General features: G+C 39.8%; 2 protein-coding genes and 1 pseudogene across 4 annotated transcripts; 1 reads left to right on the top strand and 2 right to left on the bottom strand.

Moving 5' to 3' along the window:
* Positions 1-4,592: 4,592 nt before the first annotated feature.
* On the bottom strand, positions 4,593-4,934 carry LOC311170351 (large ribosomal subunit protein eL33-like; the record flags this gene model as incomplete). The annotated part of the gene is made up of 1 exon (XM_084232719.1): positions 4,593-4,934. The coding sequence occupies one exon, from the start codon at positions 4,932-4,934 to the stop codon at positions 4,593-4,595; it is 342 nt and encodes a 113-aa protein (XP_084088845.1).
* Positions 4,935-16,210: 11,276 nt separating this feature from the next.
* LOC311170350 (heterogeneous nuclear ribonucleoprotein A1-like 2) lies at positions 16,211-32,544 on the top strand (annotated as a pseudogene). The gene is made up of 3 exons: positions 16,211-16,302; positions 27,701-27,842; positions 32,009-32,544. The product of its transcript is annotated as a heterogeneous nuclear ribonucleoprotein A1-like 2 (transcript).
* Positions 32,545-61,034: 28,490 nt separating this feature from the next.
* Positions 61,035-120,894, bottom strand: NCEH1 (neutral cholesterol ester hydrolase 1; the record flags this gene model as incomplete). 2 transcript variants are annotated; one of them, XM_084231934.1, is made up of 5 exons in its annotated part: positions 61,035-61,731; positions 63,733-63,904; positions 75,789-75,858; positions 77,970-78,198; positions 120,742-120,894. In XM_084231934.1, the coding sequence occupies 5 exons, from the start codon at positions 120,877-120,879 to the stop codon at positions 61,114-61,116; spliced, it is 1,227 nt and encodes a 408-aa protein (XP_084088060.1). In that variant the 3' UTR covers positions 61,035-61,113. The 2 variants fall into 2 exon arrangements, with proteins under 2 accessions (XP_084088060.1, XP_084088061.1); XM_084231935.1 differs by having other exon boundaries at positions 77,949-78,198; positions 120,742-120,879.
* Between the last annotated feature and the right edge of the window lie 1,072 nt (positions 120,895-121,966).

Below are 121,966 nucleotides of genomic sequence, written 5' to 3'. Positions count from 1 at the left end.
ATTCTTGTGGAAGTAGTTTAGGGGGAACCATATACCATGATAGTGCTGGGGAAGACAGCCAGACAGATTACCAGTGAGCTACTCTTGTAAGCTAATTCTTTCTGTGCCTGCTGGTCATTGGCATGAGCAACCTAAAGTGACCAATGAGCAGCTACAGCTTGAAGTTTAGTGATACTCCTTCTTCATACCACACACAAAAATTAATTCAAAAAGTATCACAGACTTGGGTGTGGTGGTGCTAACTGAGTTATTAACAGGTAAGAAAGGCAAATCTTAACCCAAACAGGAAGAAACATTCTAGGATGGGAAGGATCTGATATGATCAACTTGGCACCAAGTGACTGGTGATTTTTGAAGAATGACACCATCTCAGGGGCTCTGCATTAATCTCTGTGCTGACAGATCCAGCAGTGGTCAGCTTTGGTGAGAACCCAGTCCATGAAGTCCTTGCATACCTTCTCTCTGCTATCTTGGTTACCCCATTCATGAGCCCACTTCACAGGCATGGGGGTGGCTGAGACAGTCTCTGACTAGTCTTCTTGCCCACTTGTTTGCTTAGTCCTTTTTTGCAATGGATGCTTTCTGGTGGGCATTAACACACAATCTAACCACGTCATCTTCCTACATCCTTACTTTTCTTCTTTGGACTTCTTTAATCTTGACTTTATAATCTTGCATCTTCCAGGTTCTTAACAGCAGACTGAGCCATTTGACTAGTCTGTGTGCATACTAAATTATGTTACCTAACTTCACACCAAGTCCATGTACAGAGTAATAATGGAGTTCTGCCCATCAGGAGACCGTTCCCTCTGCACTGCCTTCTAATACTCTGATGATCCAGACACCACACTCCTGTGTATCCTTTTAATATCATGGTAAATCAGAAAATATTAATTTACAAGAGCAAAAGCTATGACCCACTTCATTGTTATGAATCTTAATGACATTTTGGTTGCCTAATTTTCAGCCACTTTTCTTATTTGAGGAGATTTAGCCATAAGAGTTGGGCTGTAACTCTTGCTGTAGAAGACAGGGCAGATGGAGTGTGATTTTCCTGGTCCTGCAAACTGGATGACTGAAGAGTTGCCTCTACCAGTCCTTGACCTTAAGATAGGATTAGATAGCAACTGCAGCTACAGCAGTTGCAGTCAAGAGTCCAGTGCCCAGGAGTGGAGGTAACATACTAACAGCCAGTTTCTCTGAAAATGCATTGGCTGGGTTTTCCTTCCTTGTTTATTGCTGAGATCTGGATTTCTAACCTTCTTCTGGTTTTTTTGACTATCCAAGGCTTTTCCAAGGACTTCTTTTTCTTAGTAAGATATCCAGAATCAGTTTCTATTTTTGCATCCAGGAACCTGGAATCAAATATACACTCCTTTGTTAACACCAGCTAAGCAACTGGCATTATCGATAGTGCTAGGTAGCAGACACAGGAAGATTTAAACAATAGCCCTCAAAAAAGAGAAAGATCAGGCCAAGATTGTGTAAGCAGAACGTTGAATAAATCCATGTAACCCAAACTCACATAACCTGGCCAGTTGGGAAGGCAATCATTAAAGAGGAGAGGCTTGAACTTTGTCCCAGGTGGTTGATACTTAGTTAAATACTGTATATTATTTACCCCATTGTCCCCTTAATGAACTATTAGCTTTTGTTTTCTTCTCAGTGCACAAGCCTTTCTAGTGTCATGCAATTTTTCGAAAAGAATAATCATATCTGTACTACCACATCCTCTGGTTCAAACACAATTTTCTTGTTTTCTTCTTTTTCAGAGCAATATTTTCCTTAGAAGAGAATTTACTTCTAAACTACTCTGAAATCAGTTTTTTCCCCTCCTTCCCTGTTTTCCTTTCTTCCCTGACCCTTCCTTCTTCCTTACATTCTTCCTTTATCCTTCCACAACAACTTTCATTTTATGAAAGTGACTCTATATTCAGGTAAAGGGAATTAGAACAGGCAGAAAAATGTAAAGTGAAAGCAGTAGGCATTAATCATCATATCTTTCATAGGCCTATTATTTTTATTTTGTGTATTTCCTTCAAGATTTTTTCCTATTTAAGTCTATATCAACAAAATTGAGATAAAAATCAGTAATGTAGGAAAAGATTTTTGTCTGTTTCATATATGCATCTATAAATATGCATTATATATCCTGCTTTACCCACTTAATATTTTTATTTTCCTTTTTATACACTATTTTAAGACATTTTATGACAACATAGTATTCCATCAAATTATTTACCTTTTATTAATGCCTCTAAAAACATTTGGGTTGCTTCCAAATACTACAATCTGAATTTTAAGTTTATTAAAGCATATTTTCAAGTAATTTTCAGAAAGTTATATTAATTCTCACTCACCACCACCTGCCTATGAGTACCAATCTCAACATTATAGTTCTAAAAACCTTTACTGACTTGAAAATTATTATTTCAGTGGTTTTTAAAAAATTCTCACTCATCTGTTATTTCAGATTTATGAAAGTACAACCAGTTAGGGGGAGTAATGCAGATGATTTTTGAAAATATTCTTTGTCAGAGAAATGTTTGGTGTGAGTCTACTCTAGAAGAAGATTGTAATTATTTAATAAACCTCCATAAACCTATGTGCATATTACCTATTTTCTGTATAAGGAAATTATAATGATATATTTTCTATCAGGTTTTAACTGTCCATTGCAGATTTCTCTTTCAAACTCAGGTGGCTTAATTTGAGTCTAAACATCATAACAGTCTTTTCTTGTCTCTAAAAGCAATTTTTTCAAAGCAATTGCAGGCTAAAATCTAACAACTCCTAAATAAGGTACACTGGCAAAATAGCAAAATAAGATATTTGGGGCTGATGAATTATATGATTTGTGTAGAAAAGGATTTCAGAAAGCTGAGCAAATGGCAACGAAAATATCACTAACCCAAAAAACATGTGGAAAAGAAATTGCTCTGCTTTCCTTTCATTTATTCATTTATTCATTCATTCATTCATTTATTTTTATTTTTTTATTTATACAAGCACTGGGTACAGTCAGAAGCATGGAGGGTGAGAGAATTCACCAGAGCCAGAGAGGGGAACAGAACAGGCAGACCAACGAAATATACTGCTGAGGGGATCAGCGGGCACGGCAGGAGAGGTCTGTGTGCCATGTGGGACCCTCGCCAGAGGCTGGGAATCAAACCAGCGCTGCAGAGGCTGCAGGCAGCTTCACAGCCCAGCACTCAACCGTTGTGCCACTGGGGAGGCCCTGCTTTCCTTTTTTAGAAAGATGTTGATTCTAATTTGTCTGGATGTCCACACAGAATCATTCCCGGGTAACATTTTTCCAATCAAATATCCCTTAATTTTTACTATCATTCCAAAAGTGTGATAAAATTTTATTTTTTAATTTATTTTCTTGAGGTAACACTGTATGTGATTTAGAGGTATAGGGTCACACCTCTTCCAATGTATGTTACCCCATGCAATGGGATTTTAAAACAAGAACCCTCAGGTGCAAGTCTTGAATCCCAAACTTTTGACCACTGTGGCTGGTTCACTTTTCTTTACTTTAGAGAGAATAACATCTTTCCTGAAAATACACGCAGCATGTCCGCTATCAAAAACAACCACGAAAACACCAAAACAGTGACTTTTGCATCTTCTGGTGCAGGTTAACTTGATAAGCATGAAATGAGCTGAGAATCACACCTGCTAATTCGGTCTAGGCTCTCATGAACTAAAGAGCTGAGTGGCTGGATCTGGTTAAGTTTTGTCCTTATACCACTGTTAACTAAAGATTTTTGGAGATTCTGGGAACTAATTTTTTTTTTGAGGTAATGTTGGTTTACACCTTTGCTTGTATTGGGGAGTATATGACCCCCACACCTGCACTCATGTTATTGCCATAGCACACCCATCACCTTCGTCCATGTGCTCTTCCCCAACCTTGCTCCTACCATTCTTCCCCTCCCACTTTGGGTTTCTCAGGTCTATAATCAGTTTTTAAGAGTTAATTTTTAAATTTGGCTTTATCTATTTGTTTGCTTAGTTTTACTATATTACACTCATAAGTAACACCATCTAGTGTTTGTCTTTCTCCATCTTACTTATTTCATTTATAATAATCGCCCCCAGCTTCATCCACACTGCTGTGAATGGCATGAGTTTGGCTTTTTTGATAGCTGAGTAATATTGTTATGGCAGGATTCCCTCAGGTAACCAGGCAGCACTCAGAGAGGAGGAGGGAAGTTCTTTATTTACACCAGTGGGCCCAAAGGATATCTTCCTCCAAAGTCTGAGCCCCCAGCAGTTAGTCAAGGACTGTATTTATTGTCTCAGCAGGGGTACACTTGCACTCTAAAAGCAAACAGGGAGTACAGAAGCAGGAGATTTCTAAGTGGTTATCTGGGGTGTATAAGTCAGGTGTGTAGCCTTGAGAACACTTATCAGTTTCCCTGAAACTTTCAGTCTTTGAAGCTTTGTCTTAACATAACTTAAGCTAACTAACAGGTCAGCCTGACTTTTTTCCACCTCAATATTCCATCACTTGTATATATATATACCATATCTTCTTTTTTTATTTAACAAAATACAAGAACAAATCCACTTTTATTGGCCTTTCAGTATATTGAAATCCTTGAGGGGTACAGCATCACACGGATTCTGTGTCCTATGGTGTTAGCTGGAAGGTTGCTTCGGAATTTTGCACGAACCATGCCACTGTTTCCACGGGCATGTGTTACTTTTCCCCAGATTACTCTAGTTATATTTGGTTTGCCACCAGGAGTCACTCTGTTGTTCTTTGCTTTGTACACATAAGCACATCTCTTGCCTAGATACAATTCTGTTTCATCTTGAGCATAAACACCTTCAAATTTAAGAAGAGCTGTATGCTCCCTCTGGTTCCGGACACCCTGCTTGTAGCCAGCAAAAATAGCCTTGGACCATAGCCTTCTAGCCATTTTTTAGAAGTCCGATTCCCAGCAGGCCTCCACAGCAACCAAGATGGTGGAGAGAGTATACCATATCTTCTTGATCCACTCATCCGCTTGGGGGCAATTAGGTTCTTTCCATATTTTGGCTATTGTAAGTAGTGGGCACTAAAAGTATTGTTTGATGATATTTAAGGAAAAGACTAAGCTGAGAAGGTGAACTGACAGTCACATGACTTAATGGTATTAATGAAAGGATAAGCTGACAGAATCATGGAGTTTAAAAAAAAAGTAATGAAGAGATTTATGATCTCTGTGCCAAAGAGATCATAAATCAGCATTATCATAAGAGAAAGTTGGCAACATGTATCAAAGGCTATAAAAATGCCCATTCCGCTTGGCTCAGCAATTTTACTAGGAATTTATCCTAAGAAAACAAATGTAGTTTTGCAAAGAAATTTATGTGCAAAATGTTCATTGCATCATTATTTATAAATTTAAAAACTGGAAACAACCTAAGAACCCTATAGTAGGTGAACATTAAGTGGAAACACAGAAAACTGATAACATTCAACTTTTTAAATTGAGATGTAATTGGATATTCAACTATTCTGACCTGCAAAAATGATAATTTTATGTAGATCAATTTAAATACGTATTGAATGTTATGTTAATCCAATTTATACCAGATACTTCCATAAGAAATTGTGTGCCAGAGGAATATTTAATGATATGAAAAAAATGACAAGTTGATTAGAGGAAAAGACAATCATAACAAAACAGTGAATAGGATATGCCCCTCTTTTAGTGACTGGGCAGGTACTTACCTACAAATTAACATGATTAACATGCATTATTTCTGAATATGGCACTATGGATTATTTTTTTTTTTTATAAATTTTATTGTTATATTCCCCATACAATTGCAGCCCCCCCATTCTGACCCCAATCCCTCCCCTCCCGCCCCCGCCCCCCTAAAAGTGTCTCTGGTTCATAGTTTTTTGTTGATTTTGATTTTCACTTTCTTATAGTTATTCATTTTCCTGGTCCCTTATTTAAGTTTTCTAGATTCCTGCTATGAGTGAGACCATCCGGTATTTTTCTTTTTCTTTTTGGCTTATTTCGCTGAGCATGATCCCTTTGGCACTATGGATTATTTTGTAATCACATTTGTGCTTTTGTTTTCCAAATAGCTGTGCTAATTATGTATTGTTTAATCATAAAAATATACTAAGTTCTACACACACACACATATCAGTAAAAAGAAATGGCAATGTGGGGGCCGCCCTGGTGGTGCAAGGGGTTAAGTCGCAGCACTGTAAAGCTATCCATAGCCACTGAAGCACAAGTTCGATCCCCTGCCAGGTTGCTGACCCACATGGCACAGCAGACCTCAACTTTCTCGCCAGCTGCTCCCCTCTGCAGTGTATTTCAGTCAATTTGCCTGTTCTTCTCCCCACTTTGTCTCTGGTGAATCTTCTCACCCCCTGCACCTCTGGCCAGCACCTCAACTCTTGTATGCATAAATAAATAAATCTTTATAAAAAATGGGGGCCTCCCTGATGACACAGGGTGTTGAAGCACAGAACCATGGGGCTGTCTGCAGCCACTGCAGTGCAGGTTCGATCCCTGGCTGGGGATGTGACCCACATGGTGCAACAGACTCTCCTGTCTTGCCCGCTGCTCCCCTCAGTTGTGTATTTCAGTCAATTTGCCTGTTCTGTTCCCCACTCTGTCTCTGGTGAATCCTCTCACTCCCCATACCTCTGGCCTGTACCGCAGTTCTTGTGTGCATGAATAAATAAATCTTTTAAAAAAATAATAAAAATTTTAAAATGGCAGCATGTTTCCACAATATTCTAGCTATTCCTCCCCTAACAGCTTTCCACAATTCCTTTCCTAGGTCTATTTTCTTTTGCAACTGGTTAGATCATTGCGGATGTAAATACTTAGTAACCAACCTTAAATAAGGATTGACTTTATGTTCAGATGATTGATTCAGAAGTGGAAAAATATGCCTTCTGGGGGAAAAAAAGCATTCCTTCTGCTTCCCGGAAGACTGAAATACCTTTTTTTTTTTTAATTAATTAATCTAATTTTTACTTTCTTACATCATTGTTTATTTTTGTACAGTAATTGGTTTCTTCCCTCAGATGTAGTCCCCATAGTGCTCCTGTCCCCATATCACCCATGAACCATCACCATATTCACTTGTGTTTTGGCTCCCCCCCATTCCTCTGCTGTATACCTCAGACTCACGGTCAGCTTGCTAGTTTTGTCTTTTTCTTGACCTTTTGTTTGGCTTCTCCATATTCTTATATAAGTGAGACCATCCAATATTTATCTTTTTCCTTCTGATTTATTTCAGCTGTCATTATCCTTCCAGCTCCATCCATGATGCTGAAAATAGCGTGAATTTGTCTTTTTGGAGCATTGAGTAATATAGTACACCGTGTAAATATAACACAATTCTTTCATCCATTTGTCTGTTTTGGGGCATTTGTGTTGTTTCCATTTCTTGGCTATTGTAAATAGTGCTGCAATAAACATGGGAGTGCAGGTTTCCTTTTGTTTTTTTTTTTATAATAATAAATTTTATTTTTATATTCCCCATACAATTGCAACCCCCCCCATTCTGACCCCAATCCCTCCCCTCCCACCGCCCACCCCCCAAAAAGTGTCTCTGGTTCATAGTTTTTTGTTGATTTTGATTTTTACTTTCTTATAGTTATTCATTTTCCTGGTCCCTTATTTAAGTTTTCTAGATTCCTACTATGAGTGAGACCATCCGGTATTTTTCTTTTTCTTTCTGGCTTATTTCGCTGAGCATGATCCCTTCCAGCGCCATCCATGTTGCTGCAAATTGCATGTGTTTATCTTTTTTGAATGCTGAGTAATATTCCATGGTGTCTATGGACCACATCTTCTTGATCCAGTCATCTATTTTTGGGCATTTGGGCTGTTTCCAAAGCTTAGCTATTGTAAACAGTGCTGCTATAAACATAGGGGTGCAGGTGTTCTTTGGAATTGATGTTTCTGTGTCCTGAGGAAATGCAAATGGCCAACAGGCATATGAAAAAATGTTCAACATCACTTTTAATCAGGGAAATGCAAATCAAAACTACCATGCGATACCATCTTACACCAGTGAGAATGGCACATATTAAAAAAACTAGCAACAACAAATGTTGGCGAGGGTGTGGAGAAAAAGGAACTCTCCTGCACTGTTGGTGGGAGTGCAAACTGGTCCAGCCACTATGGAGAGCTGTGTGGAGATTTCTGGACCTACTAAACATAGAGCTTCCATATGATCCAGGTTTCCTTTTGAATTAATTTTTCTTTATAGAGGCATGTTTATTTATTTGTTTGTTTGTTTTGTTTGTTTACACATGCACTGGGTACAGTCAGAAGCGCGGGAGGGTGAGAGAATTCACCAGAGACAGAGCGGGGAGCAGAGCAGGCAGAAGGACCGAAGTACACTGCTGAGGGGAGCAGTGGGCGGCAGGAGAGGTCTGCGCGCCATGTGGGACCCTCCTCTGGTGGCCGGGGAGCAGCCGGGGATCGAACCGGCGCCTCAGAGGCCGCGGGCAGCTTAGCAACCCAGCGCTCAACTGCTGTGCCACCAGGGAGGCCCCCTTTTGAATTAATTTTAATTGAATTAATTTTCTGTCCCTTGGGTAGATTCCTAGGAGTGGAATTACTGAATCATATGGTAGATCCATTTTTAACGTTTTGAGGAACCTAGTACAGGACCAGCTTGCATTGCCACTAGCATTGTAAGAGGGTTCCTTTATCTCCATATCCTACCCAGCATTTGTTTTTGATTTTTTTAAATGTGGGCCATTCTCACTGGAGTGAAGTGGTATTGTTACAGGCCACAGCGATATGAAATGGGTTGCCTGACTGTGGGTCCTCACCCGCGCTTAAAAGGGACTTATTAATACTTAGCTGCAGACACACACAAAAGGTTAACAAAGGGTTTATTTACAAAGGAAGGAGAAATGAAGAAATGAACAACGCAGGGAGAAAAAGAGGGAGATAAATTCATGAATGCGTCCTGCCAGTTCCACTGACCTAGAATCCCAATGGCATGCTGAGAGCTGGCGAAGAGCCAAGAGCTGTGAGACCAAGAGAGAAACCCAAGGCCCACCTGTCAGGTTTTATACCAAACCTGACTGTTTAACTCTGCCCTCAGGTCCCAGCAACCCTCCCTTCTGTGATGATGGGATTTGTAGTTCCCAGCATCTTGAGGCTTTGGTCTGGAGTGGGGGTGCAGGCCACAAAACCTGTATTGAGTTTGCTCAGGACATCGTTTCCCCCAACAGTATCTCATTGTGCTTTTGATTTGCATTTCCCTGGTAGCGATATTGAGCATTTTTTCATATTTCTGTTTATCATTTGCATTTCTTCTTTGGAGAAGTGTCTTTTAAGCTCTTCTGCCCATTTTTTGATTGGGTTGTTTGCTTTCTTTTTGTTGAGTTATGTAACTTTCATATCAGTCCCTTATCCATTGTGAAACACCCTTCAATAGAGAAAAGCTCTTCTTTGAGAGCTAAAATGTTTACTGGCTTTGGAGAAAGGCTTGGGTGAGCAGCCCCGAGGCCAGTGCAGAAGCAGGAACAATCCAGCAAGCAGGGCAGTATCTCTGCAGACCTACCCTGGTTCATATAGAGTAATAGAATAAGATGAAAAGAGTAAAAGTCATGGGTTTTTAATACTTTACCTGTCGGGACACGAATGATACGAATTAGAGACAGTTCTTGGCATTCCCCTGAGTTCCTCTATTCAAGTCCTGTTGTTGAGAAATCTACTTGAACCCAAGCCCATATTCCACTGGGGAAGCAAAAACATGTCAAAACATTAGGATAAATGATTGCAGATATAAACAAATTCAGACATGTCAATACTGACATCCTAAAGTATAAACTCAGTAACATTGTAATTTGGCAAATATTTCTTGAAACAACACAGTCCTTTGCTAGGGACCTCCAGGTGAACTGGAGGATTTCAGAAATCCTATTTACAAGGGTATTATTAAACAGGAGATTAAGACAAACACAAATAACATTATTCACAAAATACACAAATTGACCAAATAGGTTATTTGTCCAGGTACTATTACATATGTGACATTTTAGCTATTGAATCTTGTACTTAGTGACTAGTATGAGTCAGATTGTCTGGGCTTGAATCCTAGCACTGCCATTTTTTGGCTGTGTGATATTAATCAAGTTTCCTAATGGCTTTATTCCTCAGTTTCTCTATAAAATGGATGCGGTAAAAATAATGCCTTCTAGGGCTATTCTGAGGACTGAGACAAAATATGTATAAAGCACTATAGCTACTAGTCATAATAAATGAAAAGAAATGGCTGATTCTCAGTATCTTGGTATTTCTTTGTTTTCATATCAGTAGCTATCAGTCTTCTTGTGTTTTCTTTTTCACTCTTAATCCATCACAAGATGGAGAAAGATGTGAGAAATACAATATACTCAGATCACTAATAGCTTACTATGACAGCAATTTTTAAGAGGAGGGTATACAAACTTCTCTTGGTAAGGTGATAGAGGATATTAGATTGTCTAGGGGGCCACTCACTCTGGAAAATCTCTCCACCCCTTTTCTGTGAGAATGATAGAGTAGGATAATTCACTCAGACACATAGTTCTGCTTCATGGTCTTCTAATCTGTGCTAACTTATTTTCTTGATGACTATATAAATGTTCAATATTTTCCTTTGTCATTCTGACTCACTTTACTACACGTAATTCCTTTCAACTTTTCCATTTTGCTATATATAGCAATGCCTCATCTTTCCTTGTGACAGAATAGTATTCCATAGTGTGGCTATCCCACATCTTTGTGACCCAGTCCTCTGTCAGTGGGCACTTGTTTCTTTCTTTTTTTTTTTTTAAAGATGTATTTATTTATGCACACAAGAACTGAGGTACAGGCCAGAGGTGCAGGGGTGAAAGGATTCACCAGAGACAGAGTGAGGAACAGAACAAGCAGATTGAACGAAACACACTGCTGGGGAGCAGTGAGCGAGACAGGAGTGGTCTTCTGCACCATGTGGGTCAGTTCCCTGGTCAGGGATCAAATTGATGCTGCAGCAGCTGCCAGATAGCTTCACAGTGTTGCATCTTAACCCTTTGTGCCACCAGGGAGGCCCCAATATGGGCACTTGTTTCTATGTTGCAGCTGCTGTAAATGGTGCTGCAGTAAATACCTCAGATTATATAGGGTTTTTGTGTGTGTGTGTGTTGATGGTTTCATGATCTTTGGGTAGATAGCTAACAGTGGGATTGCTGAGTCCCATGGTATTACCATGTTTAGTTTTTGAAGGTAAATCCAGATCAATTTCCATATCAGCTGCACTGGTTTACCTTTCCACACAGTGCAGTAGGGGTCTTTTTCTGCATCCTCTCCAGCACTTCTTTTTAATATTGTTTGTAGGTTAAAGTCAGGTAACATGATGCCTTAAGTTCTCACCTTTTTCTCAGGGTTGCATTTGCTATCAAGGCAAATTGTTCCATATATATTCCATATATATTTTAATACTTTTGGTTCAATTACTTTGAAGGATACTGTTGGTGTTTTGATAGGGATTGCACTAAATTTGTATATCACTTTTGACAGAATAGTCATTTTTTTTTTCTCTACCATGTGATAAATCGTCATAGATTTTATTTGTTGTTGCTTTGTTTTGTCAAGTTATTCTTATACCATCCACCCCATTACATCCAGATCAGTCACCCAACTATTCAGAAGACTATAATCTACTTAAAAAACAAACAGAGAAATATATTTTTAGTCAGACCTTCTGATACTCATCTGCTATTCTCCAACTCCTGTTTGTTCATGGTCCAGTCTGCCTAGATGTGTTTACAGCTTTCATCCAGGCTCCTCTGTTGGCCCTGGAAAGTCTAAATTTTTAATTTCCAGGATTTAATTCTTTTTTTTTTTTTTAATAAATTTTATTGTTATATTCCCCATACAATTGCAGCCCCCCATTCTGACCCCAATCCCTCCCCTCCCGCCCCCGCCCCCCTAAAAGTGTCTCTGGTTCATAGTTTTTTGTTGATTTTGATTTTCACTTTCTTATAATTATTCATTTTCCTGGTCCATTATTTAAGTTTTCTAGATTCCTGCTATGAGTGAGACCATCCGGTATTTTTCTTTTTCTTTTTGGCTTATTTCGCTGAGCATGATCCCTTCCAGCGCCATCCATGTTGCAGCAAATTGCATGTGTTTATCTTTTTTGAATGCTGAGTAATATTCCATGGTATATAACAATTATTGATGAAATTTTGCAGAATAGTCATTTTGACTATATTGTTTCTCACTGTTCATGAACAAGGAATGTCTTTCTATGTCCTTACGTCATGGGGACTAGGCCTTCAACATATGAATTTGGGAGTGAAACAAGCATTCAATCTCATACAACACATAGAAACTCAATTCCATGTGTATTAAAGATCTATGTGTTAAAGGTAAAACTACCCAACATTTAGAAAAGAATATAGAAAAACATTTTTATGATCTGGGACTCAGGAAACATTTTTTAATTATGACAAAAGACAGAAACCATAAAGGAAAATATTGATAAGTTCAACAAAATTTAAATGAAAAACTTCTGTTTATCAAGAGGATGTGAAAGGAATCCATAAAATGGGAAATATTTCCAAAACATTAGGAATGAGAGTAGACAAGTACTCAGAAAAAAGCAACTCATCTAAATCATTCTACAAAAGACAAACAACTTAGGGCCTCCCTGGTGGTACAGGTGGTTGACCCCAATTTGACCCTGGCTAGCCCAGGAGATACCCACATGGCGTGGCAGACCTCTCCTGTCTCGCCAGCTGCTTCCGTCAGCAGTGTATTTCAGTCAGTCTGCCTGTTCTGTTCCCCACTCTGTCTCTGTAAATCCTTGCACCCTCCCGCATATCTGGCCTCTACCCCAGTTCTTATATGCATGAATAAATACATCTTTAAAAAAAAGACAACTTAATAAAAAAGGACAAAAGACAAGAACAGTTGCTTGGTAAAAAAGGAAACTTGAATAGTTAATGAACTGCTTTAGTAATCAGGAAAACGATGTGAAGCAACAGGAAATCTTATGAACTACTAATACACATACAATAACTAGGACATCTGTTTGGCAATATTAAACTTGAGCACGTACATACCCAAGTGTTCAATTTACAATTATTTTCAATGAGCATGTGGCCTTGAAACTCTTCTGTAGGTTTGTGAATCATAATAAATATTTTTAATATTGCCTAAAAATTAATGAATAGACTTTTTAAAACCTGGGGAGTAATTCTTCCTTCCTCCCCTATTAATAAAGATCCTGTGACTTCAGGGCAGTTAGAATGAAGTGGAGCCTTAGTCAGCATCTGCAGCAGGACTTCTGATGACAGGTACTTGGGACCCTTGCTGATGACACCAATCCCAGGAACTCTTTAGCACTAGAGGCAAAGAGAGCATATTAAGAACAGTGGATTTATTATCACAGAGGAAAAATGCCTCCACAGGATGTGAGAAAAAACCTAGTTCTCAGCATCATCATTTATACATATTAAAAGGTCACTGAGCCCAACTATATTTATCAAAGTTAATTGATTTTATGTTTTTCCCCTTATTTCCTTATTTTTTTAAAGCATTTTACTATACAGGAGAGAAAATATTTTAGAGGAACTTACTTTAGATACTTCTAAAAGTAGTTTTTCCAATTTCTTTATAGAAAGGAAGATGAGAGACAGAACTGTGGAATTTTTCATTGAAATTGAAATAATATTTTATGTTTTGGTATTTATGAGGTCATTTTCTATATCAAAAATAAAGAAAAATAATACTGGAATTCAAGTGTCCCTTTTCAACTTCTAGTATACATGTATTTCTCTGTCTTTAAAATTTTATCTATTGCAGTTTCTTAGGTATATAGAAAAGTGTGCATATCATAAGAGAATAGCTCAATGAAGATTAACACTGGCCACACCAAGTAACTAGAACTCAAATCAAGAGAAAGAATATTATCAGCACACCTAGAAGGTGTGAAGAATTGCTTCAAGCTGCTTGCTACCTCTTGAAAAGGTCTATGGATTAACTTTGACTGATGATGGACTGTGTATACTTGGACATAATGTTTGTGAGTTTCATCCATACTGTTGTGTGCCATTAAGAGATCTTCATTATCATTGTAGTATAGCATTCCATTATATAAATATACCTAAATTTATTTATCCATTCTATTTTGATAAGACACTAAGGGATTTCCAGTTTGGACTATTGTGACTAGAACTATTTTAAACCTTCTTGTACATATCTTTTGATTAAGTACGTGTATGTATTTTTGTTGAGTATACTTGTAGGAGTAGAATTGCTAAGTCATAGAAGCTTCATCCTTAGTAGATACTGCCAATTTTCCATGTTACACTGCTACCAGCAATGGATGGGGGTTCTGGTTGCTCCACATACTTGCCACCACTTGGTATCTTCCATTGTTTCTTTTTTCCTACTCTTTATTTTAGCCACTCCACTTGGTGTAAGGTGCCTTAAGCATTTTGGCAGATTAAGAGAATCAAGATTAAATTTACTTTTCCTTTATAGGACTTGCCTAACACCAGTTTGCAACATGTTCGTGTTTATGATTAGAACCTACTTCATGAAAGCTAAGAGCTACAAGCACGATACCATCTATGAAATGAATGTCCAATAGTTATTTCCTGCCTAATTGATTGACAAATAGTCAGATAACGCTTAATGAATAAAAAGCAAGATCCCTCCAATAATAACAATTGTATAAATAAACTAAAATTTCTTTTGTCTATAAGTTCATCACATGCACATGAAAAAAAAGATGAACTTTCTCCAAATTCGGAGAGTATTTTGAGGTATTTTGAGTTAAATTACAGTCTACATAATATGTATAAATTCACTTTGAGGCATTTTGGGTAGATTTCAAAAGAGATAAACATTCATACTTCTGAGAAGTTGAAGCTGATAAAATTAGAAGGTTAGGAGATAGCCATTCAAGAGAGAAGCACACCATGACTAGAAAAAACTTCCAGTGATCTTAATATAAATCCCAACCTAATTTCAAAGTGACAAACCCTTGAAATTGTGGTTCCTACTACTTCTCACAAAGGCAACATGAAGGAGATTGCATGAAACTTGGTTAAAATGAGCACTCTGATGCAAAAATGTTATAGAAATTGTTATTACTGGGACTGATTAACAGGGTATTCTCTTAGTGAGGCATACCAGCAGACATCAGGTTTGTGTTATTCAGGGAACCTGGCTTCTGCCACTCTCCCTAGTTTCCTGAGAAACCTCCTGGGGTGGGTGGTGAGTATATTCTGCCTGTTTAAAGTGAAATTCTCCCGATTTTAATAGTTCCAGGCAAAAGTTATACTAACAACTCTATCACCTTGAAGCTCTTATATGATGACCTTTCAAGCTGCAAAAACTGCCTTTAGCAAGCCTTGCATCCTGGATCAAAATCTGAGTCCTCATTGGTGAAACTATGTAGGACATTGGAATTGACTAAAATCTGATACTTGGTTGCATTATAACCTGATAGCATGCTCCTTTTTTTTTTTTTTCCCCAGTGACTACCGATAGCTACTAAAAAAAAAAAAAAAAAAAAAAAAATGAATCAGTCATTCACAAAATTTTTTTGCAGCAAAATATTATTTTTTAAAAATAGGCATTATTTTATAAAAATAGGGTTGGAGATAAAAAGATTTCTAAGTGAAGAGTCATATTTGATGTGAGAATTCCAAATAAAGTAAAGGGAAAAGCATGACTTCTTCAGGGTATACAGATGGTTACATATTGTTCCTTTGATTATATTACCTCAGGTGAGGGAAATGGCTAGAGAAAATAAACCTGAGAGCTTGTCCAGTTTTGATGAGAGCACAAACAGATCTCTCCTAAAATCTGCGCAACCAGGAAACCTGAGAAAAACAGAATCAGAGATAAAGCTGACAACTGTAAACAATTCCAGCAGACCTGCCCCCAGCAGTAAATAATTCCAGCAGACCCCCTCTGGCAGAAGAGACCCCCTCACATACACCAAAAATTCCATCAGTCGTCTAACCTTATTGTGGGTCTGCTACTCCTAGGCAGCCTATTTGGCTGCCATTTTGTCACCTAAACAAGGTCAAAGTGGTCTGGCCAGTTAGGAACAGCAGCCCAACCCTTAAGCCCTTCAAATCAAACAAGAACACAAAGCTGGATCACACTGGGAATGTTATGCATCACAAGGTGTGTCCAGAATGCCCGGGGAGGGCTGAGGACCGATGCATAAGACGTGCATCAGGAGGTATGTTCGGAAAGCCCAGCGGGCTGAAGAACGATGTATAACACATACTCCCGACTTATACGTCACGAGGTATGACCAGGAATGCCCCGGGGGGCCGAGGACTGATGTATGACAAGGGACCCCAGAAGCTGATCAGTGGAGCACCTTGTTGATAAGATTAGAACCATGGCTGGGGATTAGGGTGTATTATCAAGTAGATTAGAAGTGCCTGGAGGGCAGACTCACAATCCCTAATCTTCTACACCCTTCCCCTTTCTTTAATCTCCTTACAATCAATTACATGTGTCAATAAAAGGGCCAGGATCTTGCTCTTCAGCAGCATCCTGCATTATGTAGCCTGCTCCACGACTTCTGTTTGTCAGTGTGGTGTTGTCCAACGCAACACCTTATAAAGACCCACTCTCTCCATTTCAGGGGTGGGAGACTCAGCCTGCAGGGAGTCGTTTTCCACGGACTTTCAGTAAAGCCTGCTTCAGCCTGTTACTCCTTTTTTTTTTTTTAAGATTCATTTTATTTATTTATGTATGCAAGAACTGGGGTGTAGGCCAGAGGTGGGGGGGAATGGGGGCTAGCAGTGAGAAAATTTACCAGAGACAGAGTGGGGAGCAGAACAGGTGGATCAACTGAAATACACTGTTGAGGGGCGCAGCAGTGAGACAGGAGAGTGGCATGTGGCTTAGCTCCCTGGCTGGTGATAGCTTGATAGTGCTGAGATTAACTCCTGCACCATGAGGGAGGCCCCCCAGTCTGTTACTCTTGGCCACCTTTCTTTTCTAACAAATATACTTGCCTGGAAATTAGCCACAAATCTCTGTGCACTCCTACATATCCTTCAGCTCAAAACTATAAAGAACAAAATAATACCATTATCATTTTGATGCATCTATAATTCACAGGCCCAAGAGATTGAAGAAAAGGTGAAAACTTCCAACTCTTTGATGCTCCATTGTTTACAACAGATGTAAGCCTTTTTGGTTGCTGATAGAAATCAGATTCTTTTTGACAGCCTTCAATACTTAGAAGGAGTTAAGGGCTAGAACTCTCCTCTTCTCACAATATAACTTCTAGATTAAAAAAAAAAGTCAAGGGTCAACCAGCAGTATTCTGCTATATAAATACTTATCAACAATCATTATTGCCCATTCTTTTTACCTTGATGAATTCCAAATTCTGTTCAGTCATGTGCCCATCCCAAATATTTCATGGAAGTCTGATTCTGGTAAAAGTATAAGTTCTAGCAATAGACTTCAACTAACTTCCCAGTTAGAGTCACTTGACAATTCTCCTTGGCAAAATCTGCTGAACTAAGGAATATGTTGCATTCTTAAATCTAAGAGGCTATAAAAAGGGTGTGGGTCGCTGGTTCACTAGTTGCTTAGACTTTGTTCAGGGTATAGGTTATATAGACATGTAAATGACTGACACATCGAATTACAATAAAAAAGAAATCCCCAGAGATCCAGCTGCCACTTCTTCCACTAAAGAACAATTCCTTAATTGTTAATTAGGCTACTTAACCATGCTGCTTTTGTTGATTGAAAATAGAGATAACAGAAGCACTTGTAGTAGGTCTTATAAAAGTTACCATAAATCACAAAAGTGCATTCTTAATTAAGGTTGAGGGTAGATGAAAATCAATTAGCATAACTTCGTATCCAATGGTGATGGGGTAACAAGTACTGGACTAGTCTTCCTGCTTTAAACAATTGGACGTACACTTGCCAAGACCATTTTCAGATGTAGAACAAAAGGCAGTTATAATGATCCCTGAGAGAAAGGAAATAAACAAGTTAAGCCCTACAATTACCTGTCATTCTGCCCATAAGCAATTTTTCAGTCTGAGTAGAACAGAGAATATCAGCAGGTATAACATGTAGGATAAATGCAGTGTAACATATTAACACACCTATGATAGTCAGAGGCCTAATGTTAAGTGTATTTCTGAATGTAGGTGGTGATCAAAAATAATTTTTAAAATTTTTTTAAAAGATTCATTTATTTATGCATACAAGTACTAGGATAGAGGCCAGAGGTGTGGGGGGTGAGAGGATTCACCAGAGACAGAGTGAGGAACAGAACAGGCAGAATGACTGAAATGCACTGCTGAGGGGAGCAGCAGGCTAGACAGGAGAGGTCTGCTGTGTCATGTGGGTATGTCCCTGACTGGGGATTCAACTCGTGCTGCAGAGGCTGCAGAGAGTGTCACAGAGCTGTGCTTAATCCCTTGAGCCACCAGAGAGTTCCTGATTTTTTTTTTTAATTGGGAGAAGAAAATTGTGCTATGCAAACCCATCTTCATTTGTTTTCTAACATCTGCAGAAAACCTACAGTATGGTGCAAGTGAATGCCTTTTAGCAACTTCAAAGAGATGCATTAAGCTGAGCCTAGCTTGACTCTGCATGAAACAGAGATAGCGTGAACTAAACATGGGGTCAGGGGAAAGGAAATATATGAGAATCACACACCTCAGCAACCCTAAATGGTTGATGATGCTATATCTTCCAGCTCCTAAGACCACAGAACTCAATTGCTCCCTCACTGACATTTTATAGGATGCAGTGTCCACCCTGTCAAATATCTTTACAGGGCTCTTTGAAGTGGGAACCCTTGTGGAGAGGCAACATCTTGAATAGAACTTTCATTTTCCATTAAATTCTCCCTTTAAAGAGAGTAGAAAAACATCCTTATCCTGGTGTTTAGAATCTAACAAACCATACATTCTTTCTCTGGGTAACTAAAAAAAATTTATTTTTCCCATAGCAAACTCATTTCTGGCTTCAGAAAATGTGATTTCTAATTGTGCTCTGGTATTCTGTGCATCAAAGGAATATTTCTATAGGGATCCATTTTTCCAAAAGTAATCATCTTTTTTGTATGTTATTTAATTCCCACCTTTCAAAGTACCCACATCTTTTAGTAACAAATAAAAGTTGTACTTTCCTAGTGCAGTGAATTAATTCTTAAAGCAGGGTTTCCAAAAGCTTGAGAGCATGTGAATTTGTCTTTGTGCCCGGTGCTGGAGACAATTCTTCTGTGACTATGAAAGTGAAGAGACTGTTTTGACCTGCAGCACTCACCACCACCCAAACTTCTAAGGGCATGAAAACAGCCTGCTAGAAAGGAAATGGGGTGTGGTAAAATAAAGACTTTTTACAAATTATGGTGGTACCCCTTGGCCTATTGTTTTTCTTTTATTTCTGCTTATTGCTTTAGAAGTCACTTTATTTATTTATGCACAAAAGAACTGGGGTACAGGTCAAAGATGTGGTGGGATGGGGGTGAAAGGATTCAACAGAGACAGAGTGGGGAACAGAACAAGCAGACTGACTGAAATACACTGCTAAGGGGAGCAGCGGGTGAGACAAGAGAGGTCTGCTATACCATGTGGGTATCTCCCTGGCTGGGGATCGAACTTGTGCTGCAGAGGCTGCGGAGAGCTTCGTAGTGCTGTGTCTTAACCCCTTGTGCCATCAGCGAGGCCCCTAGAAGTCACTTTTAATCTACTCTTCAGGATCTGTGAGTTTTCTTGTTCACAACTCCTCTTAAAGAAGTGGAAAAGATTTAGGGTTTTGACCTGATGATCTGATGGGTTTGAAAATGGGCATGTCTGTTAGCTGGAGAAATGGGTGCAAATGGTGCTGGGAAAAAAAGCACCTGCTGCAGACCAGATTTTAGTCACTGAGTACCAGGCAGGAGAACCCAGGATGAATAAGTGGGAGATGAACTATGGCAGGAGACTGACCTGGAGGTGAGCAGTTAGGGATGAGCTTCTCACAGGTTGAATTTTGTCCCTTCAAATTCTTATGGTGGAGTCCTAAACCCCAAATGTGACATTATTTAAGATAGAGTTCTGTGGGAGGGCAACTGAGTTAAAATTACATCACGACCTAATCCAGCATTGGGGAAATTTGGTTCCAGATATATGTACAGATGAGTAAGCAATATGAATATGAAGGTAGAGCTCAAGATGATGTGTTTACACACAAAGAAATGTCAGAAAGTGACAGCAAACCACCAGAAGTCAGGGAAAAGGAGGAAGAGTTTCTGCCTCACAATGTTAAAAGGGACCAGCCTCTTAAAAACTTTTATCTTGTAGGGGCCTCCCTGGTGGCACAAGGGGTTGAGCACCGCACTGTGGGCACTACACAGCCTCTGCAGCATGAGTTCAATCCCTGGCAGGCCAAGGAGCAACCCACATGGCGAAGCAGATCTCTCCTGTCTCGCCTGCTGCTCCCCTCAGCAGTGTTTCGGTCAGTCTGCCTGTTCTGTTCCCCACTCTCTCTGGTGAATCCTCTCACCCCCCACATCTCTGGCCTGTACCCCAGCTCTTGTATGCATAAATAAATATATCTTAAAAAAAACACTTTTATCTTGTGCATCGATAGTTTCACTTACATGTGGAAAAGAGAGAAACCGAACAAAAAGGTCAGCACTATGAAGCTAGCCACAGCCACTGCATCACGAGTTTGATCCCCGGCCAGGGAGCTACCCACATGGTACAGTAGACCTCTCCTATCTCACCCGTTGCTCCCCTCAGCAGTGTACTTCAGTAGATCTGCCTGTTCTCCCCACTCTGTCTCTGGTGAATCTCTCTCACACACACCCTCAACCTCTAGCCTACACCCCAGTTCTTGTATGCATAAATAAATAAATCTTTAAAAAAGAGAGAGAGATAAGAGAGGGAAAGCCAAAACTAATGAATCACCAATTCATACAATTCATACAATCACCAATTCATACAATTCTGTGTATGAATTTCTTTTAACCAATCATTTGATCCATCATCCAACTAAAATGAACAGTATGTGTAAGGATCGAATGCATGAGTCCCAGCTGGACAAACAAATTTTCCTTTTGATACCATAATTTCAGGTTTTCAGGCCTAGTCTCCCAGTCAGGAGCACATACCAGGCTGCAGTGGCAGCGTTGAGTCCCAGCCACTAGACCATCACTAGCTGGTGTCTCACGAAGCTGCAGCAAGAACTTCGCTGACGCTCAGGCAAGCAAGAGAAAAGAGGCAGATCTGTTTAGAGAAAGAAAAAAGTTTATGGGTTTCCCTCATGGCTCAAGGGTTAAAGACAGCCTTGTCAAGCTATCTCCAGCCATTGCAGCAGTAGTTCAATTCCCAGCCAGGGAGCTGCCAACATGGAGCAGCAGACCTCTCCTGTCTCACCCACTGCTCCCCTCAGCAGTGTATTTCAGTCAATCTGCCTGTTCTGCTCCCCACTCTGTCTCTGGTGAATCCTCTCACCCCCCACACCTCTGGCTTATACCCCAGTTCTTATATGCATAAATAAATAAATCTTTCAAAAAAAAAGTTCATTGAGGAGAAAAAGGAACAGAAATAAAGTGGGACTCCAGGCTGGTGGAACCAGGCCAGGGAGGGGCAAGGAAGCCAAGTGGAGTCGTACCTCAGGGAATATGCACCTTCTTTCCCTAATTATTCTAAAGCTCCACCAGTCTCTTTGTGATTGGTTAGTTTTAGGTGGTCTTACTCACTGCCCTAATGTCTCTGTGCCCAGAACTGAGTCTCTGTGTCCCAGCCCTTATCTTAGCATGCTTTTCTTTATCATCTTTATTCCAATGTGTCCTGTTGCCCTAGTCCTGAAACTTCTACTCTATTCTGACACTAAGGGCTCTCTGCTTGCCCTATGTCTCTCTTGTTATTCCTACATTTCTGTTAGTGCAAATAAATGAAATTACATTATACTCTACTTATCTGAAGGACTTTTAAAGAATTTGGCCAAGTATAGAAATACTAACTAATTATAAAAGCCTTTCTCAGGGCCAACTTGGTGGCATAGGTGGTTGAGTGCAGCACTGTGAAGCTGTCTGCAGCCTCTGCAGCACCGGTTTGATCCCAGTTGGCTGGGGAGATACCCACATGGCATGGCAGACCTCTCCTGGTGCCCCGCTGCTCCCCTCAGCAGTGTATTTTAGTCAATCTGCCTGTTCTGTTCCCCGCTCTGTCTCTGGAGAATCCTCTCACCCCCCCCCCCAAACCTCTGGCCTGTACCCCGGTTCTTGTGTAAATAAATAAATCTTTTTTTAAAAAAAGTAAAAAAAAAAGTCTTTCTCTCCTTCTCTCCTTGGGTTACTTCTAATAGTGAATTGACAGAGAAACATAAGTGACACCTTAAAATAATGTAAAAAGAAACAGTTTCTATTTGTTCCTGGAATAGAATTTGAATTAAACTGAAAGAGGAAACCTGCTTCCTGTTGGATATCAAATGGCATAAAGACAAATTAGCAGGAACAAAAAGCATTTATATAATTTTGTTCACAAGGAGTGTAACTATGGATAGGTCAATCATGTAATTTTAATATGACATTATTCTCAGGTAAGGGAAAGGTTTTCAAAACTACACCTAAGGGTTTATATTTCTCATTAATTCAAACTTTCCTATGTGCTCAAGGCTGATACTGTAATTGGGTTTTACATTCCACTGGACTAAATCTTTATCAACCATAATATCGAATGTGAAACCATCAGATACCATTTGTGGCATACTGACTTCATTTCAAAAGCTGCCTTATGAGAAATCACGTGAAATGGATTTTTTCAGGATCCCAGAGGAGCACAAATTATTCCAAGCTTTCTCTTTTAGTATTATACAACAGTGATTGTTTTTTTCCTGCCTGGTTAACACTTGCCTACTTGGAAGAGGTGAAGTCTTTATTTATTAATAATAACAATAACAATAACAATAATATTGGATGGTTTCACTTATAACAGGAATATAGGGAAACCAAATAAGACATCAGGGTAAAAAAGTAACAACAGTACAAAACACAACAAAGCAAAAACAGACAATTATAAATCAGAGACATCCTGCAGGGAGGAGGAGGGAGAGGGATCAGAGGGAGGGAGGCGCACAGGGGACTGAGGTGATGGTGCACGGGTGCATTGGTAAAGGAAACTCTATGGGGACTACACCTGAGGGGGTTGGGGGAAGCAAATATTGTTTAAAAATGAACAATGATGTAAAAAATAAAACAATAATAATACAATAATAGAAGTAAAATAATAATAATAACAGTAATAATAATAATTGTATTTTTTTAATGGAGGTAACTTTGGGATACAATACCATATATGATACAGAGGGCTTACAACTGGTGCCTGTGTCAGTGGGTCAGTACCTATTATTAAATATTTTGGACACCACATCTAATTGGGAGAGAGACACTGATTAAAATAACTCTTTGAATACATTTTTCGTTCATGGGCAATTATCTTGTTTAATATAACATATTCCTAGATGGCTTCAAATGTAGTGATAAATATCAACTATAATCAAACAATGTAAAAGTATAGATTTTTACCTAGAGTATAAGACCAGAGTAAAATAATAATAGAGTATTTTGAGCAAGCCAGAAAGTCCAACTTTTCTGTATATATAAAATGAAAGCGTTAGAATATTTCTAGCTCTAAGTTTCTACAATCCCATTTGGAGTAAGTGAAAGCAGTAAGTAAAAGGAAATTTAACAATACCTATAAATGAGGGTGATTCTTAGAAATCAGGTATTGCCTTCAAAGTTTGGCAAGGAAACTTGAAGTTAATAAACATATCCAATTTATATTTACACAATGTCCTACACAGATTCAGACGATGAAAAAAGCATCTCATGAGAGCACCTGTTTTTTTAAATCCAGAAAAGGTGGGTTGCATGAAAAATTGTTACAACCATTGTTTTCCTTTTGGGATCTGAACCTTTAGTACACTGCTTCTTATCAGTCTAAGCTAGAACAAATTTAGGACAAATTTCCTTAAGTATTCCAGGCACACCTAGGTATTTGTCTTTCTATATGTGTTTATTGTAGTATAATTATTTTCTGGAAGTCTTCTGATTGTTGTCAGTAGATACCTAACTCTTTTTTCCCTTTTCTTTTCCTGAGACAGAAGGAAAATAAAGCTAGGAGATATGAGAAAAGGTGAGAGAGGAGGAAATAAAGAAAAGGAAAAGGATTTAGGTCTGAGCCTAAGAAAAATATCTCTTTAATGTGTTTGCTGTAAGATAAAAGGTAACAAAGTATAATAGTCATTTTCTAAAGAAAACAGAAAAGCATATCTGTATTTCTTCTTTACCAATTAAATATACATTTTTGTTTATTTTCCCCAATACACTTTTCTCTTTGAAATAATGATAATTCTTCAGAGAGACCCTTGGGGGTTAAATGAGTCAACTTTTATACAGAGCCAGATTCTTTTATTGTAACTCCTCTCCCTCCCCCTGCTGAAGTTAAATCTTGACAGGACAGTCAAAAATAATAAGATTAAAGAAAATTTGATTTTCTTTCCATGTGCTAGGGTATGATCAGGGAAAAGTTAGTCAATACTTTCCCTAGGTCCAGTTACCATTCTCTCACACACCTCTGGTGAAAGGTCAGGTGCATTTTAAGTTTTTGTTGTTTTTTTTTTTTAAGATTTATTTATTTATGCATACAAGAATGGGGGGATAGGGGATAAAAGGATTCATCAGAGAGAGTGAGAGACAGAACAGGCAGCTCTACTGAAATACACTGCTGAGGGGAGCAGCGGGCGAGAAAGGAAAGGTCTGCTGCACCATGTGGGTAGCTCGCTGGTGGGCCAGGGATAGAACTGGTGCTGCAGAGGCTGGCAATAACTTGATAGTGCTGTGTCTTTAACCCCTGTGCCACCGGTGAGGGCCCTCATTTTAAGGTTTTAAGTTGAGCAACAGCAATTACCTGGGGCTTTGTCTCCTGAAACTGAAACAAAAAGGGAAATGTCAAGTTTGTCTACTAAATATTCCAGTGGGTTTTCTAAAACACTGGGGTCTCCACTGCTGAATTCTCCTCAAAGTCTGCCTTTCTTAGTTTGGAGTGCTGAGTAGAAAGAGGTATAGGGCCTCCCTGGAGGTGCAAGGGGTTAAGACACAGCACTATGAAGCTATCTGCAGCCTCTGCAGCATGAGTTTGATCCCCGGCCAGGGAGCTACCCAAGTGGCGCAGCAGACCTCTCCTGACTTGCCCGCTGTTCCCCTCAGCAGTGTGTTTCAGTCAATCTGCCTGTTCTGCTCCCCACTCTGTCTCTGGTGAATCCTCTTACCTCCCACACCTCTGGCCTGGACCTCAGTTCTTGTATGCATAAATAAACAAATTTTTAAAAGAAGGAAAGAAAAAGGGATAGAAGCCAGAGATACCTTGTTCCCTTCCCTGCCCAGCTATACTTGGCCTATCTCGGGCAGTCCTGAGCCATAATGTGTGTGTGGTGACATATGCCATGGTAAGAGGATTATGGAGCTTGGAGAAAACTCTCTCTACATATCCATAAGGATATGATTATCATGTTAGCTTTGTTCTAAACTACAGCCAAGACCAAGGAAGAATTTGTTGTTTCTCCTTAAAATTCAGGCAGCTCCAAAGCTCAACCCAGGAAAATCTACTTTACATGACTTAAGGTAGTTGAGGTCTGTGTTTATAGACTTTGTAGCTTTGCCTACAAGTCTCAAAGTCTAACAGAGGCAAGTGTTCCTACCCAAGTCTGGACAAATTCATGGAGTGACCTCTGAGGGAAACTCAGCTTTGAGGGGCCTCCCTGATGGCCTATGGGTTATGGCTCAATGCTATCACCACTACAGCCTCAGTTGGTTCCTGAACCAGGGAGCTAACCCATATATGGCACAGCAGACCTCTCCTGTGTTGTCCACTGCTCCCCTCAGCAGTGTATTTCAGTAAATCCACCTGTTCTGCTCCCCACTCTATCTCTGGTGAATCCTTTCACCTCCTATACCTTTGGCCTACATCCCAGTTCTTCTATGCAAAAAAAAAAAAATTAAATTAAAAAAGGCAACTCAGTTTTGATTTCCCCTTCTCTTTATTCCTACCTCCCAAATGCAATGCATACAGGAAAGTAATAGTTGTAGTAGTACTTTGAGTTGTGCAGTGATAAGGAATCATGACTACTTTCACAACTTCTGCTAAGATAAATACAAACAAATGTATTATATATATATGTATATATATATATAATACATAAATATATATGACATCTATAATGCTTCTGAAGGATAGGTCTCTGCAAGGTATCTAGAACAGGCCTTGCCCCTTAGGGAGGTGGATTATTTCTAGCTGAGGCCCTGCAGACTCATAAGAAATGTTTACCACTCCCTTAACTAACTGGAAGGATGAAATTCCTACCTGGAATTAGTATTTTTAACAAAAATAATCTTTCTATCAGAGAAACCTTTTATAGAAATAACCTTTCTAACTCTACTGCAGGGCAAACGTAATTATAGAGCATCTGGTCTTTGTCATATGAGTCACCCTCTCCTCTTCTCTCCCGAAAGCCCTGGCCCCTATCTCAGTCTTCACGTCAAGATATGTATCAACCTTTTCCTCACTGACCTATTGAATACATGTCTATGTGGATTCCTGAATGTGTGTAATTAAATTTGTTTTTTTCCTCCTACTCGTTTGTCTGATGTTAGTTAATTATTTGACCAGCACAAGAAGAACCAAGAGGGGTAGGGTAAATTTCCTCTCCTCCCTGACACATATTGTGTATATTCACACACATATATATTATATATAATATAATATATTTATAATATTATATATAATATATATACTAGTATGCTATATATACTAGTTCATCTACCTGTATCCTTTAAGCTGTAGACATGTCTTTTCAAGGGCCTCCCTTGTGGCACAAGGGGTTAAGCACAGCACTATGAAGCTACCCACAACCACTGTAGCCTGAGTTCAATCCCTGCTGGCCAGGGAGCTACCCACATGGTGCAGCAGACCTCTCCTGTTTCGCCCGCTGCTCCCCTCAGTAGTGTATTTCAGTAGGTCGGCCTGTTCTGTTCCCTACCCTGTCTCTGGTGAATCCTCTCACCCCCTGCCCCATACCTCTGGCCTGTACCCCAGTTCTTGTATGCATAAATAAATAAATCTTTAAAAAAAAAAAAAAAAGAAATATTTTTTCTACCTTATTGTTCTCTTAGATGAGAACAGTATCCTTCCTTTACCTTTTATTTATTTATTTATTTATAATTTTCTCACATATTCAGTCATCTTTATATAGTCATTGTTTTCCATTGGTGGTATGGGAGGACCATACCACCCCCTAACCACCGCCCCACTCCCCCAAGTCTCCCTCCGCCTCTCCAATCACTCTGACTCCTCCCTCACTGCATGTCCTAGATTGATGGTTGACCTACGAGCTTTATCCTTTTCCTAGAATCTTGTTCTTTTCTTGGATGAGGGCCTGTGCTCTGGGACTGCAGTGGTCTGGCTGCTCAGATCCCTAGGAGCAACTGGGAGGTAGGTAGCCAGGCAGAGCACTTCAGGGACCTCTTAGAGGGCAGGTGTGTGGGGTGATTCTCTAGATTCTTGTTTTTGGAATGTCCTGTGGCAGAGGAGATGCTCCCATTTTCTTCAGACCAGTGTGGTCTTGGATTCCATGCTTTCTCATTTATACTTCTTGTCCCTTCCTTTCAGATGGCTGTCACATGATGCTGCTTCTGAGTCTTATAATTCTGGTGTTGAAAACCCAACTCCCAGCCAATGTCAGTGGGGAAATTCTCTGGTGGGGACAGATGCCAGCACGTGGTACATCCAGCTTCTTGCACCTCCTTTCATGGTTTCCAGTCCTGCGCTGGGTCCCCAGTCACATCTCTGATGTTTTCCTCCCTCAGCTGGGAAAGCAGGAAGCCTCCCTCATGTTGCCCACATTTCTGGACTGGGGGTTTGGTTCCCCAGCCCCAGGAGATCATGTAGATGGGGTTCATGTGAAAAGTCACCATACCAGCTCACCCCATAGTCTTATTGCTCGTGCTTCCAACCATGCTCTTTTTTTTTTTAAATTTTATTTTTATATTCCCCATACAATTGCAACACCCTTATTTTGACCCCAATCCCTCCCCTCCCCACTCCCCACCCCCTATAGAGTGTCTCTGGTTCATAGTTGTTTGTTGATTTTGATTTTCACTTTCTTATAGTTATTCTTTTTCCTGGTCCCTTATTTAAGTTTTCTAGAGTCCTGCTATGAGTGAGACCATCCGGTATTTTTCTTTTTCTTTCTGGCTTATTTCGCTGAGCATGATCCCTTCCAGCGCCATCCATGTTGCTGCAAATGGCATGTGCTTATCTTTTTTGAATGCTGAGTAATATTCCATGGTGTATATGTACCACATCTTCTTGATCCAGTCATCTATTTTTGGGCATTTGGGTTGTTTCTAATCTTAGCTATTGTAAACAGTGCTGCTATAAACATAGGCGTGCAGGTGCTCTTTGGAATTGATGTTTCTGTGTCCTTTGTGCGGGACCCCCTCCCGCGGAAGAACTTAGGTGAAACCAATCTGGTCCTTGTTCAGCACGGTCAAGGCGCGGAGCACGCGGGAGGGACACGCTGCACCTACTCCCCCAAGAAGATTGCTGCAGATGATGTATCAGATGCTAAGAAGATTGAATGCCACAAACACAAGTCCCTGCCGTTACTGCCATAGCAACAACTACCCCCTGTGTTTCTACATACCTTCTTGCTGACCTCTGTAATTTTAAATGTCTTTTCTTCCTTGTATTGCTTTTATTCTCCTAAGTTAAGGTATAGTGGTGTAATGAGTCTAAAGTTACTGCTTAATGTATAACCACAAAAAAATTCGGCTACCTGATATCAAGTTAACAAGTTGACAATTATATATGAATAATAATATAGCAACTTCCTCCAACAGTCAACACATCCCTTAAAATAATCATAAATAAAAAACACTTGTTGGCAATCTCCTTAAAATAACCCTAATTAATATATATAAGCTTGCAAGCTTTTAATTAATACCGATCAACCTAATATAAAATATTAAAACAGTTAAATAGGCGGCCAGTTCCCAAATAATAATAATAATAATAATAGTACTTATAATTATAGGGTATAATCAAATAACTAGTTTAACTGGTTTAGGCAGGAACTATATTCTAACCACAGAGAATGTAATCCATGATCAATCATTAGTTAAAATATAACTTGTTGTAATTCTAAGTCTATTATGTCTTGTGATTGTATTCTGTTGAGAAAGAATATCATGTCAATCATTTCTATGGCAAGAAATTATATGATGTAATGCTTTAAGAAATGTATAAAAATGTACGTTGATTTTGAGCACATTACAGTCAGATGTTCACTCTTGAAGTGTGTCTGTCATTCTTTTGCCGAATCCTTGACCACCCTGCTCAGTCTCTCATCCCTGGGTCGGCCTTGCTAGTCTACCACTGCACTGGTCCGCAGCACTTTGCGCAAATACCTAGGAGTGGAATTGCTGGATCATATGGAAGCTCTATGTTAAGTAGGTCGAGAAATCTCCACACAGCTCTCCATAGTCCAACCATGCTCTTTTTGATTGTTCCCCAGATGATGACTGTGCCCAGGGGGTTGATTTGCCCCTCTCTTCTTCTGAAGGTCTGCAGTGGGGGTGCCTGAATTATAGATGCCTAACACTGATCTGAAATGAGGATCAGCCTTGAGGACCCCCCCTTGCCTCCACCCCAAGCCCTCATGGAGGCAGGGTCTGGTGTCCCCGGCCCAAGACATCTAGACCATGAGACCCCAGGGGCACAGGGTCACCCCCATGCTCCCTTTACAGTTTATTCCTCAGGTAAAAAGAATGAGTATGGCAATTCAGGGGGACAAGAAGGCATTTGAATTCAGTTAAGCAGTTTCAGCTAGAAACAGTTTCCTTGAGTAGGCTAACCTGGGGCTTGTCTATTTGACTAGAACCAAAAGGAAATGATACTGGGAATTTCCCAATGAGTGGGTGGAGTGTTTTAGATAAGCTTGGCAATGAATGCAAGACATTTGAAAGTACACATTTATATTTAGCTAAGAAACTGAGCAAAAGCTTTATTAATCTAAAAAAATGTAGCAACTTTCCTGAATGGAGAGAAAACTCTAATAGATATTTAAAGATGGGGAAAGGAATAATAGTAATTTTTATTTTATTTTATTTTTTTAAAGATTTATTTATTTATACAAGCACTGGGTACAGTCAGAAGCACGGGTCGCTGAGAGAATTCACCAGAGCCAGAGCAGGGAACAGAACAGGAAGACTGACTGTAGGGTAAGGTAAAAGGTATCAGGCTTTTGTGCCCTCCCGCCATCAGGATAGATGAGGGAACCCTGTGATCCTGAATGCATGCCTGATGGCGGGCACCTGAAGTGGGTACATCTGCGCTAAGACTGTGCTTTTAAGGGCGGCGTCACAGGGACGCAAGAAGCGGAGAAAGCAGCAGCAGTAGAAGCCGAAGCAGAAGCCGAAAGAGAAGCCGAGAAGCAGCAGAAAGAACGCCAGAGAGCCCAGATAGAGTCAAGACTTGCTGGGGGTTGGGAGGCCTGCCAGCCTCCCAGCCCCCCAGCCAGCAACCCTGCCTGCCACATGCCTGGTGAACCCCAATAAAAGACCTGCAAAAAACCACTGAGGACTCTGACTTCTCCTTTACCCGGTCTGCATGGGATCAGAAAACCTGCACTGTGCCCGGTCCTGCCCTTACACTGACGAAACACATTGCTGAGGGGAGTAGCGGGTGACAGGAGAGATCTGTGAGCCATGTGGGACCCTCGTCTGGTGGCCGGGGATTGAACCGGCGCTGCAGAGGCTGCAGGCAGCTTCGCAGCACAGTGCTCAACCGCTGCACCACCAGGGGAGGCCCAATAGTAATTTTTAAATGCTAATTTTAAATATAGATGAACTCAGAGCGTTCCCCTCAAGGGTTGTGCTGAATCAAACGATTTTGTACTTTTTTCCTGCCCTGGATTTGTGTTATTATCACTTAAATCAGGAGGGAGAGGGAATATGCACTGATTGTGGGGCCAAGGAATGAGTCTAATCTATCAATGTCAGGGTTTATTAGAATAAATCTTACAGGCCTGAAGCGTTTAGAATTACAGAAGAAATTCTTGAAGTTATCAGAATCTCTTTATTTGTGTTTTCATTTCCCAAATTCCTTCAAGACATGGTGAGATAGGAAAGTGCAGGGGCAAAAGGAAACTCCTCCCTACTCCTTTAAGAGTTCTACATGAGCCTTTCCACCTGTGGATGCCATCATGTAAAAGTCTCCCCTTCCATTGACAGCATGTGTAGGTCCCACATGGCTCACAGATCTCTCCTGTCGCCCGCTCCCCTTAGCAGAGTCTCACAAGAAGCTGGAACACCGGCAGAAGCTCTTCATTTAACCTTGAGAAGCTCTTTTGAGCAAAGGGGAAAGCTCACAGACTGCATGTTAATAAGAGGTCCAAACACCAAGCCATCCAGAGGTTTAGGGTTTGTCACTGATGTCAAGGTGGGGGAGGTGGGTACAGCTGTGAATACAGGGCCATGCGAGGTGGGTGGAAGAGTTATGGGACTAAAGAGGGCTGTGTCACCAGAAGATTCTCGAAGATCCCAGGCCCACTTAACTGTGAAAAAGATTTTTGTAGATGGCATTAAAGAAGCATTGAAGAACATCATGTAAAGGATTATTCTTTGGGCCTCCCTGGTGGTGCAGGGGTTAAAGACAGTGCTATCAAGCTACCTGTCAGCCACTGCAGCAAGATTTCAATCCCTGGCCAGCAAGGGAGCAGCCCACATGGTGCAGCAGACCTCTCCTGCCATGCCTGCTGCTCCCCTCAACAGTGTATTTCATTCAGTAGATCTGCCTGTTCTGTTCCTCACTCTCTCTGGTCAACCCTCTCACCCCCCGCACCTCTGGCTTAAACCCTGGTCCTTGTATGCATAAATAGATCTTAAAAATAAATAAATAAAAAGATTTTTTAAAAAGGATTATTCTGAGCAGTGTGAGAAAATTGAAGTGACTGAAATCACGACTGATGGAGGCAGTGGCAAAAAGAGAGGCTTTCCTTTTGTAGCCTTTGATGACTGTGATTCTGTAGACAGGATTGTCATTCAGAAATACCAGATGTGAATGGCTACCACCGTGAAGTAAGGAAAACTCTATCTAAGCAAAAGATCGTCAGTGCTTTATTCAACCAAAGAGGTTGAGTGGTTCTGAGAACTTGCGGTGTTTGTGGTGGGAATGACAACTTTGGTCATGGCAGAAACCTCAGTGGTCGAGGTGGCTTTGGTGGCAGTGGGGATGACTATGATGGGCCTAGTAATGACAGAAGTGGTTTTGGAGGTGGTGGAAGCTACAGTGATTTTGGCAATTACAACAACCAATCTTCAAATTTTGGACCCATGAAAGGAGGAAACTTTGAAGGCAGATGTTCTGACCCTTACGATGGTAGAAGCCAATACTTCACCAAACTCCAAAACCAAGGTACTTATAGTGGCTCCAGCAGCAGTGGTGGCTATTGACAATGACAGGAATTTTTAATTAACTGCCGGGAAGAAAAACTTAGCAGAAGAGAGCCAGAAAAGTGACAGGGGAGCTACCAGTTACAATAGATTTGTAAACTCAGCCAAGTTCAGGGGTGGCAAGTCTACCTGCTACAAAGAAGACATGTTTTAGACAACATGGGCAAAAACTTGAGGATTGCATTCGTGACTAATTATGTAACAGGTTATTTTAGTTTCTATTCTGTGGAAAGTGGAAAGCATTCCAACAAAGGCTTTCATCATAGATTTTTTTTTTTTTTTGGGCTCATGCCATTGATTGCTTAATGTAATAATCTGATCATGTTGCTGAATAAATGTTCTTAAAAAAAAAGAATTCTCTAAAAGACTATAGCTTGAAGAGCCTCTAACTCTTTAAGTTCTGAGCACATTAAGTTCTATAAAGGATATAGGTTTGAAAAGCCTATATTCTATATAAATCAAACTTATAAATCTTGTCTGTGTTGCTGCTATGGTGTTGGCCTACCTTTGGCAGGAATGGACAATGAGTTATTAATTCAAGAAATAGAAAGTAAAATGACAAACATTTGGAAGAAAACAACTCGCGGTCTGTTAGTTTTTACAGATCCGTGTTGGGTAACTGCCCTCTGTCAGTTCCCTGGAGTAGTGCAGTTGGTGGGACAGAAACCCTGAGGTTTTTTGCTGGTCTTCTTACTAATATAGAAATAAATAACCAGAATATTCTTCATCCAAGATGAGGAGAATTGTGACCTGTCTTGCTGGTGTTGTGGGCAACACTGTCAGGAAAATTGAGATTTCACCAAAATTGTCCACTGGGAAAATGATAAGATTTGATATCACACCCTGTGGTACAATACGAGGGCCAGGTAGTTGATGGAGATGTTACTGACATGTTACTGTTGTCTTTGAATTTCTCTTCCACCTTCCCTGGATATGTTTTCATGTCAAGGGACAGAGTGGTAAAAGAAAAGAGCACTGCATTTTCCTACGTCTTTTGAGCCTGGGGTCCTTAGACAAGTAATTCAGCTTTCTGAGCCTAAGGTTCCTGCTTTCCTGGTTCTCTACCACCCCATTGGGTGCTTAGTAAGGACCAAATGGGATGTATGTGGAGATATTTTGCATAGGCAAAGATGAAGCATTGATAGTACTACTTGCCTAGCAAGAATGCAGACATCATTTTCTCATTCAAAGGACTAAGGATTGGAGAGTAAAAAATCACCCTGGATTTAATGCCACTGCTATTTCTGAGGTCCCACTGTAGAGGACATTCTGACCTAACGAAAACATTCTGGGGAGTCAGACAGACCTCGATGCAAACACTTTCATTGTGGTCTGTGCAGATCCCTCACTTCTGTGTGCTTCTACTATGTATTTGGCAAAATAAGGAAGAGTGTAAATGCAATAAATAAATTGTATTTCTAAAGTTTTTCATAGAGTTATAAGACACACTTCTTTTTTTTTTTTAGTTCTATCAGTTTTTTATTCATATTTGCTGCTCTGTTGTTTGATACATACACATTCAGAATTTGTTTTCTTGATTGACCCTTCTATCATTCAAAAACTTGTTCTTGTTATCAGTTGTTACATGTGTGTATAAATTTTAGGAGCACATTTTCACAACTCTATATGTGCATATGCTTCACTTACCCTCCACCATCTCTAGTGCCAATGGCCTATCCTTTCCTCCCTTCTCCTATTCCCTTGAGTAACTGGTATATTTTTCAGAATTTAAGAATTATTTTTGCTGTGCCTTGCCAGTGTGTTTTCTGGTTATTTATATTCCACAAATAACTGAAGCCATCTGATGACTGTTTTTCACTTTCTGACTTATTTCACTTGGCATAATCACCTGAAGGTCCATCCATGTTGTCCCAAGAGGCACTATTTCATCTTTTTTAACAGCTGAGTAGTATTCCATCACAAATGTATTCCACAATTTCTTCATCCAGGTACCCATTGACCCATCTTTCATTATGTCATGTTCTTTTCTGTCTGTCTCTGGTAATTTTCTATGCTGACGTCAATGTAGCCATCTTGTTAACTTTTGAATGATTATATGTTCTTTTCTGTACTTTTATTTTTTTTTAAGACACACTTCTTATACAAGTATAAATGGTACCATCAAAGGGCTAAACTGAATTAATCCTCATAATAGGAAGCAAGTTTCAATATAAGTAATAAAAGTACTTGTCTTACAGTTAACAAAATTTATATGGTTAATTACAATGGTGTAATAGTTTTTAAACTGAAGAATGTAAGAAGTTAATTTGACATGGAGAGGATATATTTTCTCAGGCAAAATTGTAGGATGGCATAATATGATTTTTTTTCAGGTTACCTTGTACAATACTATGAAAGGAGAATCATTTTTCTTTTTTTTTTTTTTGAGGCATGTTTTTATTTATCTGTTTGTTTGTTTGTTTGTTTGTTTTGTTTATACATGCACTGGGTACAGTCAGAAGTGCGGGAGGGTGAGAGAATTCACCAGATCCAGAGCGGGGATCAGAGCAGGCAGAAGGACCGAAGTACACTGCTGAGGGGAGCAGCGGGTGGCAGGAGAGGTCTGCGCGCCATGTGGGACCCTCCTCTGGTGGCTGGGGAGCAGCCGGGGATCGAACCGGCGTCACAGAAGCTGCGCGCAGCTTCGCAGCCCAGCGCTCAACCGCTGCGCCACCGGGGAGGCCCGTCTTTTTCTTTTTTTTAAAGATTTATTTATTTATGCATACAAGAGCTGGGGTACAGGCCAGAGATGTGGCGGCGGATGAGAGGATTCATCAGAGACAGAGTGGGGAGCAGAACAGCAGATCTACTGAAATACACTGCTGAGGGGAGCAGCAGGCAAGGCAGGCGAGGTCTGCTGTGCCGTGTGTGTAGCAAAATGGCCGGGGATCGAACTCGTGCTGCAGTGGCTGCGAATAGCTTTATAGGTTGCATACTAACCCCTTGTGCCACCAGGGAGGCCCAGGAGAATCATTTTTCTAAAAAAAGTTGAAAAATTTAAAAATTGGTTTTTTGTTTTTTGTTTTTGTTTTTTTTAAAGTCTTCCAAGAGGACTTTTCAAATTCTTAGATATTTAACTCAATACCTTTTGGTAGCGCATTTAATGTGTCATCACCCTTACCCATTTTCTCTTCTTCAGTGTCAATTTGTATCTTTATTCCTAGTGTCTTTTTTTCCTATTCATTCGATTTTTACCTAGTCTCTTGACACAAGACCACACATGAGATTAGAGAAATCATTTTCATTAATTTCATGAAATTCTGTATCATTTGCAAGAATTGCAACTTCATTTTGCCACCTAGTTGCTTTGCACTGTTACACTATCCTACAATTACTAAGACACAGACTGAAAAAGTTTTGATTGGCCTAGCAGGAATCTTCCTTCAAATGAAGATAAAAAGGTTGTTTGATGGGGGAACAACTTTAGAAGTATTCAGCTTATCAATAAATAGTTCCATGCAATGACAAACTTTCCTTTGAAGGATAATCTTCGTAACATGTTCAGATAAGCCTCCCCCAAATATCCAGAACAGTCCTTCCTACAGTTTGTTACTCAGTGCATGTAGATTATTTTGAGCTAAGATCAATCAAGGTCCTTGAGGCCTATAAGAAACATTTACTACTTCCCTAATTCCCTAGATGAGTGAAAATAGGGGTTATTACCCAGAATTGGGATTTTTACCAGAAATAACCTTACTATTGGAGAAATCTAAAAGACTGGAAAACATTTAATAAAATGTTAATAATGGGATTGTGGGTTTTGATCATCTTTTTATTTTTCAATTTTATATGATAAGCCTATGAATTTATAATAAGAAAAGATAAGTAAATAATTTTCAAGTGCCTGCTAAATGTTAACCAAAAATATATCTCATTTAATTTCAATTTTAATTTATAATATTAGCATTCACTATTCATATACTTTTTTAATGAAAGAAAATTAGAAATATATGCTATTTTGGAAAAGACACTGAAGGTTTATATTTTTCTTTTTCAATAAAACTATGTGCAAGGCTACATTCCTCTCTCCTTATTTAAATGTGGTGCAGTCTGACATTAAGCATATCAGGTCAATTTTGACTGCTTAACTTCTTAGACTCAGCTCTGCTATCTCCTTTTCCATGATGGAGAAACACACCACTCTAATTTTCAGTTTCCACCAAGTTAAGTGTGATAATAGCATTCACAAGTAATTTTTATTATTGTTATTGCTATGTTATATGATAAAATTGGTTTTACTCTACATCTCTGTGGGTCCATTTATATTGTTTAAAGAGAATTTTGAAAGATATTTTACATTACAAATTAGTTTTCTGTACTCTCAACAGTTGAAAGCACAGCTCTAGCAAATTGATCTACCAATCTATCTACCAATCTATGCTGGAAATAGATAGATAGATAGATCTACCAATCTATCTACCAATCTATGCTGGAAATCAGTTGTAATCTGTATTGTCTGTCCCTCCTGGCGACTCAGTGAAAATGAGCTGAGGAGCAGATACTTCCATTTTACACATTTGGACACTGAAACCCAAAGAAATAAAATGAGTCCTCAGCAGACAAGAAAGAGTCCAAAATAGAGCAAGAGCTCTGACTCACAGCCGGGTCAGCGACTGACTGGCCACATCACAATGGCCACAGGAAACACAGCGCAGTTTCTTTCTGGCTGCATTAAATCTTTAATTCTTATGTGCATCTCCGGTTTCTCCTTTGATCTGAGCTGAATCCATTGTCCATTCCAGTCTCCCACATTCTTCTCATCAACCAAACTGCAAGGATCTGTGCACTTCCCCACTCATTCCTGTGTGCGTGTGCTCAGAGTCATCTTTCTTCAAAGCTGAAATTGCATTCTTTATCCTTCATAAAGCATTTCCCAATTTCCTTCATGTGGTGTTTTTTATCTTCTTTTGAACCTGATAATTCCTTGCTCTTCCTCTTACTCAGCAGTTACAACACTCTTTGGCATTTCAGTCATTTGGCTCTTTGCCCTCTCTTACACTCTACTGTTTACCTTAAAACCTCTTATAGTACCCAGCACAACGGATCAAAAGTGGAAGATACCTAATGCACACGTATTGAACGGGTAGATGAGTTAATGATGGAGCAGGCAAGTAGACAAATATTTACAAAACAGTCTAGAGGGCACAAGTCATCAAATGTACAAATACTTTCCTTTGTAGGGATATTCAAATGTAGCAAGTGACTTGCAGATTCTACTTGCATTTAATTCATGGGGGAAAAAAAATCGTTTTTTAAAATAGGATTCTTGCTCACTTGTCCTTGGGGCTGATCTCATTATACTGAAAATGAATTTGCTCTCCTTTCCAGGTATATTAGCTCTCACAGCCGCAAATATGGGGCAATCATAGAAAATTTCCCAAATGTCAAAGAGATCAGAGAACTGGGGCCAGGGCCTGTTGGTGGCACATACATAGCTATCTTTCCTTGTGTGGGTCAGGATGCTCCTGCTCAGGGCAGCAGCACATTCAAATAGTTTGTTTCCCAGACTTCTCAGCACTATTGAGACTGTGGAAAAACACCCAGATACCAGCAGAGTTGATCATATTACCTAATGCAAAATGTGGTTCTAGACATTGAGTGAAATATGCATTTCAATTTCTGTGCATTTCAATTTTTAATGTCTCCTTTCCTGTGAGTTTCATATGGCTTGAGATGTATTTGAAGTAGATTGTGTGGTATATTAATATATATCTATGAAGATATATTGAACTGAATAAGCAAGCTAAAAATACTAAAATGTATGTTTTGAACTAAAGAAGCTATGTTTTTTTTTAAAGATTTATTTATTCATACTAGAACTGGGGTACAGGCCAGAGGTGTGGGGGGTGAGAGGATTCACCAGAGACGGAGTGGGGAGCAGAATAGGCAGATTGAGTGAAATACATTGCTGAGGGGAGCAGCGGTCAAGTCAGGAGAAGTCTGCTGCACCATGTGGGTAGCTCCCTGGCCGGGGATTGAACTTGTGCTCCAGTGGCTGTGGATAGCTTCATAGGTTGCATCTTAACCCCTTGCACCACCAGGAAGGCCCACGAAGCTATGTTTTTAAACAAATAGATATTCAGTTAAATTTAAGGAAAATGGAAACTTTAGCTATTTTTGGACTATGAGTCACTTTTTATCTTCTGAAATTCTCAGTAATACCAAGAGTACATGGGTGTGAATCTTGTCAACAGGGATGTGTAGCAGGAATTTCCAGAATATTACAAAAGATCAGTAAGTATATCAGAAGTTTGGATATGGAACAGATGAAAAATAAATAACAGCTGGCTGATTGGCAGAACTCAGAATTCTTGAGATGTGTAATAGTCTGAGATCTCCAGGGAAAAGAATCAATAGAAGAATATGTAGGGTGGTGTATATATATATATATATATATATATATATATATATATATATATATACACACACACACACTTTCTCGCTATATATATATATATATATATATATATATATATTTAGAGAGAGAGAGAGAGAGAGAGATTAAAAGTAATTATGGAAGCTGATGATTCCCAGGATCTGCAGTTGGTGGAAATTCAAAATAGCCAGTGTTATAGTTTAATCCAAATCCAAATACCTGAGAATTAGGACAATTGATAGAGCAAGTTCCAGTCCAAGTTCAACTTCAAAGGCAGGAGAAGGCTGATGTCCCAGTTCTAAGACAGGCAAAGAGGGATTCTTATTCACAGGAGAATCAAAGTTTTTGTTCTATTCAGTTCTTCAAATAATTGGATGAGGGTGATCTGCTTTACTCAGTCTATGAATTCAATTTAATCTCATCCAAAAACACCCTCACAGACATACCCATAATGTTAGATCAAATTACTGAACAGCCCACAGTTCAGTCAAGTTGACATGTAATTAACCATCACAAGTTGTTTTAACAGGATCTCCTCAGGTGTCCAAAACAAACAATGCAACTCTTATAGTTGGCTTAGAATCAGAAATCTTACCTCCTTTGGGATAGAGTGATGTGACTGAAGAGCATAAATTTTGGAGTTAAATTAATCCAGATTTAAATCCCCATCTCAGTTTATGTGATTTGAATAAGTTAATTATTTTTGTAATCCCCTCACCCACAAAACATGAAATATTGCAAACTGATAGGGAAAAATATTTGTGATGTGCTTGACATATATAACCACATACCCATTTAATACATCTTATCTATTACCATTAGTGTTCCCCCTGGGGATCTATGTAGCATTTTCAAAAACAAAAATTTTAGTCTACATTTAGTACTTAAATGAAAGATTAATCAGAGTAGCTTAAATGTAATATATTAAAGATATCCTTGGTGTTCTTTTAGAAATCACCGTAGTGTATGATCTTATGAAGGGAAATTTGTGACCACACACACACACACACACACACACACACACACACACACACACACACACACAGAGAGAGAGAGAGAGAGAGAGAGAGCAAGAGAGAGAGAGAGAGAGAAATCCCAAATCAGTAATGGGATTTTGTTTATATTGCAAATAAATACTATTTTTTTCTCTAAAAAAAGTCACTGAAGTGTATCCACATTTTAAATAACGTCTCAAAAATGAAACCAAAATAGGACAGCAGTATTTTATATGTGCTATGTTCCTCTGTTACGTGCTTTGATTTTGAGACATCCTTGATCTTCACTGGGTCTCTGGTATACCAAACCCGGCAAGCTAACCTGGGAGGAAATAGGACACATCTCCACTGATAGACAACAAAGTGTTCCCTCTTGTTTACAGCGCTATTGCCCTATGAGGTCACATCAATTTGTAGACTGAAAAAAAACACGGTGTGGGAACTACTTACAGGGCATTTTAATTTGGCTACATAGAACTTCATGTGCTGGTTGGGACACAAATTTATTATGCCCTCGGTGAAAAGGACAAACGGTGACTGCTAGGGAGATAGAACATTGTTGATCACATTACCCTAGTATTCCACTTCCTCTTACAAAGCTGGAACAAATAAATAATCCAGGATTTACTACAATTGCCCTGACTGCAGACTTAACCCTCATGTGAATATTGGGGATAACAGTGAGGAAACTGTGGGCAACAGAGTCAGTCCTAGGCAAAATTATGAAGCCGGGAATGTGGCCTCCTGGAGGCCTTCCTTTTCTATTTTTATACTATTTTCCACCTTTCCAGGTCAATTTTCATTTTGTACCGGGTTCCTTTTTCTGTGTCCTCTCAAGGCATTCTATCCATGTCACAATTAAAGCTGATTTATATTTTGGAATTGATGACTTTATATTTGACCCTTGTGGGTGTATCTGGGTTTTAAACAAAGAGCAAACCCAGCAGGCGTTCAATTCCTTTCTCCACAGATCACTACTCGGTACCTATTTTTAGAGTTTCGGTAAATCAGGGTAATAAAGATTACTCCCCTAATTAAGTGAGGATTAAATAACATGTGTGGAAATGTAAACCATGGATTATTGTGAACACATTAGTCATTTTTTCCTACTGTATTGATATTATTAACTTTTCCATTTCCTTCACAGATTCTAAGCTCATTGAGAGTCATGAGGGCTCTTTGAGCCCCAGGGACAGACACTGTGCCAGACATTTAGGAGAAATGCAGCCATATTTATTAAATAAGTGAATGAACTATGAATTTCAGACCATAAGAGAAGTGGGTATTTGAGACTCAGTATTTTACTAACAGTGTCATCCTTGTGCCCCTTCTCAGCCTGAAAGATTCTCATCAGTCACACAACAGCACAGTTCTCTTTCGTTATTGACCAAGAAGCTGATCATTGGCATAAAGTCTTCTTTCCTATAGATTTGGAATTATAGATCATGAAGTATTATTTTTTGCCCACCGTCCATCAAAATTAGTGCCCAGATGTAGGCAGGATTCATTTAATCCTAAAACTCAAAAGTAAAGACTGATCATGTATTTTTTAAAAAGATTTATTTATTTATGCATACAAGAACTGGGGTACAGGCCAGAAATGCGGGAGCTGGGGGGAGGTGAGAGAACTCACCAGAGACAGAGAGGGGAACAGAACAGGCAGATCAACTGAAACACAATGCTGAGGGGAGCAGCAGGCGAGTCAGGAGAGGTCTGCTGTGCCATGTGGGTTACTCCCTGTCCGGGGATGGAACTCATGATGTAGAGGCTGCGGATTGCTTCATAATGCAGTGCTTTAACCCCTTGCATCACCAGGGAGGCCCTAATCATGTATTTTTAATTAGCCATTGTGTTATGAATTTTGAACCAGGATAACTAATAGAACCATATGTTGTAACGTAGAAACTACTATTTCTGCTAAGCACCATCTTAAATATCACTTCCATTTTTTAAATTTAATTTATTTTTAAAACATCCTTGTTTATTTTTTCACAACATAAGTTTTCTCCCCTCAAGTGCCCTCACCATAGGTTTCCCACCACCAAAGTGCCCACAGTTTTCCACCACACTCCATCCAACTTGCTCTCACCCCTTCTCTCCTGAGTGTCTCAGATCAACAATCTGCTTTGACTTCTATTATTTTTTAAGTGTAATTACTTCAGTGAGCATGAAGAGCTAAAACGTGGCTGTGTCGAACGTATTGAAAAACATCTCCGTCCCCATCTTATCTGTGTTGCTGAATCTCGGGCTGTAAAAGCTGTAGGTGTGGGGTTCAGCCTACAGAGCCTGTGTGCTGGGTGTTTTCTGATTCTAGGTCCATCCTGCCTTCTTTATTCTGCTGTGGACCCACAGAATCTGACAAACATGGGTTGTCAGTTAGGCTCCCTCACTTTCAGTTCACAACACAGAGGCACAGAAAGGAGAAGGGAGGGCAGAGGAGAATGGCGTTTGGGGACTTAATTCCCCTGGTTTGTTATCTGGTGATTTATTAAAGGACCCAAGTGATGCCAGACATTTCCACAGAGCTGCCTTCTCTTAGAATGAAGAATTACCACCTTCCCAGTGTTACAGGTCTAGAGGACTGAACAACTCCCTGTTGCCACCAGCCCCAGGGTACTTACTGAGAGGTTTCTTACCTGTTTTCTTCAATCCTTCACACATCTTTGCATAGAGTCTCTTTATTAAATGCTTCTCAAGAGATCCAGTTTAAGCATGCCATCTCTTTCCAGCCAGGACTTTGGCTGTTACATCTTGTGTACAAAGATGCTATTATATATCTAAAGTTGGCCTTTCTGTCTTAGATCCTTAAAAATTAGCAAAGGCTAGAATGGCAAACATCTATCCATTTCTGTGAGTAAGTCACTATTAGGTGACATTCTTCTAATTATAGCTAGTTCATAAATATTTATATGCATTCTTTCCACCAACCCTATTTGTGAGGTGGGATGAACAGTAGTATATACTGGGACACAGAGGCTCTAGCATTGTGTTCAGCATCGGCAACAACAGCTTACCTGGTACCTCATAAAAATGTTTAAAATATTGGGCCCCATCCCAGATATACTGAATCAGAAATTTTGAGCAGCTTCCTGTGCTTTAATAAGCTCTCCAGAGGATTCTAATACATGCTCAAGTTGGAAAACCACCGGTGTAACATAAGGTCACACATGCATTTTATTCCACTCTCCAACCCCCATTTCATGGGAAAGGATACCTTTTTTTCTCAGTTAGTGGTTCTCAGACTAGATGGGTACATTGATGCATCAGAATGACCCATAGAATTTTTTCCAAATCCCAGTGCCTTACACCCCACACTGATTTCACTGAAGCAGAATCTGAAGTTTGAGAACCACTAATCACTCCATCAGCACAAAATGGTGAGACACTTTGCCTGGGATAGATTCCAACAAACTTGAAGGAAGAATGTACATCATCTGAAGTTGTGAGTTCTAAGGAAATCACTTACCTTTGGATTTGACTTTAGGTTGCTGCATTCTAGGGACAGAGAAGGAAAGTTTTCTATTGTGTGTAGCTGCTGGATCATGTTTGTGGCAGAATTGGACAAAGACAAGGTTAGAATATCTGATCTGTGTTTGAGGTGCCTGCTGATCCACACTTCTCTTTCTCAGAACTCTACTCCCATCCATGACACCTGCTAAAATGAGCATAAGTCACAGATGATTGCATCTAACCCAGTTCATTGGCTGGCTAGTCACCAACCATATTCCATCACTCAAAGTTGTACTCTCAGGCCTTGCTGTTCCATGTATGGTCAGCAGACCAGACAGAATCACCTGGGATTCTCCAGACCCACTTAGACCTACTGAATTAAAATCTGCATTCTAGCAGGATCCTCAGGGATTCACATGCAAAATTACCTTTGAGAAGAGCTGGTTTAAGATACATAGACATCGGACCTCCCCGGTGGCGCAGAGGTTGAGCGCTGGGCTGCGAAGCTGCCCACGGCCTCTGCGGTGCCGGTTCGATCCCCAGCTGCTCCCCGGCTACTGGGCAAGGGTCCCACATGGCGCGCAGACCTCTCCTGCCGCCCGCTGCTCCCCTCAGCAGTGTACTTCGGTCCTTCTGCCTGCTCTGCTCCCCGCTCTGGCTCTGGTGAATTCTCTCACCCTCCTGCGCTTCTGACTGTACCCAGTGCTTGTATAAATAAATAAAAATAAATCTTTAAAAAAAAAGATATATAGACATCTTAGAGAATCACGAGTATGTATTTCCACCTTGATGCTCATTTTTGATCATGCAAAGTTATGACGGAGTCTTAAAACAAGCCAAGAAAGTCTATCTGCTGAGAGAGGTTGGATATTTGGAAAGATAAGAGGAAAGAAGCAAAGTTTAGATATATAAAAAGACAGAGGAAGTAGCCTGGGTGTATGAGTTTTCTGTACCAGGCTACCTGAGAAGAGGTTTTCCTTCATTTTTTGATCTTCATGCCCAGAAAATTCTGGTTGTATCATTACAGAAAGCCTCATTCTTATTTAAGCTGCCTTGAATGTCTGCTTCTTGCAAGAGATGACTTGCAAAGAAAGGAGAATAACTGAATTATGACTAAAAGAAATTAAAGTGGATATTTGGAGTTATTTTGCAAACCCTGTGCATGATTTCATTTGTGAGAAACCTGGTGTAGGGTAAGTGAATTGGTCAGGCTTTTACAGTGCTAGCCTCTGTGGCTATCACCTGTGGCCTTGAATGCAGGAGGCGCTTGGGAGCATGGGCATGGGGCACGTGTACCTGACTGTGGACACATGGAGTGTGCACACCTGAGCCTGGACGGTGATTCTATAAGGGCAGAGTCACACAGATGCATCTGCAATAGCAGAATGGCTATGAGAGGGCGAGTGACTACAGAGAGGCAGGACAGAGAGACACCGCCAGAGGGAGCCGGGAGAGAAACTGTAAAGATCCTGGTGGGGCTGGGAGGCCTGCCAGCTTCCTTGTGCACACCCACTGCCCAGCTGTTTGCCCTGGGCCTGGTTGCTGTGCTACCAGTGGATTTTCTGTTTGTTTTTTAATTTATTTATATTCAAAAGGGCAGGTTTATTATAAAAAGTGAAGGGATGTATAGGACACTTGCATAGACACAAATGGGCAGAAAGAGCTGCCCCTGAAGAGGACAGGTTTGTTACAAGAGAGGCCTGCATAGTCATAGGTGGGCAGGCTTGGGAGGAGCTGCCTCTGCTGCTTTGCAAAGGGAGGTTTGTGAAGAAAAACACCGGCATAGTCATAGGGAGCAGGAAAGTTGCTGCTGGTTTTCTGTTTTTTAAATAATAATACATAGTCACTATTGAAAAATTCCTAGTTTTCAGAGGGAAGCGAAGTAGAAAAAAAAAAATCTTATTCTATGACCCTTACTGTCCATTCCCCAAAGGTAACCAGTTAACAGGGTCTTTAAAAAAAAAAAAAGATTTATTTATGGGGTACGTGCCAGAAGTGCGGGGGAATAGGGGTGAAAGTATTCACCAGAGACAGACTGGGGAGCAGAACTGGCCCATTGACTGAAATATACTGCTGAGGGGAGCAGTGGGGAAGACAGGAGAGGTCCGCTGTTCCAGAAGGGACAGGTTTGCTGAGAGAGGCCTGCATGGTTACAGGTGGGCGGCCTTGAGTATAGCTGCCTCCACTGAGGGAAGTCAATGAAGAGAAGTCCCGGCATGAAACAGGTCACGGACAGGCAGGAAGCTGCTGCCCTGCAAAGGGAGAGCTGGTGAAAAGAAGCACCTGCATAGTCACAGGTGGGCAATGAGATTGTGCAGTTTCTGCACTGATATAGTCTTCTGTTTGGGAGGGGCTCACTCCTATGAGCCTTGGGTTAGTTACTGATTTTGCATAACTATGCAGAATCTGAAAGGGACCAGGAAATTCCACTATGGGCTCAATCTCCATATATTTACCCTTGGGCCTTTGCTCTCCACACACCTTACAACAGTCTGATACCTGCTTGGGTCTAATGCTTTCTAGTCTAGGCATTGGGCCTGAGGATCTTGGTTTCTATAGCTGGGTCAATGGCTATGATAATCCGATTCTTTTACCCCTACCTCCAAGCTCTTGGCATTTTGTGAGCCAGGTTTCTGGTCTTGTGCCCACCTCCTTTCAGTTTTTCTATCCTTGTCCTCCATCAGGACTACATCAGACTAAAAAACTTCTGCACGAAGAAACTATCATTAAAATGAAAATTTCATTCTACATGTTCCACCCACCCGCCACACCTTCTCCACTGCTAACCAACATCCTGCTGTCAGAATCTAAGGATTTGTCTTTGTTTTGTGTGATCATTTGCTTTGCTGCATTGCATTCCACATATGTGTGAATTCATCCTTATTCGTCTTTCTCCTTCTGACTTAGTTTACTTAGAATAATCCCTTCAGGGGTGTCATCCATGTTGTTACACATGGGCAATTTTTCTTTTAATAACTGAGTAGTGTGTGTGTATTCCACTCATCTGCTTATCTTGATTATTGTGAATGGTGTTGTAATAAACATAGGAGTCCATTTGTCATTTCAAAGTTGGATTTCATATTTTTCAGATAAGTAACCAGAAATGGTATTGCTGCATCACATGTTAATATTTTGACTTTTAGAGGAACCATCATTCTGTCTTCTATAGAGGCTGCATTAATTTACATTCCCACCGACAGTATGGTGCCTTTTCTTCCACACACTTGCCAGTGTGGAACCAAGCTTAGCCGAGGTTTTGCCATTTTGTATATCCTCCATCTTGATATGTTGTACAGCCACATTCTGGAGATAGTTTCAATAGTCACAACCCTCACTCCACTTGGTTACGAAAAAGCAGACCACCCCAGCCACCAATGAGGGCAGTCTTATCCATAAATGGGACAGCATCCCCAGCCGTCCAATTGTTAGGGGGAAAGGATGTCCTGAGTTAATTTCATACAGGTTTTGTGGACCCCACCTCTACTCTAGACTAAAGCCAGTAGGACATTGGGAAAGACAAATCCCATCACCACCAAAGGGAGGGTGGCTGGGACCTGAAGGTGGAGTTGGGCAGCCAGGTTGGATATAAAAACCAAACATGTGGGCCTCGGGCTGGCTCGCTGTCGCTCGCCTCCTGGCTTCACGGCTCCTGGCTTGTGGCCAGCTCTCAGAGCGCCATTTTGGGATTCCTGATTAGCGGATCGGGTAGGACTCATTTAAAAACTTTGTCTCCCACTTTTCTCCCTGAGCTGTACATTTCCTCATTTCCCCTTCCCTTGTAAATAAACCTTTTATTAACCTTTCGCGAGTGCCTGCAGTAGAGCATTGATAAGTCCTTTTAAGCGCGCGGGTGAGGACCCATAGTCAGGCACCCCGTTTTGTATCGGGGTTGCTCTACAACACAATCAGTTTGAAACTATCACCGTGCATGCCAAAATGCCTTTGTAGTAGCCAATGAGTAATTGCCAGCTTGTTTCAAAATTTGAGCCTGTTTGTGACCCTATACGAGACCCCTGGTTTCTCTGTTCAGGGCTCTCGATCTCCGCCGCTGCCTTGGTGCGTGTTGTGAGCCTGGACTCGAGCCCGAATTAAACTTCTTCGTGTTCTTGCATTGGTTGTCTGTGTGGCCTTGGGGCTGCACCTGTCTACGCTGGGCACAACAGCCAGCACTTGTTGTTGGTTGCCTTTTTGATACAGGCCATTTTTTTTTTAAGATTTATTTATTTATTTATACAGACACTGGGTACAGTCAGAAGTGCAGAAGGGTGAGAGAATTCACCAGAGCCAGAGCGGGGAGCAGAGCAGGCAGAAGGACCGAAGCACACTGCTGAGGGGAGCAGCGGGCGGCAGGAGAAGTCTGCGCGCCATGTGGGACCCTCCTCTGGTGGCCGGAGAGCAGCCGGAGAATGAACCGGCACTGCAGAGGCTGCGGGCACCTTTGCAACCCAGTGCTCAACCGCTGCACCACCGGGGAGGCCCGATACAGGCCATTCTAACAGATGTGAGATGCTATCTCATTGTAGTTTGATTTGCATTTTCTTAATTAGAACAAATAATGATGAATAGACTTTCCAGTGTCTGTTGGCATTCTGCATGCCTTCATTGGTCTATTAGATCCTTGGCTCAATTTTTTTGTTTTTGTTTTTGTTTTTTTAAAGATTTATTTATTTATACAAGAATAGGGGTACAGGTCAAATGCATGGGAGGGTGAGAGGCTTCACCAGAGACAGAGCGGGGAACAGAACAGACAGACTGACGAAATACGCTGCTGAGGGGAGCAGCGGGCACCACAGGAAAGGTCTGCAGCACCATGTGGGACCCTCACCAGTCGGCCGCGATAAAACCGATGCTGCAGAGGCTGCGGACAGCTTCACAGTGTGGCACTCAACCGCCTGCGCCACCAGGGGAGGCCCCTTGGCTCAATTTTTGATCAGGTTATTTTAGCATTGAGAAATTGGGATACTTTTTAATACTGTCAAAATGGCTGCATCATTTTTTTTTCACCTTTTGCTGAACCAAAAGGTAACCACAGCAACTGATTTTTTCCAGTTGGAGGTAAAGGCCCTATATTTCTTACTACACTTAATTGTATTTCAAACATGCAGAGCACGATTTTCCCCAAACCTTTCCCCCAAACATATGGTAATATGTACCTTGAATAAAACATGTAAGGAAAAAAGGAACAAAACACTTTGGTGGTGAGTGTGTGGGGGAGTAGGTTGGGGGGATGAGTTATACCTTAATAAAGGATCAGTACTAGTCCTTTTTGTTTTGCTTTGAGGATTCAGTCACTTTTTCGCAGGTACTTAAGAGAATTTTAAAGTCTTTGAAAAAAACACCCAACTTCATGTTGTGGTTAAGTACAGCCTGGATTTTATTTTCCTTTTATAAAAAAGTAACAAAGCTTTTGGGGCATCTTTTTAAGTTCCAAGTGAAACACACAACAATGTGTAGACTGATGCCATTTACTTTCTCGAGTGCCCTCTACTGGCAATTTCCTGGAATTAAAAAAATCCCATTGTAGGCTTCAAAATTTCATTTGCTGACCAAATGAGAATCTTAATGCATTAGGAGATGGAAAACATCTGCAGAGGAAATACCCAGAGATTTTATCTTAAGAATATAAATAAGCAAATATGTCAGGCACAATTTTGCAAGTCATGAAAAGAACACTACGATTTAATTGTGGCAACATTAGAATGTTTGTTCAGAAGAGATTAACTGAATGCATATTCTGTGACAGTCACTGTGTCAGGCATGTCACTGGGTCACAAAAGTGCTGTTCCATCATCAAGGATCCCGCGGCCTTTGTGCAAAGTCAAATCCACTATCAGTCAATCGCCATTCCCTGCAGTAACTAGTTCTTCGTTACCTGGCTGTGGGTTGGCATAATCTTCAGGGCTTGTCAAGAGACGCTGCTGATTAACAGCAGTTCTCAAATGTTTTGATCTCAGGGTTTTTAGTCTTTTTTAAAAATTTATTTATTTATACAAGAGCTCGAGGTACAGGCCAGAGGCGTGGGAGCATGAGAGGATTCACCAGAGACAAAGCGGGGAGCAGAACAGGCAGACAGACCGAAATACACTGCTAAAGGGAGCAGCAGGTGAGGCAGGAGAGGTCCGCTGCACCATGTGGGTAGCCCCCTGGCCGGCTGGGGATCAAACCCATGCTGCAGAGTTTGTGGACAGCTTCACAGTGCAGCACTAAACCTGCTGTACCACCGGGGAGGCCTGGTTTTTATAGTCTTAAAAATTATTGAGAACCCCCAAAAAACTGAAGGAGAGGTCTCCCTCCAAAATTTCAGATAGACTTCTCCCCCAGATGTCCAGAGCAGGTTTTTCTCAGTATGTGTCACCTTGGCATGTGAAGAGGAAGGGAGGCCCTGCGGGTTCTCATTGCCTTAAAGAATGAGGATTACCCAGATTTAAGGTCATTTCCAGAAATAACATTTTTTTATCAGAGAAACCTATCTTGAGGCAGGGCATGTGTCACCCTCTCTCCTTGATGCCCCTGGCTCCTATCCCATTCCTTATCACAGAAAATACACCTGTCTTTCTCCTTTACTCTTGAATGAACAACCATGTAAATGTCCTTGCATATGTAATCAAATTTGGTCTTTTTCTCTTACTAATCTATCTAATGTTAACTTGTATTCACAATGAAAAAGAATTCAGAGGGAATTCAAAGAATTTCTCCTTTGTCCCTTCAGAGATTTTGTTCACATGGACTAAATTGACTTATTCATTAATTTATTTTTTAATTTATTTTTATTTATTTATGCATACAAGAACTGGGGTCCAGGCCAGAGGTGCAGGGGGTGAGAGGATTCACCAGAGATAGAGTGAGGAGCAGAACAGATAGATTGACAGAAATACATTGCTGGGGGGAACAGCGGGAGAGACAGGAGAGGTCTGCTGTACCATGTGGGTAGCTCCCTGGCCAGGGATTGAACTCATGCTTCAGTGGCTGGTGATAGCTTGATAGTGCTGAGACTTAACCCCTGCACCACCAGGGAGGCTATAATGATTTATTTATTGATTAAAACTGAGAAATTTCAAGTTACTCATTTATTTAATGCACATTGCCTGATATGATGTATTATGGAGAAAAGGGTAAATTTTCCAAACATAAATTAGTGAGAAATGTGGCATAATTATTTCACATTTTTTGCAAAACTCCATATCTGACTTAACAGGAGCCAGCTGGATGTTCATCTCTGCCTCTGCATTCCATCTGCTGCAACATCATATGTCAAGGAGCAGCTGGAAGCTACACTGTACACTCGTGTAAAAAAAAAAAGCAATAACAAAGGCAAATGACATCATAGTATTGTTACAAAAATAGTAACAATTGATTTTGTGAGTGTCCCCAAGGATATTTAGACTATACTGAGAGAACAGCAGTTGCCTGTGTAGACGGGGGACGAATTGAGAAGATCTATGATGTTAAGTGCTCTGAATCTTACTAATGAGCCGAAGGATTTTAAACTTGAAATTACATGGTCAGGTTTGAGTTTTAAATCATCCTTTATGCAGCTTTCGAGAGGGTGAGTTTGAGACTAAAGAGAAGACATTAAAATATTCTTGCATACCCCAACAGAAGAAAAAAAACAAAAAGTTGTTGCAATTGTTTGGGAAAGAAGTGATGAGGACAGAACTAGAGCAGTGTTTCCAGGGATGAGAAAAAGGGAACAGATGTTGAGAAATATTTAGCAAATAAAACTAACTGCACTAGGTGATTGAAAGTTGAAGGACTGGGGGCCTCCCTGGAGGCAAAGGGGGTAAGGTTCACCTCTATCAAGCTATCACCGCAGCCGCAGCAGCATGAGTTCAATTCCTGGCCAGGGAGCTAACCCACATGGTGCAGCAGACCTCTCCTGTCTCGCCAGTTGCTTCCCTTATCACCCTTAGTAGTGTATTTCAGTAGTGATCAGCTCCCCACTCTGTCTCTGATGAATCCTATCACCCCCCGACACACACACACCCCTCTGGCCTACACCCCAGTTCTTCTATGCATAAATAAATACTTTTAAAAAAAATAAAACTTGAAGGACAGGAGGAGATAATGAAAAGTGTGGGTAATTGGAGAGAAAGTGGTATAATCAAATGAAATAGGGATTAGATAAGGCCATGCCAGTACATGAGAGAAGGTAATGTATTTAGTTTGTTATTTGCTGCACTGGCATGGTGATAGGCTGGTTCAGAAGCATCTAAAAGGGTGAATGTATGAATCTAATTTTTGTGCAGCGATTACCATAAAATTTGAGTTTAGAATCACCTTACATGCATGCACCCATTTCAAAAATTAGAGGATGCCATTCGTGAGTGCACATGATTATTGCTTTTTAAAATACAAAAGACTTAAGAATTTTTCATCTGCATTTGACTATGATCACTGTCTTTTCACTCCAATTTCTCTCCATCACTATTCCTTGCGTGTTAGATGGCTTGAAGTAGCTGTAGATGCTTTTGGGATCCAGTCAAGGGAAAATTGTGTGAGGAATACATTTAGGCTGGTTTTAGTGAGAATATAGTTATGTGATTTGCAGATGCTTTAGTTATTGCTGACTCACCCAGTAGAGGAATAACTTCCAGGAAAACAACTTCCACATTTTGCTGAAGTATGGAGTCAGATGTACTGGAATATGAACTTATCTTATTGCACCTGGCACTAAAAGTTTCAAGGGATGTGAAAGTAAAGCAAAGTTAAAATCTTTGAAGCCAGAAGTAACCTGTGGAAATTCTATCAATCATCAGCTGTATTTTATTTTATTGTTTTTTAAAGATTTATTTATTTATGCATACAAGAACTGGGGTACAGGCCAGAGGTGTGGGAGTGAGAGGATTTACTAGAGACAGAGTGGGGAGCAGAACAGGTGGATCCACTGAAATACACTGTTGAGGGGAGCAGTGGGTGAGACAGGAGAGGTCTGCTGTGCCATGTGGGTCAGCTACCTGGCCGGGAATTGAACTCATGATGCAGTGGCTGCAGAAGGTTTCATAGTGCTAAGACTTAACCCCTTGCACCACCAGGGAGGCCCCATCGCTGTATTTTAAATGCAACCAGAGTATTTTGTCTCATCACTGACTAGTCAAAATGCAAGTTCTTTCCTGACAGGAATTGTAATACATTAAAAATTACTGTAAATCTCTCTATTTCTCTTCCCATTGAATCTGGGCTGGTCTCTTATTTTGCTTTGACCATTGGAATATGGGGGGATGATACTGGGTAGCTTCCAAGCCTGGATCTAAGCAGATAGTAAGCTTCCCACATTTGCACACTCAGAATGCTCCATCTCAGAATCCAGTTACAATATTTTGGGACTTTTAATTCAGGAGAAACGCCGTGTAGAGGAGACCCACTCACTCAGTCAACAGTCAGTAACTGCAGCTATTTAGTAAACCAACACAGATATTGCAGCTCAGGGGAGTTGGGTGATGGTGCCCTAGTGAACACTACATTTAGCAGATGATCACCAAGCTAAGTTCAGTCAACCCAGAACCACATAATAGCAAATACCTATTATTTTAGTTTTTGAGCTTCAGAATCATTCATTACTCAGCAATTAATATTCAAAACAATATTGCTCTGTTTGGGTAAAAAGAAAAATAAAATGGAGATAAAGTATCAAAGGGAGATTTTTCTGTTCAGGAAAGATTTGACCATATTTATAGAACTAAGAAGTAGGAGCCAGTAGAGTTAAAGGCACGAGATACTTTAGCAAGTCTTGAATGAACTGAGGTTCTGGCTTTATATAGAAGCAGGGAACGTCAATGTGTGAGTGGTAAAAATGGAGTCAGCAGGGGTGATATTACTTAGCTTACTGAATCATTTAAGGTAGAAACTTAAAATAACTTTGATCTGTGGCCAGTTAAGTTTATTTCTTTTTAAAGTGTATTTATTTCATGAATTTAATTGGAATAAAGAACATGGAATTTGATTCCCTATGAAAAAATAATGAAAACATAAAGAAGAAAAGACAACATCTTAAAAGTGATAGAACTTCTTTGACTGGTTAAAATTCATCAAAGTATGCAGTTGGAACATTTGTGGAATGTGTTATACAGATCACTCTTTTAGGGCAGGTTGCAACACTTTATGTAACCGAGTAAAAACTTTAATATATGTTAGAAAGAATTCAAGAAATGCCTGATTGTAAAAAGAAGGGGGAAAAAAATCTTCATTCACTCAAAAACATTGTTTGCTTTAAAATTTGTTAGCAAAAAACAGAAATAAAATTACTCTGAATAATTTAATCTTGCTTCAAGTGTTCAGTCATAAATACCTAAGGTTATATTTAACATAAACTTACTTTTAGAAGAAATACATGGAAAATAATATCCTAATTCTTACAAGCTCCATTTTCCTCAGTGAGGATTTATTTATACAAAAACACATTTTGAGGAGCCTCCCTGGTAGCGCAGGTGGTTGAGCACAGCGCTGTGAAGCTGTCCACAGCCTCTGCAGGGCTGGTTTGATCCCCGCCGGCCTTGGAGCAACCTACATGGTGAGCAGACCTCTCCTGTCTCTCCCTCTGCTTCCCTCAGCAGTGTATTTCAGTCAGTCTACCTGTTCTGTTCCCCTCTCTGTCTCTGGGTGAATCCTCTCACTCTTCCGTGCATCTGGCCAGTATCCCAGTTCTTATATAAATAAAATAAATCTTTAAAAAAAAAAAAGGACACATTTTGAACATCCACTGTGTGCTCTTTCCTAAATGCTGAGGGAACAGGAATGAACAAGAAAAATTTCCTGTTGCCTTGGAGCTCACATTTAAGTATGGGCAAAGCAAAAGTAAGCATATTTCAAATAATTATAAGGATTGCAGATAAAGAAGTGAGATGGAAGACAGCAGTGATATACGTAGCAATCAGATGGAGAGGGTGCAGCCTGAAGAGAAGGGTGGTGATTGGAAGGACTTTGTGCTAGTTGGGGGCAGACTGTCTGAGAGTTACAGGGCAAGATGAGGGATACCCCAAAACCCCCAAACCTGCCCACTCTAAACAGGTTCTGCCATCTGCTGCATCAAGACAAACCATACTCTAGTTTATAAGACCTTTAATGGAAAGGAACATTAATGCAACTAGCGTGCAATAAAGAATAGATAATAAAGTTTCCAAATCATGCACCGAAAGGTTCCCATCTCCTTGGAGGGTGAATGTCCAACCAAATTGGGTTGGCCCAAAGTGCTGCCACTGAGGATGGAAAGCCTGCCACAAGTCTAAGGCACCTCCTGGTAGAGACCTATAGGAAAGGCGCAGAAGGGGGCCAGCTCATCCAGGACAGGAGGAAAATCAAAATCAAGATAAAAGCTGCCATTGTTAACCTCACCCACATCTGTTTCAACCAGTACAGGACCATAAGGCAAGTGCATTTTCTTCACATGTCTCTCTGCTCATGTGTCTCCTCCAGGTTTCCTCATTGCTCTCCATCCTGCTTCCTTCCTTCTTGTCGCCTCTCCAGCTTCTCTGCCCCCTGCTCAGCTCCACCCTTCCTTCCGTAGGTAGGGCAGGGAACCTGGAACCTCCCCCTTCTCTGGGGGACCACCCTGTTCCATGAGAAGGTGGAACTTCCTGTCTGAAATGTCATTAGTGAGTCAAGTGTGAGAAAATTGGGGTGCCAGGTAGACAGAGTCTTCCAAATAAGACATAACTTTCCATCAGCTTCTTTGTCTCTCCAATGACACAAAATGCTGGTCCTGAGTGACAGGGTTGAGCAAGCCATGTATAATTACCACATATCATATTTGCATATATAGTCTCTGAAACCTGGGGAATCTGGTACTGATATCAATATCCCCTAGATGTTTAAATAGGGATTTACTGGAAAATATGAATTTTTTAAGTGGGGATAAGAAAAAGAATAAAAATAATAAAAATTTTAAAAACTATTGAAAATACAAAATGTGGGACCCCCCTGGTGGTGCAGGGATTAAGTCAGCACTATCAAACTATCACCAGGTACTGCAGCAAGAGTTCGATCCCTGGTCGGAGAGCTAAACCACATGGAACAGCAGACCTCTCCTGTCTTGCCTGCAGCTCCCCTTAGCAGTGTATTTCAGTCCATCTGCCTGCTCTGCTCCTCACTCTGTCTCTGGTGAATTCTCTCCCAACACCCTCCTCCCCCCCAACTCTGGCCTACACCCTAGTTCTTGTATGTACAGATAAATAAAAATAAATATTTCAAAGGGCCTCTCTGGTGGCACAAGGGATTAAGTCATAGCACAGCCACTGCAGAATGAGTTTGATCCCCAGCCAGGGAGGTAATCCACAGAGTGCAGCAGATCTCTCCCGTTCTGTTCCCCACTCTGTCTCTGGTGAATTCTCTCATTACCCTGCACTTCTGGCCTGTACCCCAGTTCTTTTATGCATAAATAAATAAATCTTTAATAAATAAATAATTTTTTAAAAAAGAAAACACAAAAAGTACATTTTGAATGCCCCAGAGGAGAATTGTGGAAACTGTAAATGGATTCCTTCAGCAAAATATAATAGACAAACCTCAGTTTCCTCCAGCAAAATGTAATAGACAAACACCAGAGGTTTTGTTGAATAAGATAAAATAGATGTAATTATATAGGGAAATCTAACTTACACATAAATATGTTACTATTTAGAAACCCAAAAGTTTCATTTGGAAAAAAAAATGTTTTGTAAATTTCTATATGATTATATACTAAAGTGTGAAATTATTATTAGATTTGCTTGTGATGATAGTGTGAATTTGAGAACTTATCTTCAGTAATATTGATACTTATTTGGCTAACCTCATTCAAACCCAAACTCATTTGTGTGATAATTTTCCCTTCCAAATATGTGTTTTGCAAGTCCCAAAATAATCTTAGGACCTGTGTGGCTTTTATATTCTATAAAATATACTAGCCAGTCACAGACAAATTTCCCCAATGTGAGCAGAATACATTCTATCCTCATGTGAAATGAATGTCTTTATGATATTGTGATATATAGGAAATAAATATTTTAGTCAAATGACCAAAATGTAAATTTCACGTATATATTTAGTCTTCCTTCACATCTCTGGCTCACAGCATCCAAAAAACTTATGTCATAAAACTTAAGAGTGATAAAAGCTTTTTGTTATGTGAATGAGGTGGCTATTGGAAGCACCTAAGGATAAAGGCTGCTGGTTGCCAGAAGGAAAAATCAAGTAATTAGAAGGTTGGAATTTCCTGTTGTACCTCAGATCTCAGGAGGGATGTGATGGGAGGAAGTTTATTCCAAACGCCAATGACCAAGGATCTAATCAATTGTGACTATGTAATGAAACCTACATAAAAGACTGAAAGGAGGTTCTTCAGGGACCTTTCAATTTCCTGATCACATTGAGATTTGGGGACAATAGCACTCCTGGAGAGGGCAAGAAAGCACTTTCTCCATGCCTTGCCTCAAGCATCGCTTCTATATGACTGTTCCTGACTTATATCCTTTATTATAAATTGGTGATCTAATGAATAAATGGTTTCTCTGAGTTCTGTGTATCATTATAACAAATTAATTGAACCAGAGGAGTTTCTGGGAACCTCTGATCTATAGTTGGTCAATCTGAAGCCAGGGAAAAATCTGGGCTTGCAATGGGCACCTAGAGTCTGAAGCGGGGTCTGTGGGAACCTTCAATCTTCAGTGAAGTGGTCAGGAGTACAGGTAACATCCTGGGCTTGCAGATGGCATATGGAGAGTGGTCTTGGGAAACAGCCCTTTTCCTGTGAAATCTGATTCTATCTTTGCATAGATAGCATTGAGCAGAATTGGTTTGAATTCCTAAATACTCTGCTGGAGTCTGGGAATTGATATTTGGTGTAGGAAGGGCTCATTGGAATTGGCAGGTGAGCAGGTGATTTGGACAGGATTGTGGCCAGGTGTAGAGCAAATGAAAAAATAGTTTTCTCCGAATTTCTCAGGCTGTTTTTCTTATCACTTTCCAGCATAGGTGCCCTAGTAGATAACATGTAGCTTTGAGGTGGAGTCCCTATGTGCAGAGAGCAGCAAATATGAAACCTGGATGTATAGTTTGCGTGCACAAAAACACACTAAATAACCTAAGCATAAATTGGGCCCCTGTCCGCTTCATCTATAAATCATATAAAAGCTAACAGGGCTGGCCTCCCCTGGTGGCGCGGCGGTTGAGCACTGGGCTGTGAAGCTGCCCACAGCCTCTGCAGCACCAGTTCGATCCCCGGCCCCCAGTGAGGGTCCCTTATGGTGCAACAGACCTCTCCTGCCACGCCCGCTGCTCCCCTCAGCAGTGTATTTCGTCAGTCTGCCTGTTCTGTTCCCTGCTCTGGCTCTGGTGAATTCTCTTGCCCTCCCGTGCTTCTGACTGTACCCAGTGCTTGTATAAATAAATAAATATATATTTTTAAACAAAAAAAAACTTTAAAAAATAAAAAACGCTAACAGGGCTCCTGGGGGGGGAGGGCTATAATTTGTGGCCGTAGCCCAGAGGGGTCGCCGCCACCCCCACTGACTACTGCCTCTGTTGCTGTTACTGCTGCTTCTGTTGCTGCCTGGAGCAGGGGGCCCCTGAGGCTGCCCAAGGCACCCCCTTTCCCCCCAGAGCTCCAGGTGACTGCTGCTAGCACCTGCTGCTGCAGTTGCTCCAAATGTTGCTGCTGTATCTTGTCTCCTGCTGCTTCAATAAAGACTTGTTGCTGGCCCTGCCGGGTGGGGGGGCAGCATCCTGACCATTCTCTCCTCTGCTGGTATCATGAACCAGGGCAGGCTTTGAGCTGGTGCCCAACACCAAGTATTTGGGATATACAAATAAAGAGAGATGAACCTGGTAACAACAACACAAGGGTAAGTGAAAAAGGCACATTCCCAGATGGAGCCATTTTATTTCCAAACATGAGTCAAAATAGATACTTTCTTGCCTCCACACTGAATTTTCATTTTATAAAATACATTGCTAAAATCCTTCATAAAATCTGCCTACCCCTTTGCAATGGGAAATCAGCAAAAAGTCAAAGGTTAAAGGGTCATGCACAAAATATTCTATCCACCAAGATAATTATACAATAGTCTTAAAAGCTTACCAAATCAATGATAAAACTCTAAAACTAATTTACACTTCACTATATTTTGCAGTACTTCAAGATTGTTTCTTCATATATTTATGTTCATATTTCACAAACAGTAACATGACAAAAAGACAATCAGCTTTTTCATAAAATAGGAAAAGAAAACAAAGCCATACTCTTCCCCATCTCAAATCAACCAGCAGAGCATAAACTTTTTTTCATATGAAGAAAAACTTAAAGAAAATGAACTTGTTCCATTAACATAACCATTAACATCAATTCAGTAGGCTTCCCAAAGGACTCAGATTTTTATTTGGCTTAGCCTCTCGTTTCTAGTGGGTTTTGTATATCATGATTCCCAATTGCTATCATTCCAAGAGGAATTTCTTTCTAGAGAGATCCGAGGTGGGATACAGTGCAAGTCATTAGATAATTTATTCATGTCTGTAAAAGCTTTAATGAAACTCAAGTATTTCACCAGAAACAGTGGTTGATCCCTTTTTTCTTTTATGTCCTTTTCATCTGAGAGAGCCCTTTAGAGCCCTGGGATCATTTGTTATTATCTGTAATTACTCCAGGATTTGGCTCACAATTCTAGGAGCAAATGTCATTGTAAGCAACCCTGCGTATATGATATTTGCTTTCTCAGAGACAGGTAACTTCAAATAAGGTCCAAAAACTGATTCCTTTAAGTGGTGTCAAAAAGAATGATATTAAATGAGGGAGGTAGTTATCAGAGCAAGAATTAAAATTCCAGTTTTTTAAGAAAAATACTTTGATGATGAATGTCTCTGTGTATGTGGGAAAAAAATTCACTGTAGGAAAGGTCAATATAATTGTCCTGTTTAACAAACTAGTGGGATTTAGAGTGGAAAGAGTCCTCAGCGATAAGTAATTCCATTCTCTGATTTTCGCAGAAAGGGAAAAGAAGACAAGAGGTGGTAAATGACTTGCCTGAACACATTAGCAATAAATTCACATGATTGTTTTAATATGCACTCAGGCACACACACTGTACATAAAATACTACTGGCTTACACAATAATAAATGAAAAATAAGTGTGCAAATTTTCATTCATTTCAATTCCAGAAGTGGGGAAATGTCATCTTCTGAATGAGTGAAAAAGTGCTACTTTCTCCCCACAGATGAGTCTGTTGTATCATCCCTTGGCCGTAGTGCTGCTCTCTATAATCCCCAAACGTAGCCTGGGTGGGGGCAGAAGAGTGGCAGAGGAGGGCAGAGATACTCAAACCAAACTGAAGTTCCTTGCTATGCCAAGCAGGTTCTCACTGGCAGTGAAGGCTTCACATGAAGTGAAAGTTGGGCTATTGTAACTTTGCCACCTGGCCAGAAGGAGACACGGGGGGAAGGCACCAGGTGACACTGTATGCCCTTTTCCCAGAAGGATATGATCTAGTGTTCTTCTGACCTTTAGAGAGCAGAAATGAGCAGTACGTGCCTTGCCTAAGCTTAGATGAATTTACTAGGACAGTCATGGTTTCTACTTATTTCAATTTGTGTATACATATAAACATCAAAATATGTAGCCTAGTATATATAGTAGCACTAACAGTTATTTTATCTCTGTCCATAAAATTACAGGAGGATATGATTCTAAGGTAGTTTTTTAGACCCTATGGTAGTTTTCTAAAAATATTATTTTTAATATTCATTACAGACATTATTCTGAAAAACCTTTCTAGCTACATATATTAACATTAAATAACTTTAAAAAATAAACCATACATTATATATACCAAAATAGCCCCATTTTAAAGTCATGTAAGTGAAAAAGTTTAGGTTTAAGAATAAACTAGACCCTCTGAAGGTATTTTTCTTAATTTTAAAATAATATTAAATGCATCTTCTTTTCTGACTATACCAAATATATACACACTGCTCTTGGTAATTTATATCAGAAGTAATCTTTATGAAACAATAACTTGGTTCATTTGTCTGTTTTTACCTGTTTAGTAATGGAAAATTTATTTTAAATCTAAACAAATTTGCTCCCAATGATCTCCCCACAAAGAGAGAACATAACTAAAAAACTTAATGTACAGATTTCCAGTGCATGCAATGACGTATTTTCTAATAATAGTGGTAGAAAGGAACTTTCAAGTATCATCATAATCCAACTGGAGTGACGGATAACTATCTCATAAAATTAACACTCTAAGGAAGAAAGTCTTTTGAGAAACTTGTCCTTGTCAGAGTGCTTTTGTTGAAATCCCCACAAAACCATCCACCCATAGAGGAAAGAGTATTGACCTTTAAAGTGCACACGTTTATCAATGCTCTGAACCCAAAATAAACTCTAGAGAGTTGAAGGGGAGCTCAACTTTTCTTAGCTCATTAAAGTCACTATCTCATCAGCTGCTGAATTTCTTCTGAAAAGAACCTCTTGTTGAAGGCAGGACCCAAAGCTATTCCCAGTTCCTAGTCTTGCTGTCTGCAGTTGTGGGGATTAGAAGTAGTTCGGTTACAATGAGTAGAACAGAGAGACAGGCCCTGGTCCATTCTGAGAACCAGATTCAGTTGTTTTTGCACTTGTTAGTCAAATCACTTTTTAAAAAATTAAATTAACACAAAGTTTACAGGAATAGAGATTCACGAGTAACAAGGGGAAATTAGTTGAATAAAAAGTGCATGTTTTTCCAAAGCATGTGCAGAAGGTCAGGAGGAGCTCAAGCGTTCTAGAAATTTTATTTCTTTACAGGTTTTGATCCAGCCACTTGATGTAACTATTCCTAGTCCGGATTCCCACTGAGAAGTTGGTGGGCCAGCTGGTGAAAATAATACAGCCATGGAAACCGTCCTCAAAATGATCAAGGGTCACCTCCACGCCTGCACTCTCCAAACGCTTTGCATACATGATTCCATCATCTCTTAGGACGTCATGCTCACACGTCAGAATGTAGGTCTTTGGGAGGTGCTGCAGGACTTCCTGGTCAGCGATGAGCGGGGCAGAACGGGCATCCAGCAGTTGAGGAATCTCCTTAATGATCCTGGCATTGCCGGTGGTCTGCATGACAGGTTTGTAGTTCTTTGTGATGGATGCTGGCAAGAGAGATGTCCAGTTCAGACGCGCCCGGAGCGCAGCAGCCTCTTCCACATCAAGTGAAGTGTGATTGTTAACTATCATTCCCTGGATAAAGTCATAGCTGCCGCTGAAGTAGTCCATCCAGTACTTGACCATGACATACCGGGGCAGGATTGGGGTGTTCGCATTTTGCTGATAAGATGGTGTGTTAAAATCTAAAGCTTGAAGAACTGGATAAATTAAAGCTTGCAACTTGAGCTTGTTTTTGAGGTTGGCATCTTGATTAAACTGGAGAAGAGGAATCAGAAACATTATTTCATTTGCTTGGCTCCTTTTACAGAAACTATATCTTACAAAGTAGCTTGATGCTTTACTCTGACTCAATCAACCGAAGGCCCATAACTCCCAGGCATGCTATTAAACAATAGAGACTTAAAATAAATAATGCCCCATCACCACCATTCTTTCAAGCAGCTGGATATCTAGGAATCAAAGTATGATGTTTGCTCATGATTTTAAGTGGGCACTTCAGAAAAAAAAAGGCACATGATCTTGCAGGATAACGTGTGAATCTCATTTACTTTTGTAGTCCCTGCAAGGCCACAAAAGACATGGCTTCTTGGGGAGAAAAAAAATGAATCTGACCCTAATGGGGAGGGGCTAGAAAAGTTTAAAGAGATGATGGGACTGAGTGTTTCAAGAGGACCTGGGGGTAGCTCCTCTGATAAGTATGTGGTCTTCATGCTTGGAGGGAGAGTAAGAATTTAAATAGAGTGGGCCAAGCACCCTTCATTCTACTTAATGAGCATGTGCCCCAGAGTGAAGCTGAGTGGGAATGTGAACGAATCTCCCACCTCAGCAGATTTCTCTTGTCCCATGTCTCCCTGGGAATATATTGCCTTGTTTTCTAATTCTAGTGTCTAAGATGATATATTTTTCATGTGACATCCAACAGAGTTAACTGGGCTGCTGTACACTTCATGGGCAACTAAAGAATCTATTTTAACCAGAAAATTTGCTTCAAATTCAATCCTTAGAATCACAAGAGAAAATCATCAATAAATACTACTAATAATACATGCCAAGAATTGTCTATAGATTATCTGACTAAGTCCTGGCAACAGTTCTGCAATCAGATAGAATTATCCTCATTTTCCTAAGACTCAGAGATAAATGTTAAGGGACTTGACAAAATCCTAGCTCACAAAGGGGTGGGGAGGGCTGGATTCCATCCCTGTACCGTCTGGCTTTAAAGGCCATGAGATACTCCCCACTTCTCTGGGCCTTTGTTCTTTGGGCACATGGGTAGCAACTCTGCCATTGGCAAGTGCTTTAATTATAGCAAAGAAAAGAAACCAAGGTGCTCCATTAATACAGGGGCAGATGTTTTTTGAGAACACCAAGTGACATTTGGAGGTGAGAAGACAGATATGCTATTCTTAAGTTACTGAATCCATAAGAGGGAAAAAATGCTTATCTTCGCGTTTGCACAGCTGCCTAAAATTTTAGGTGCTATTGGCTCTAGACACAATTTTCAAATTTAATCAGGTAAAGCTAGACTAACTTGTGTGATATTTTGGGTAGCTGAAACATTTAAGTTTTCTTTTATAAGTATCCTCCTAAGCCAATCAATCTAGAGCTTCCTAACCAGTACCAACGAGGTCATCTTCGTGATAAGCACCCCGCCTGCATTCAGGGAGAGTGGCTTTATCTGAAATAATCTTATCTTAGGAAAATCACCTTGTCTCACCCTTTCTGTCTATAAATATCCTCCATTGTGTAAGCCCTTGCAGTACCTAATTGGGGTGCTGCCCAATACGTGAATCATTTAATAAGGTCAATTAGATCTCTTAAAAAATTATTTTATCTTAAAAAACTTTGAAAACACTTTTTAAATTTGGCTTAAAGTTCTAAGGCAACAATCTCAGCAAATGAAATTTAAGCAAAAATACCTCAATTGGCAAGTCCAACATGGAAAGGGGCAGGAGTTATTTAATTTCGATACATACCCCTGAGGAGCAAGAGAGCCCTCTAAAATGTTAGTCCTCTCACATTAATTATCAGCAGGGTCTTCATAAGCACTGAAAGACAATACTTCTTTCAATGATGCCTCTTCTTACTCCGGAAAGGTTTCTGAACCTACGCCACGCCAAGTGCACGCATCAGACTAACTTGGCTGCAGAGTGACCTTTTATTGGCTGAGCCTCTGCCACATGCATCAGAGGACATGTGGGTCTGCTGGACATCATCAAACCCTCCTACCATCAGCACCTCAGGGCAGTCTGTTACCTGCTGGCCCAGGGCAGCAGCCAGATTTCCCCCAGCACTGTCACCAGAGATGCCAATTCTGCTTGGGTCAACTGAATACTTCTGTAAGATTTCTGGCCGCAGGAAATACTTCGTGGCTCGTACAACATCATGAACTTGTGCAGGAAAATAAACCTTTGGAACTAACCTGTATCTGTGAAAACAAAAATTGTATTCATTTAAGGACGAGGGTATATTACTGTTTTTATTGCCTCATATGAAAATGATTTTTTAAAATATATTTCTTCCAAAGAGTGTATTCTCTGCTTTATTTATCTGTTTTTCCAGTATCTGTCAAAGAACATAATTAATCCATACAAAAAAACCTCATTTTGTTTCTCAGAAAAAAATGGGACACAGGAAAGTTACTTGAGTTGTAAAATGAATCAAACAGAACAAAAACAAGATAGGACAGAAACTATTAAAATCTAATAATACTTAAGGCCTTTGGATTTCTATTTTTAATTAGCATATTATTTTTGAAAATGGACTTTTCTAAGCTACTCTCTATAAAATTCTTAATTTCCCCCATATAAAATCCAAAAAGCTGATTAAATACCTTTTTGTTTATATAAACAATAACGCAATATAATCTTCCAGGTGCCAGGAGACCAGACCTTAGTTGTTCTCACCATAAAAAAACAAACAAACTATAATTATGTGCCGTGATAGAGGTGCTAGTTAACACTGCAGTGTAAAATATAAAGGTATAAAATCAACAGATTATATACCTTTTTTGAGATATAATTGACATGTAACATATTAATTTCAGGAGTACAATGTAATGGTTGGATATAGGTATATACTGCAAAATGAAACCACAATAAACCTAGTTAACACCTGTCACAATAAATCTAGCCAACATTTTTCACATAGTTTCAAGCTTTTTTCTCCCTTGATAACTTTCAAGATCTGTTCTCTTAGCAACTTTCAAATGTACAATATGGTACAATTAACTATAGTCCCTAAGCTTTACATTGCATTCCATGGCTTATTTTACTTTATAGCTGGGACACTGTAGCTACTGACCACCTTACAGATTCCCCCACTCCCTGAAAGCCACCAATCCATTCCCCGTATCTACGAGCTTAGTTTACTGTTTTTGTTTTGGATCCCACCAATTCCTGAAATCATATTACTGAATGACTTCACTTGATTAAATAGCTTGGCTTCCAGTGCAGATCCAATCAAGGAGACAAATATTTGTAGAATACTTTGATAAGTAGAGAATGTAGATGTGGAATTCATTCAGGAATTTACTACCTTTTGAACTCTAAATGCAGTAAGAAACTTCTTTAGTGGTTGCCTTATAATAAATAAGTTTTCTAATTTATTTCTTATTTTTCCATCTGTGGTGGTTTTTTAATCATCCAAACTGTGTTTGCTCGAGCAGATTTTCACTGTCTCAAAGCGGCTGCTCTACACCCTTCCATTCATTAATAACGGATGAACAGAGTAGGAGTACACCACTTTATCCGCTAGGTGGAGACATCTCACAAGATTTTATTTACACCTTGTTCTGGGATGAGATCTCAATTTTCTAACTTCAGCACGAACAAGTCAAATATGTAATTATTTCAGTGAAATTTAAAAAAATACACTCTGGGACTCAAGTTGTGAAAATAAAGGCTATTTCACTCAGCAAAATTCCATATATCATGATAAAGTATTTTCCTGGAGGCTCAAGAACAAATTTTAATAGCACATATGCATGAACAAATTAATCAATTTAAATTTTCAGATGTTTTGCAAAGGTCTCGGTGACTTTGAAGTTTGAGAAATTGGTATTAGCGAATGTGATATTGTCTCAAATTTTATCAGTTGATTAATAACTGGCTCAGCTAACAGAGTAAACATGCTTGAAAACAGTGATAGTGTAAGAGTATTTCCAGTGTTCATAAAGACCTATCTTCTAACCCTTTATCATTGTTCAAGCTGAAAATATTCTATAGTTTTATTCAATAACAAGGGACCAGTTTTCACAGAATGGAGAATATTGTGAAACTAGTTGTTTCTGAGATTGCCTAGTGTAAGAGGAGGCTTCAAAGTAGCTTGAAATTGAACTGAGAGGAATCATAAGAGTGTTCTGTAAAATCTTTTTAGACACAGGACACTGAGAATCAGGAGGATATTTATGAGTATTGTAGCCAAAGAAAGCATACATACACATATTTACTGTCTGCTGCTTTGCTCAAAGTTATGCCCCTGAAAAGCAGTGAGAGAGGATTCTGTTTTTTATTTTTTTTAAGATTTATTTATTTATGCATACAAGAGCTGGGGTACAGGCCAGAGGTGTGTGTGTGGGGGGGGTGAGAGAATTCACCAGAGACAGAGTGGGGAACAGAACAGGTTGATTGACTGAAATACACTGCTGAGGGGAGCAGCGGGCGAGTCAGAAGAGGTCTGCCGCACCATGTGGGTAGCTCCCTGGCCGGGGATCAAACTTGTGCTGCAGTGGTTGTGGATAGCTTCATAGTGCTGCATCTTAACCCCTTGTGCCACCAAGGAGGCCCAAGGATTCTGTTTTTTAAACGTTAAAATTATAGACTTTGAGTTAAAGCACCTGATGAAGTTATGGTAACCAGTCTCGATTTCCCTTGTTAATTGCAGGGGTAGAAGACTACACTGCCAAATAGAAGCCTTGCACTACAGATGCCTCCTATAAGAACACAATGTTGTGTCAACTCAGGAATGAGGTGTAGTTAACACAGTAAGTATTTCCAAGCTATAAAAATGATCCTATTTCTAATTGCTATCTTACTCCTAATACACCCACCCAGGTGGGGCACCCATCAGGGGCTCTCAATGTGGCCACTCAAATCTCAGAGCAAAATGGTGGATTTAAGGATAAGAACACGAGGCTCTAGAAGTATGTCTTGTTTATAAGAGTGAGGAAGTGGTAAAGTTGTGGAATGAATTTACAAGTGGTTTCAAAATCCATGTGTCTCCCTTTTAAGAAAATTCTCATTCTTCAAAATATGTGTGTGTTTCATCACGTGTCACCAAAGCGGTTAAATACTCTGAAGTGTAGATTTTGGACATCTCAGAATACCTCTCATGATTTCAAAGATCCACCATATTCTCAAAATAGATCCTCTAGCACAGTGCTAGGCACAGGGCACATTTCAATAACATACTTTTCTTCTTTTCAAACAAAATATAAAATGTGTCTTCTAAGTACTATCCACAGTGGGAAAATTAATAAGCCATATCAGATGGCTTTTCAAATGCAAAAAAAAAAAAGAAATTGTTCCTAATCTACCTATTCTTTTGAAACATTTCCAAGGACTCCACTTCCTGTATTCTATGCACAACTCAGAGAATCTCAGCTCTGCATGCAATTTAGGATAATCTTGGGAACTTTACAAAACACTGAGGTTTGAAGCCCTCTACAAAATATTCTAATTCATTGGTCTGGGCTGACACCCAGTACATCTACAAGTGAAAAAAATTCTTTCAAATAATTATTTTTCTTAAAAGATTTATTTATTTATTCATTCATTCATTCATTCATTCATTTATACAAGCACTGGGCACAGTCAAAAGTGAGGGAGGGTGAGAGAATTCACCAGAGCCAGAGCAGGGAACAGAACAGGCAGACTGATGAAATACACTGCTGAGGGGAGTAGGGGGTGTGGCAGGAGATGTCTGCTCACCATGTGGGACCCTCACCAGCGCCGGGATCAAACCAGTGCTGCAGAGGCTGCTGGCAGCTTTGCAGCCCAGCACTCAAACCACTGTACCACCAGGAGAGGCCCTCAAATAATTCTAATGTACAACCACAGTTGAGAAATATCACTGAGTCCACTCACATCTCCCCATTCTGGTTCCCAATGTATTGGCCTCACTGCATCCCCCGTTCTTGCCACCCAGCAATTCTTCATCAAATATTATTTTCTTTTGTTAAGTCTCATTTCAAACTTCTTCCATGAAACCTTCAGGGAGCCCTGACAAAAGTAACTCTCCTTCCTTGGAGCCCTTAAAGTCACTCTAACAATGTATCATTATACAAATGTATAAAATATATATAAATGTATATAATATTATATATTTATATATAATACAAATGTATAAAATATACAAATGTATAGAAAATGTACATTATACAAATGCAAAAAAACCTTCCTCTAAAGTAGACAAAAAGTCGTAATTATGTGCTGAAGAATTTGATGGATACCTCTCTGAAATAAGCAGCACCATTTCTCTGATCTGTTATTTACTGTATCACCTACTCTGTTAACAGTGAGCAGGGAGATGGAGCCAGGCTCAGAGGCTAACAACTGCCCTCTGAATCAAAGGCAGGTGCCATACATAGATCTGGAGTTGAGGGGGAATGTGGGGCCCCACGCCTCACTGAAGTTGAAGTCCTGAGTGACATCAGTTCTCTAAGAGTGCTGTAATACGAATTCTCCCTTAAAATAACCTAATCTGCAGCCACGTGAACAAGGCTGTGGACAAGGACACTGAGTTCATGTAGTGCCAACTAGGTGAGGGGTAATAAGATATTCTAAAGCAAAGTTGTGCTCCTATTAGATTCAGCAGGAGGTCAAGTCTCATTCCTCTTGGGGGTCTTTCCCCACACAGTCTTCACCATCTCCCAAGAAGAGTTCAATAGATTTATCTTAAGAATATCAAAAGGGGGCCTCCCCAGTGGCGCAGTGGTTGAGCGCTGGGTTGCGAAGCTGCCCGCAGCCTCTGCAGCACTGGTTGGATCCCCGGCTGCTCCCCGGCCACCGGAGGAGGGTCCCACATGGCGCGCAGACCTCTCCTGCCGCCCGCTGCTCCCCTCAGCAGTGCACTTTGGTCCTTCTGCCTGCTCTGCTCCCCGCTCTGGCTCTGGTGAATTCTCTCCCCCTCCCGCACTTCTGACTGTACCCAGTGCTTGTATAAATAAATAAATAAATAAATAAATAAATCTTTAAAAAAAAAAAAAAAAGAATATCAAAAGGTTAATATCCCCCCCTCAGTGCCAGGGAACCTATATCTTCAGGGACTATGTGGGAAAATCAATAAATTCATAGTGTGACCTTTATTTGACAGAGATGACTCCAGAGGAAAAATCAATGTATTCCTCCAACAGGTAGAAGTTTCTTTTCATTCAAAGAATATATAATAAATTGCACAAAGTGAAAGGATTTTGAATGAATACTTTTCATTCTTAAAATATGGTTTGTGCATGAAGACTAAGGAAGAGTCCCCTTTCTGTTTCTTCTTTCACAATTGACCCTTTGGGGATAACTTGGACTAGGGAATCAAAGCAAGGGAGAGTAGAGATTAGCAGAGGCCTCGCTGATTAGATAAGAATAACGTTCAAAAGAACTGACAGATGTCAGGATGCTTGGCCAAAATCACTAGAATTGGAGTCTACTTAAGTGAAGGGATTCTTTTTTGGTTTGCTCAGAGTTTAAGACTTCACACAGTGGGGGAACTCCCCCCTGGGCTCTCGGGTGTTTATCTAAACCACCTCCCATCCGAAAGCAAACTTGGCCTTTAACCTCCAGGGTACTTAGAAAGCCAGGCACTCCCCCAGGTGACTGCCCAAGCCAGCCTCCTCTCTCTGTCATTTCAGGCAGTGGAGCTAGGCCTCACAACCTTCCTGCGGTTGGTGATCCAGCTATCTGCAGCTGCAGGGCTCTTGGTAAAGTTCTCATCACTCACTCCTCTCCCCAAGAAATTCTAAAGACTTAAAGCACGTGAAAGAAAAGAATGGATTTTTTTTTAACTCTTGGAAAATGGGTCCAAGAAGATATTACTCAAATATGTCTAAAAAGAAGAGATTCATGAGTTACTGATAGTAAAAAAAAAAACAAAGCAACCTACTTCTTCTAAGAAGCCACAATATCACCTTTCTATAGTATTAAATTACTCGTGGGCCTCCGTGGTGGCGCAGGGGTTAAAGACACAGTGCTATAAGTTATCACCAGCCACTTCTGCATGAGTTCCATCCCTGGCAGGCCAGGGAGCAACCCACATGGCACAGCAGACTCTCCTGTCTTGCCCTCTGCTCCCCTCAGCAGTGTATTTCAGTCAATCTGCCTGTTTTGCTCCTCACTCTGTCTCTGGTGAATCCTTTCACCCACCGCGCCTCTGGCCTACACCCCAGTTCTTGTATGCATAAATAAATAAATCTTAAAAAAAAAAAAGAAATATATTACTCATGACTCTGGCCTTTATGTTTGCTAAAGTCAGCCTGGACTGAAGGGTAGTTTTGAGAAACCTTCCCTTTTTTGAAGAGCCTTTAGGAATTTGATCTCTTCACCCTTCTGGGCTATCCAGGAGAGTGATGCTAGAGGGTCTCTCAGCTTAGAATTCAGAGGAGGAGCAGAGAAGGTGCAAAGGCAAAATCAGAGTTAGGTCACCGCAGTTCTGGGTTTTCCCAAGTACCTTTAGTTGTGTAATGACTTTGATGAGATCTGAGTTGTATTGTGCCTCCTGGGAGCACTGGACTTGTCAGTTTGCTCTCCTCTCACTATAGGGATGAGAGAAAAAAATAAAAAGCCAGAGGCGTAGAAGTCCTATTGCCTATAACTGTCAGCAGCAAACTGAGAGGTGTGCTCCAGCTACTGTTGTCCACATCAACCCCACTCTTATTTACAGCTCTGTAAAGTTGCAGGTTCTCCATACTAGTGCCACCTGACATTGAGTGGAATGGAAAAAAGTTCTTCAGTGACGTAAAATGAAGAATTTAGGAGTATAGTAAAGATTTAATTAAAAACAAAACATAAATTTGTTCCACATCTGAAAAAAAAAACCAACAAAAATCTGTTATAGAATTTAGTAACATCTAAGATGCCTACTTTGTTATTATCTTTAATATATATATTTCATTTGATCTTTAAAAAAGAGAAATCTTTCGGGACTCCCTTGTGGTGCAAGGGGTTAAGACACAACCTATGAAGCTATCCACAGCCACTGCAGCATGAGTTCAATCCCCGGCCAGGGAGATACCCACATAGCACAGTAGACATCTCCTGACTTGCCTGCTGCTCCTGTCAGCAGTGTATTTTAGTCAATCCACCTGTTCTGTTTCCCACTCGGTCTCTGGTGAATCTTCTCACCCCCCACACCTCTGGCCTGTACCCCAGTCAGTTCTTATATGCATAAATAAATAAATAAATCTTAAAAAAAAGAGAGAGAGAAATCCTTCTTTTCCCTAATGTCTTAGAGTTCTACTATTATGTCCTAGTGTATAAATATTGGTGAAATGCACCATGTTACAGATAAACTACACTGAAGTGTCTGAAAATAGCTTATGAATATAAAATAGAGCTTTTCTAGATTATCAAAATGAGATATCATAAGATAAACTTTTTCATTTGTTTAGCAAGTAAGTAATTAACATGTAAAAACTCTTAGTGTTGTAGATGTCACTGAACAGAAAGCATGGGCTACTTGTACACAAAGCATAAAATGGTATACAAGCAGGTCTTTATCTACCTCTGTTTCTGGATCTGTTCCCCAAACTTTGAACCAGCACCAGCGACCTGAACCAAGGATCTAGTGCCTGGTACTTGCCTCATGTAAGCTGATGCCATTACCAGGGCTCCACACAATATTGACTCCAGGCTCCCCTGGGGCCAAGTCGTCCATGAAACAAAATCATGATACCAATACCCACTCCTGCGAGCCTCAAGGTAAGAAGGAGCTGTCTCCACACACCCTCCCAACTAGAAGGAGAAATTCCAGGAGAAAAGGGTTCACCATCCTGCTAAAGACTCTCAGAATCATCCACTTGTATGCGCACCTGTATGTATGAGGGTGGGTATGTGTGTGTGGAGGTATTTGTAATTCCCAACGAGTAAGTCCAGCCATCTGTTTTCTTTCATATTTTATTCCCTTAATGCTAGGGAATAAAATGCTGCCTTTCTCCGCCCCCCGCTCCCCAGGCCCTTCCTTTGGGTTTCCATTTCCAATTACTTGTCTAACTAGATGCTGTTCATGTGTAGGGGCTCAAATCAAACATCATTTCTTTAAAGGCACCTTTTCTGACCCTTCAAACTAGGTAAGATCTTATCTATTAAATATCTCCATTAGTATTTATCTACTTCATATCACATGTGACTCTAAACATTATTTGTTCCAGGTCTTTTTCTTACTTAAATTGTAAACTGCTTGAGGGCAAAAATTAGGTCTGACTTACACTATTATGTCACCAGATTTTAAGATAGTAACTGGCATATAATAGGTATTAAATATATATGTATGGGGAAAAAGAAAAAGGAAAATATGAATGAATGGTGAAAAGAAATATGTTTACAAGTTAAACCTCTGAACAGACTTTCAAGAGAACCATTGTGATCATATGATGTTGGCTAAGCCTCAATTAGAGCATAAGTTAGGTGCTCTGTGGTTGGTCTGGATCATAACCACCGAGGTTATTATTTCTGCAAATAAAAGCACTGTAAGTTCCAAACATTCATAAACAAATCTGTAAATTAGACATTCTGTTCTCTGGATGAGAGCACTAATTCTCCAGAGTTATCTAGTGCTATAGTGTATCTGCAACCCTTTCATCTCAGATGTCTAAACTGATTCTCAAGATAACTTTGAAGTCATTAACCCAAATAAATCAAAGTATATTTACTTAGCACACATGTTCTAAGACTTGTACTGGGTATTGGGAAGCCAAAGGAAAAAAGTTATGATTTCTGTTCCCAGTAGTTTACAGAAAAGATCCTAACCCTCTTTTGCACAAAAACACACAATGACTTGCCTGAGGTCTCACAGCTGTGAGTAATGCCTCCCTTGTGAAACTACTAGAGGCTCCATTGTATAGGTTAGGCACAAGAAAAGGTTAAGATGAAAGTAGACCCTTCTATGTTTGTTTTTTTTAAAAAAAAAAGATTTATTTTTTTTATGCATACAAGAACTGGGGTATAGCAGGGAGCGAGAGGATTCGCCAGAGGCAGAGTGGGGAACAGAACAGGCAGATCTACTGAAGTACATGGCTGAGGGGAGCAGTGGGCGAGACAGGTGAGGTCTGTTGCACCTTGTAGGTCACCTCCCTGCCTGGGGATCGAACTCGTGCTACAATGGCTGTGGACAGCTTCATAGTGCTGTGACTTAACCACTTGCGCCACCATGAAGGCCCCCACGTTTGGTTCTTTTTAAGACTTCTTAAAGATATTCTATTCACCTATTTGTGTTTTATGATAGACTTAAAAGAATTCCTATTTTACTTGATACATGTGCAGAAGGGCTTAGGCATGTTGTCAATTGTTTATACTGAATCCTTGGAGGGTAAGACCTGTGTGGAGAATCCTCATGGCACCAGGTCAAACAAACCCAGCTTCTCTCCTTTCTTCAGGCCTGTGAGGCACTAGCACGGCACAGGAAAGCACAGAAATAGCCCTGAAGCTGGTTCTCCATCACCGAGCCATAGGGCCTTGCAGCATAATGGGCTCAGCTGCTTAAATAGCCTTGTTTTCCTGTGACCATCTGCCTGGACCAGATAATGCAATTAATTACATGACAAGATTGCATTAGAAAACTGCACTGAGGGCTCTTGGTGATGTGGCAGGCCTTGCTGAGGGCCCAGGGAGGAGTTGTCCAAAGCTGTCTGGGGCCAAAGCCATTAAAGAGGGGCCACAGCAGCCCACTAAGTCTTTGGGACTCTAAGGCTCCTGTTCACAGAGATGGAGCTGCCTAGCTGACTCAGAAGACCTATCCTTCCAAAGGACTGCAGAACAGAGGATTCTCTTAGCTCCAAGATATGGAGTAGGGTAAGGAAGAGATGAGTCATGAATGGAAGGGCAGTTGGTAGAAAAGAGAGGAGGGGAGAGCTTGACTAGCTTGTGGCATGGAAAGTAGCTGATGCTGCCATAACCCTGTCTCTCAACATGTTGGTTTCCCTTGATACTGCCTTGACACCAGGACAAAGAAAGCATAGAAGCCTCAGGAGCCACTGGACCAGCTTCAATTCCCCCTGTGTGACTCATGCTAATTATTAAACTTCTTGGATCTCAATTTCTTCATCTATGAGGAAGATATCAAAATATTTATCTGATATTTTATATAGAATAAAGTGAGACTCTATTCATTCATTCCATAAATATTTATTGAATGCCCAGGGATGTTTCCAGGCACTAATGATCAGCTAGTATGAAACAGACAAAAAACCCTAAAATCCCTGCCTTCACGGAACTTACACTGTCTCATTCCACCCAGTACAATAACACATAGCAGTCCATGATTTATCAGATATTGATGAGACTCTTGGGAAAAAATAAGGCAGACAAAAAGCAGCTCACAATTTTTAAATAGGGGTGTAATAGAAGGCCTTGCTGAAAAAATAATACCTGAACAAAGGCCTGACAGAGACCATGCATGCAATAGTACCTGCATGTGCCTGCTCAGAATAGGTATGTGACTTCCATATTATCACTATTACCACAGTTGTTTAAAGTATTGTTCACATTCTTCTTATTTTTCTGGATAAAGAATGGCTAATATAACACAAGTAGAAACAACTCAAAACATTAATATTAATATCACCAACAATTATGATAATAATAACTACCTCAACCAAGATTTGATGAATGGGTTACTATTCAACAAGGTCTGAGTTCAGAACCTGACTTCAGGAGAATAAATTTTCTAACTCTTGGTTGTAGGAGAAATTCTCTTAAAATGCTATTGGTTTTGGGCCTCCCCTGGTGGCACAGCGGTTGAGCGCTGGGCTGCAAGGCTGCCTGCAGCCTCTGCAGCGCCAGTTCGCTCCCCGGCTGCCGGCGAGGGTCCCACAAAAAAAAAAAAAAGCTATTGGTTTTTAGATTTTAAAAGGTAGTAATCAAGCTTGTATGCTGCAGATAACTAATTGTATATTTCTTTCTATTTCAGTTAATTCCTTTTTCAGAAGTTTCCAAAACTAAAATAAAAAGATAATTTGAGGTATTCTAAAGTTGGGTCAACAAATTCTAATTTATATCTGATACTATTTTGTGTGACTTGGGGAGATCACTTCAACCTTTTGGACCTTTAGTTTACACTTTACTGTTTGTAAAATAAAGTAACTAGACCTCCCCTGGTGGCGCAGGCGGGTGAGTGTAGCACTGTGAAGCTGTCTGCAGCCTCTGTGGCACGGGTTCCATCATGGCCTGTCGGGGAACAACCCACATGGTGCAGCAGACCTCTCCTGTCTCACCTGCTTCTCCCCTCAGCAGTGTGTTTCAGTCAGTCTGCCTGTTCTGTTCCCCACTCTGTCTCTGGAGAATCCTCTCATCCTCCGCACATCTGACCTGTACCCCATTCTTGTATGCATGAACATATAAATCTTTAAAAACAAAAAAGAAAATAAAGTAACTAGATGGTTAGCTAGGATCCCTTATTAATTTTTTTTTTTTTTAAGGAACTCTCATTTGCTATTGGTAGGAATGTAAATTGGTGCAGCCTCTATGGAAAACAATGTGGAGATTCCTTAAAAAAAACAAAAATAGCAATATTGTATTATCTAGCAATACCACTGAAAGGCATTTATCTGAAGACTATTAAAACATTAATATGAAAGGATTTATGCATGCCTATGTTCATAGCAGCATTATTCAAAATAGCCAAGATGTGGAATTAACCTAAATGCCCATTGTCAGACACCTAGATAAAGAAATTGTGGTATACACACACACACACACACACTCACACACTCAATGGAATACTACTAGCTATTAAAAAAGATGAAAGAGTGTCTTTTTTGGAAAACACAGATGGATGTTTATGCTAAGTGAAGTAAGTCAGAAAGGGAAAGACAATTACAGATGATTTCATTCATTTGCAAAATATAAATAATGACAGAAAACAAACTGAAAAATACAAAAAAATAACTCTAAGACTCTGAGAGGACTAGAGAGGAGGGAGGTGAGAATGGAATGGGAAGGTAATACCATAGTGGATTGGCCCTGGAGCTTTGGTGGAAGGAAAGGGAAACATGTGAATATGTCAAGGTGTGAAGTTGGACACCCCAAATTATACAATTTTGTAAATGAATGGCAAGTCAATAAAATATGATTATGAGTTCTTTTCTTTGACTAGTATGAATTACTTACTCAATGGAGACAATGACAGCATTCAATTCCTCAGCCATTGTTGTACATAGTTCATCATAGTACCTGATTTCTAAAAGAGATAAAGGAGCAATCACTATAAAATAGGTTATTTAACACTTCTCACTACTAAATTCCTAACTGGATTTTTTTAGACTTGGAATTAAGCTACCAATAATAAGAGTTTTAATAAAAAGCAAATGAGAGTTACATGCACAAATGCAAAAGTTAAATGTTATCAGATAAATGGAACTTCTCTGAAGCAACAGAAAAATCCATACTTTTGTACGTGCTTTTAACTAATAAAACATTTTATCTCATAATGGACTAGGTGCAATGCATCACATTAATTCTGATGTTGTAGCTTTTCATATGTGTATGCCTCTCCCAAATCACAACTAAGCAGTTACCTCCTTAGAACCATATATTTTTTCTCTTTTAACACTCTCATATGCTATGATTTAGAAAAGCCACCTATTTGCAGAACATGGCATTCTATTTAAACTAACACAAAACAAATGAAAATTTAGGAAGTCTTAGCAGTTCTTAGAAGGAGGGTCCAAAGTTTTACAGTGACAGAAGTAATTTTAATATGTAAAAATATAATACCTTAGTTGTTAAATTTTAATAAATTAAGAGCTCAAGTTTATCAACAGAAAGCCAAATATTATCTTACTTATAGGCTTCCCAAGGTAGTCTTAAAAGTAGAAATTGAATAACAACATAACCATCTGCATGCATTCCCTAGTCTAAGCTCTTCTGCTGGCAAGAATGATCAGTCAAAATTATGTGAAACTTCAAGTTAACTTTTATAATTCATACCATTCCTGGCATCTATACTTCCTGGTCTCCAGTGTAATGTCTTGCATGATGGCAACCTACTGCTACAGACTCAGTCTTTTCTAGGGTGGTGATTCAGTCCTTTATTTTAACTGCTCATCACCTAGCACACATTAGGGTGACCAAAGGTCCAGATTTAGTACGAAAGTCCTGAACCTCAAGAGACCCTTCAGTTCTGGGCAAACCTACATACTGAGTAAACATTTGTTGAAAATGTGAATAAATCAGCAAATAAAAGAGTAAATGATGAATAGGAAGTTAAATGAAACAATTACTACAAAATGTTATGCTTTTCAGTCTTAGCTGTATTAAAATATTTTAGTTGTCATTATCTTTAAACTTAGGGGATGCCAAAAGCCCTGGCTGAATATCAGGAAGTAGCTCCAGGGCAAAGGCTCTTACTTCCTCCTGGGGAGGATTTTCCCCTGGGAATCTTCTGTTGGCTGTCGGCCATTTTTTTCTTTTAAAGATTTATTCATTTATGCACATAAGAGTTGGGGTACAGGCCAGAGGTGTGTGTGTGGGAGGGGAGGGGGTGAGAGGATTCACCAGAGACAGAGTGGGGTAAAGAACAGGCAGATTGATCAAAGTACACTGCTGAGGGGAGCAGCTGGTGAGATGGGCGTGGTCTGCTGCACCATGTGTGTTGCTCCCTGGCCGGGGAGATTGAACTTGTGCTGCAGTGGCTGCGGACAGCTTCATAAGTTGCGTCTTAACCCCTTGTGCCACAGGGAGGCCCTGTCCACTATTTTGAATGTGTTCCACTCATGAATGTTATCAAAAGCTAACTAGAATTCTCTCAAACTTTGCAAATTAATTTTCTTTAAATGATGGCATGCATTTTAAATTTTCATCTTTGGTTTCAAAAGCAGATAAAATGTTGGTGAATTTACATGTGTTTACATGAATTTACATCCTTGTTCTATTTCATAGAAAGATGTCTTACAGCGCACTGACAAAAGAGCCACAGATAATTCCCTCATACTTAACCCAATGAAACTTTACATTGTTTTGGTGCAGAAAACAACCATTAGCAACTACACAGTTGATGATTTAGGTCCCAGGAAATATTTTTTAAAAGGTCTGCCTGAATTAACAACAAACAGGCAAAAAACTTTGGAGGGTAACCAAATAGTTAATCATCCAAAACAGGACCCTCTCAAGAGTAAAAAAGGAACACTAGGAATAACTGTGTAGGGACAATAGAGGTAATTGAGACTGTCCAAGAATCTAAGATAAAAGCTTCCCTCTCCTTACCCAATAAGAACACCAAGCTCAATCAATCACACATCTCTCCCACTGTCAATCATAACTTCAAACAACCTGCAGGTGAGCAAGACATACTTGCACTTGCCAAAGCCCAGCCTCCTCCATGGATATAAACAATGCTGCGTTTCAGTGGCTCTTCGGGTTTTGGAGAACCTTCAAACACTCTGACTTCCACGCCGTCAAAGTCAGTATCGGTCACCTTCACCTCAGCAGTCGACCACGCGCTTTTCTTGCCGAAAGAAACGATGATAAAATTCAGAGCAAGCAGGTGATGGCTCAGTCCCAGGTAGTGTATCAGGTTGCTCTGCAGGTTGGGGCAGAAGTGGGTATAAAGAGGAAGACCAGATATCAACTCTGTTTTACCAAAGAGAGCCACACCCACCACTTCTAGGTGTTTGAATTCTTACAACTGCCACTACATTTGAGGACTCACTGGGCTCTTAATACAACAACAAATTATATTTATCTTTCACTTTTGAGCTTACAAAATCTTTTCATACCAAGACTCTTTTAATCTCTTCTGAGAGGGACATGGGAACGGTATGATCTGTCTCATTTTAACCAGAAAGGCTTAGAAATCAAGTGAACTTGCTCATTTCAATGGATAAGTGATAGCTCTGGGATTCAAACCTAGAACCTGTGAATTCCAGGCTTCTGCCCTTAGCTTTTTTCCTGGCTCAGCATATTATAATTCCAACAACATACTACAAATGGAAGAATATTTTATTTTCATGCAAATAAAAGAAGATTTGAATTTACTGTTCTTTAAAGGTACTTTATAGTTTATAGATGTGTGTGTGTGTGTGTGTCTGATTCTTTTGATAGTGGAAGGCAAGAATGAGTGTGCAAAAGAAGAGTTAGTCAACTGTAGCCCTGAGCAAAAAGAGAAGAGACAAGTTGTCCACCCAGCAGAGCACCCCGCAGAAGTTAGTCCCCTTCCTACACACAAGCTCTTCCATTAAGTGCACATGGCAAATGACCTTCCTGCAAGAATTAATACCCATGTTTCAAAGGTACAGATTTGGAAGCAGTCTGGGAGCCAGTGACTTGTCAAACTTGAGAGCCCCAGAAATGTCAAAGAGTAATTGGATATTTTCTTGGCATTGGTGCATGAACTTAAAAAATCTCTCTCTCCAGGTGACTCTGAAACCTGGGAAGAGGAACAGCTGGAGAATAACACTGCCTTCTGTAGAATATGAAATATCTGTTGGTATCAATAGTTTATGTTCTTGATATGAAACAAATACATTTCTATGTACATACACATTCACAGGCATGTGCACACACATGCAGAGGGTTCTAGTCCAACTTAAGGTCTTTGGTGAATTGGGAAAAGGAAATTATCATTTGAGTTTTGTTGGAAAGTAGTAGTCTCTTGGGGGAATATTAAAACCTGCCAGTGCATAGCTGAGAGTCACTGTATTCATTAAGATTTACAGAATTCACACAATCTTTGCCAACTGCATTACCAGTTGAGAACACAGACAATACACAGACTCTGTTCTATTGCTTACAAGACAAGTAGTTTGATGGGCATGAAATGATAAAATATGAACAAAGAAATGGAAGTTGAGACTGTTACTTTCTGGACTTTTTTTTTTAGGTAAAGAATGTATTGAGTATTTACAAGCTATAAGAGTTTCTTCATCTATAGGAAAAATATAAGTGAATTGTCTTTACAAAACAGATAAGAGGTGATTATCTTACAGATTATTTCTCTTACTCAAGATGGATCCATCTTGAGTTTCCTTTATGTACTCTATCCTTGAACATAAGGATAAAGATAAAGTACAGACTTGACTTTATTGCCCATACTGTGCCAGAACACCTTTGCTGTGTTAGCTTATGATCACTTGCATTAACAGAGTTTCTCAACAGCTACTGGCATTGTTTACAGTACTGGCCAGAAGTGCTGACTGGAAAATGGGCAGTTTACTTATATAGAAAAAAAGCAGCAGTAAAAAAAGGGTGGATGGGTTATTTTAATACCCAGGAAGGTGTTAAAATTGTGCTATTGTTTGGAATGGTACTGATAAGTTAGAAAATGAAAACTAGTTCTTGTACAGAAAATACTAAGTGTGTTCCATAATTTGAAAATGAAGATAATCTGTCATCTGTCATAAGCCACTTATTATTAATAATAGTTAATCATTGCTTGACTACCTATAGTGCTAGGGTAGGTTGTTGAATTGTGACTATAATCCTGTGAGGTTGGTACTATTATACTCTTGTAAAGAGGAGAAAAGGGAAGGTTAGAAACTAAGTAACCACCTCTGAAGCTGATTCCTGAAATTATGAGGGAGCTGAAGGAAACAGAATGGCCCAAGATGTTGGTTTAGTCTAGTGTGGACCTAGGAAGCTGTTCTGAGTCCTAGCCAGTATGGGATAATATTCACAGGTCTATGTGCTATTGTGTGGCCTGATAAAATTGTATCATCAAACTATTTTCTCCAATGTCTACTGTTTCCCTTGGTTCTTCTCACTACTCCCTTACAGCATGACTGCCCAGCAAATAAAGTCAGTAGTTAAGTCTTTCTGTAGTTGTTACTTCAGGAAAAGGATGTGCTAACAAATAGCAAAGAAACAGGGGTATCTTCTTGCTTTTGATTTCTAAAAACCTCTATCCTCTGGAGAATTAAAAAAAAGGACATTAAATTAGAAGCTTGCTTAAAGAATAAGAAATATCTTAGAATAGAAAATGATTCTCCAAGCTAGCTAATAGGAAAAGAGAGAAGAAAGTATTGGAGAGGAAATGAAGAATGTATGGATTGAAATCTGATATCCAGTGAAAAACGAACGCTGGAACAGACACACCCAGAGGTGGCTATGGAATCTCAGAGTGGTCGAGTGTGCCCCATGAGCTGACAGGAGCTTGGACAGAGGCAAGCTCCTTGGGAAGAGTGACTGCAGGGATGACTTCCCAGAGTTCCCCAGGCTCCAGTTGGTACAGGAGCAGCAGAATAATTCCACATGCCCATAAGGCATAAAGGTGGCAAGAGGTGTGTGAGTGTCTTGCAGGTAGATCTGGGACAATCTGTCTGTTATCCAGACTCTAATTTGTTCCCATGGGCCCAACAGGAATAGAGAGAACATTAATGGACAGGGAGGCATCTTACAGATTGGAGTAAATAATATCCCAGGGCAACTTGTAGGGGCCAAACACCAAAGACCACATGGAATAATGATGTGAGCTGAAGATAGAATGCAGATGGCCCCCCACTCTCTTTATGCCTGCACATTGTATAAGACCCTCCAAAACCTAAAAGCAAATATAACAGGGGAGGATGGGTACCTAATTCTTTGGGATTAAGTTCGACCTAAAGAATAAAGGTGTAAAATGTAGCTCAAGTTATATTTCTTGTCTCTTTGAGTTTGTAATATATGATTCAGATCCACCCAAGAAACATGCTTGAATTAATTTTCCTGAAACGTAATTAACTAGAAAATGCCAGGCACACAAAGCAGCAGGCCAACTGTTAAAAACCCACAGGTTGGGAGCTAGTCTGGGCAGCTGCAGTGCCTGGGGCAGTGTTAAAGGTCTTAAAAGCTTGCCTCCATAACCTTTCCAGGATGAAGGAGGGGAATTTTGCTTCAGGAGACAGAAGGGATAAGGGTCTCATTACACCTTAGTGGAAAAGGACACAGCAAAAAAGGTAGACCCCTGGCTCCCTACTTAAGTCTTATGGCCCAAGATCAGAGGACAAGCAAAAAATCAAAGGAAGTCAAGTGTAAACTATACTCCACTATATATATGTTAGTTGTTTATGTTTGTAAATGAATTTGTTCTCTGTTAATTCATTCAGCATATAAATTAGAGAATATATTCTATGGGGAGGCAAACTTAAGCAGGAGAAAGACAATCTTCTGGAATCCAGGAAAATAGAAAAGAAGAAGGATTTGTAAATAAATAGTTGATGTTAGTTAGTGATACAAGATTAGTATCAAAAGCCTAGCTAGAGGGATGTACAAGCTCAAGGAAGAAAGAAATTATTTCTGTCTAGAGATGAAATCCAGTGAGACAATTCACCTGAATTGTGCCTAAATGGAAAAGAAAGCTTGGGTAGCAAGGAAAGGGGTCAGAAATAAAGACATAAAAGTGTTGGGCAAGTGTAATTCAAATGCCTATGGAAAGTTAAAGTAATTAAGTGTGGGAGCAGGGGAATTTGGCAGTGAAAGGCTCAAACTAAGAGACACGTTTAGCAATGAAGTCAATAGACACTAGAGCCAAAGTGCCTGAGTGAAAAGCCCGGCCCCCCGCCCCACACTTACCAGATGTGCTTAGCTTTATCCAGAAAGAAACTAGTCACCAGAAAGTTATTAAGCCTCTCTGTGCCTCGAATACCCATCTAACAAACAGGAATAATGATTGTGAAGTTTAAAAAAAGTAAAAGCACCTAGGACAACACCTGGCATATATTATGTCTTATATGGGCTGGTTATTGTTATTATTATACCTCTGACCCATTCTTCATGCAATAAAGCATTGCAATAGAGCATTGCCTGAAGATTCACAGACCCAGAGACAGTCCAATGTTTCCAGGGAAGCTGACTCATTTTTTTCCCAAGATTGTCATCTGTTATTGGGACCACATTGATAACCACGTTATGAAATGACTACAAGTTAAAAAGATAGAAATAATTCTCTCTACAAAGATCATTTGTATGCTTATGTCAAAGAGGGAGGGGAAGCTTAGGAAAAGCCACAGCCCGCTGATACTCCATTCACATAAATAACTTAGATGTGGTCAAATTTCACCACGAACCAATCGCATTAAATACTTAGAACATCTACTGTAACTCACTACCTGTTTCATTTCTCCTATTCAAAGGTTTGTATTTTACATTAGTGCTTCTCCAACTTTGCCAGTAAAGGCTCATTTCTCTTGTTAAACTGCTTTTTAATTCACCTTTCCAGATCCTGCTCCACTCCTACCTATTATAGAAAAAAAAAATCATGGAATATTTAACTGCATGAAAATTTATGGTCATATTTTTAAGCATTATAAAGTTTTAGTGTACTTTTAAATGCAGATTTAGTTTTTTTATTGGCACACAAATTACATGACTTATGCTTAAGACTACTGAGATTCACTAATGCAGACTTTTGCTGTACAAAAAATCTCATGTTTATTTATATCAAGAAACTACCATGGGGCCTCCCTGGTGGTGCAAGGGGTTAAGGCTCAGCATTATCAAGCTATTGACAGACACTACAGCATGAGTTTGATTCAGGCCAAGGAGCTAACCCACATGGCACAGGAGACCTCTCCTGTCTCACCTGCTGCTCCCCTCAGCAGTGTATTTCAGTCAATCTGCCTATTTTGATCCCCAATCTGTGTCTGTGTGCCTATTCTGATCCCCAATCTGTGTCCTGTCTCACCCCTTGCACCTCTAGCCTACACCCCCATTCTTGTATGCATAAATAAATAAATCTTTAAAAAAAAAACTACCAACAGTCATATTACTATAATTCAATAAGCATTAAATAGGCATCTATTCTATGTCAAGACTTCAGTACACGTTACAAAAATACAAAGCTGGGTAAAAGATGAACTGAGAAATTAGTAGATAAGAATTTAAATCTTGTCTGCTCCCTGAATTTCCCCCTCTCCTTAAACTTCCACAGTTCTCTGAACTTTCTCTGAGACTCTAACTTTTAGGAGAGCTCCTATGATTTTAAAGCATTGATTCAGATTATTTTTATTTATAAACCAAACAAAACATGCTTGCAAACCAAATCTGGACTAAGGGATACCAGTTGGAACTTCTGACCTTTGCTGTGAAAGTTAACTCAGTCTGAATAAAGGTAGAGCTAGAAAAAAGGTGGTAGATTAAATGTCCTTAACTGTAGAACTTATGTGACAATGGTGGAATGTCAAAGAGACCTTTAAATAGGTCCAAGCAGCAGAGAGCAAATGCAGGGCCAGAGAATCAAGGAGGTCAGGCTGGAGGAAAAGCTCAGAGATAATTGCTAGCAATTCAATCAACAGTAACATCCAGGAGCAACAGCAAAGAGACCAGGCATAGAGTCAAGGAAATAGACATGGGCAGGTTAGAAAGAAAAATCTAAAGGGAGAAATTTAGAAAGTGACAAGAGGAAAACTAAGAATGAATCACAATACAATATGGAAATCAAATTTGAAAAAGGGTTTTTAAAAAACTGAAATTTTGGTAATTTAAGCAAGTAGGGATTGAAAATGGCCAAATACATAAAAAGGAAGTTATTACTAGCAGCCAAGAAAAATTTTAGGCACTTCACAGGAGGAAAGAGGGGCTAGGTGGGAATTGAATTTTTTCAATATCTATCATTGTTGTTTTACTATGTGCAAGATAGCTCAGCTCTGCACTCTGATTATTGCTCCCTTAAGATGTTTAGTGGCTATATCAACCTTTTGGCCATGTCAGGGTCTACCCATGCCTTCCATTACAGTCTACTGAGAATTCCAACTTTTTTTAAAAAAAAAGATTTATTTATGCATACAAGAACTGGGATACTGGCCAGAGGTGCCGGGATGGGGAATTGGTGGGGGGGGGGGGGGGGGGTTGGTTTGAGAGGATTCACCACAGACAGAGTGGGGAACAGAACAAGCAGATCAACTGAAATATACTGCTGAGAGGAGTAGCAGGCAAGACAGGAGAGGTCTGCTGTGCCATGTGGGTAGCTCCCTGGTCAGGGATCGAACTCGTGCTGCAGTGGCTGCAGACAGCTTCATAGGTTGCATCTTAACCCCTTGCGCCACCAGGGAGGCTCCAGAATTCCGACATTAAAGTTTGCTCAGGCCAAGTGGTAAATGTGGTCAGGTGAAGTGATATTCAGAAATTGTGTTACCATATCAGTCTTCCTCTATCAATTATATGAAATTGATCTATTTCCAAGTTATATGTTCAGGTATAGAACACTGGTTAAGAGTATATCCTAGGAAGCCAGACAGCCTGGATTCAAATTTCATTTTTACCACTTATTGGCTATGTGTTTTAGTTAATATTCCTGTGTTTTAATTTTTTCAGCTGTAAAATGAAAATAGAACTGTTTGGAAGATTAAATGAGCTCACATATAGAAAACACTTAGAACAGTGCCTGACACATATTAAACTATATCACTGTTTTCATTATGATCACCAACTAATAATTAATAATATAAAAGTGGTATTTCCTTTTATAGTTCATAGCAAACTTGTCAATATTTATGTCTAGCAAATTAATTAAGACTAACTTGAGTACTTTGGAAATACCATCTTGTAAATCTGAGATATCATAAAGTTCTCCAAAAACTCTAAATGATTTTTAGTTCTATTCATATAATAAATAGGAAATAGTTGTAATATATAACAATATTTAATATATATAATAAATATAATAATATAACTACTTTAGAGAACTTGTAGAAAGAAAAAGTATTCTAAATATCAAAGATTAGCATTGACTAGCATCAAAATCCTAAAAAAATTACAGGTCAACTGGAAAGAAAAAATTATTTATAAACACATTTCAGAGATTGGAGAGGAGAGAGATACATAAATGGTTGGCCACGAAGCTACTGGAAAGGCCATCCTCAAAAAAACAAATAAGCAAACAAATAGAGAGATTTGGAAACAATACTGAATGCCCAGTCCAGAAAAAAAAGGGCATAGTTGTCTTACAACCATAAAAGATCATGTAGCTGTGATAACAGACATTTTCTTGCAAGGCTGATTCCCTTCCAACATATTCTATGAGCACATGTCACATGTTACACAATTTAGCCAGTTGGGCAATGTTCCACCTCTGGAGAATAACTGGACAGATTCCCCACCACTAGAGGGAGGTTGAGAGAAAAGCTGGAATGGCAGCACAACATGAGAGAGTTAGATCTTTGTGGTTTATGCTGTAATCACATCATGTGTTAACAAAACAAATCCCACCTCCTATCATTGAGTTATTGTTATAATTTAATGCATTATAGCAGGCACCAGTATATCTATTTTATTCATTTCATCCAATGATTCTCAAAGCCGGTAACATATTAGAAACACCTGGTGGCTTTTAAAAATTACCAAATGCTGGTAATTTTTATATCCTATACCTATTTAATAATCATATTTGATATTTAGTGTGACCTTAGGCATGGGTATTTTTTCCCCCACTCTCCAGGTGGATTTGATGTGTATCATGATTGAGAGTCTCTAAGTAAATCAAGACAACTTTCATTCAAGCAACATTTGCTAAGTGCCTGTTTGGCCATGAACTGGTCTACACACTGGGGGTACAAGGATGTACAAAGCATAAGCATATTTCTGAGGAACATACAAGTGTGCCAACATCCCAGACACAACAGATGATCATCATATGATACTTCAAAAAATAGAGATATAGGGACTCCTTGATGGTGCAAAGGGTTAAGCACAGCACTATGAAGTTCTCCGCAGCCTCTGGAGCATGGGATTGCCACCAGGCTGGGGAGCTATCCACATGGGGCAGCAGACCTCTCCTGACTCCCCCTCTGCTCCCCTCAGCAGTGTATTTCAGTTGATCTTCCTGTTCTGTTCCCCACTCTGTCTCTGGTGAATTCTCTCACCCTCCACACCTCTGACCTATACCCCAGTTCTTGTATGCATAAGTAAATAAATCTTTTTTAAAAAAATAGAGATATATAACTTAGAGTACAAGGACATATAACCCAGACTGGGTGAGAAGAGACAGGCTGTCTGAAGACATTATCGACTGAGGTGAGAATTTTAATAAATGATCAGTAGGCTGGAGAAAGAGAGAAGGGTCTGGAAACAAAGATGTTTATGATTGAGGGGCAAATGTTCAACACTTCTCCTGCCATCCATGCTTTGCTTTAGAAGTGTTCAACAGTTCCCTCCTCCCATAACGACGGGAAGGCATCAAAGTCCCCTTTCCTATCCCACCAGGTTACAAGGATAAAAAACAGTCCTTCACTTGCTAGGGACTGTATCGCTAATCTAACTCAACTCTGATGAAAGGGCGGGACAGTCTAACAAGATTTCTGGAAGGCTTTGGATCATATGGTAAATTCCACCAGAGATTTGTTCAGGGATAGCAGGAATTGTAAAGTTGAATAAAATAAAAAATTAAAATCTTGGGAACCCCATCATTTAAACAGACAGTGGGCAGAAGAGGAAGGCCAATCATTAAAAGATTATAGCATCCCACCCCCTAAAATAAGGAGGAATCAATTCTTAGTGTGGCAAGGGAAACAAAAGACTGGTGAAGTGAAGGAAAAGAGTTTCAAAAATGTGCAAGTTAATGTTAAATGCCTGCAGTGAGGTGTCACTAGTGTTGACAGTGGGCCTGGGGTCTTTGGTGAGCCACATAAGGGCAGTTTTTTTTAGAGCTAGGAAGCTGAAAGCCAGATTGTAATGGGTAGTCAGATGAGTGAGAATGAAGAAATAAAGGTGGTGAATGTACTTGGACACTTTGACTGTTTGTAGAGATAAGGAAAACAGTAGGATGATAGCCCAAAGAAAGAGTAAGGAAAACCTGTTTGCTTTTTTTTAAGATAAGAGATCATTGAGTAGGGCCTCCCCGGTGGCGCAGCGGTTGAGCGCTGGGTTGCGAAGCTGCCCACGGCCTCTGCGGTGCCGGTTCGATCCCCAGCAGCTCCCCGGCCACCAGAGGAGGGTCCCACATGGCGCACAGACCTCTCCTGCCGCCCGCTGCTCCCCTCAGCAGTGTACTTCGGTCCTTCTGCCTGCTCTGCTCCCTGCTCTGGCTCTGGTGAATTCTCTCACCCTCCCGCGCTTCTGACTGTACCCAGTGCATGTATAAACAAAAAACAAACAAATAAATAAAACATGCCTCTATTTAAAAAAAAAAAGAGATCATTGAGTATGCTTCTGGTGAAAAGAACCTATGAATAAGGAGAGACGATGGTTACAGAGGAAAAAAAATGAATGAATTGAGACCATGGAAGATGTGGACGAGATGGGATCTGTAAAGATGGAAGGGTTGGTCTTGGGAGAGGCTCTAACAGGTCAGTTTATTAGAAATAAGGAGAAAAGTTGAGCGCATTACCTGTAAATAGAACTGATTTCTGTTGAGACCAGTTCTGTTTTTAGCCTACAGAAGACAGTGACTTTTAAAGACTGTCCTTTTTGAAAGAAACCCATTACAATCTGGCTTCCAGTCCTGAGACTGACAAAGCTGTCATTATAAGGTTCACCAATGACCCTACAACCCACTGCCAATGCCAGTGACCTACTTTGCCTCTCTGCAAAGTAGGCATTTGACAACTTGATTTCTTGAAACTTTCTTCCCGCTTAATTTCTCTAGTCCCTTTTTTTTCTCTTGCCATGCTAATAATTCCTCCTCTTTCTATTTTCTCTTTATTTTTTGCAAGGGGGGAATTCTTGTTTTTCTTCTTTCTTCTTCTGCCCACTGACACTTGAACTGATAGTTTTTCAATATTCTATTTTTTTTTATTCCACTTTATAATACCTGCTTTCCCTGACCAAATGTACAAACCATGCCACAGTGCCTGGCAAATAGGAAATGTGTACTAGCTCCCTGTTTAATTGACAGCTAAGACCTCATTTCATATGCTGGTAGCTTCTACTTCTGAAACTCCAGTACTAGATCTGCCTTCTTCAATTCTAGAATCTACTCTTCAAAGCAAACAAGTTCTACTCTCCCTTCTCCACACTCAACTCAGTAACTCACTCCATTAAATTTTCAATGACCTCACCACAAATCTAACTTCCAAGCTAGAAACCTGGATATTTTCTTCAGTTCCTTCTTTTTCTCATATGATAGTCAATCAATCAACTCATGTCAAATCCAATATTTTATGAAACTAATTCTACTCCCACTTCCACTGCTGCCTTGATTAGATGCTCCTCTATGTCCTATATTGTCTAACTTGAATTCTAGACAATTCTTTCTTTCTCCATAATCTTCTCATACTGCTGACACAATTTTTACCCGAAAAGTTTGATCACATTACCTGGCCACTTAAAAATTTCCATCGACTTCTAATTCCCTGTAAAAAAAAAACCCTGAACTTGTCATTCCAGTCTGGTCCCACTCTACATTCCTCCCCACCTGTTTTCCAGTTCTTAGAGCCAATGGTACTTAAGCATAACTTGCACATTTTTTTTTCTATACCTGTCATTCTCTTTGTCAATGCTGGAACTAACTCTTGCCAGGTCACCAACATCAACTAGTAAATTTAAAAGTCAGTTGACATCAGGTAAGCAGGCTGAAATTGGCCTTGGTGCAAGTATTTTTACATCATGGAAATCAGCAATCACACAAATCAGAGTTTCCCTGAACTCCAGTCCCCTGAGAGCCCACCACTGTCCCTACATCTTCTCTTTCCTTATGCTTTGAGAAGTCCATTAGGGTGTGGACTATGAAGTCAGTTCGAGCCCAGCTCTGGCACTTACTAGTGGAATGACTCTGGGCAAATTACCAAACCTCCCTTGGCCTCATTTTCTTTATCTATAAAAATCTAAGTTCTCTGGGTGCCAGCTTTCCAAGGAAAAAAAAGTACAAGGAATAGATCCACATTACCTATTGTCCCCTCTCTCCAATGGCCCTGAATTAGCAGGAGCTTTCTTAGGCTTTTGGTAGAAAATTAGATCCCTCCCCATCCAGATCCCTTCCATCAGCAGTGGAAGTAGGCATGGCACAAAAGTTTTCTCTTCATATAACAAAACACTGTGCAGTGCAAATAGAATGATATAACACTGGGTTCTTGGATGAGATTTCGATATTACAAAATTTCAAATTTGTAATCCAGGGATTTCATTGCAAGCTACAAAGCAAATCTGAAGTCAATCTCTCTCCACTCAATAACAAGGTAACCTACAGCAAAGAAAAGAAAGAGCTCACAGAGGGATGCAGCTCCCTAACAACACCACCTAAAGCCTTCAGTTTGTTCTCTTATACCCAGGGGTGCAATTCAATCTGCTAGGGCTCTAAAAGGACAAGTTTCTTTCCAGATCCTAAACTTTCTTGTTTACTTTTTACTATCACACAGAACACACATAGTCTCCAGATGTCAAGGTATTTGCTTTGTTCCAAAAGTTGCTTATATTTTATTAGATTAAGCCTGTGGGAGTAATAGCTCACACGTATTGACATTCTGCTTTCTGCAGGTCATGGTTCTCAGCGTGGAGGCATCTCAGACTAAGAATGCCGCCCAAAGTCATAGAGCCAGGATGTGCGGAGCTCTGGCCCTGTCCACTCTGGGCTGAGCAGGCATGGTACTTATGACAGTAAGTACCCCTTCCCCTTTCCTCCAGTTCTTCCTGAGCAGCACATTTCTCCCTCAAGCCTTCTCTGCTTACCCCTCTTTGTTTGGTCTTGTTTTTCGCTCACTCTCCTTAGCTTCCATAGAGATGTGCATGACAGTTGAACTGAGATTTAAACAAATTAATTTGGGTTTTTTTTTTTTTTTAAAAAAAAGGTTTATTTATTTATGCTGGGGTACAGGCCAGAGGTATGTGTATGGGAGGTGGGGTGAGAGGATTCACCAGAGACAGAGTGGGAGCAGAACAGGCAGATTGACTGAAGTACACTGCTGAGGGGAGCAGCGGGCGAGTCAGGAGAGGTCTGCCTCGCCATGTGGGTTGCTCCCTGGCCGTCCGGGGATAGAACTCGTGCTGCAGAGGCTGCAGATTGCTTCATAGTGTGGTGCTTAACCCCTTGTGCCATCAGGGAGGCCCTAATTTGGGTTCTTTTTCACTCACATCTCTGTTGCCTACAATAGCAATAACTAGATTATGAGTTCTTTGGGACCAAGCCTGAATCTCGGGGGTCAAAGTTTTTTCCAGTGCACCATGTACATCTGGTCATAAACAAATGTACTTCTGAGGATACTCAAGCTGCTAAATGATTCCCATGATTGCCAGGACAAGCAGCATTTGTTTTCATTTGAGTGCTGCAAACAGCAGCTGACGAAAGGCAGCACAAAATAATTAAATGCCTCAATAAAACCTCCCAAACTTCTTTCCATTACTTGGCAATTCAGAACTTGCCCACTCACGTTCTCTGCCTGACTTCACAAGTGTGTTACTCAGGAGACCCTAGAACGTGGGCTAATCTTCTTCCTGATGTAAAGAACAGGAAACAGCAAATTAGACATAACCTGTGGGAATGGTTTCTTAAATGGCACTAAACCAAAGTATAGAAAGCAAATCGTTTTTACGGCTATCTAGAGATATCTGAAGAACCAGATCCAGATGATGATTATAATAAATTAAGAGACTCCTTTGTACACATTCAGTTGGTGATTACAATAAATTAATTCATGCTATACAAATTATATAATAAATTATCATAATACTCTTTTGTATAATGCTTTATGGTTTATGACTATTGGAACTTTCACTTGCTTGAATTGCACAAGTACTTATAAAACAGGAAAAGCAGGTATTCTACTCATTTTATGCAAATTTGAGGGTTAGAGAAGTTAAATGCCTTGCCTGGGTTCATAAAGCTCCAAGTGACAAAGCAAATACTGGGGCCCAAAAGTCCAAGTGACTCTCCCATCACTCTGAATGGGATTACTCGGCTCTCAGAAGAAAATCGCTAACCAAATCATTGTTGAAAGCTGAGCCTCTACTATCACACAGATTTTGAGCACTTAAGAGTGAAAGGTTTAAAATCAGGGTGGGGAAGGGAAGTAGGTCATGAAATGTATCCTAAACTCTACCCTACTGGCAGCATATTCTCTCTGCCAGCAGATCTGCTGGGTTGGTTAGCAGGACCAGTTTGCCTACATCAATTGTGCTTCAGAAAACTGGCATCAGTGCATAAGCCAATGGCTCTCCAACAACTAGAATCCCTAAAGCTAGCAGTTTCAAGTAACACAGTTCAGTGACTCTTAGACCCAAGGTATTAGGAGGCTGGAGGGCCTACCACTAGTCCCAGAGACTCAAGAATGTGCACAGCTTCATAGGAGAGGATCTAGACTCTCTATCACAGGAGATTGTACATCTCCCTCAGGAGAGCCTTCTTTTTGTAACAGATCCAGGAAATTAAAACAATTTACTTTTCACATTTAGTTGAGATCCACAAATAATCTCACCTGTCTAATATCTAACATTAAGTTTAAATTAAAATCTCTATAAAACAGATAACTATTTGGCCTCCCCGGTGGTGCAGGCGGTTGAGTGCAGTGCTGTGAAGCTGTCTGCAGCCTCTGCAGCACCGGTTCAAGAATCCTACATGGCACAGCAGACGTCTCCTGACTCACCTGCTGCTCCCCTCAGTAGTGTATTTCTTCAGTCTGCCTGTTCTGTTCCCTGCTCTGTTTCTGGTGAATTCTCTCACCCTCCTGCTTATTTGGCCTGTGCCCCAGTTATTGTATAAACAAATAAATAAAATCTTAAAAAAAAAAGCCAACCTGGGACAATAATCTTTAAAAACAAAACAAAACAAAACAAAAAAAAACCCAGATAACTATTTACTCTCCTTCAGTAAATTTATAGGTTAGATATCACACCACAAGGAAAAGGTCTATCCTTTTCATTTATCAAATATTTGAGTTTGTAATGTGCAGCAGGTGCCAAAACAGGGACAAGCTGACTGTGAAGGCAGGTATATGCACTGTAATGCAGTAGTGTAGTAAGTACCATGGCTACTGTTAAAAAGAATGTAGTAAGGGACCTCTCTGGTGGCACAAGGGGTTAAGATGCAGCACTACAAAGCTATCTGCAGCCACTGAAGCACAAGTTTGATCCCCAGGCAGGGAGCCAACCCACATGGCACAGCAGGTCTCTCCTGTCTTTCCTGCTGCTCCCTTCAACAGTGTATTTCAGTAGATCTGTCTGTTCTGCTTCCATCTCTATTTCTGGTGAATCCTCTCACCCTTCACATCTCTGGCCTGCATCTGCTCTTGTACACATAAATAAATAAATCATAAAAAAATATATAGTAGGCCCAAAATGGAGTCACTTATGCTAAGCCCCACATGAGCAACCTATAACTGTGGTTTCAATATTGGTTAGGTATGGTTGGACTAGAAATGTGGGTGGAACTCTATTTGCAGTGAGGGGCCTACTGATTATTGAAAGCTTTCAAGGGAACTGTACAACCTAGAATTATAATGAATTACAGTAGGAATTACGGTAGGAATGTTACATTTAAGAAGTCCACTTAAAAGCAAGTGTTCCCAAATTAAAGAGAAGGGATACCTATTTTAATTGGTATACAAAAACTTCAAAATTTCAGCATAGCTTCATTAAAAAGATTTGATGCAAACACCTGCACCCCTATGTTTATAGCAGCACTGTTTACAATAGCTAAGCTTTGGAAACAACCCAAATGCCCAAAAATAGATGACTGGATCAAGAAGATGTGGTACATATATACCATGGAATATTACTCAGCATTCAAAAAAGATAAACACATGCAATTTGCTGCAACATGGATGGCGCTGGAAGGGATCATGCTCAGCGAAATAAGCCAAAAAGAAAAAGAAAAATACCGGATGGTCTCACTCATAGCAGGAATCTAGAAAACTTAAATAAGGGACCAGGAAAATGAATAACTATAAGAAAGTGAAAATCAAAATCAACAAAAAACTATGAACCAGAGACACTTTTAGGGGGGCGGGGGCGGGAGGGGAGGGATTGGGGTCAGAATGGGGGGCTGCAATTGTATGGGGAATATAACAATAAAATTTATAAAAAAAAAAAATCTAAGTAAATTGACTAGTCAAGAAATATCTAAAGGAAAGATTAATGGAACTGGATAAATGAAATATTTATGTAGTTTTGGTTTTACCTCTAAAAAGCAAAGGTGAGGCACAAATGAACTTCCCAGGGTAATAGGTAATTTTTTTTGGGGGGGGAACCCTGAATTGCAGTAAACTGTTATTGAATTTCAGACATCAAAAATTTTGATAGGAATATTTGTTTCTAATAAAAATATATTTTAGATGTTTAAAAAAAAAAAAAAAAAGATTTGATGCAAAGTCTGATAAAAAATGGAAGCTATGGGCCTCCCAGGTGGTGCAGCGGTTGAGCGCTGGGTTCCAAAGCTGCCCGCAGCCTACGCAGCGCCAGTTCGATCCCAGGCTGCTCCCCGGCCACTGGAGGAGGGTCCCACATGGCGCGCAGACCTCTCCTGCCACCCGCTGCTCCCCTCAGCAGTGTACTTCGGTCCTTCTGCCTGCTCTGCTCCCCGCTCTGTCTCTGGTGAATTCTCTCACCCTCCCATGTTTCTGACTGTACCGTGTTTGTATGAATAAATAAATAAATAAATCTTTAAAAAAAAAAAGGAAGCTATAAGACATACCTAAAACAGAAGGTTTTTATAAGGTTTCTGTTAATGTCAGTCCGTATATTTTAAGTATTTCATAGATGTATGATAATCAATCTTTTACCCTTAGATGTTATTTCCAAAATTAATTTATTAAAAACTCTATTAGTTGACTTAAAAACAAGCACTTAAAATAAATTTAGTGTTCCTGAAACTCTCAGAAATACAGACATTATCCAACTGTTTTTCAAGTTAACATGATTTAGGATTAATCTTTAGTAAATAAAAACTAGTATAAATTCATTGATTTAATTGAAATAGGCATACTTCAGAATTACCAGCATTAAATACAATAAGGAAACATGATTTTTATTATATGTGGCTTTACTAGTAAAATAAGTTCATATTGTGTCTTATAAGATTTGTCAGCAAGAAAAGTAACTTGGGATAATGACTGACTTTGTCTAACTTCTACTGAAGTTTTTGTAGGTAATCTAAAAGTAATTATTAAGAACAAGTAAATGAGGGCCTCCCCTGGTGGCGCAGCAGTTGAGCGCTGGCCTGCGAAGCTACCTGCAGCCTCTGTAGCACTGGTTCAATCCCCGGCCACTGGCGAGGGTCCCACATGGCGCGCCTGCTGCTCCCCTCAGCAGTGTACTTCGTCAGTCTGCCTTTCTGTTCCCTACTCTGGCTCTGGTGAATTCTCTCATCCTCCGATGCTTCTGACTGTACCCAGTGCTTGTATAAATAAATAAATCTTAAAAAAAAAAAAACACTTTAGGGCCTCCCCGGTGGCGCAGAGGTTGAGCGCTGGGTTGCGAAGCTGTCTGCAGCCTCCGCGGCGCAGGTTCGATCCCCGGCTGCTCCCCGGCCAACGGAGGAGGGTCCCACATGGTGCGCAGACCTCTCCTGCCGCCCGCTGCTCCCCTCAGCAGTGTACTTCGGTCCTTCTGCCTGCTCTGCTCCCTGCTCTGGCTCTGGTGAATTCTCTCACCCTCCCACGCTTCTGACTGTACCCAGTGTATGTATAAACAAAGCAAACAAATAAATAAAAACATGCCTCTATTAAAAAAAATAAAAAAATATAGTCCGATTATTTAAAAAAAAACACTTTAAAAGAACAAGTAAATGAAATAGATGTGGGTCAGATAAAAGTTTACAGGAGAATTTTTCAACAACAGTGCTTTTTGGTAAATAATAATGAATCCAAAGAGATGAATAAACAAAATACTATTCAGTCATCAAAAAAGATAAACTCATGCCATTGCGGCAACATAGATGGAGCTGAAAAGGATTATGCTAAGTGAAATAAGTCAAAAGGAAAAGATAAATATCTGATGGTTTCACTTATATGCAGAAACAAAGAGTTAGACAAGGAGAAACCTTGAAAACTGACCACAGATCTGAAACATCCAGAGGACAGGAGGAGGGGGAGGGGGAGGGAGAGTGAGGAGTTAAAACAGGAGAGAAAAGGGCCTTCCTGGTGGCCCAGGCAGCTGAGTGCAGCTCTGTGAAGCTGTCCGCAGCCTCTGCAGTGCCAGTTCAATCCCTGCCAGCCATGGAGATGCCCACATGGTGCAGCAGACCTCTCCTGTCTCGCCCACTGCTCCCCTCAGCAGTGTATTTCGTTAGTCTGCCTGTTCTGTTCCCCGCTCTGTCTCTGGTGACTCCTCACCCTCCTGCACATCTGGCCTGTACCCTGGTTCTTATATAAATAAATCAGTAAATCTTTATAAAAAATAAATAAATAAAACAGGAGAGAAAAGAGCACAATGAGCTATGACTCAGGCTATCAGAAGAGGGGTATGGAGGAGTATGGAGGAGTGGAAGCCAAGGGGAGAAGGTGTTCTAGTAGAGAATTGCTGGGGTTTTGGTGTTAGAGTAGTGAAATAACATACATTTGTACCCCTGCACCCCTAAGATATATACTGTGATGTAAAGTCACATTACCTTCATTTTTAAAAGTTTCCAAAATCTTTGTTATTTAAAACTTAAAGTTTGCTAAGTTAGTTAAATAAGAGGTTAAGTCAAATTCATTGACTATGTAGATCATTTTACAAACAAGACAATGCCAAAAAATTAAATACTGAACAGAGATTTACCTACTCTACCTACTTTCCTATTGTTGCTGAATGGGTATCGGAGAGGGTGGTTTTTATGTCCCAGTGACTGAGGAATAATCACTGGCACACTGGACTGAAGATTAGCAAGCTCAGGTTTATTGCAAGAGAGACTCCTGACAGCAGGAAGGGGTCCAAGGGAGGAACCCAGGGTTAGGGTGCTGTGTTCATTTTTATAGGGCTTCTGAGGAATTTCCACCCCTTTCAAAAGCTCCTGGGGGCTTTCTCCTTTTGGGGGGTATTTTTCCACTGCTCCCTGCCCCTCCACTGCCTTACTTTGTCTCCTTGGCCCCTTCTTCACACACAGAGGTGTGAGGTGACCACACGCACTGTTCTTTTTCTACACCTCTCTTGTGGCTGCCAGCTCATGCCTGCCAGCTTTGTGTCTGTTGGCCTTTGCCCACAAGCCCCCTGCTCCTTCATTATTACCTAGGAAACAAATGATATTTGGATCTACTAGTAAACATGTTTTATGCAACATTGGGAAATTTATCATGAGGAAGAATACACCATATTAATACACAATATTAAAAATGAATTAACATTTGTAATTCAGCCAATCCACAGAATGCTTATGTTACAGAAAGTTCACAACACTTCTTAGTTTTTTCCCTAGAAATTAAGGTTTTTGGAAGGTTATCAATGCTAATCTACACAACTGAAACTACTAGAAATAATAAAGGAAACATCTCCCTATGCAAGGAAAGTAAGATATTTGTTGAGGGAAAGGAAAATAATTCTGTCCTAAAGTGAGGGTGGTTATTTCAGAATAGGAAGAGGGAAAAAACAAACAAACAACAACTTAGGACAAAATCTAAATGTATAGAAGAAAACTATTAGAAGGCTTAGGAAAAAGAACCTTGAGAAAGGAATTTTATATGTGATCAATCTGGGTAAGATGGGAAAAACTGCTATAAGGTTTTTTTAAATAAGCGTTAATATTAACAGTATCCTTATATAAAACTGAACCTTACTTTTCTTTCATTTGCTAAAAGGACAACTTTTTTTTTTCTAGTTTGGCCTGCCTTTTTATTTATTTATTTATTTATTTATTTATTTATTTATTTATTTATGCATTTAGGAGCTGAGGTGTAGGCCAGAGTGGGGGAGGGTGAAAGGACTCACCAGAGACAGAGTGGGGAGCAGAACAGACAGATCCACTGAAATACACGCTGAGGGGAGCAGAAGGAGATATAGGAGAGGTCTGCTGAGCCATGTGGGTTATCCCTCTGGTGGCCAGGGGAGCTCATGCTGCAGTGGCCAGCAACAGCTAGATAGCATTTTCTTTAACCCCTGCACCACCAGGGAGGCCCTGTGGTCTGCTTTTGATAACACATTGTTAAAGGCTTTACCTTACCTTTTAAGTAATCTGCTTGAAACATATTTACTGAATTTTATCAAAAGTTTCCTATACTTCCTGTTGACCTCATTAGGTCTTTGATTTCTTAATAGGGTCTTTTCTATTAAATGAGCTATGATTTTTACAATATGTAACTTTCTACATTTCCTGGGATGTCTTTGTCACTTTGATTAAATAGATAACTAGTTGCTGAGTCACAGTGACCTATGATTCTATTTCACCAAGTAACTTAAAATCTTTTGAACATTTTTTGACACATTTCTCAAAAATCAAATTCTAAATAAAGTGCTTTGAGAAAGATAGTAAATTAGTATGGTTTATTTGATATGTTAAATCACATGAGAAGTATTGTCAAATAAGTAATATGTCTCTATGTTACTTGTACGTGTATTTATTATAAATGTTCCAGAAATTATATAAAAATTCTAGAAATCTGAAGTATCCTTGTATAATATTATCAGTCAAAATTCCAGTTATTATCTTAAAATTGTGTCACAGAAATAAGCAAACTTCTTCATTAATTGCATTGTAATGAATTTTTTTTAAGATTTATTTTTATTTATACAAGAGCTGGGATACAGGCTAGATGTGCGAGAGGGTGAGAGGATTAACCAGAGACAGAGTGAGGAACAGAACAGGCAGATTGAGGAAATACACTGTTGAGGGGAGCAGCGGGAGAGACAGGAGAGGTCTGCCACGCCATGTGGGACCCTCGTCAGTCAGCTGGGATCAAACCCGTGCTCTGCAGAGGCTGTGGACAGCTTCACAGGAATGCGCTCAACTGCCTGCGCTCAACTGCCTGCCTAACCCAGCATTGTAATGAATTCTAATCAGATCTTTAGCCATGCTATTTTTTAAGTCTTTTGTCATTTATAGCAGTTACTGTTTTACTCTGATGCTTTTACAAATGTGTCTCACCTTCAGAGACATTCATGAAAAGGAATCCAAAGTATCTAGGATATAGGTTTCAACTAACTTTAAAATCATAAAACTAATTTGAGTAATAATATCTAGAACTAATGGGTAAATTGGACACACGCAGAACAAGTATTAACATGAGGCTGAATGGAGGAAAATGATCATAATTTTTGTTATTTTGGGATTAAAACATTATTGGTTCCTTAATGTTTTGTTTTCCACATTTGGGGAAACTTTTCTCCAAAACTATAACTTATAGCAATTTGATAAAGCATACTTTTGCAAAGATGAAATACTTTTTCTCCTTATCTTTTATGGCAATATAGTTATTTGCATAAGTTCAACAAGAATCTCTTCTGCTTGTAACAGAACATAATTGCAAACATTGGTTATATTACCAAGGTTTTAACAAGAATGTTATATTTGTGAAAGAAATTTATCTAAACTTTATGTATGCAGGTAAAATCTGATGGCAAGACCTTGGTTTGGTTCCAGGGCTGCAACAGACTTTTAAGACTTCAATCTGAAATACCTAATAAAAAGTTTAATCAAATCAATCTTAAAAAGAGCTCCACTTATGTTAACAATTAAGCCAAGTTTTATGCAAACTAGTTTCCCTATGATTATCTTTGATTAAATAAATATGATTAGAGAGAGAAAAATATTCGTATCTTTATCTTATATATTAGATTCTATTCTTGACTAACCTTTGTCTAGTTTTTGAGGTTTTATTATAAACTTACAGACTGGACTAGATCTTTAATTTTTCTAGTTTCCCTAAATATCTAACTATAGTTCTCCAAACGAATGTTTCCAATTTTCTCCCACTTCTCTGGGGAATCACTGAGAGAATCTTCTTAGAAGGGACTATACTGCAATAGTTTCTCCTCACTACCCAGACAATAGCCGAACTTCAGAGATTTAAGCCTTGATTATATGGCTCACAGCAGAAGAAAGTGCCACCTGACATGTGGTTCAGGCAAACACTAGAGACCCCCAAATCAAATTGGTGAGGCAGGGAAGTTAGCTGACACCCAAGATGCCAGGTCAACATTTTGTACTTTAACTAAATACAAATTCTTTTATTTTCTTTATTCTAGCATTGGCCTGGAAAGATAAAGCTCTATCTCCTAGGCCATTGCTAAGGGGAGATAACTTGCTAACCCTGGGGGTGTACTTCCATGTCTGTGGTTAATAACCTCAAATTTGGGTAACATTGTATCTACCCTTGAGCAAAGAAAGGGATACAAAGCAAGGTACCAGGATATGGAGTCTACCTATCCTTAAATTTTACTGCCTGTCTGGCTGTCACCTTCCAGTCCTGAGTCATAGACTCAAATGGGAATTACCAGGAGACATTCATGATTCAATGTTCTTTCAATTTGCAGAGCACTGATACCCTAGCTAGGAACAAATGAAAACCTCTCCTTGAATATACTCCTTGAAAACAATTCCTTCTCCCCTTATCTCTCGTTCTTTCTGGTAACAAAAATCTTCCATTTTGTACAGCTCTTCAGAGCTCCTTTCTATTTGTTAGATGGGATACTTCCCGGTTTATAAAGTCAATGAGACAGAATCTGCCACTAAATAAATAACTACCTAGCAAAAAATCCTAGACTCCCTGACCAAGGTTATTCTTGACAAGAGGCTAATAGGATAGCTCTTGACTGACCTTTAACTGAAAAAGGAGGTGTCTCTGCTGTGGCCAATACCCCTTGCAGCACCTGCATTAATACTTCTGGGAAAACTGAAATTTTGCTATTTAAGATTACTGGGCAAGCCACTTGGCTTAAGAAAACAACTACTTCAATGGGGGTCTTTCTTTGACTTATTTGTTTTATTTTTTTGTTTGTTTGTTTTAGACCTTGGTGACCATGGCTTTGAAGTAAACCCTAAATGTTGTGAACTATCCTATTTGTAATTATCATAGTAGTTTCTGTGGCAAGTAGTATTTTTGAAAAAGCTATAAATACATGGTTGTAGCTGCTAACCACCCAGCAAATGATCTAAGATTGGAATGTCAGAAAAAGAATGAACAGCAGGAAGAACAACTTAAAAAATGTGAACGTGAAGTCTTGACCTATGAATATCACAAAGAATCGGCAAATATATATATATATATCATCTGTGAATGTCACATAGAGGATCAATTAAAACTACAATAACTACAGAGTGATTCTGATCAAAAGGGAGAAATGGTTGAAAAGGAGACAGAAGGCCCAAAATGGAGTACCTTGTGCTAAGCCCCACTTAAAACCTAACCTAATTGCACTTTCTGCATCTCCTAAAAGTGTAACTAGAATTTCCTGGTCAGCACTAATGAGGTAACCTGCCTGACCTCCCACCTCCCAGAGGAAGGTTAACCTCCCTGCCTGAAACAATTCCTTCTCCCCTTATCTCTCGTTCTTTCTGGTAACAAAAATCTTCCATTTTGTACAGCTCTTCAGAGCTCCTTTCTATTTGTTAGATGGACTACTTCTCGGTTTATGACTAGTCTTATAAAGTCACTGAGACAGACCTTTAACATTACCTGGCTTAATTTCTATTTTTTAACAATATACAGAGAAAGAAGTTAATTTCCACCTGGAGGAGTACTGGTGGAATTTCCCAGAAGAAAATGGAGGAGATGGACATTTCACATAGTGGAACATATAGTAAAACAAAAAGGTGCAGAAGAACAAGGTTTGTTGGAAAATCGGAGTAGAATATTGTTCTGTGGTACTGAGAAAAAGAATGTTGGGCCTCCCTGGTGGGGCAAGGGGTTAAGACGCAACCTATGAAGCTATCCGCAGCCACTGCAGCATGAGTTCTGTCCCCAACCAGGAAGCAAACCACATGGCAAAGCAGACCTCTCCTGTCTAGACCGCTGCTCCCTTCAGCAGTGTATTTCAGACAATCTGCCTGTTCTGTTCCCCACTCTGTCTCTGGTGAATCCTCTCATCCCCCACATCTCTGGCCTGTACCCCAGTTCTTGTATGCATAAATAAATAAATCTTTAAAAAAAAAAAGAATGTTGGCATTGTATTTTGATATATTAAAATAGTATTAATTTGGTGGTTTTGAATCTGGTCTTGATACTTGATCTTACTTGATACTTACTTGACTCTTAGTTGACACTTTGTAGAAATTCCCTTCCTACCCTCCCTCCCTCATCCTCCAGGGCAAAATTCAAGAAAACCAAAGTTTAGTCCTCAAAAGAGGTAGGTCCCAAATGAAAAGACAGAAGGATCACGAATAGGTTAGTAAATTATTAATTTAAAAAATTACCTGTTTTTATGAGAAGGTTATTGAAAAATAGTTCTGTTTTCACTCTTAGTTCTATTATCACCATAATACAATCAAACTTGTTTAGCCCAAGGGACCCAAAGGGTGTTCCATAGACTAGCAGCATTGGAAAGCAACTTCTTGGGCTCCAAGTCTCTCTCTCTGAAGGGGGTGGGGAGGGGAAGATCTCCAGATGATTCTTTTGCATATTATAGGTGGAAAAGCACTAGCCTAACCAACTCAAAATTTCCAAGAGTCTTTCATTAGCAGTTTTAATTGTTACTGATATTGTTTGCAAAAATAATGAGTGAATAGATTGGGGTCAAAGCCGCTAAGCCCCAGGCTTGCAATGACAAGTCATGGTAAAACATTTGAATGACCACTGGCCTCATGCTTGAATGATCTCTTCCTGGATTACCTACTTACCCTTCAAAACACCTCCCCTTTGAAGCCTCCTGAGCCCCAACTGGCCACTCATCTACATAGAACTGATCTCTTTTTGTTCATCACTCAAGATGTCTTGAATGCATCTTCATTTCTGCACCTGTCCTTTCGCTGTGTAAGGTTTGGTCTATGTGAACTCTGAGGACAGAGACCCCGAGGCACTCCTCTGGGTATCCAAGGACTGAGATTGGCTCACAGAAGCCAAATTATGGATGTGGGGAGGGCACATTCAGCTGGGGACTCAGAGGAGAGACAGCCTGACAGATTGAATGTGTGGAGTGAAAGAAAAATAGATGTCCAAGGATGATACTAACATATTTTGGCCTAAGCTACTAGAAGGATGACATTGTTATTAACTGAGATAGCGGAGACTGATGAAGGAGCAGCTTTTATGGGGAAGACACAGAAAATTCGTATTTGGACACCTACACTCTGACAGGCCTCTTAGAAATCCACACAGAAATATCTCCAGGCAACAGGAGGCACATGCAGTGTTTGGGAAGAAGATCAGGCATACCATATTCAATATAGTATTTAGTATGCATGTGAGATATACCCGTATTTCTATATTTAGAAGTTCAGCCATTTATTTCTCCACCAGCTGCAGAGGAAAGGGAAGGCCACTCTCCCTTTAGGAGCTTCCCTGCCACCTTCAAGGGAAGCAGCTCTCCTCACAAGTCCGTCCAGCTTCCCGCCTCCTCCCTTCTCTGGCCGGCCCCTCCCACCACCACGGCCAATTCTTTCTCAACGCAGCGGGGCCTCAGACCTCCGCGGGGTCACCTTTCACCTTCACAACTTCTCAAGTAACCCGGCAGACCCTGGAAACTGAGGTGCTTCCGAGCCGAGGCAGGCAGCGGAGAGGAAGACCGCGCAGAACGCAGAGTTCAGAGCGCGCAGCTCGCTTGGCCCAGCTGCCCCTGGCCCGGGAAGAGAATGTGCCAGAACCTAAAAACGGCTTTCATGAGTGCCCACATCCCTCCGCGAAATGCGAGTCCTCACCCACAAAAAGTTGCAGAAGCGACAAGATCAGATAGAAGCAGATTCGACATGCAATTTCAAGCTCGAAGAGAAAAATATAGTATAATGGCATCTGTGAGGCCCTCCTTGCCTTACACGATCCATGAGCTCACCCGCGAGGAGGGACATCAAGTATGGGTCTAACAGTCTGAAGTGTCTGATGATGTTTAGAAATAGGAGGGGGTTGATTTTTGTAAAGGATAAAGTGAAACCACACTAAAACATCAAAAAATACTAGTATTTATATAAAAACTAAGGTTTTTAAATTAAAATACAGTGTGAACCTTTTCTGACATGCCTACGATATATTAAATAGAAGCAGTCAAATCCTGGCTAGCCCATTAGTTTTGAATTTAATTTTCATTTTGAACACAGTGAGTATATCCAAAGATATTGAACAAAGTGAAACTCGAGACCATTTTATTCATGCTGTCTTTTATGAGGATTGGAAACCATGCTTAGGAAGGTTGTCAAGTAGGTATGAGATAAAGATTTTCATTCTGAAATCCATCCATCCTATCACACTACTATTACACTACATAGGGAACACCCCAACCCAAACTGCACATGTTCTCAGTGCTTAATTTTATTTATTTTTTCCCCAAAGATTTATTTATTTATGCATACAAGAGCTGGGGTACAGGCCAGAGATGTGGGGGGTGAGAGAACCCACCAGAGACAGAGTGGGGAGCAGAACAGGCAGGCTGACTGAAATACACTGCTGAGGGGGACAGCTGGCGAGACAGGAGAGGTCTGCCTAGCCATGTGGGTCACCTCCCTGGCTGGGGATTGAACTCGTGCTGCAGTGGCTGCAAACACCTCCATAAGCTGTGCCCTAACGCCTTGTGCCACCAGGGAGTCCCACAGTGCTTAATTTTAAAACTCTCTTTAGCCCTTAAATGTCCTTGTCCAGAAAAAGTAGAACCCAATAAAAATACAATATTTTGTAATGCAGAGATCATCAATTTTACACTTCAGAAGAGAGGAAGGAATTCCAGGATGCCTGTGTTGGAGGTCAGGACGCTACAATTAATGAGGCCAAGAAGACCAACAATCTGAGTGTGTGCACTTGCCCCAGGGCAGAAGTAGAAAAGATTAAATTTGCTTGCATTAGTCATGCCTTCATAATTTTGCTGTGTCAATTTAAAATGGTATAAAATCAAGTATTCCTGCTTGAATATAGATGCATACAGTAATTAAGGATTTTCAGGAGGAACATATTTAATGTAGAGACTCCAAGCTTCTTTGTGGATTTTGAAGTGTGCTGGACCCATAGATGTATAAAGAAACACAACCATAAATTTATTTAACTCCATGGTGTTTATAAAAGTGTTATCAAACTTTTCTTCCCCTCCATGTATTGGTAAATATGGTGACTAAGCATATTTTTTTCTGCTAAAGCTTCACTGAAAGTTACCACTTTATCATTCTTTGATAATTTAAAATGAATAGAACCATTGAGTAAAAATGAATGCGGGAGCGAATTTTGGATAAGAAGCAGTTTTTTTGTTTGAAACTAGGTACGCATCCACACTGGTTGTAAGCATAATAGCACATTTGTTCACTGCCTCATCCTTGGCACTTAACACAGTGCCTGGCACACAACCAATGCTTGTGGAATGAATTAGTGTCCATAATCACACTTGGAAGTATATACTTCACATATGAAAAATAAATGCACTGGTGCTTTCCATATATCTGAAATCATTTACCAAGATATGCATTACTGTGCCTCATAATTATGAGATTACTAAAACCAGTTTTACCTTAGCAAATGCCCAGGAAAGTCAAATCTAGAAAATTTCACAACTGCAGAAAAAATTGGAAATGGCTCAATAAAGTGCAATTCTCCAGGCACTGTATGAACAGCAACAAGAGCATTAAAAATGGGTGAAAATTAACCATGTAAATCAGTTTCCTAGGAGAGTGAATGAGAACTCCATTTAGTTTAGTTGTCTGGTAGGTGTAGTTGGGAAGCCATGTTAACATAAGAAGCTGGTTGGACAGATACCAATTCTATAGAGAAGTCCCAATAGCTGGAACTTAGTTTCACAGAGTACCACAAATGGCCCATTTCCTTGGAGCTTGCAAAGGGCCTCTTGAGAGCTATCTCTAATCTAAGTCTCAGCCCCCCATCCTTCATATATCTCTCCTTACCAACTTCTTTTCCAAAGGGCTCAGTCCTTACTAACTTAAGTTGGATGCAAATAAAACACAATTTTAAAAGTGAAAGGAACTGTATCTATAGACTGCTATCTTTTTGAAAATCAAAATAAACTGACATCCAGAAAGGTGAATGATATGCTTGCATTGGAACACAGGTCAGCAGATTCCTAGTCACAGGTTCCTAGTCACTATATTGCTGTTGAAAGATTTCCAATTTATCTCAGAAAGTTTCTGCAAGCCTAGCTATTTTTCTGTCCCCCTTCGCAACAAAATTGCTTAACTCTGTATTTAATCTTGTTTTAATTCCACCTCCATTCTTTACTATTTTATCTTCCTTCCTGATCTGGTGTTAAACCATAAGTGTTTCAAAAGCATCTTTCAAAATCCTCTGTTAGCCTTTCTTTACAGGTGTTCAATATCCTGATCCCTGAACTTGCTTTGACATCTCTGGCTTTCTAAGCTTTTGTTGCTTGCTACATACTTAAAATGATTAGAAAGTCAGAGCTGAAAGAAATACTTCAGGGTAGCTTTTCCCAAACTGGGGTCTATGAAACAGCAGTTTGAGGAGATAATTTGCACCAAGAACAAAGTGAAGGATCCTGTGCTCCTGTGCTTAACTAAGCTTAGAAAATGTTATGTATCGATTCACATCACATTCACAGTGCACACCAGCTTTTTAAAGACACTGCCAAGTCCCAGTAGTAAATGAGAAATTTATTTAACTCTGCTTAATCTTTAATCTTTTTACACCTATTCACTTTCCTTGAAATTGTTTTGGGAAACCCTTTCCTAGTTCAGACCTCTGTTTTACAAATCAAAATTAATCTACATTTGAATGATTTACCAAGGTCCTGCTCTTATTTTGAGACAGGAGCCCAGTTTTAATTCAACGCCTAGTCTAGTGCCTCTTCTTAAGTATAACTTCTCTCTTCTCCTGGATACAATTCTTTCTGGTGTTCAACACCTCCAATACCCATCCCTTTGTCCCTGGACGAACTGCAAGTTCGTAGTGTACACCTGTAGGGAGGTGAGGAGGGCCAATGCTTGACCTGATTATTTCTGTTTGATATATGTATTCTAATCAGGGCATAGGGCTACACTGGGTTTCCTCTAGTTACACAACATCTATGCAACAATAAATACTGGAACAGGAGCATGCACATCCATCCTAAGGGTCTTTCTCAGAGAGGTTCCAGGGAAGGAGAAGAACACATGCAGAAAAAAGGTATCTTAGAAGTTGTTTGAGGGTGAGACTGTCCCAGTGGGAGTCATAGTGTTTAGGTGAAAGGGTGGGTAAACCTGTGGCTCTCCAAAATTTTGGTGTATATGTTAAATTGCCCTTCCTTCCTCTCCCTGCTTCCTTTTCATGTTCTCCCAGTTTTCCAGTTGATTCTAGAGACTCTACTATGCCAAGAATCAAGATCTCCTCTTTGTTTTCCTTGGGGGAAGAAGAGCTAGGAGTACCATGAAGGAATTTTAAGAAAGTAGAAAACATGCTTTGCACAGAACTGCTTGCTGCCTTGCTCTTTTTTTTTTTTTTTTTTTTTTAAAGATTTACTTATTTATCCATACAAGAGCTGGGGTATAAGCCAGAGGTGTGGTGGGCGAGAGGATTCACCAGAGACAGTGGGGAACAGAACAGGCAGATTGACCAAAGTACACTGCTGAGGGGAGCAGCGGGCCAGTCAGGAGAGGTCTGCTGCACCATGTTTGTAGCTCCCTGGCTGGGGATCGAACTCCTGCTTCATAGGTTGCGTCTTAACCCCTTGAGCCACCAGGGAGGCCCTGCTTGCTGCCTTTCTGTTTGGGCATTTCCAGCACAATTGTAAACAGGAGAAACAAGGCCCTGAATAAAGAAGATGCTGCTGCTCTCCTCAGGTGATTGTGTGAAGACACTAGGCCGCCCTGGTGGGCGAGTAGTTAAGTCTCAGCTCTATCACTGCTATGGCTTGAGTTCAATCCCCCGCCGGGGCTTTAACCCACGTATGGTACAGCAGACCTCTCCTGTCTTGCCTGCTGCTCTAAGTCTCTGGTTCTCAAGATGGTTGTTTGAATATCATATCCTATTTTTTCATACCAAGAATAGACATAATTGACAGTGTTCTATCCTCAAACCTGGACAATATTAAACAAAATGAAGGCCAAAAATTATAAGTATTTGATTGGTGGGGGACTTGTATGCTTCACATTTTAAATTATGATTATGCACAGAAGAGGTTTAATTGCAAAGCAATGGACATGGGGATTCTGGGAAATCTGGAGGGATCTGTGGGTCCTCTCGAAGACTGCAAAAGCTGATTTCATTTCCCTTTAAAGCAGACATGTTTCCTTCTTCTTGATTTGAGTACAGTCTTCTTGTCAAGATAATTATGGTCTTTTTCAGGGGATCACAAAAAAAATGGAGACAGAGTTTAATCTCTCAGAGAAAATTACCTTGGTTAGAGTGAGGAGAAAAATTAAAAGAGAAATATGCGAAAGACAATGTAATATAATATGATAATACAGCATAAGAATGAAAGAAAGCCCCAGTTGCCTGAATGCAGCACATGCCCCTGCCACCCCCACCACCAGGGAGGCAAGAAGTGGCTATTACCACTGGGTTTTACAAAAGGCGCTTAATATTGAGCACAGGGTCACTGTCCTTCTCCTCGAGGTTGACAGATATGTTAAACTCTTGGTGGTGACCCATAGGCGCTCTGGATGCACAGGGCACCAAGCAGGAATGGAGCTAACACACACTGAAAACCAAAGTAACTTAACCCTTGCAAAGAAGTGTGGAGTTCAGATGTGTGACCCACAGCTACCACCGACTAAAGTATATTTTTATAGTTGCTTTCAGAGACCTTAGTTCACACTTTCGTATACCTATAATGGAGACAAAATCTTCCTTCCTTGAGGATGAATTTCTTTTCTGGAAAAACCAATGTTCCTCTAGATAACAAAGTGTGTGATGAAGCTGAGGATCACAAACAAGGAGATATTATAATGAGAAGAATATTTCTGGGCACCTTATGGCTTAGAATGGAATTTCTAAAAGATTCTCTAGACATGTTCTGAGTTCTAGCAATGACATTCTCATTAGATTAAATGTTGGAAGATATTTGGAGGAAAAGACACTATGTTTACAAGGTCCTGTAAACATTCCCCTCCTCTGGGTAGTGTAATAGATTGGAAAGACCTTGGGATTGAATTAAAAGATCAGGTTGGCGTCTCAGTCAGTTACCAGTTTTTGGAGTTTTGCAAAAATATTTAACCTCTCGTGTTTTGTTTTTTTAAAATGAAAGTTTATTTAAATGTAAGAATACAGTGTGAGCGTAGACTGTTTACTTATTTACTTATATGGTTTATTACTCTTTCTCCAGAATACAGCGGATACAAAGTAGATATGCAATAAAGTCAGTGAAGGAATGAACAAGATTTCTAATTCAACAGTTTCAAAGAAATGTCAACTAAAAAGGTATGTAATCGATTAAATTAATGTGTTCTCAAAAATCAATTCTTTTTAGGTGCAATGGATATGTATCTGAACAGAGGAGATGAGAACAGAACTGAAGCCTGATCCAGGTTCAATAAAGGATGAATCATTTCTTAGGGTGACAGTGTTTTAATACCAGTAACAATTAAGTCTGTGGTAAAGTAATTTTATAATTGGAAGAGGAAGTTTTAAAGTAAAGTGTGGTAGATATAGTGAAAAATATCAATTACAATAGTTCATGCTGGAAAAAGTATAGCATATCTGGAATTCCCTTATATTTCTATTAACCATATAAATAGGAAGATAACTTGGAAATAAGAAATAAGACCTGCAGAACTGTTTATGCTCTCTGATCCAAGTATTTCTAATTTGGAAGAAGCTTTGGAGAAAAACTAAAAGCGAAAAAGGTCACCTAAACAGATATAATCACTGTAACATTGCATATAATAGCAAATAATGAAACAGCCTGCATTTCTGGTAGTAGGGGAACAGTGGGTCTTCCCTGGTGGTGCAAGGGGTTAAGATGCAACCTATGAAGGTATCCGCAGCCTCTGCAGCACAAATTCGATCCCCGGCCAGGGAGCTGACCCAACATGGTGCAGCAGAACTCTCGTCTTGCCTGCTGTTCCCCTCAGCAGTGTATTTCAGTAGATCTCCCTGTTCTGCTCCCTACACTGTCTTCTGGTGAATCCTCTCACCCCTTGCATCTCTGGCCTGCGCCCAAGCTATTGTATATAAATATTGTAAATAAATAAATAAATCTTAAAAAAAAAGTAGCATACATTCTATGATGCATCCACTAAAAAGAGAAGGACTAGTGTGTGATAATAATTTGGTAGCTTCTCCTGATATAAGTAAAATAAGTTGTACATAAAACTATGAACAGTATGATAGCATTTGATAAAGGTAAGACAGCATATACACAAAGAGAGAAACTGAAAGGAAATATAGCAAAATGCAAAAAGCAGGAGAATTTCCAATAATAGATGGAAACCTACACTTCAGTTCTCTATATCTTTAGGAGAGTGTATACTATGTAAACATGAGCAAGACAGACAAGTTACACAGGCAAAGGTGTGTATGGGGAAGTGGTACATGAGGATGTGAGTAAGTAAAGGGTGTGTTGGGGCAGAAGGTACATTTCAGGGGTGGAGAATGTTCCTTAAGTTTTATAATCCCTGTCTGTCATGAATATCTTAAATTTTTTTTCCCATAGAAGCATAATTCCTTCAGTACATTAGATGACTGAATTATTTTTTATATACCCAAAGAGGTATTTATTTATTTATTTTTTTAAGGCTAGGGTAAGGGTTAGAGTTAGGGTTCATCCTTCACTGCCCACCTCAAAAAACCCCTCCTCTGTCACACCCTCACTCACTCCTCACAGTTTAAATTACGTTTGATACTTTCTAGAGCTTGGTTCAGTCTTTTGCTACTTGGTGTATTGCCACTATCAGTTTCTAAATACACCTTCTTCATCTTTGTTTCATGACTCTAGCATCCTGTCTCCTATATAATTAGTGCTCAGTGTAATTGTTGAGTGAATAAATATATTGCTGATTATGTTTTTTTTTTTTTCCTTGTTGCTTCTAATAGGCTCCTATTTTCTGGAAAAGCAGGCAGTTTATCCCTTATCATTTTCCTGCTTAAACCCTTCATGTAGAGAGAACGGAAATCCAGGGTATAGACAGACACATTCTGCTGGCTGGTCCTACAGATAATGTCTTATTTGAGAAATGGGATGTGTGGGGAAACTCCCTGTCAAGATATTATCACCAATGCTCTTTACCATAGAAGCTCTTGAACTAGAAGGAATTATGCTCAGTGATATTAGCCAGAAGGAAAAAGAAAAATATCAGATGGTTTCACTTATAGCAGGAATATAAGGGAAACAAGTAAGACATCAGTGTAAAAATAACAGTACAAAACACAACAAAGCAAAAACAGAAATAATAATAAATCAGAGACATCCTGCAGGGGAGAGAAGGGAGAGGGATCAGAGGGAGGGAGGGAGGAGCACAGGGAACTGAGGTGATGGTGCACGGGTGCATTGGTGAAGGAAACTCTATGGGGACTACACCTGAGGGGGTGGAGGGAAGCAAATATTGTTTAAAAATGCACAATGATGTAAAAAAATAAAAAATAATAATAATTATAAAAAAAGAAGCTATCCAGGAACAGTGGTTCACTTGCCATTGATTCAGTCAGCAAATATGTGTTTACTTTGTGCCAGGTACTTTTAGGATTTATCTCAAGTAAGATACCACAGCTGCCAACAGCTCATTGTGTTTCAGACTTTAAACAAAGAATGTCTTTCTGAAACACTGTGTGGGGACAAAACAAGAAAAATTGACTTAAAGAAGTTGTGTTAAAGAAGTTTGAGACCAAATAGAAATTGTATATATACACATATATATGTAAAATGGCTAGAACAGTGTAAGTTAGTGATGTGATGATGATACTGATGATTCATATATCCAGTTAGAACATCATTAAACTAAGCCATGTGTTCCAAAACATTAACCAGAGGAAGAAGCTGGTAGTTCATGCTATTATCAAGCATAGGGCTAAGGATTTTACATATACAATCACATCTAATACCATGTAACAAGCCTTGAGGAAGGCACTGTCATTACCTCATTTTTGTAGATAAAGGAATTCTTGGAGTGCTTCAGGAGCTCACCCAACAGGTGCTAAAACTAAGATTTTAATCCTAGTAGCTGTAGCTAGTAGGGGTTCAGGTGTATAGATATAAATCTATAAAGAAATCCATAGGCCTGAGAGTAAATAGCAGATTAACAAGAATAATGGTGAAAACAAAATAATATACAAAACAGTATGTTAGTATAAAATGCCAAAAGTCAGAGCTGGACTAGAATTATTTTTTATGTGCAGGTACTATGATGAGTGTGTTACATATATGTGCTCTAATGTATGATGATGACAGTTTTACATTCAATCTTCACAAGCATATTACGCCACATGTATTGTAACCACTTGCCAGAAAGGAAACAAACTCCCAGTTAAATATGCTGTTCAATATCACACAGTTAATCTAGCCTAGAGCCTGGGTTTGAACAAAGACCTTCATAATCTCAAAATCCATTCTCGATTTTAATCACTATGAAAATTTCCCCCCAAGTTTGGAAAATATACCATCATGAGGGTTCTTTATATTCAATTAAATTTTCTCTTTGAGATTCAAAATGCACATTAGTATAGTACGAATTATGAAATGGTTTACAGTTTAGAAAGAAATCCTGATGAACACTGTTTAGCTCAGCATTTACCAATCTTACTTAACTGTGCAACCCTTTTAAATGTGTTACACATATTAAAATCTTCCAGGACTAAAATTTATAAATAAAAATATAAATTAGTAAATACATCCCTTCCCTGCATGATGCTGTCTTAATGTGGATTACAAAACTAATAATAAGAGATTTCAGAGTAGTAAGGGTGGAGTAGGACTAAATGACTATAACAGGAAGTTGTGGATGTAGATGAAATAACTATGGAGTTCAGTGGATTTGTTATACCACCAGCCTCACTAGGCAGCCACATGTCTCTGAACTGGTTCCTTAACCTCATTGGGCTATTACTTCCTTTCTTGAAATAACAGAACTTTGACTACTATTTCCATAATAAGGATCCCTTATTAAGCAGATACCAGTCAGCAATCTTAAAAATAAATCATCTTCTAATAGCAAAAGAACTGATTTGCCTTGCTAAGAAAGTCAAGGAATTAGGGATTACTGCTGCTCTGGATTTGCTTCTCAATGACAAAGAATTATGCCATGAAATCAAAGTGGTTGAAATCTTGGAACACAGTGATCTTAAACAGCTTTGCACTTTAATAAAGTAGACTTCAGAATGATAAAATAAAATGTAATCTAAGTGCCAGGGCAGGGACACTATTATGGGACAAGCAGCACAAAAAAGAGACCCTCAAGTTAATTTCTCAGGGGGCATTCTTCAATGATCCCTTCAAGAGGAAAAAGTAGAATGATATCAAATGAATGTAGGGATTCACCAGTCACTTTTTAAGAAGAGGGCCTGTACTTATAGGCAAAACTTAACTAGAAACAGGAAGATAATTCTTTAAAAAATATATATTCTGAAAAAATATTATGAGGAAGTTAGAAACCCCAAAACTGAGGCGTGCACAAAAATAAGAGCTTGCCAAAGGAAACAAAATGCTATTTAGGGTTAAGGTCAATGTCATAAGCACATACTCCATCTGGGGGGAGATGGAGTAACATAGCAGACTGAAAGAAAGCAGAACCATATATTCTGTTTGCCATTTTCATTAATGATCTTCAAACAAACAAACAAAACAAAAAACAAATATAACACAGTAAGGGAATGTTATGTCTGATAGGTAATATTTAGTTTGGTGGGGAGGTTGTACAAATGGAAATATAAACATGAGAAATAAAGAAGGCCACGAAAAATGGAGAAGAATATAGAGATAGTATATAGAGAAGAGAGGCTTTAAGACTGGGGAGAAAGGGGAAATTTTTGTTTATTTTTTTAAAGATTTATTTTATTTATTTATGCATACAACATGTGGGGTGTTGGCCAGAGGTCTGGGGGGTGAGAGGATTCACCAGAGACAGTGGGGAGCAGAATAGGCAGATCTACTGAAATACACTGCTGAGGGTAGCAGCTGGCAAGGCAGGAGGATCCAACGCATGCTTCAGTGGCTGCAGATAGCTTCATAGGGCTGACACTTAACCCCTTGCACCACCAGGGAGGCCCCAGGGGAAGTTTTTAAAAGAGATGATTTTTGAGTAGGTGTTAAAGATGTGTTGGATGTAAGCCAGAGTAAAAGAGTGGGAGGACATTTAATGCAGAGAAGACAACAGGAGAAGAGGGGTCAAACACAAATGTGTAAACTGTCATGGGACTGGTAGTCAGTTACTGTGAGCATTCTACACCCATGGCCAAGGCCACAGGGACCTGTTAGCAAGACAGCACCAACTGGGCTGATCCACCTGGGATGACGTCCATTTCTGGTCAGCCTCCCATCAGCAACAGCATGAGATTGTTCTAAAACACAGATTTTTTTAAAAAAAGATTTATTTATTTATGTATACAAGAGCTGGGGTACAGGCCAGACGTGTAAAACACAGATTTGACTTTGTGATTTCCCTGCTAAAAATCTTTCAGTGGCTCTCAATGGTCCACAGTGTCCTTCATTACCCAGCCTGTGCTGCTTCTCTACCTCGTCTCGCTGACTTTTGAGTTTTAAACCACTGTTAGCTCCTTGGTCCTACCATGTTTGCCTTTGGAACTTTCTGGCTTGAAAGCCCTTTCCACCCTTTTCCTCCCCTCTCTTCTCTTCCCCCCACCTTCTTCACTCAGCTTGCCTCTGTGGGAAGCAATCTAGCACAATGGTTACACCCTTGAACTCAAAGATAACAAACTGTGTTATCTTTTTTTCCCTTAATTTTTATTGAAGTAACATTGGTTTAAAATATTATATAGGGGCCTCCCTGGTGAGGTAGATGGTTGAGCACAGCACTGTGAAGCTGCAGTGCCAATTTGATCCCTGCCAGCCGCAGAGCAGCCCACATGGAGAGCACACCTCTCCTGTCTCGCCTGCTGCTCACCTCAGCAGTATCTTAAGTCCGTCTGCCTGTTCTGCTCCCCACTCTGTCTCTGGTGAATCCTCTCACCCTCCCGCACATCTGGCCTATACCCCGGTTCTTGTATAAATAAAAAATAAATCTTAAAAAAAATTATATAGGTTATAGGTGAATAGCATTGTAATTCAACATCTCTATATGCTATATTACAAGGTAAGGCATGAAAGCTGTGTTTTCATGAGGACGTTACTTTTTTTTTTTTATCTTAGTTTACTCCTTTGTAAGAAAAGGAAAATAATAATAGCTACCTTATAGAATTAGAGTGTTGATTTGATGAGTTGCATGCAAAGCACACAGCACAGTATCTGGTACAGAGTAAGCGCCACTACAGCAGGTCCTCAGATAACATTATTTGTTCAGCAATATTTCATTATATTTCATTATAATGTTGATGTGAAAAATAATTCCAGCTGATGTTGAATGAAATGGTGTTATGATGTTATTCAGGCCCTGCTTTCCTTATATCTTATTTGCTTAAAGTTGCAGTTTCTAAGAACCTATGGATAATGATGTTGAGGACACACTTTTAAATGCTTCATAGATGTTAGTAATCACCCAAGTTTGATAACTCTGGATTAGGTACCACTTGTGAAAGGAAACAGCCCCTGATGCTTAGGTCTATATTACATATCCATTTTAAGGCACCTGCAACAGCCCATAAATGTCTCTCTCACTGCAGTGTACATGCTGTAACTGTCAGTAAGTTTATTATCTCCCTTCACTGGACTATAAACTCAAGATTAGTGTGTGTGTTATTGATTTTGTCTCACCAGCTCTTACTTAGCATTGATGTTTAGTTAATATTTGTTGAGAAAATGATGATTTCCAAGTGGTATGATTTTAATTTTATTTTAGAAACACTGAGACAGAGATCATTAAAGTTTCATAATATGACACATTTTAGATTAGGTAAAAAATACAACTAGGTTTGTCACTTGGAAACTCAATTACATAGTTTTAAATTCATTATAAACACAAAATGGAGAAGAAAATAAGTGTTAGTTCCCACATTTCATTTTGCAGTAAAAGTAAATATATGCTCACTATTTTAAAAGGAGCAACTGGGCATTAATAGAACACTTAGGAATTATTATTGCACTTTCTCACCTCACAGAAATGTCTTCAGATCAAGCTCAAGTTACATGTTTGAAATAGAATGCTCCATTAAAACACATTCATAATGATGGCATTTCTGTACTTATGGCTATATTTTTTGAGTTCTAGGGGAAAACAGCAAAACTATAAAATAAGTATTGTCTTACACGCCTGATAGGGAAATCATTCTGGCCTTATGTTTGACTGAATCCACCAAGCACTGCTGTCAACAGGTACCTAGTCAGATTGTTCACCTATCAGAATTAATGCTGATTAAATGTTGCCCCAGAGGCTTTTCTTAAATTTGAAATTTCTGCAGCCAGGTAGTTAAAAAGAATCCTGTTGAAATCAGCTAAAACTGCTATGATCGGTGAAATCTGTAAGTTACATGACAAAATATGTACCACATCAAGCCTGTAAGGCAGTAGATAAAACTTGCTTTTCATACTGATGTTTTAAAGTTTAACTTACCTAACAATATTAAACATTCCATTTCATGAATGGTTATGAAAAAGGTTAGCTAGTTGGAGTTCTGGGTGGTGTTCAGTTGGGCTATCATTTGAACCATGCCCACACATCCTGCACATTATGCACAGAAAATTCAGGTGAGGTCACTTTAGCTTGTACAGGCTGAAAAATCTTGCTTAACTAGTCCAAAAGCACTGACATCCATAAAATATAGGACAATCATTCAGCAGAAGCACCAATTTCCACCTCTCTTTTACATAATCTCATCAAGAGGATACATAGTTTAAGAACAAGTAAATTTAAATGATCAAGGTAAAACAAGCTAAGCTCTTGCTCTGAATTCTGCTGAGATGCAATTATTACCTATAGTCACTATCTTTTTCACTCCCATAAATGGTACATAACTTCTCCTTTCTATAAAATTCTGAATTATACCTTTTCTACAATTCCTGTCAGCTCCTACTTTTTTCATAGCTGATATTAACATGGCTTCTCTTATTCTGCAAGGCTGTAGATTTTTTTTTGAAAGGTTTATTTTTATTTATGCATCCAACAACTGGGGTGTAGACAAGAGGTGTGTGTGTGTGGTGGTGGGGGTGCGGTTTGACAGGATTCAACAGAGACAGTGGGGAGCCTAATAGACAGATCTACTGAAATACACTGCTGAGGGGAACAGAGGGCAGGACAGGAGAGGTCTGCTGTGCATGTGGGTTAACTCTCTGGCTAGTGTCTGCTGATAACTTGATAGCACTGACTTTAACCCCTTGCCACCAGGAAGGCCCCAGCCTGTAGATTCTTTTAAATCACTTGAGAACCTTTTCACAACCTTACATAGTAGGCTTTCAACCTGTGTTATTTTGCCACTGTGATAACTCTGTCGAGGGATCCAGGATGCCATTTTTCGTAGTCTTTTTTCCCATAGAACAATTACTAAAATATTAATCGCATTGATAGTGTATGTACATCAATTCATCTTTACAGTAAAAAAACTTACTACAAAAACTTAACTATAAACAATAGTTTTTAAAAATAATTTATTATTACATGTTCTTTGTAGAAAAACTGTGATATAAAAATTGAAGATGTAGAAATAAAGTTGAAGATATATTCTTATGGCCTTGAAAGAAATTTCTATATTTTAAATTATATTGTTCTGCTTTTTCTATATGTGTATAGGTATATAGATATGTACAGTTGTATGTTTTGATGTATAGATTTTTAAATGGGATAATGGTTTATGTGTTGTTTTATAGCATTTTCCCACCTAATATACAGTACAAATCTTTTTTTTTTTCCCTTAGGTCATTAAGCATGATTTTACAATCTACATCTTTGACTGCCCGGTGTTTCTAAATATGGGTTTACCACATTTTACTTACCCTTTTACAGATCTCTACAATCTCTAATAGAGGTTGCTGAATGTTTTTCCATATTTCTTAGAAATGGGGATGCCTTTGAATTAAATAAGATTTTTGATCCTGTAATGTGTTTTCATCTTTATAACTACAGTTTTACCTTTATCCATAATTACTTATTCATCCAGAAGGATTGCTGGGTCAAAAAATAAACTTGCATGTGGTTTCTGATGCATATTGCTAAAGTATCCTTTGAAAATGTTCTGATAATTTACATTTTTTCCAGCAGTGTATACTTCTCAATATGTTTACCTTAACAGGGAATTTTATTCTTTAATATTTTTGCTTGCATTGCATTTTGAAATCAGTATTTAGAAACTCCCCAAATTCCCTTCTTTTGTTCTTTAACTTTCTGTTGTCCAACTTTCTATCTATCATTCTATCTCCACTGCCCTTCCCAGAACTACTTTTGTTTGTACTTTTCCACTGCTCAAGTCTTACGATGGCTTTGTTATAACACCAAATTTCCCTAGTTAGTATTTTATCCCCTAAGACTCTTAGAGCCAAGTATTCAACCAACTAATCTGATAAACTAAACAATGATAATGTAAAGGGACTCATTCCCAGCAACATGTATGGTAAAATTTGAGCGGTTTAAGGAAAATATAAAATCTATATTTACAATGCATTATAGTTAACTTATAAAATAGTGTTTTTCTCAACTTTTGCTGGGGTTTATTTTTTTTTAAATACTAATGCCTGAGACTTTGTTATATTGTCTCAACAAAGTTAAAGCAATCACAAGTATTTTCCCCACAATCCATAGAGGACATTTGAGACAACTCTTAAAAAATAACTATAACAAATTCCAGGCATTTAAACACACACAGCAACCTTACAATGTAACTATTAGTCAAATTAGAGGGAAAACTGAGGATCAGAGTAACTATTAGTACATTAGAGGGAAAACTGAGGATCAGAGGTTAGGACTAACGACCTAGCCTCACAACCAGTGAGGTTGGCTGGGATGGGATTCACTGGGACATGAATTGAACAGTCATGCTCTTATTCACTTACAATATTACAATATTAAGCCACACTGTCTTTTCCTCAGGACAATGCAAAGTGACACTGTTAAGTTGCCTTTGTGGGTAGAAGATGCTTCCATGTGGTATGAATGATCCTTCTGATACTGCCCACTTCAGAAGACAAATGATGAGGGCCACATCTGTGCAAACCCACTCTCAAGCCACAGTACTGGGTGAGGATACTTTGTTATTTCATCTATCTCTGTAACCTGTCCTTACTTTAGCAATCCCCAAAGCAAACAGTGGGCACATCCAGTGGAGGATCACAGGATCCAAAGTCTTTGGGTTGGTAGGCCTCCCTGGTGGCCTAGGGGTTAGGCCTCAGCGCTATCACCTCTATGGCCTGAGTTCGATCCCTGGCCAGGAAGCTGACCCAGTTTGATGCAGCAGACCTTTCTTGTGTCTCCCGCTGTCTCCCTTAGCAGTGTCTTTCAGTAAATTCAACTGTTCTGCTCCCCACTCTGTCTCTGGTGAATCCTCTCACCCCCCACACCTCTGGCCTACACCCCAGTTCTTCTATGCAAAAATAAATAAATAAATCTTAAAATAAAAAAAAGCCTTTGGGTTGGCAAGCTAATTAGGGAAGATAAGCTTTTTTCCAAACCTGGCTTTTCTCAAATAATTTGTGATGGGGAAGACTCCTGTGGTGACCTGAAAACTAGGAATTATCTTTGTGGCCAACATAACAGTTTGATATTTTGTTTTGTTTTTCTTTTTGTAAGCCATTTTTGTTAGTCATTATTTTTTGTTAGTCATTATTCTTCTTATTGTAGCAGGCCATTTAGCCATCCAGGCAGATACCATTGTACCCCAGGGTGTCTGAAGAGTGTTAATCCCAAATTACATAATATTTGGAGAAAGAGAGGGATTACCATACTTCCCACATGAAGACTGCCTTTCTTGGAATCCATACTAGAGAAGGGGGTGTCCATTCTTCTACCATGTCAATATTAGAAAGCAAGGGGGCTGGGGGTGTCCAGCTTCATAGACCCTTCCTGAGAGACAGCAGGGAACTTGAAGGTAGAAAATGTAGCTGGACTCAGGAATAGTAAATCTCTACTAGGAATACTGATAGGACAAAAAGACCATGTAATTCTACAATCAAAATGGATAAGGAAAAGGAACAATCCTCCAGAAAAATTTATGATCTTTTTACATTCCCTATAGTCATTCTTGAAAAACAACCAAAAAGAGGAGTTTACAAAACAAGCTCAAGTTAAAATTCAAGGTGGAAGGAAGAGAGGAAAGTTGGTTTTGGAGGAAGGCTAGAGTCTAGGGAGAGCAGGCTTCTCAGAAATATTGTTCAGTGATAAAGCTCAGTCTAGGCTGCAGGCTGTAGTTTAGATTTTAGATTCCCTGGCACTAAAAACAATGTTACTCACCATGGAATAAGCCAGAGAGAGTTATATTTTTCTGTGTGTGGGAGAAAAAAAATACACAGCCAAGACACAGTAGAGAGAAATGTTACCCTGCCAGGGTATACTGGTTCAGGCAAAGGTTATCTCTTTGGTGGCCAAGGACATAAAATAAAAGCTGCAGGGCAAGCAGAAAACAAACGCATCATGCAAATGACGGCGACTGCCTCTCCTCCAACCAACCAGGCCTGCTGGCCTCCTTTCTGGGACTGAACTTGCAAGTGCCAGGCATGAAATGGGAGGTCTGCGCGGTTCCTCAAGTGTTTAGAGGCGTCCAGCCTATGCCCCTGGGAGTGGAGGGTCACAGGACGTTGGGAGATGGCCCGCGCACGCCCAAGCTTTTACGGTGGCTGCACTGCCCGGAACGAGAGCCTGTTTTTCCCAGCGCCTTCCTAAAACATTTAACTCACTCTCTGCCGGCCCCCAGAAGGAGAAAGAAAATGGGGGTTGGGAGAGGGGTGGTTTATAAAATGCAGAAAGATTTTTCTTTTGACATTGCAAACCAAGAAAGAGGGGGGGTATTTAGAATGGACGATGGGTTAAACAGTTGTCAGATTCTACCCAAGTAGTTCACCTTCTCTGTCACCAGCACAAACCCGGAGACGCAGATCTAGCCCTATGTTAGCAAGGAGAATGCGACACCCTGAAAATGTCAGATGGAGGCACCTTAAAATGCGATCGCGTCATTGCATTAGAAAAATATACATTCTCTTGGGAAATAGTCCGGAAATTTTGTTTTCCCCTTGAACTAGTGCTTAAGAAGAGGGAGAAGAGAATCAGCGCTGGGCTGCGTCTCACCACTTGCTGTGCGCTCCGGAAAGTCGCGTCCAGCAGCATCAGCTTCCAGGGATCCGACACGGAGCCGGGCAGGGGGATGTAGACGTAATAGGCGACCAGGGCCACCAGGGCGGTGAGCAGAACACAGGACGACCTCATCCTCCACCAGCTTGGCTCGCCCGCGGATCGACGAGGAGGAAAGGGCGAAGCCAAAGACCTCCAGCAAGTTTCAGCAAGGGCCAGCTGCTCATTCACCGGTTTCTTATGGGCCCAAGAGCCAATCAGAGGCGGTGTCGGGAGGAAGTGGGCGCGCGAAGCGCCTCCTCTTCTATGTCCTTGCAAATTGTTGTAGACACTTGAGGTTTGAGAATGCGCTGGGGCTGCTCCCGGCGCAGCACAGCGGACTCTGGAGGACACAGGTCTGTATTGCACGTCTCTGACCGTGGGCTCCCTCTTGAAGGTTCTCAGACGGAACCCCGAAATAGTTTCAGTGTTGGAGCCATTCTGACTCAAAATGGAGATAGCGTGGAAGCTATTGAAAACCCATGGCCTTCTAAAGTTAGACTTACAGTGGGACGTAAATGCTAGCTGCTGTGTGGTGTAAGGAGATAACAAATCTTACAGCTCAGGGAATGAGAAGCCTGTAATACCTCCAGCTCATACTTCATGGTTTCCAAATCCCATTGTGCAATAAAAGGAACCGCAGCTCTGTCACATCTTCTTGCAAAAAGACTGACTCCAAGGTTGGAATATGTCAAGTACAAGATAGAAGATAAGGAATTATGGGGACCGGTCCGAAGGACACAGGCTGCTGCTTAGAAGTCTACCAATGTCTAAAGCTGGAATAATTTTAGTATTAAAATGAATAATACATATGTAATAAATAACAAATATATAATAATACTCATACTGTTATATAATATACAATAAAATAAATTTATAATAGATAACAATGGATTATAAACCATTGAATAACATAAGCAAGCTGTGTTAGACAGTCTAGTAGCTTAGTTTATAGTTCTCAGATTATTTCTAATCACCCATAAAGAGTAGAAGTTAATATGCATCTAGGAGTCTATATTAATATAAATGAATAAATAAATAGGAAATAGCACCTGAAAAATAAACTTTCAGTGGATCAAATGTAGTAGAAAAAGCAATTGTATCCAGATTTCCTGTTGTAGATGTGGAGAATGTGGATAATAATAGGAGAGAACTTCACCAACAGAACTACAACCAGAGATAC

Source organism: Talpa europaea, assembly GCF_964194135.1.
Source record: "Talpa europaea genome assembly, chromosome: 4".
NCBI lineage: Eukaryota > Metazoa > Chordata > Mammalia > Eulipotyphla > Talpidae > Talpa > Talpa europaea.
Note: the sequence above shows the minus strand (reverse complement) of the source record. Positions and strands in the feature narration are given on the sequence as shown.